At 36.6% G+C, this 144,179-nt stretch overlaps 3 protein-coding genes and 1 pseudogene across 4 annotated transcripts in view; 1 reads left to right on the forward strand and 3 right to left on the reverse strand.

Annotated features, from left to right (window-relative positions):
• Positions 1 to 12,685: 12,685 nt before the first annotated feature.
• On the reverse strand, positions 12,686 to 110,204 carry LOC148956310 (uncharacterized). Of its 2 annotated transcripts, none has more exons than XM_089094890.1 (3): positions 110,001 to 110,204; positions 28,617 to 28,725; positions 12,686 to 13,272 (listed from the first exon to the last, which is right to left on the reverse strand). In XM_089094890.1, the coding sequence occupies exons 1-3, from the start codon at positions 110,067 to 110,069 to the stop codon at positions 12,752 to 12,754; spliced, it is 699 nt and encodes a 232-aa protein (XP_088951016.1). In that variant the 5' UTR covers positions 110,070 to 110,204; the 3' UTR covers positions 12,686 to 12,751. The 2 variants fall into 2 exon arrangements, with proteins under 2 accessions (XP_088951016.1, XP_088951021.1); XM_089094895.1 differs by lacking the exon at positions 110,001 to 110,204 and adding an exon at positions 107,781 to 107,819.
• On the reverse strand, positions 101,965 to 104,065 carry LOC148956311 (uncharacterized; annotated as a pseudogene).
• LOC148956312 (uncharacterized) lies at positions 110,069 to 110,479 on the reverse strand. The gene has a single exon (XM_089090339.1). It carries the CDS (start codon positions 110,477 to 110,479, stop codon positions 110,069 to 110,071), a length of 411 nt encoding a protein of 136 aa, XP_088946465.1.
• Positions 110,480 to 142,011: 31,532 nt separating this feature from the next.
• LOC148956313 (G patch domain-containing protein 3-like) overlaps positions 142,012 to 144,179 on the forward strand; it is a 273,613-nt gene continuing 271,445 nt past the window's right edge. Inside the window, exon 1 of the mRNA XM_089094902.1 lies at positions 142,012 to 142,206. Within this exon, the coding sequence (XP_088951028.1) occupies positions 142,100 to 142,206 (107 nt within the window). The 5' untranslated portion in view covers positions 142,012 to 142,099. The remainder of the gene's footprint in view (positions 142,207 to 144,179) is intronic.

Consider the following 144,179-nt stretch of genomic DNA (forward strand, 5'->3'; position numbering starts at 1 on the left):
CATAGGTTCGGAATACAGTGAAACACATTTTCAGCGGCAAAGCGGTTGCAAGATCAGTAAGAGCTCACGAGCTAGTCGACGCATCACTGAATATTTCACTTTTGTGCATGGTATATTCGATTTCGTATGGCGAGAGACCTTCCGACCACGAAGATCTTGTACGAGTCTCCAGCGTGTATGACGATTTAGTGGATAGAAAAATTTCTGTAGAAAAGTGGCTAACCACGAAACCCTTCAGGCAGTTTCGCTACGCCTTGAAGCCTTAAAATCGTCTCTGAAATCCAGCAGAACTGAGAAACTATTCATGCAGTATTCCGAAATGGTTTCGATCTTTCGGAAGTTTTTGAAAGCAGAAAGGACTGGAGACTGGGATCTCTACTTATCCTCTCTTTCTGAAATGCTCCCATACCTCGCAGCTGCGGGGCATAATCTTGAAGCCAAGTCAGTTTGTCTTTTTCTTCAGATGATGCAGGAACTTGAAACATCGAATCCACAGCTCTTCGGACAATTTGCAAGCGGCAAGTTTATTGCCCGACGAAGTGATCGTTATTGGGCTGGATTGGCTCCAGACCTCGTCATCGAGACAGTGCTGATGAAGAGCCTAAAAACAGATGGAGGGCTGACAAGAGGAAAAGGGATGACTGAGCTTCATAGAAACATGGACAATGTCTATGCAAGTACTCGCTTCAGTGAATGATCTAATGCAGAAACTGACGGGCCTAGAGCACAGTTCTAGAGAACAGCACGTTACTGCAACCTCAGCATGAATAAAAAGAGTTACTAAGGATCTAATGACGTTTCTTGAATTCCTTCTGGAGAACTCTCCTTTCACTAGTTCCACAGAGCCTAGAAGTATAGTCTCCGGGCTGATTGCCCAAAAAGGCGTCAATGGAGAGGATGCTAAAGCTGGAGGTGAGCTGATCCTCCAGCGCATGGATGGCCAATCCGTCGAAAGTTTTTCATTCAGGAAGAAAGACAAAGTCGTTAAACTGGCATCCGATGGGAACATAAGAATAGATGGCGAGATTTTGCATATCGACCCTGCACTGCTTTTTCAACGTCTTTCGACTGCTGCCTATACATCTGAAAATGACATGGCAGAAACTCTACGTTACGAACTGTGCAGTTATCCGCCCGCTTTGTTTGAGAATTCTAGCATAATGCGTCAGCCAGACAAACCTGCACTAGCAAAAGCAATATGGAAAGAAGCGAAAACGGACTCGATTCACCACCTGCCAGTGTCATATCGTGTCACTGTAGTTGACGGAGGTTGGCTGTTTCAGCAAGTACCTTGGAAGATTGGTGATACTTATGATTCAATCTGTGACAGCTATGTTAGTTTCGTTACTCGACGCTGTACCTCCCCTACTGTAGTCTTCGATGGATACAGCGCTGGTCCAACCACGAAAGATGCTACCCACAACCGACGGTGTAAGGGAAGCCAGCATCAAGTGATCGATTTCAGTTTAGGGATGAAGCTCCAGAAAAAGAAGGAAGAGTTTTTGAGCAACTCTCAGAACAAACAGCGAATTAAAAGCTACATCGGGGAACTCAGAGCCAAAGGATTTGAAGTCGTCCATGCGAAGGACGATGCTGACTATCTAATCGTGAAGAGTGCCGTAACGAAAGCAGAAAACTCTGAAACAATAGTTCTTGGCAACGACACTGACCTTCTGATTCTACTCTTTCATAAACTCCCGCCTAATTCAAAAACACTTTACTTCGAATCGTCAACGAACGCAAAAGAAGCTATAACACGGTTCTGGTGCCTCAACGAAGTTAAAAAAAAAAATGGGAGAAGTATCCAGGCTACTTCTGGTAGGGCACGCACTCTTGGGACGTAACACGACCTCACAAGTTTTCGGACTTGGAAAGCAAGCTGTGCTACCTCTTTTGAAGAAGAGCGAAGTGTTCAGAAAAAAATGCAAAATGTTTCTGGATGAATCATTGTCTAAAGATGAAATTTTGAAAGCAGGTGAATATCTTCTCCTCAGCTTGTATAAAGCACGACCAAACAAAGATCTCACTAAGCTACAACATCGAATTTTCTTGGAAAAAGTTTCTTTGTCAAATACTAAGGCGTTTGTTAAGCCTGAAAGGCTTCCGCCAACCGAAGCTGCAGCTTCATTCCACTCCCAGCGACTGCGCCTCCAGGTATCCCTTTGGAAAGGGGAACCAGCTGACCTCGACCCGGCTGATTGGGGTTGGGTCCTCAGAGACCATAAATACTCGCCTGTGATGACCGATTTGTTACCAGCACCTCAGACTCTTTTGAGTGTCTTGGGATGCAGCTGTAAAACAGGCTGCGAGAACTCGCGATGCAGATGCAAGAAAAATAGATTAGCATGTACGTTCGCGTGCGGTGAATGTCAGGGTATCAACTGTTTGAACAGGGACAACGAGATTGTCGAAGACGAGGAGCTCGACTAGTGACATCAATGCTGTGTTTTTCAAGTCAAATCTACTGCCTTAAAAAGTGCAGATTTTACCTAAAGTTACTGAAGTTCTTTTTTTAGTTTTTTATTCAACGATATTGCCTTCGAAAGTACAAATTTTACGTATAATAGCGGAAGTTTTATACTGTGATCACTGCCAAGCGGTTGTTTTCTTTATGTTTAGTAATTCAAATGGTTGTAAGAAATGTCTGTGATTCAAGAAAGTAAAAGTTTGATACTTAAGCGAGTTATTTTGTCCATAGGCCTACTTATAAGCCGTTAGCAGCTGGCTCAGGAGTCAGGCTTCCCTTCCCCTTTTCCGTTATTTCCTCCAGTTTTGTTCGGTTTTCATGGTTCTCGTTTTCTTTCCTTCATTTTAGGTGTCAGTTTCGTGATCAGCAGATAGGAAAACCCCAGAAAACACATTTAAAACTGATTTCTACCCCTGACTTCAATTGTCCCTTTTCTTCCCCTCTTTCCCCTTTTCCCCCGTTATGGTGGGGCTCATGTTCTTTATTTCATTTTAGATGTCAGTTTCGGGATCAGCAGATAGAAAGACCCCAGAAAACATATTTCAAAGTGCTTTCTACCCCTACTCTGTATTTTTAAATTTTTTCCCCTCTTCCCCCTGTTCCCCCCGTTTTCCGTAGTACTTTTATTCTATACTAAATTTTAGATGTCAATTTCGTGATCAGCGTATGAGAAAGCCCCAGAAAACTCACTTTGAACTATTTTCTGGGCATGTTCGGCATTTTTCCCAATTTCCCCCTTTTCCCCTGTTTTTCGGGTACTCGCCCCACTCGGATTTATGGGGACTTTTAGTATGCTGTACAGAATTTTTTTCTGATCATTTTGGTACCATTTTGTTTATATTGCAATTTTGTCCGGGTCAAACCCTAAAAGTCCTGGACTATACCCCCTACATGATATACTAGTCTATTTTGAACAAAATGGTCAGATAAAGAGTTCGATCGGACACATTTGGGAAAAAGGGGTTGGTGGGGGGGGTCTACTTGCCACCAGATTACTTTTGACTTAAAAAGGGAGCTAGAACTTTGAATTTCTAATCATTTGAGTGCCCTCCGAAGTTTATACGACCACCTCTTCCATAAAAACCTTATATGGCCCCGGTGGCATAAGATATAACCCTACCCTTGGGATTTAGGGGGTTATTGTTATCCTATTTTGTCTTATTTCATTAGCATTAACCAAACTTCACTTCTCGCGTGTGTTACAGATAATACAACAGTACCCAATAAACAAAATGAATCTAAAAATTTGCAATCAGCAACATAAGCAGATTATTTTGATCCGTATATTGTTACAAAACTTCCATTTTTAAAGTGTCAGTTTCCATCGAAAAAAGGTCCTTATTTATTGTTCTTTACCATAGGCAATTATGCTGCGTTTCCATTTGGAGTTACGCACGAGCACTAAATGAAACCCAAATTTGCCTCTACCACGCTACATAATTTTCATTTTGTCTGTAAAACACCAAAAGAAAACACGACATTTGATGTGACGAACATTACCTTGTCCCCCTCCCCGAATCTTCCTTATTATTTTCCTTACATGTTACTTGTCTGTTTTCTCTTCTTTGTTATGCAATAGGCAAAATTCTTTCGAAGACTGAGCATTTGTCGGCTCCATAAACCAATCCGTATATTGGAGTTTCTTGTCTTTAGTGCATTAAAAAAAATATTACAGGAAGTGTCCAGCAGCAACAATTTTCTCTGAAGCTTTATGAGAGCTTTTTAGCTGATTGGCTTAAAGACAAGAGTACCAAAAAAAAAATACAATACGCCATGGACCTTCCGAATGTAGGACTGGCAAAATAACCCTTTCCGGCGTTTCTTTTTTTTGCAATAGCACGTTATACCTAGGGGGGGGGGGGGAATGCAATATATTCAAATTAAATTGGGATTTGAAAGTTCAACGTTGTCTGATCGGGCTGAAATTTAGAGGATAAGCTTTCCTGGGGCCTGGGAGCTTATCGTCGAAATTTCAGCTCAATCTGATCACTCCTTCCCTGTTTTCCAAAAACCACATATCAAGATTTTTGGGAATTTGCTTGCGTCGAAAATACCTTCTATTTGCTAAACAACAATTACTATTGTGTTTGTATAGTCCAGCGGCTGAGACTTCAGACTTTCAGGCGGAAAACTCGGGTTCGATTCACCATCAGAGCAACTTTTTTATATACTTTGAAAAGAAACTCAGTTTCTTTTTTAAATTATTTGAAAAAAATTACGTTTTCTAAAGAGTTAAAGAGGCTGAGTTACAAGGTCGACCCTTAAAACGTACAGGGATTAGGGAGGCACAGTTGGGGGGCTGTTAAAGAGGCTGAGTCACAAGTTCGAACCTTAAAACGTACAGGGATTAGGAGGCACCCTGTACGACGTGATTTGAGTATTCAGGAATTAAAAGCCTTAACACAATTTGTTTTATGATATTATAAATCTTTCATGAATCTAGGATCAGAATTATCAGTTTGGTACTATTTATGTTTTTTATATGTTTTATTAACTATTGGTAGTGGGTATCTTGGACTGAACTAATCCAAATTTTAGATGCGTTAAAATTACTTTACATACCACTAGGATTTCCTAATACGATACAAATCTTTTTTTAAATCTAAAAATAATTCTAAAAGTTTTTTCTTATATTTTTCTTTATAACTACCAAAATCTGTTAAAATATTTACTACCCTGAGAATTCAGTCATCGAAGGTAATTAGATATTTTTGAAACTTGTGAAGCCCTGTTCCAATATGTGAAATAATTTAATATATCTTTACACATTAGGGAGTTAGTAAAAATATTATAAATATTTCAAGTAGGAAAGGGTTTTCGATTTTTAAATCCTTTTTCTTAAATTAATCACCCCAGGACCTGGGAAATAATTAGGCTTATACATTGAGAGTTTTTGTTTTTCCTTGTCCCTTTTTAACTGCAAAAATTTTTGGTTTAGTCTTTCCTTAGATAATCTTAGAATATGTTGAAAAGAATTTTTAAATATTGATATAATTTGTTGGAAATCATTTGTATTAAGGAAATTACAAAGGCTATATTTTAAACAATCTATTTCTTTTACAACTTGTGATCGCTGGAAACGTTTATCTTTCAGCAAAAGGATTAGGTTTAGTAAATTTACCTTTATCGTGTGCTTTTCTTCATTATATGTATTTAAATTATAATTAGAACGAAACGATTTTGGACTTAGTTTATTTACTTTGCATTTTTCTAAAAACTTTTGTTGCGTAATTATATTGGCATGTTTTTTTGCTAAATTCAAAAATAATAAAATTGAATTGGTCTTTTGCCACCCGTGGGCTATACGTAAATAATTTCTTAGAGCACACTGCTTTTTCCATTAAAAACAAAAAAAATTTTTTAAACACGTCAAAAACGGGTTTTAAAAATGTTCTGAAACGAAAGATGACCTTGCGAACAAAGGTCAGAATGGGTTAAATGATGAGAAAAGTAAACGAATTGCAGCTAAGCTTGCAACAAAACGAATCCATTCAATTTATAATTCATAAAATGGTTGATGAACTTGTGAAATTTAATTAAGGGTTATGGACCGGGGGTTAGTTGACCTTTTATTGTTTTGGTCTAAGTATAAATATATTCTTCATTTTTGATAGATTTCAATTTATATACTGGGAGGAGGCGAGTAGAATCAATATAGACATTCAGTACATGGAAGTGTTTATTTAATATATTTCCATTTATATACTGAGAGGAGGCCAGTTGAAAGACAGTCAGTGCATGGAAGTGTTTAATTAATATGTGAGTTTTTTTATTATTTATTTATTTTTTTCTTTCTTTTTTGCTTTTTTTTATCTTTATTTTTTTTGTTTTTTTTATTTTAATTTAATTTAAGTTTTTTTTTTTTTGCTTTATTTATTTATTTTTTTTTTTTAAGTTTATAAATGCTACAGGATGTTGGGCCGAAATATTAGGAGATTTTTTGCATGATTAATTTTTTTTTAGTTCACTGCTTGTTAGAAAATTAAAACCCGTTTTTCGTGTTTAAAAATTTTTTTTTGTTTTTAATGGAAAAGCAGTGTGGTCTAAGAAATGATTTTCCATTTCCAGAAACCAGATTAAAACCAGAACTAGAACACTAAAAAGCATACCAAAAGATGTAAACGCAAAAATTAAATAAATGAAATAAAGCTTTAAACTCACAATTTCAGTTTTTAAAGCAGAAAATAGCTGTCCTTTTCGTTGTTGCCTTTGTGCTCATTCTTCCTTTTAAGCTGGGAGGTGCGGGTTCTTTTCACCTATCTTATTATCTGGTTGTGGCACTACTTCTTAATAATTAGGGGGTCAATCCATTGGGGCAGATTTATTGACAAATGAGCTAAATATTTTTTTTCCGGCGAAACAAAAATGGAGAAAAAAAGCGTCAAAGGGATACAAAAGTATATGTAATTATGACTACTACGTAACGACTTTGCCCAATTTTGAGGCTGATAATAAACGGCCATTTTTCAGAGGTTTTTTGGGCTTAGCAAGCTAGAGCCAGGGTGGAAGCAAGTAGAATATTTTACAATTAGATTAAGGTGAATAAAAAGATGTTTCAAAATTGCAGCTGAAGGTTCTAGCTCTCCTCCAAAATTGGATCCCCCCTTCCTGGATGTGAGATCACTAATCTAATAAAGAAATCTAAAATGATATGATGATATTCAGCTTATCTACGGTGAATCTCTTGGTTGTCTTTAAATCTCTCTTGGAATGACAACTTTGGCAGACTGAAACCATCTACATAGAGAAAATGGGATCATTGGTGCGTTGAAAAATTCTTAGAATTTCTCTTTCTATTCTCCCTTTAGATAACCCTTGCATCATCAGTCTCTTGAAAAAGGATATGTGTCTTAATGAGAGTTTGTAAAATTACCCTCTACTAATGTCTACTCCTGACGACGGTGTGAAGAAAACCTCGAGGTCATTTAGGAAATTTTGACATGGCACCTCCAACGATAACCCACAATTATGTTTTACCATCCAAATGAGGAAATTTGCAAAATGATCATAACCAGAGTTAAGGCAACAAAAAGATCTTGTCTCAACGTTGCTCGTGCCAGTCATATTCATTAGCAAACTTCTAAACAGGATAAGTGACCACCAACAAAATTACATGAAATGATGAACTTTCATTCCAAGAGATTGGATAGACCCTCTAATTAAGAAGTAGAGTTATAACCAGATAATAAAAGAGGGGAAAGAGCCCGCTTTGGCGTTTATGGGCCTCCAACCTCAAAAGAAAAGTCAGCACGAAGGCGTCCATGCGAAGGACACCAGTTTTCTGTTTACAAGACTAAGATCATGAGTTTGAAGCTTTATTTTATTCATTTATTTAACTTTCTTTGATTTGTTATAATTCTTAGATATTGTGTTCATCTTTAAATAATTTGTAGACGGGATAAGTGATCACAAATACAATTCCGGGAAAGAAAAAACTTTCATTCTAAGATATCAATAATGAGCTACTATATTAGAATATTTTGGCAATATACGTAGTAAACAGACGTTCTCAGCAGAAAGAAAAATTAATGAATTAAACTATTAAAAGGACTTGTAACTAAAAAACAATACGTTATAAGAAGTCAAAATTAAAGTAGCTTTAGCATCATCACTTCATTCAAGCACGTTGACTGGTTATAGAGCAGAAATATTCGGCTAAGAAATCACTTTACCTCTGTCTTGGATGAAAAAAAATCTTCACATCTTGGAATATCATTTGTTGAAAGATAAAAGCGAGCTAGTGTTCCTTATCTTAGTTATTTTATAGGCAGAACGGATTAGTGTCCATGTTGAACAGGCTTTCAAAATAAGCAGGTCTCTTATGGCTGTCAATAGCATCGTCCAAGAGGAGTTCTAACCATTTTACACGGCAAATACACATATACCACCACCATTTTATAGCCAGTTCAAAATATACAAAATTAAGATCAATCATCATGCTTATAAAGAAGAAAAAGAAAGAGTCATAGTGGAAAAGACATCCGAATTACAAGAAAGAAGAAAGTAAGGTAAATAAATAACAATTATCTGTACCGATTTATAGACTAAAATTAACTGTAAAAAAAAAACAAATCTCCTGACGTTTGAAGGTGTCAAAGAATGTCATCTCCGTACCACAGCTAAAGCCTACTCCACTCTCCACACTCTCGACGATGCTACCAGGGGGCTAAAATCAGAACTAACTCTTATGTTGTCAGAACAACGCAGGTAACATGACCAGAAGTCGGATATAAAAATAACAGGTTGGAAGACAATTGCAAGTGTCCCATGCAGCTGTGTAAAAGTAAAATAAACACATGCAAGGACATAGACTGAACAGAGGTTTAAGGCGCAAAACATTGCTTGACATTTTTTACCGAGCGTCAGATGTGTATAGGGCATTATTCCGACTTACACGTTGGACGGATAAAAATACGCACGGTAAAACAAACGCCGATGGCAGCAATATAGCCGTCCATGGTCGCTGACAAAATGAACGATCGTTTGTTTTAACGCCTACGCCAAGACGGCGGCCTATAGAACTAAATAAATGCGTATATACTCGGCGTTTCTCTTTTACCGCTGATTAAAAAAAAAAAAACAAGTTTTTTTTAACTTAAAGTAAGGAGCAAAATTAAAAATTAAAACGAACATAAATTATTACGTATATGAAGGGGGCTGTCCCCTCCTCAACGCCTCGCTCTTTACGCTAAAGTTTTTATTGTTTTAAAAAATAAAGTTGTGAGACAGAGTTTTACTTTAGCGTAAAGAGCGACAGCTCCTTAATTCAATCATCTATTGGTATCAAAATTCCGTTTTTTAAAGTTTCTGTTACTATTGAGCCGGGTCGCTCCTTACTTACAGTTCGTTACCACGAACTGTTTAATGACTACTGATGAGAGTGTGTGTCTGCAGAGGGTACATCATAAAAAAAGCAATTGTAAGCAATAAATGAATTTCTTTTCGTCGGAAGGGAGAGGGCAATTGCAAAAAAAGGAAAAAAAAGCTAGATAATTTGACAAGGAAGTGCCCAGATATTCAAGAAAGTTTGGTCAGGAGTTGGTACTAAATTAGCCCCTGCCTTCAATCCTAAACAAACCAAAGCCCATTTATCATCAATTAAAAAAAAAACTGAGTGTTAATCTCATTTATGTGCCCTAAGCTAAATACCATTTTAACAAAATTTGAATTTCATTACATTAAAAAATTTCTACCCATTGATTTTCAAAATAGCTTCTAGGTTAAGTGTTTCCTCTCCCTCAATGCCTGCACGTCTAATGAATTCATACGAATGTCAGGGGGGGGGGGCATACAATTTATTTTTCAATTTGTAGGAGGGAGGGCAATTTGGTCATTTTTCAATTATTTTCAATGAAACTACGAAGATTTTTTTTTTAATTAACTAAACATGCACCTACTTAACAGGGAACTGCTTCAAAAATCCGACTTACCTCAAGAATTACATCAATTGAAGAAGCAAAGCCGGTTTTCGCTATGCAGAGGTAGCAAAATGATTACAGATTGCTTCAGGCACCTCCTGTTTCATTAGATAAATGCCTTTTCTCTATTAAAATTACAAAAGAAATTAATTGCAAAGAAGGCTAAGAACCATTAAAGTTTGACCTATCTTTGGTATCCCAATCGAAATATAAGGATTTTTCTCATGGTATAATCATTGATTAATATTAGTTAAAATTGATTGTTAGATCAGATCTTTGATCGACTGATTGTGGCATCGGTAGAATCTTTACCACCCAGTGTGTAAGCGCAGGAGTAGCAACAGCAAAAAACGCTCAGTAAAGAAATTGCTCTGTAAAAAACGTCAAGTGTGTTTCAGGCCGAAGAGGGACTCGACAGCTGATTGATTTGAACATTTTGCAACTAATCTGGTCTTCTCATCAAGAGACGGTTTATTCAATAATTTTAAGTGGAAGTAGACATCCATATGGCTCGACAATATGAAAATATATGATTACATCAAGGTGAAGAGAAGAAGCCGTAGGTCCGATCCGACGAATGTGTGCTTCATCTTACGTGAGATCGCCAGAACAAGGCCGTATCCAGGGGGAGGGGTTACCTGGTTTGAACCCCCCTCCCCCCCCCCCGAAATGTTTGTTTGACTCGTAAAAACGTAACAAAAATGGATATAAACAAATTTTGCATGCGTTTTTTGAGGTTTTTGTGTACCCCCCCCCCCTAAAAAAACAATTAGTAAACCCCCCCCCCCCCACGAACAAAAATCCTGGATGCGCTTCTGCCCCAGAATCCTGGCAATCTTAACTTTTGCTGCATTAATGTGGAAATTGCAAGACAAATTCTCATCAAGAAAATTCAAAGTCAATAGACATATTTAGTTTCAGATCTAATGAAAGTATCACGCGACGCATGTATCACACAAAAACCTAAAAAAGGTGCATAAATTCTGGAAAAACCAAATACTTTCTTAAATAAAGCGAAAAGATAATATATATATATATATATATATATATATATATATATATATATTATTGATCAATTTTCTCTCAAATGAGCCCTTAAACATTTCTTTATGATGTTTAAGCATTCCCTTGCGGCGATTAGAAAAAAGGAAAACAAGGAGACGCATCATTGCATCCCATATGAAAAACTGATCTTCCTTGTTTCTCAAGATGGGGGGGCTGTTTTCTAGGTGGTGTTTTCGACTATGATGATTCTGGCGGTGCAATCTCTATTTCGATTTTACACCAGTTTGTGGGATTTCATACTTTTCGTCAAAGTTCCCAAAAATTTGTTTACCGCAGTGATCTTTTATCATTATGATTAATTGAAATAACAGTTACCATTCCTGAATCAGCTTCTAGTGGTTCCTCTTCACTTGACAGTTTTTTTTTGTTTTTTTTTTTTAACACGCTTTAAAATTTTCGATTACTATGGGCTAGAGCCCGTAATTTACTTTGTTACCCCTAAGGGGACAACCATGAAAGGATAGGGCATAGGCGCAGGGATTTAATTCTTAAATAAAAGCTTCAAGTCCAAAATCATCAACATTATCATAAAGCAGTGAAAAAAGAACCTATCCGTAGTTAAAGCGGTAGCTGCAACCTAGTAAAGAACGAACCATCGTTGAAAAGGCCAGCCTTAATCAGCACTAGAAGAAAGAGCCCTAGTGTGTAGAATAACGAAAAACAACGAGAAAAACGCACTAAAAGCATATGGGGTGGTTGAAAATGAAAAGGTACGATTTTTCCACAGCGTGTGTCTTTTTGTATAAAAAAATTGGTTAAATAGAAATGTGATAAAAAATAATCTTCAAACAATCCCAAAAATTTTTGTTGTGGCCAAGAACCGTTGCATAAGCAAGGAAATTTGAGATGAGGAAATTGGAAAAGGAATTTAGAATGAGAAGTATTTGTGCTTTTCTTTGTTTCTTCCAATCGTTTAATGAGAAACTGATCATTTTTTCTGTATTCTGTGCAATAGTTAAAACTCTAAATTGATTGTTAAATTGAGTCCAGTATTTAGTTTTGGATACTAGGTCAACTTTTCCCTAGAATTCAAATCGATACAACATCAGCAAAACTTGGAAGCAAGTATTTAGTTTCACCCGTTTAGAAGCGCAATTATAGTTAGTGTATGAGGCAAGGAGACTTTTCCCTATATCTCTTCACTGATAGGGACCGGCTTATTTAGATAAGATGATGTCACAGGAAGAGGTGTCATTCACGGTGTCAAGCTTAACTGAATATGTTTTTCACGATGCAAAAATTGGTTTCTGGAAAATTTTAAATTTGCAAAGTCTCGAATTTACAATTCATAAATTGCCTTTTGCGAGTAAGTTGGCAAAACGATGTTAAAATGGATTAGTACTCAAAGTGCACATACACAGGGTAGGGTTGATGCAACCCCACCAAGGCGTCCATTGATATTATCGTCGCTTGGCTAAATACACCAGAAAGAGACAGGTGAAGACGCAGTTTAGCTTTGGTTGTGGAACAATCAATTTTACAAGGTTTGTACAGGCCATTGTGTTCAGAAAATGAAAAAGTTATCCATTTATTTAAACGATACAATTGCATTAGATATTTTACATTACAAGATAATTCTGTATCTTCATGACACCCTACAAAAAAAAGCAGTGCGTTTTCCTCGGCCTTCGGGAATATTTGCTGGCAGCACTCTCTCGTTTAGAATAGTTGCTTTCAGAAATACCGAGAAAAAAAAAGTTGAATGACTTTCTTTCTAAATAGTAAATATACATAATTCCTCCCGAAGCATTTATTTGTTGACTACTTTCTCAAAGAGAAGCAGCATGATTCAAACCAAAACTCAAAGCAAAATGGACTCACTTACATGAGTCACATTACTTTCTATCACACAACTGCTTTGATTATCAGGAGCTCGACACAATTCATTACTATTAAAGAACATGTTCTGATAAACAGTTTCACTAACATGTGTTCTTAGAGTATTAGATCCCTCGATCGAATCCTTCGTCCAATTCTCTGTGTCATAGAAATAAGAGCTTCTATAAATACAAGAAAAACAAGGTCCTTCAAAATTTTTGCCACACTTAAAACATTGATTCATTGTTTGAGAATCATCCTTCATTTTACTATTCCCCTTTGATGGAGAATTCAATATTCCAGTGTTGACAAAAACAGTGGTAGTACTTGAATCTATTAATGGCAACGTGACCGCAGATGACAATTCTTCCGATAAAGTTCCAGTAATCTGATTACATTCGTAATTTGAAGCTTTTGATTGAGATGCTCTTCCATTTCCACTAGAAAAAATATCTTTTCCAGAACGTAGCAAGTAGTCTGAATAGTCAAATTTCTTTGAAGGCACTGAAAGAAAAGGAGGGACAAAATCAGAGACAAGACATTAGGAGCTGAAGCACTGGGGCAACTTAGTGTGCCAGGCTCATGTAGGGTTACTTCAGTTCACTTAAAACATGAAATTAGCACTATAATTTTGCACGCCCCTGTCAAGTGTACACGGGACCGTGTATTAAAATGGCACGAAATAGAAAAGTAAAAATGATTATACGGCAACACTAAAACAACTTCAGAAACTGAAAATATTCCGAACTTCAACAATTTAAAATGGTTTAAATGAACGTAAAAGGGAATACTGGCGAAAAAAGCGGCGTAGAGGCCCTCAGTTAGACTAAAAACAAAACATCATTGAGCGAAATCCCTTAGGCACAAATATTATCATGGAAAAAAAAAACATTAGATAGTTGGTAGTTACGATTTAATCTATCTTTCTAACTGTGTTTGGCAATACTGGAGAGGAAAGATACAACGTAATTAGAAGAGGATGAAGAGTAGCACAACGAAACACATAATTTGAATTGACTGTTTATACCAGCTAAGTAACAATATATGGGTGGAAGCACTTACCATTGTATTTACCACTTAATCTGCATACAGCAAAGCACATAAAATCTTTTTATACTCGATCTTAGTTAAAAAAATTAGATATCCAATATTATCTTACATATGCAAATATAGATTCTGCAAAGCTCCAACATTTTAATAATGTTTTTAATTTGAAATCTTGGATTTAAATGCTTACTAGGAATACAAAATTATTCTTCTAGAACTAAAAGCTGTCACAAAGTTCAACTTCTTTCGGAGATAGTGAAAGATGAAGGATAAAATGGCCTAGTCTGGAGTCAAAAGATCAAACCCCTACCCCCTATTTTGATACGTGTTTGACAAATGGCACAAGCACCATAGCGATGCCAGGTGAAACTTAAAATGGATTAAAATATGATACAATCAAACCGCTTAGACATTGGAGACAGGGTTGATTTTGCAGTCTTATAAGTTTATAACTGTATTTGGCAAACGATGAAGACAAAGGATGCAAGGAAAAATGTATATTAACAAAGTAAATCACTTTCTGTCAGTCTGGATTATTCTTGGTAATCACTGCTATCAAATAAACAACAATTCTGCATTTTCTTTTTTAAGCTGTTACGTTAACCCCCCTTAAAATACCAACATTCTATCTAAATTTGTCTTTTTGAGCCTCTAATCAAATACCATGTCATTCCAGCAGAAAAAAAAAATATTTTCCGAGAACGTAGCAAGAAGTCAGCTTTCCCTGATAATACCAAAAGAAAAGGAAAAAAGGTTACTAGTACTTTTCGCTTTTTACTTTCGCTGAGCCAGCAGGTGAAGTCTGGCTAGCGATAGAAGAAACAGAAATGAAATAAGATCAAAGAGAAGAAAATTGCACAAAAAAAAGGCTTTTAGTTCCAGAAAAACGTTGTAATAGCATGAGAAATAGCTTTGATTTTTCCATGGAAAATGATTGCTTCAGCGAAAAGATAGCAAGGCGAGGCAATATACGTTATATCAAAACAATTTTTTCAAGGATTTTGAACATGCTGTACTTTTTTAGTGCATTAAACAGAAAAGCTATATATTTTTATAAAGTGGAAAAACAGGAACATTTATAAAGGCAAGGCTTATGGTGCGACAAAGGTTTATGGTTAACGATGTCATGCTGCCAGACTTGGCAATTAACTTGTTTTTTTTGTGTGTATGTATGTATATTTGTATGTGTATGGTTATTTTAATTTTTATATTTGTGTACATGTGTATGTGTCTTTGTAAGTTTATTTGTGTGTGTATGTGTATTTGTATGTGTATGTGTATGTGTATGTGTTTATGTTTGTTTATGTGTATGTGTGTGTGTGTATGTGTATATATGTATATGTATGTGTATGTGTATGTATGTTTGTGTATGTGTATGTGTGTGTGTGTTTGTATGTGTGTGTGTATGTGTATATGTATGTTTGTATTTGTGTGTGTGTCTATTTCTATTTGTGTTTTTGTGTGATTGTGTTTGTGTGTGTGTGTTTGTGTTTGTTTTTCTGTTTGTGTTTGTGTGTGTGTGTGTGTGTGTGTGTGTGTGTGTGTGTGTGTGTGTGTTTGTATGTGAACAGCTTGAAACTGCATGTAAATGAGTTTAAAGATCGGTCTTATGGGAATAACTTTTGCTTGAAAGCTCTTCAATTCGACATGGTAGTCAAACACCGGATGAAGCTTTTGATATAATTTCTTTCGTGCTAGTTCCCTAGTTAAATTAGACAGGATAAGGGAAGTTAGGGTGATTCACCTACATAAACTCTACGCTGGCAGCTGAAAACAATATAACCTATACAATATACTAGATTGTTAAGTGTACAGATATACCTCAAACAAAAATATAACCAAGACACAGCACAGGAGGGACTGTAGCCACTTCGAAATAGTGGTAAAATTGACCCAAAGTGATTTCCAGCAAATTATAAAACAGTCCATGATAATAAACGGTAAGCGATAGACCCGTATCAATAGCAACTAAGCTTCAAAAGAGAAAAGCCACATTTTTAACTTTGTATAGAGGTGTTGTGATAAAGAGTGAAACTCTGACGTAAAGAGGTGGCGGGTTTGAAGATGGTGACATCTCCTTATATTCGGGGGACCAAGGGCAAAATGCCTTTTTTCCCCCGGGTACACCCATGACACTCCATGACCTTGCATTAAAATTTTCAGGAGGCCATTTTACTCAGAACCATCGTAAGGCTCAAAAACGTGCCTCCGGTGGGACAAGATCCACGCAGCCCCAGCGACAAGGACCATAAATTACGCAACTAACCAATGTTTTACATATATATTTAGTAAAGAAGGTGGACATGTTGCAACTTGTTAAAATCAGAACTTTACCAAGAATTTAAGTATGCATGATTGGAGGTACAAACTAGGTCCTCGACCCAGCTCCAGCATCCCATATGCTTTTGAGCACCGTTGTATACGCCCGACGATTGTGATGATCACTTATCCCCAGATAGTGATGATCGACTATTTTAGAGGGAGATCTAGCAAAATCCATTTCGCGGTGTCATCAGTGGGAGACCTTCCTAAGGCCGGTTATGCCCTCTCTAGGCACGTTTTGCCAAGTAGATTCCTTGATAAACATACGAAGTCTTTTGGTCTCTTATGAATTAGATCACATTTAATGCTGCCACGTTGGATCGAGCCTCCTTGTCTGCGTAACCAGTGAAGAAAAATGACTGGAAAAAAAACGGCTTTCAGTATCAATTTCAAGGGTGAAGAACTAAGGTGTATGAGAAACACTAGTTCACTTATCTTGGTGCCACATCAGGCATGGGTATCACCCACTTTGGGACGTCATCTACGTGATTAATAAAGGTAGACTGCTGGTAATACTTTCTTCAGATTACTCTTACTAAGGATATTGTTTGAGGGGAACGCAGTTGCAGATGATTTCGGTTTCAATTCTTCCCTCCCTTGACTTGGGTAGACAAAATTTCCCCTTTCTTAGGTTTTTTCTCTGCTTTAAGAGCCACTCTTGAATTGTTTGAATAAAAAAACCAAAATGTCAAATATCATTACGTGATACTAGTATATTTTTACACTACGGGCACCGTGTAATAGTATCACTGGGGGATCAGGGGGTCTCCGCCAAGACTTACCGAGTTTGACAAGAAACAAATTTGGTGTTATAAATGTACAGTAAGATAGAGGCCAAATTTTCACAATATTGCCTCGGGACCAATCGGTTACAACGACTGTTTCGTCGGCAGATTGTATTTAATTGGTGAGCTGGGGCTTGAAACCAATGGTGTTGTATATTTTGTTTTATTTGTTTTGTTACACAATTGTTGTTTTTTTATATTTTTTTATGGTTTTGCTTATCTCAAATTAGCAGGAAATATTTTTGGCAGGATTATCCGATAGAACTGGATTCTTGTTCTAGTGAGTTATGACGAAATCTTCCTGATGGTAGGTATGGCCTTAGGCGACTTGGTCTTTAGGAAAATGAACCAATAGATTGTTTAGTGGTTTCAAATTTGGCAAGAGTGGCTTGATGGGAGGATTAGCCTTTAGGTGTGGTAGAACAAGTGGAGGATAAGTACATGAAAGACTTATCTGGGGACCCCGTTGGAGTTGATAAGGTCCCAGTTGTTTAATTGAATATTCAGTACCAACCCATCTATTGATGGCATGGGGCTTTTCTTGCTGAATCCAATTCACCACCTAAGTTAATTAGACTGGGTGAAAATTTTCTGAATAGCTATAGCGTTCCTTTAGTTGATATTCTAGATTTATACGACTAAATTGGTCGGTAATGTAAAAAAAAAGGTTTTACGTTTTAGATTGCAAATAGATCACTTTGCTCCATTCGTTAAAATATCTCTGTTAATTTGGAAGGCTTAATTGATTAATTTGTTATTGAGCTAATTAGTTCTGAAAAAAGAGTAATATGGCCGAGCTTTATGACCCTCCTGACGATTCCATTTCTGGCTTTCTTAATGATCTTGTAGGTGTCCTGGAGTTCGAATATTGACGCTATAGTTCTGGATGGTTTCAATGCAAACCTGCGGAATGAACCTCATTATTGTGTTTCATTATTCTTCAACTATGACTTCTTTTGGCTTATTTTCGACTAGGTTTATCCCAGCCTGAGTTACAAAGTAGTCGGTTTTCTAATTGACAATTTTTTTTTGTCTCTTTCACCCCAAAAAAGGTAGAGATTATTTCTGATATTTCAGAACCCTTCCTTGTAAGCATTATTTCTGTCTGTTTGATATGTCAGCTGCCTCTCCTTTTAAGTCTACGTCAATCCTTTTAAAAAAAAAGGATAACAATATTTTGATTCTCAGATCAAGACTTTCAGATGTGCCTTGGGAATTTGTGGATGATAAAAGATGTTTCTCTTTATGCTGTTCTTAATATGTATTAAGCCATAACTAAGGAACTTTTGTAGAAGTGAACAGGTGAGGGCAAAAAAAGAGTAAGCCCCAGATGTCAACTCCTTTTTCTTTAAATAACTCCAGGTTTATTAAAAACTGCTAAGCAGAAAGCCTATCATTCGTAAGTTTACAAGAATCATTCCTATCCATGGCAGCACCTTCATTTTAAAGAGTATAGGAACATTTTTAAATCAGCTATGCGTAAAGCAAAAATGGATTATTATGGGGAAACACGCTCAGAGAGTGGGAAGGATATTGAAAGGTTTTCAATAATAACTATATTTATTATCTCAAGCGAAGTCATACGCATTTAACGTTTCCAACACAATTAACTCTTGATGGAACAGTTATTGATAAGGAACAAGATAAAGGGGGAGCAGGCTTCTTACGTTGATTATGATTTTGGTCCCTTCTGGTGTTGTCCTGCTTCATTTTACCTTCTTCATCCAACGATATATATATATATATATATATATATATATATATATATATATATATATATATATATATATATATATATATATATATATATATATATATATATATATATATATATATATATATATATATATATATATATATATATATATATATATATATATATATATATATATATATATATATATAAACACGGGATTAATATCCAGAAAGTAGTACCAACTGTTTTGTAGAACCCTGAAAGACTTATACTTGTAGACTTTTAAATGTTCGAAAAACTGTCACACGGCGTATCATGTAGAAATTTCAAGGAAAATGAGAGAAGCATCAACTAAAAAGCATTCGCTAAAGTTCCATCGTTGTATCCTCTTCCATCATGACTATGTCCAAACACATTCTTCATGCGTCACAAAAAGAGTTCGGAGAGAACTTGCATGGGCCTTACTACAGCAGCCACCTAGCTCCATATCAAATTTGTTTATTCCCAAAACTCAAAGAGGAGTTGAAAGGCATCCATTTTAATAGCACTGATGAAGCAAGACACAGAAAAAATATATCTCAGAAAGGGTTTTCCGGGTTTCTTCAAAAGTGACCTAAAGGGATGGAAGCACCGCTGAGAGAAGTGACTTAAACAGATACATTGTAAGGACAAAAAAAAAAAAAATACGAAAGAATTACAAAATTCGACGTATTTTTGAATGCCCCTTGTAAAACTAGATATAAAGAAAATCCACCAGCAGCCATTTTTGGGATATCCTAAAAACATTTGACAGCTTATATTTGACATTGACAGCGACTGACGAAACATTTGACACGACAAACATTTAAACCTTTGACAACGATGTCCTAGGAGCAGTATTAAATTGGTCGCAATCTCTTCCACATGGTTCTATCCCTGGGCCTTTGTTCTATCTCAGTTATACTTGTGACTTATATCAGGCTATAAGAGATGAACCTAGGTATGTGTTGTAATCTATGTCTCCCTTATAATTTGTATGGCCTAAATTCAGACATTGTGGAGCAGGATGCTGATTTATTTACTTTAGCAAAAGACTGAACACAAGTGTGAGCTGAGTTTGGTCAGTCCAATTTGTCAGAGAAGCTTCAAATTCTGGAAGCTTCGAATTCTGAGTTAGAGCTTATGGATAGTTTGAAGTAAATCGCCAAGCCCCGAATCTGTAAAAGATCTCGGTTTTTAGTATTTTCAAGAGAAGGATTTAAGTTCTTCCTACTCCCCTTCGCTATTATTTAGTTTAATAATAATATTAAATTATTAATTAATTAAATTTAATATTTAGTTTAAATATTATTCTCAGTACAAAAGTATAATTTTGAGATAACGAAAGTATAATTTTGAGATAACAGAATAGGTTTGTCAGGGTTTTTGGTGCCATTCTTGATGATAATATTTCTCGACATAACCATACTAATCTTCCCGGGATAAAACTATCAAGGAATTTAGGCATAATCCATAAACCCAAGCAAGTGTTTTCTGGCTATATTTTGAAGCTTGTATTTTAACTTATATAGATAAAGCTGTGAATTCCATAAAGACGAACCCTGCTGGAATGGATGGACTCAACCTTCAAGCGTTTTAAGAAGTTAGTGGTGCAAGTTCTCCTATATCTGATGAACCTGTCGATGACAAAGGGTGACTTTCCACAAGCTAAAGTGCTTAAATTGATTGTGATATAAAGTGATACAAGCTAAAGTGATTGTGCTGCACAAAGTAGGTTATAAGAATGGGTTATCAAATTAAAGACCGATCTTAATCTTACATTTTTATAAAATTTTTGAAAGTGTAATTTACGCTCAAATGTATTCTTATTTAGATTCTTTTGGGTTTAATAGTGATAATCAGTTTGGTTTTAGAAAGCTCCACTCTATTTTGCATGCTATTCATCACCTCTCAGATAATTTAAATGATGGATTTGAAAGAAATTTGACCCCCTTAACAATATTTATTGATATAAAGAAAACTTTCGATATGGTAGATTTCAGATTATTTTTGAAGCGGTTAAAAAGTCTAGGTATTGCAAGAAATGATCTAAATTGCTTTCAGTCACCTTCACGGTCGATCTTTAAGTGTGACTATAAGAGGAGATCTATAAGATGAGACGGTTTCGCCTCTACTCAATACCCTGCTCTACACGCTAAAGAATAACTGTTTGTAGTAATTTTTTAAGAACTGCTCCTAAAACACAATGACCTTCCCATTAGAATAGGAAGCTTTTTTTAAAATGCAAAAAACATTACCGTAAAGAGCAAGGTATTGAGGAGAGGGGCAGCTCCTTCATATACGGATTAATTTCTGTTCGTTTTTAGTTTTAATACAATGCTCCTTACTTTCAGTTGAAAAAACTCGTTTTTTTAAGTTAATCTTGTTGAGAATGGCCAAGTAAAGAATATCTGGATGATTTTAGGAACTAGATGCCTTAAACTTTTTTTTAAATAAGTTTTTTCAATATTTTTTTTTCAAAAATCTCAAAAGAGAATAAAAAAAGCAGTAAAACATTAGAATTTTCTGTAGCATGAAAAATTTTTCAGTAACACAAGGTCTTCCTGGAGGGGGGGTCCTAGGCCTCCGACCTCGACTGACATAACTCATTGAAAAGGCTTCAAAGCAACCATTATTTTCTTAAAGTACAACTATTTCCCCAGCAAGATAGCTCAGACCCTTTTGATAACGTCCTTTTTCAGATCAATTTCTTTTTCCATTACTGGTTTTTTTCTTGTGTGACCGACCTAAAAGAAAAAAAAACACCATAGTTTCCAATCAGAGAAAATGAAAGGTTTTCTTATTCGGCCAAGCTTTACGAACACAATAAACTACTTTTTGATTTTGACGTTACAGAAGTTCCTTAGAATCTCTAATTTCCTGAAAGGATAGTTGATGCGGGATAATACCTAATTATCGAGATATCTCCTAAGCGACTGATTGTCTCTAATAGAAGAATGTCTTGGAGAAGATCAAGTCAAGCATATGAACAGAACAGAACACGGGCTGTATTCCAATCGAAGGCTTAAATCATTTTCCACATACCCTACCAAGTAGATGAGCTAATCACACCGAAATAGGCTACCAATATAAGTATGAATACGGATATATGTATTAGTCAGGTTATCTCCTTAGTAAGTAACCGTTCACTATACGCAGTTTTTTTTGCGAAAGATCAAACTAATTCTATGTTCATAAAACATAATGAATATGCTGTCACGCAAAAACTATATATTTTTACTGAGTATTAACGAATTATTTCAAATAGGGTTACAATACATGGGTGACATTTTGACTGATTTGTACTGCGCTTACGAGAGCAAAAAGCTTGCATACTTTTCAATATGAGCGCTATTACAACACTGGCGGTTTGGTAACAGTGGCAGTATTTTGTTTTTGCAATTCATATTGTTGTTCTATTTCATGTTTCAGTTTCCTCGATAAAATAGCTTCAAGTGTAGTCTTGTCTTTGCGAATATAACATGTTGTGATGAAATTCCTTGCGAAAGCAGCAAAAACAAACTCAGAACTCGAGATAATCAAACCTATTTACAGACTGCTTTGCACAATATTTTCTTTTTCAAGTGACTTGCAATATCCAGAGAAAGAAGAATTATGGACATCTCCAGACTTCTACAAATAAAATTCGGTGCATAAAATTGGACGAACCACCAACTTGTCGTCCAGGGTCAGGCTACGAGATACAAAACACGGTTTCACAGATTAAAACCAGAGCGGAAGAGGCAGAACATGTAGCGGAGCCAGAGATTTTGTACTTTAACGCCGTTTTCAAAACCACAGTTGATTTCAATCGTCACAATAAGAAGAGTCCACTGCACAAACTCTGAGCAGATTGCAGCTGGAATTACACAAGAAACATTGCACCTTATCCTCATGCAAGACCGGGGATGTTGAGTATTTAAAATGATATGTGCTCCAAAAATCTTTCAAAATGAAGAAATACAGAAGTTGCATCATTATCAACATTTGCTCGGGATTTTTTTTTTTTTCAGACCGCAACCATGAGATACAGGACATAACTTATAAATAAAAACCAAAGATGAAACAGCAGAACATGCAACAGCGCAAAGATTTTCCTGTAACTGACAAGGTAACAAGATTACAAAAGTCAGTGTAATTGCAACGGATAAGACAGAGTGATGTGCCTAAAATGTAAATTTTTTCCAACGGCCATATTATATGGAAGGCATGGTCTCGTTCGATTAGAAATCGGAAGATCTTGTACCGTTTCTGAGCGCCAAAATTGAGTGGAGGATGTCCATACCCCATCCTATGCCTTTTTTGCATCAAGGCCTCCCTAAAGCCCATAGGATCGGATCAAAACAGTAACACAAGCAACACAAAGCTGTTATTGCTTGAAAATTGTTGATAGATGACAATGATTATATGACATTTATAAGAACACTTCATTAGGGAAGTGGGAGGAGGGGGCAAGAACACGAACAAAGTGCGCTCTTCCAGGGCAAGATTAAAATTAACAGAATTTAAAGAGTGTGAAGCACTTCAAAATGACATCATACCTAAACAGGAAGTCCTCCATTCACTTCAATATTTCTTGAATCTCTCAAAAGGGAGTTTAAACTGCAAATTAATATAAGATATCTTTGGATTAAAAGTTCTTAAATCTTTGTTTTATCCATGCCTGGCTGATTGTTCGTAGCTCCAATTAAGTAAATTTACCTCTGTAAATACAGCTAGTAGGTGAAATCCCACTAGGAGAAACTTTACAAAGTTTAAGAGTTGTATGAAATACATCTTTACATCTTACGTCTTAAATTCCTATTTTCGTCTAGGGTGTAACTGTATCCTACTCAAACTCTAGCATTTAATGTGAAACAGCATGACTGAAAAGCCGCTTGTAAGGCCATTTGATCTCTAACACAAACATCCAGTGGCGGTTCTGGCCTCTCTTGCGCCCGGAGTAAAATCTCGACTAGCACCTCTTCCCTCTGTCACCCAATATTTTCAAGCCACATTTTAACAGGCTTTTATATTTATTAACAAAATTTTCATTAATAAACCACACTATTCATTTATTTAAATATGACTTCTTACTTTAGCCTCTGCAAAATTATCAATTATTTCGTCCTAATTGACTGCTTGCAATTTTGCAAGTTATATGCTCATTAAGGCTAAATCATTCAGTCTGTCCTGGCTCATAATCGATCTGAGGAGCGCTAATATGAATTTAAGTTTACTAAACGACCGCCCATTACTGGCCACCGACACTGCAATCGCTAATCATATTTGATAGGCATTTCTTACGTCTGCGAAGACCCCTTCATCTGCGTATAGCACAATTACTTCTAAACACATCTATAGGTTTATTAAGGAAATGTGTCGGTGTTGAATTATTTTTTTTTCATATCTTGGAGTTTGTGGAACAAGTGAATGAGATCAAAACCGTCGCAATATTTTTCGCCAAGTTTGAGGCAATTTGCTTTAATATCTTCGACGTTCATACCAACTTGAAATAACTCTTCAGTACTACGGAAAAACCCAAACTTTGTGTTCAAATTTGGAAGTCTTTTGAATCAGTCATTAGTTTCTAATAATTATCAAGTAGTTCGTGGTAAGAAACTTTAAATAAGGAGCGACGCGAATCAATAGTAATCGAAACTCTAAAAACGAAGTTATGATAACAATAGATACATTTGAAAGAATCCAATTTTGTCCCAATTCAAAATGGCTATCTCAAAATTTTGATCATAAAAATTCGAGTAAAAAATAGGCATGGGAGGGGAGATAGTCGCGCTCCAATCTTTTTGGTCACTTAAAAAGGGAACTAGAACTTTTAATTTCCGTTGGAATGCACCCTCTCCCGACCTTCTAGGACCATTATTTTAATACGATAACCCCTGAGAAAAAAATAAAATAAATACGCATCCGTGATGTCTTCTGGCAAAAATAGCGAAAGTCCACATTTTTGTATATAAGAGCTTGAAATTTCTATAGTAGGGTTTAGGGTTTATGGTACGCTGAATCTGATGGCGTGATTTTCACTAAGATTCCTTGAATTTTATGGGGTGTTTTCTCCCCTATTTAAAAAATCAGACAAATTTTCTATACCTCGTAACTTTTGATGGGTAAGACTAAACTTGACAAATCTTATATATTTGGAATCAGCATAATAAGCTGATTATTTTGATGTATCTATAGATATCAAAGCTTCATTTTTAGACTTTCGGTTACCATTGAGCCGAGTCTCTCCTTATTTACAGTTTGTTACCACGAACTGTTTGAAAAATGAGAAATATTGCATATTTTGTCAGAAGAAAGATCATGGATGCGTCTTTGTTTAGTTTTTTTTTTTTTTTTTTTTTTTACCCAGGGAAGATCACATCCAGCCAGTAATCCCAGAAGATCGAGAGATGGCTTACTTGATCAGGAATCAAAATTTCCAGTGTCCTTTTTAAGTAAACTAAAATATTTCAGGGCAGATAGCCGCCTCTCACGCCCTTTTTTCCCAAGATCATTAGATTGAAATTTTGAGAAAACCTATTTTTTTAGCATAGTTGAAATGCCAACAGCTATATATTTGGTATAAAACGACCCCCCCCCCCTCCCCACAGCCTCTGGGGAAATGGCTCAAAGTTACGAAATTTACCCATTGTATACGCATAGTAATTGTTATTCGGAAGTACACAGTCATTTTATTCGGCGTGGGGGATTTTTCACGGTGAGAATTTTCCGTGGGGAGGGAAGTTTCTTAGGGTGAGCTTTCATAGAGAAATTTTACATGGGGGAATTTGTAAGAATTTCTATACGAATTTTTTGTCTTAATTTGTCTTTGTCGGACAAATTTAACGTGTGAAGATGTTCCGAGGGAGATTTTCAACAGGGATTGGAGTTGTTGGGAGAATTTTTTCCATGGGAGTGGAATTATCCGCGGGAGGAATTCTCCATTGAGGATTTTCCACGGAGCAACTTTCCACTAGGGGTAGAAGGATTTCCGGAAAAAAATTACACGGAGAGTTTGCCCAGCTCTAAGACCGTGATTACCATTTAGGTCCTTTTGAGTCCATTTTATTGTAATTCTTCTAGAAACCTAGTTTTGTGAGATTTGAGGTTAGATGCAAAATACGGAATCAATCAGACCGCATAATAGGCCTATGGTTTGCAAATCCGTTATAAGAATCACAAACACAGGAAAGTCAGACTGGATTTGACAGGCAAAAGAACTTTCAACTTAAAACTGATTAATTAGGATTTCGTAAAGTTTTAGGTCATATTCAAGAATTGTATATATCATGCTTGCTTTTCCTGGATCAGTACTACGGTAATAGACTTGCTTTGGCGAAGAGTGTCTATCCAGGGTATTATTAACAATGCAATTTAAAAAATTCTTAATTTTAAAGTATTAGCAGATAATTTAAAATGCCTCAAGTATAATTAGTAACAAGAAACCCCAAAATAAATTGTCATCCTAGATTGTGACGTTAAGTTTTTGCCAAATTTTAGAACATTTGCCATTTCAATTTAGTGTTAGAACATTGATACGCCTGTCACACTTCTTACTTGTGAGATATAAAAATATGAAATGTAATAAGTTTTGATATTTTCGGCTTTCTTTGGAAAACATTGTTTCTGAGTGATTTCTTACTTCCAATTTTTTTTTCAGACAAAATTTCACACTGTCAATTTAGACAATAGCCGGGAGTTTTTCCAGCAAAATCAGAATTTTATGTGCAGTTCTGATCGAGCTGGGCCAAACTGAAAAAAAAACTCGAAATCGAGAAATAATGTTATGTTTTAATAATTTATGTTTTAATAAGTTATATTTAATATACTTATATGAATATTTATGTTTGTAATAAATATTTATGTGAGTATGTTTAATAACTTATAATAAATAATAAGTTATGTTTTAATAATTAAAACACAAAAAATGTTTGGTAAATATTTGCTATTAAGTTTCACAATCCAAAGTCGTGTTTGATATCTTTATTACTAAGTTCTACCACCAAATTTGGGCATCGAGTTCCGCAGGTCAAAACCCAAATTAGAACAGAACGTTTACAGTGAACCCAGTTTTTACACTTTTCTATTTTCTGTTTTAATAAGAAATACTTATAACACCCAAACACCATAAAAACATAAGAATTTGTTTTAACATAATCAACGTGTAATACGATTGTTATTTTTTATATGTACTCTTTTCTTTTATAAACTTTATATTTTTACATCACTCATGGTAAAACTGGTGCAATGCGCGAATGTCTTTATAATAATCAGCAAACGACTAGCAAACCATCAAAAAGGATAGCAAAGCTCCTAGGAGCCGTCAAAATGTTTCATGAAACCGTTCAAGGATTTACATTTTTTTTTAATATACTAAATTCCTAGAAGAATATATTACAATAAAATGGACTCAAGAGGGCCTAAATGGTAATCACGGTCTAGGAGTGGGGGAAACTATAGAATTTAAAGCGACGGCTTATATTCTATTGCTTAATTATGAAGTTTTTTTTTAGAAGTTTAGGGATGCCATATATGAAAAGCCAAAAATGTGGTGAAATTAGTGTTTTAAAATTTTGTAAAATCTTGAGTCTGAGAAAAAAAAATAACTAAAAGGGTTTACATTTTCATTGGGGCACCAAAACATATGCAACCTTATCTTCAAGTTGTTTCAAAATTGTAAGATGCACAATTAGGAATTTAAGGCAGGTAAAGCAAAAAAAAAAAAAAAAAACATAAAATTGGGCAAATTATGCAAAAAGTATAATAATTGCCAAAATTTGAGACCTCTATACCCCTCTTCTGTAGATTTTACCTGTAAATCCACACTGCAACATATTTTTTAGATGCTTTATTCAATATTTTCAGCTAAAAGTTTTAGCCATCTTGTTAGATGGAGTTAGTTCATTGACATTTTCTTTTTTGTTTATCAGTAACTATTATTTTCATAAGCAGTTTAAAAATATGTTTGCGTTTTGTTGCAGATTTGTAAAGTATTATAAAATGAGCAAACATTTGTCCTTTCAATTGAATTTTTTGAAATAACATGGCATTAAACCGTTTTTCCTGTTTAACATATGTTTGACATGATTAGAAATAACATTGTTTCATTAAAAGAAGCATCAGTATTATTTCAATAGATCTTTGTAGACGCCTATTTTTTTTTTACTTATATGCTACAAGCTTCAGGATAAAATGCACTATGATAGTATGTTTTTATGAACTAATAAGTAAGCCCTTTGGGACTATTATATTGCAATATAATTCCCTATAAACATAATTTTACTAGATTTGGAGGCCTGTAGAAAATCTGGTTTCAATCAGACCACGATAAGTAACATTTCAATTAGAGACAAAAATCCCAGAAACAGGAAGAACAGACTACGAATCGAAATGCAACAGAAGCTTGGTGAGTATTGAACAATTTTAAAAAAGAAAATATCGCCCTCATTGCTATTAACGCTAAGTCTTTAGAAAATTTTAGTGTATCATCTTATTTACTTAATGGTTAAAAGATAGAAGTAGCCCAAAAGTAGAAAAACCAAACTTTTTGGTAATTTTTCACTAAGAAAAACTTGCTTTTTATTATTTTTAAACTTAAAAAAAGAATTATAAAGCTAAAAAATTAAGCGTGTACATTCAATTTACGCAACAGCTGAGAAATTGTTCGGCAAAAACAGAGTTTCACGCATAGTTTTTTTCGATGAACTGGCACTGACTAACTCTTTATTACCTTACACCCCCCCCACCTTAAACAACCTTTTGCCTTTACAGCAGCTTCATTTTACAATATCACATGCTAATCTGACGTCAGAAAGTCCAGAATTTGTTTCTTATGCCATTTTTTTAGAATAAGAAATTGTCCTGCACAAGGCCTATATATCCATTTAATTTTGATACTTCTTCAAAGGTGAGACGACTCCAGTTCTTTTGATCAAATAAGTTCAATTAGGACCCAATAAAAAAGACTGAAATAAAGTTAATAACAAAGAAACGCTTACATTTTTCCAGCTTCAATTTTGGATTCAAGAAGTACTTCAAAGGCTTTTGGATCTTATTCTGAGACTTAGCAAGGCATCTGTAATTAAACTTTTCCACCCTTCTTGTAACCTAAGAGTAGAATTTAAATTAAGCAATGAGCTTCTATAGAAACAACAAAAATTTTTGAAAAAAAAACTTGCGGAGGGAAAAATTAACAGCTAATTTACATTGAGTTTTTAATTAAAATGAATGAATGTCATTTAAACTCATTAATTTATATTCTTATTAAAAAGTTGTAGGAAACTATCACCGTACAGAAAGTTCAAAACCATGGACACAAATTGGGATGAAGCCATTTCCTTGCTTTGGACATTGAAAACAAAATAGCAAACTTATTCTGACAAAATTCTTTATTTTTAAATTATTAAGGGAAAATGTTTTTGAAGCCTCAAATGAGGTAGATCAGTACAGCCATTCATAATCAAAGCGCTGGAAAAAAAATCTTGAGTAATCACAGCATACAGTTACTTATGGTTGCATGGAAAATTGTTGGCACCTTTTTTCTTCAGCAATACAGTTGAATCGTTCGAACAGAAATTATTCCGTATATGAAAGAGGCTGTCCCTTCCTCAACTCCTCACTCTTTACTCCAAATTTGTTTATTGTTTTAAAAAGTAAAGTTGTGAGAAAGAGTCAAACTTTAGCGTAAAGAGCGGGGCGTTGAGGAGGGGATAGCCCCTTTCATATATGGAATAACTTCTACTCGTTTTATGTTTTGATGCCGCCCCTTATTTTTTATTAAAAAACTTTTTTTTTATTTTGCGAACGTTTTTGAATTAATGCAGGTTTTGAAGATTGCTCACCGTAAATGAATAATTAAAACGAAATTTGCATATTAATTTACTCTTTTTTAACTAATAGAAACCTTATAATAACCTAAATTTGATTTTTGTTCCAGTTATTTAGGAATGGCTCCTGAGTCACAAAGGCTGTTTAATTAGAATACAAACCTCTTTTAAAAGTAAAAAAAAACTTTAGGGTAAGAGCGAGCTATTGAGGAGAGACGACCCCCTTCATATACGTGATATTTTCTGTTCGTTTTAAATTTTAATGGCGCTCCTTACTTTCAGTTGAAAAAACTTGTTTTTTTATTTAATTTCTGATCGTTTTTAAATAATGTCGGGATATCCGGCTCTCCCTTCATAGAAATTTCCTTTCTCCTATGAAAAATTCCGCCATGGAAAGATCCTCCCACGTAACCTTCTCCCCTCAACCCCCCCACCATAAAAAATCCCCCTGAAAACGTCTGTATACTTCCCGATAAACATTACTACCTTTAAACAATGGGCAAAGTTCATAACTTGCAGCCCTTCCCCCGGGGACTGTGGGGGATAAAGCCATCCTAAAAGATATAGTTATTGGATTTTTCGACTATTCTGAACAAAATGGCTATCTCAAAATTTTGATCGGGTGACTTTGGGAAAAAAATGAGCCTGGTATGGGGCCTAGTTGCCCTCCAAATTTTTGGTCACTTAAAGAGGTACTGGAACTTTTAATTTACATTCGAATAAACCCTCTCAAGCTATTCTAGGACTACTGGGTCGATATGATCACCCCCGGGAAGAAAAAAAAACAAAACAAAACTCGCATCCGTGATTTTTCTTCCGGCAAAAAATACATAATTCCACATTTTTGCAGATAGGAGCTTAAAAAATCTACAGTAGGGTTATCTGATACGCTGAATCTGATGGTGTGATTTTCATTAAGATTATGTGACTTTTAGGGGGTGTTTCTCCTCTTTTTCGGAGATAAGGCAAATATTCTCAGACTCATAGCTTTTGATGGGTAGCTTGATGAAACTTATATATTTGAAGTCAGCATAAAAGTCCGATTCTTTTGATGTGTCTATTGGTATCAAGATTCCATTTTTTAGAGCTTCGGTTACCATTGAGCCGGATCGCTCCTTACTTACAGTTCGTTACAACGAACTGTTTGAAAGCTTATGGTAGAATCGTTTGTAAATTGGAAAGTGTTCAAGCTATATATTTGTAAAAGATATATAAATTTTTGGGTGGGTTTAATTTCTTAATGAAGCACTGTAGTTGGGCAAATACTGTTTTTGTCATAATACGTATTGAATGATTTAAGAAAAAGAAGAAATGAGAGATAAGTAAGAAGAAACCGTAAACCTTAATTGTAACAGTTTAGTGAAGACTATTAAGTCTAAGTAATCAAATAGTTCGTGGTAACGAAATATAAGTAAGGAGCGACTCGGCTCAATACTAACCGAACCTTTAAAAAAAAAGAATTATGATGCCAATAGATATATAAAAAGAATCGACTTATTATGCTGATTTCAATTATATAAGTTTCATTAAGCTTAGTCTTACCCATTAAAGGCTGAGAAAATTTCCCTGATTTTCAAAAAAAGGGGTAAACACCCCCAAAAAGTCTTAAAATTGGCCGTTTTTGAAAAAGAGGGAAACGCCCACAAAAAGAAAAGCGATCTTAATGAAAATCATACCGTCAGATTCAGTGTATCAGAAAACCCTACTGTAAAGGTATCAAGATTCTATCTGCAAAAATGTTGAATTTTCTATTTTTTGCCAGAAGAAAGATCCCGAATGTGTTTATTTCTTTTCCAGGGGTGATCGTATTGACCCAGTGGTTCTAGAATTTCGCAAGAGGGCTCACTGAACGGAAATTAAAAGTTTCAGTGCCTTCTTTAAGTGACTATAAAGACTGTAGGGTAACTAGGCCCCCTCCTCCACCCCTCCTCCACCCCTTTTTTCCCAAAATAGTCCGATTAAAATTTTGAGATAGCCCTTTTGTTCCTCGTAATTGAAAGACCCAATAATTTTGCCTTTGGTTGTAACATGACCCCCCCCCCAGAGACCCAGGGGAAAGGTCTTTAAGTAATAACATTTCCCATTGTTTACGCATAGTATTTGTTATTAAGAAGTATGTATAGATTTTCGTATGAGGGGGGGGGGTCTGCTGGGAGTTTTTCCATAGGGGATATTTGCCATTGGGAGGGAACGTTTCCAGAGGGTGAACTTGTCAGGGGAAATTACACACTGAGGGAATTTGCCAGAATTCCTAAACACAATTGTTTTTATATGTCTTCCTTTCTCTTTTCCGTTTCGATTTTACGAGTGGAGTTGTTAAGGATAATTGTCAGGGGCAAATTTTCACCTGGATTGAATTGCCTAGAGAATATTTTCGCGGGGAAGGAGATTTCTATGTGAATATGGGCCCAGATTTCCTGGCATTATTTAAAAAAGATCAAAAATTTAAAGTGAAAAAAAATAAGTTTTTTCACCTGAAAGTAAGGAGAAACATTAAAACCTAAAACGAACAGAAATTATTATGTATGTGAAGGGGATTTCCCCTCCTCAACACCTAAAGTTTGAATTATGTTCCAATTCTTTAAGAAAGGCTCGTGCAACACAAGGGTCGTTAAATTAGAACAATAAGAAGCCTTTTTAAAAGTACTCTGTAAATAAGATATAGTAACAAAGGAAAAATGCAGTTTCCCAAGCCATCCTTGATGTTCCTTAAAATCAAGTAACGTTTTTCACGTTTCCTCTTTCATTGAACAAAATCTAAAACTTCTTGATTCACCACCCGATTTGTCTAAAATCCAGGATACATTATAGTCACACTTATCGATACCAAAATCACGCAAGAGTACAGTACAGTGGCAATTATGTAGCCTACACTGATCGTAACTTCTCGAGTTGAGCATTGCTCAAGTTTCAAGCATAAAATTCTAGATTTACCTATCAGAATCGAGACTTAAGGCAAGTAGTAAGGGTGTATAAGATTTTACGCCTACATTCACGCCTACAAGAATATAAAGTACAGTTTGACGTGCACATTGCAAAAAGCGACCAATCCTTTTATATTATATACCTATAAAGTGAACAGACACGTTTTGGAACTATGGTTGAGATTGTATAACGCAGCCAGATGGGTTTATCAAGCACTTTCACCATAACGTGTTTTTTATTTTTAAATCGAAAACTAGAAACTGTCAAATTGTGTAATCAAAGAATGGTCTCATTCTAGAAATACCGGTTTACAGTTGGTTATAAACATTTTTTTTGCTATATATATCGGACAAATTGAACATTTCTGGGTCAGATGATTAATAGAAGTTGTAATAAGCAAATAAGAATCAATTCGCTCATTCTAAATGGACAATAAAAGAATTATATTTGTGAGTAAATATACATTATTCGTCGACTAATATAAGAAATAACCTTTTTTATTTCCTATCTAGCATTATGAGTTTCACACAGAATTATCTATCATTTTGAGTTTCACACACAAAGGTGAACTTTCTGTAAATATGCAAGCTATGATAAGATTCATATGTTCATTACAGCTGTTTTGATTAGAAGGCTGTTTTCTCGTGAGATTACATTTCACTGCGCTGTTAATTAAACAAACTTAAAGAGACGGTCATTGTATGTACGCGAGTGTATTTACTAAAGGGGGTAGTTATTGTAGAGAAAAAAGGAGGAGTTGAGGGAAGAGGGGCCCCCTATTAATATTCTGAATAAAATAACAGTAAAAATTGCATTTTTTTCATGTATCGTATTTAAAAATGTATGTTATGGCATTCCAATACACTAATAGGCTATTCGGCTCTAAATGTTTCTTATGCACCTTTTTCTATGTGTTTGTGGCTCATTTTTGTGGCATTGCTGGGGGAGGGTGTGTGACTGATGCGTCAAAAAACTGCACTTTTATGGCTATATGCATTCAAAGCTTAACCAAACTTAATAATTGGGGTTAAAAATAATGCTAGGAGGGGGAATTCAGTTTTAAAGGATGTGTGGAAATGGTACTTATTTAATATCCAGTAAACATCTGACTTGAAATGCTTCAGATCGTATATTTTTTGCTAGCTTCAAAGCAGATGGCCAGGTATAGAGATATCTCGGTGAAATAGCGTTCCCAACAATTTCTATTTTTAATTCAACTGATAGCAATTATCTTCCGTGCCATATATAATTGAGACGATCATTGTATGTACGTGTGTGTATTTACTAAAGGGGTAATTATTGAAGAAAAAAAGAGGAGTTGGAGGAAGGGGTGCCCACCATTAATATTCTGAATAATAGTTGAAATTGCATTTTTCATGTATAATATTTAAAAATGTGTTTTATACGATTCCAATAAACTTATATGCTATTCGGCTCTAAATGTTTCTAATGCACCTTACAGAAATATCACGTTTTTAAGAGTAGAATTGGACAATATCACTCCTTTAAATGGAAACAATAGGGTTAATGTATTTGGAGTAGGCTTTGGAGTGGTGGGAGGGGGTGCCCCCTATTAATACTCTGAATAAATTTCAAATGTAGCTAATAGTTGAAACTGCATTTTTTTGATACATCGTATTTAAAAAAAAGTGTTGTATGACATTCCGGTGACTCATTGTTGTGGGGGAGGGTGTGTGACTGATGCGTCAAAAAAATGCACTTTTGTGCCTCTGTGCATTCATAGCTTAACCGAACTTAATAATCGGGGTTAAAAATAATGCTAGGAGGGGGAATTCAGTTTTGAAGGATGTATAGAAATGGTACTTATTAAATATCCAGTAAACATCTGACTTGAAATGCTTCAGACCGTATTTTTTTTCGTTAGCTTCAAAGCAGATGACCAGGTAGAAAGATATCTGGGTAAAATAGCTTTCGCAACAATTTCTATTTTTAACTCAACAGATAGCAATTAGGGGGCGAAAACCATGCTTTTTAACTATGATAGTATTAGGCTAGAAAGCAAAATCTTTAATTTAGGGGGAGGGCTGGCAAAATTAGATCTATGTCTCTTGTTCTCTAAAGGAAATACATCCATTATTAACAGAACTGAAAAAGATTGCTTTTGCAGACAATTACACCTAATGAGAGGAGTGTTCTATTTTCAAATCTATTTGATGAAAGCAAATAATGTTTCAGTTAAATCTTCAAAGTTTTACCTTCATGGAAAGGAAGGGGTAGGGCATTTTAAATGCTCTTATTTTTGAATTCATGGATTTTATAGATGATTAAGAGGCTTTTATAAAAATCTTTCACTAATTTCCTTTCTTCTCAAATGTTATTATCATATACTAAATTTTTCTTCTTATTTAAGGAGGATTCCGACAAATGCTCTCCCCCTGAAAAGAGATCAAAAGGGAACGATGCCACACCGATGCAAGCTGCAAGGCCTTCCAACATGAGATATGCCGGTACCTTTACACATGCTCTGGGCCACCCATTGGCCACTCAACTTTTAATACCCGGAGCCTCTCACGCCAGTGCCAGCTCTGCGCTACCTGCGCAAACCTCTATGCAACCTGGCAGAAAATTGAAAAGAGTGGGCGGCTTCTCATAATACCTATGCCCCGTCTACTCAAGATCGTGAGGTTGTCCCCCTTCATGCTTTGCCAGGGCCTTCAGGTACACACGTGCAGTCAGAATTTGGAAATGTAAGCATTTTTACCTCTACTTTCTACCTGGTTATAGAAATATCTACCTATTTCTTTCAGAATTTTTTTAGCCTTTTCTTTTCGCCATTTTTCAACAGTGTAAAAGTGTGTGTCAGAGATATTAAAATGTTATTTTCGCTATAATATTATACCCCTCCCCAACCATTGTTTTAAATTTCTCTGCTCCCTCCCCTCAGAGATACCTAAATATAATGTAATTTTTTTGCTTGTCAAAGAAACCACTCTTTTGCTACTAGTCAAAACATCGCATTTTCTACGCTACACCAAACTAGCGAATATTTATCGGGGGCTTTTTAGGTTTTCATTTTTTTTTCAGTGTAATGAAAAAAAAAATTAACTAAGTTCTATTTTGGCTACTTTATATGAAGTGAGGGGGCAAGTATTTAGTTAAAATAATGCTAGGAGGGGGAAATTAAGTTTTGAGAGTAAAAAAATTATATAATTTTTAAACTTTATAAAAACAATGGATATTTCACATAGAAAATAAACCCTTTTTTCTATAGATCAATGAATTAGCAGCGCCATCAACATCAGGTCATGAAGCATCCATTTTTAGTGGACCTGAACCATTCATCGCACCACCAATAGAGTTTAGGGATGAGACTAAACTAGTTCTTGATAATATGGAGTGGCATATGGGTTTTCTAAATGATTGTTTTGGGGACATGGCCAGCCTAGATGATACAACTTGTGACATTGACATGGTGGAGGACCTGGAATGGACAGATAGATTTATGAGAGAACATTTAGGTGATGTTGACATTAATATGGTGGAGGACCTGGAATGGACAGATAAATTTATGAGAGAACATTTAGGTGATGTTAGAAGTACTAGTGCATTTCAACCGGGTCCTCATAAAGAAATTCCGTCACAGGACAATACAGACTGGCTTGATCAGCTATCCCCTAACACCCTGGAAGATATACTAATTACCCTAGGGGATTTCTTGCCACCTCCATCCAATGCAATTGAACAGACTAGGGGTGGTGCTATTAACAATTCTATGCCACCCCCCCACCATTCTGGTTAATGATACCGCTAGTAATAATAATGATATAACATCGTCACAACTATTCCCACTTCCAGATTTTTTTTCTTTCCAACTCTGCCTTGCACCTTAAAAAAGTCTACAGCGCCGAATTCGGTGACCCCTTTAACTCTTTGATGTCAGGGGGTATAATAGCCGATCCCCGGGACTTTACTCATTTATATGTTAACAAGATTCGAGCCCTTATTGACCACCAGATGGGGGCGTGGGGGTGGGGGTCAGTTTAAAGCATCAATAGAACTAAAAACATTTTTTTAATGAAAATGCGAGCGAGCTGTATTCGAGATACTTGTACACAGAGATGTTGTCAATTCGCCCGCATTTATCAAATTATGAGGGTTTTTTTTAGATTGGGTTAATAGTATTCAAACTAAGTGGGAAAATTATAACGAGGGGGGTAACGGGTCGGTGGTTTTATTTACTTAGAGTTTAAACGTCAATATTTGTAGATTCGCAAAGGACTTTATTTTAAGAGGTGGGTATGAGAGAAGGAGGGCAATTGAATTAAAATATCATTAGACTTAGAAGGGTGCAGAGGAATACAACGAATCTGGTTCGATTCTAAGTGACAGTTTTTCAAGTATGCATTTTTATTTGCGACATACAGAACTCTGCGTGATAATGCCTCTAAGAAAAAGTTGGACGAAATGGCAGCTAATGGCATGGAGGGTTCAAAGTTCCCCATAGTAGATTTTAATTGTTTCAATGATCAATTTGCCGTGACATTAAAAGAAATAGATATTTTCGAGCGGGCTAATACAAAGTTAAAGATCGGTGTCACGGTGTTGCAGAATGAACCAGAAGTTGAGGAAGACCACCTTTCCGATATGAAGGGCGTATTATTTCCAGTGAGGGCTCCTTCAATTGAATCAGTGGAACATTGGGTGTGGGAACATTCTATACACACCACCCACAGACCCTGATTCAATTGGACATTTTAATCCAATTACCGATATGAGGAGGGTTTTGGGGGAGGGTAGAAAGCGGGGTGGTGTATGTTATTATTGTCCGACATGTCTCTCAAGATTTCGCTCTGATTTAAAGTCAAACCATCCCATGAAACACTGTTGACGTCATGGATACCAGGCTGTGGAAACAGTAAGTGGTGGTGAAGCGATCTTACGTTTTAAGAATTTCTAAAACACGCTCCTACAGAGCAATAAGATCGCTTTGGACTGCGAAGACCGAATCATAGACGTGTACGATTCATCAAATCCAAATCGTGTTAAAATACACGAAGCCATAGGGGTCTCTTACGCTCATGCGCAACGAGATTCCAATAATACCATGCAAGTGCTGGATGTAGTTGAGATGTTGGGTGGCGTAGACTGCATGGGCTCGGCATTGGTCAGTCTAATCGAAACAGCGAACGGTGCAATTTCGCGCCTTCATTACACAAACCATCCTACGCTCCTATCACCAGATGACAGATTGGCCATTAAAAATCGTAAAATATGTTGGGTTTGCAAGGGAGAATTTTCTGATGGTGCATTGACGGGAGTGAGGAGGAAGGTGATTAATCATAATCATTTGTGGCATATCATTACATCGAGAAGGAGTGACTTCAGGGTATTTCCATATAACTCCTGCTATATAAACGTAAAAAAAAAACAGTTCGAGTCTGTTTTTATTCACAATTCCAAATACGACTTAAAGTTTGTTTTACCGGCATTGGCCCGCATTGCCAAGGGTGGAGTTGTAGATAACGCATGGGTAGATGGTTTTTTTTCATATAATATCATACCCAAAGCATCGGTAAAGCTACTGCTGCTAGAATTCATGTTGAAAACAGTAGACAAGGGTAGAACGTGCGTGAATAAAATCTGTTTTCTAGACTCATTCAGCTTCTTCCCCAAGTCCTTATGTCAATTGATTCCGGTAAAGAAAAGTGACAATTTTAATAGCTTCCTGCTTCTTAAAAAGCACTTCCCCGATGAGGAAATGTATAATTTATTAACATGTAAAGGCATATATGCATATGATTATTACAACTCTGCCTCGAATCTAGAAGGTGTCTCATTACCGTCCATTGAAGCTTATTACAAATCTCTTATTTAGAGTGAGTGCACAACTAGTGCCTAAAAATTTTTTGAAACGGTCTAGGTAAAGGGGAAGAGTAAAAATGGTTGAGATTATTGTAAACTATATTCGGTTAGTGACGTACTCACTCTTCTGGACATTGTGTGCAAAAATAAGGATAAAATCTATGAGGAATTGGGGTTGGATTTAGTCTATTATTTTTCCACTCCTCATCTGGTGATGGACTTGATACTTAAAATCAGCAGACAAGAAATAGGTCTGATTACCGATGTGGATCAGCAACTGTTTGTAGAGAGATCAATGAGGGGAGGGTATGTTTTTCACAGGGACCGTATCATGAAAACTGATCCAACCGGACAGCACACCGATGAAAAGTCAGACGCAGTTTTTTTGGATATGAATTCCCTTTAGCCATCGACAATGTCCCACTACTGTTTGCCATGTGGCAATGATAAATGGCTTAACAATCCATGTGCTTCGAATTTCCCTTACATTGCTGGTGTTGAGGAAAATGGGACACAGGGATGGTTTTTTAAACTGACGGTGAAATACCCATGGAAATCCATGAATCGGTAAAAGACTTTGTTTTTCCGTGTATAAATAGACCGGTGGGTAGGGACTCTCTGTGCCCCAACAATTTATCTTTAGTAGAAGATGGGAGTATGCACTGGGTACCTTCAAAACAAAAACTAATTGCCGATCTCAACCCGAAACAGAATATCGTTGTTCATCAGGTGCTATTGAAATGGATGGTGTCCAATGGTTTCAAGGTCACAAAGATTCATAGAGCCCTCCAATTTGATCAAAAGCCTTACATTAAAACGTTTATTGACACCTTTGTCAGTAAGCGTTCACAAGCAAAAACGAAAGTTGAAAAAGAAGTCTATAAATTCATTTTGTACTCAGCCTTCGGTAAAATGTGCGAAAGCGTACGAAACAGAAGTCGATGTGACATTGTAACCAATCCCAAAGATTGTGCTTGAATCATTGCGGATCCAAACTTCACATCGTTCACAATCATAGACTCTAATATGGTGCCTCTACATCGCAAGAAAAGAAACATTGTTTTAAATAAAAATATTGCAGGCGGGAGTACAATAACTGAAATATCTAAAAAACTCATGTTGTCATTTTATTATAATTTATGCAAGGTCCAGTGGCCGATTGAGGGACAAGTTCAAGTGTATTACGGGGACACTGATTCACTTGTGTTAAAAGTCAAAACTGAAAATCTATTGAACGATTTGGAAAATGGCGAGTATATTAGCTCACGAATGGACTGAATCAATTGGGATGAATCCCTTTACCCAGAGCTAGTGAAACGCCAGGCCCCGAATCAAATGTTAATGTTAAAATCTGAAACGGGTAGCGATCTGATATTCAGTGGTGTTTTTCCTGGGCCGAAGTTATACTGTGTTGAAACGTACAACAAGGATATCAAACAAGTTTGCAAGGGGGTACCTACACAATTTATAAAAAATAATTTCGGCATGAGTGTGTATAGAAACTGTGTGGAACGTAGTTTAGTCCCAAGAGCGAAAGTCATGGCGATTCGCTCTTTACAATTTAAAAACTACACAGTTAGAGTTGAGAAAAACACCATGTCGGCCATATCGGACTAAGTCTATGTACTTGAGGATGGCGTGAAGGTACTACCAAACGTTCACTATTTAATCTCAGACCTAGTTGAATGTTAAGAGTACAGAAAACAACTCGGTCTACAAAAATTGACTTAAATTCATTAAAAAAGTACAAATTGCGTGGGAGTTTTTTTTTGGGTGATGGGTGTTTTTAAATTCTTTTTTCTTTTTTTTATATCACATACAATTTTCAATGTGTGTGTGTGTGTGTGTGTGTGCAAGGCAGAGCAATTTCCTCACAAATTCCACTATTTATGCCCCCTCCGGCCCGCCGCAGCGGGCCCCGCGGCGCTTCCCGGCCGCCGCAGCGGCAACTCTCGGCCTTCGGCCACCGCAGCAGCTATCCCCTGGGGGGAACCCCATTTCAAATTTAAAATGTTGTAAATCAAAGTGTGATATTATTATTTTAAGTGTATGTGTGTATATTCTAATAAATGTTGTATTTTCTTTTTATAAATAAATTTAAAAAAAAGTGTATTTATTAAAGTGTTTTTTTGTTTCTAGTGCTTATGTAAAATAAATGTTGTATTTTTTGTTATAAATAAATTTAAAAAAAAGTGTGTTTTTTCATGTTTAATTTTTTCACGTTCAATGTAGTATTTATAAAGTGCTATTGCTTTTATGTATAATAAAAGAAAATATGATTCTTTATTCTTCTTCTTCTCATCATTCTTTAACGGACTACCAGGAACATTATTTAGTCATTAGACAAATATAGTCTACCGTTAGTTGTAGATGAAATGTTGAAGGGAACATTTATCAATTTAAAAAACCATTCAGACTGTTTCTGTTTGGGCCATCAATGTCAGTCCATACGAAACTCTTGTCCAAAATAATAAAAAATTGCAATAAAATGTTTTTGGAAAAGCCGAAAAAAAAATACTATTGTTGCTTTATTTGGCAGGAGTCATACGATAAAATAAAAGCAATTGGCATAGCGGGATTGGTGCAGGTACAATTCATACAGGGACTTGATGTTTTCAGCATTATTGAACCAAACTCTAGACTGATTATTGACGATCTGACTGAATCTATTGAACAATGGTCCCAGGAAATACTACAACTGTTCACTGTTCGCTCTCATCATGAAAAGATTTCCGTTACTCTGGTTCTACACAACCTCTTTCGTCCGAGAAAATGTGTGTGAACATTTTCATCGAACTGTATCAACTACATTATCTACAGAGTTTTTTATGATTCTAGCTAGCTTATTACTTTCAATAAGCAAATATACCCTGGCGCCCCAATATCTCTACTCTTAGCATATAATCAGGAAAATAATAAACCCTACGGCTATATTCTATTGGATCTTAATCAAAATAAACTCGAAGATCTGCGTGTAATCACTGATATTTTTGATAATGAAATTACAGTATATCTTCCATTGAACAGTAAAAAAGGCTATTAGTTGCTATCATGACACTGAAGAAACTACATGAAAATATACATTTATTTTCAGTTCTAAGCACTTCAAAACCCTCGCTTGGGAAAGCCATACTCAAATATGGTATTGACAATGATTTCATTAATCTAATAACTGAACTTTGTTCAAATTTGACCGAGGGCAATGTTCAACTGCCAGAAGTAATTAAGCAACAGGCAAAGCAACATCGTTCCATTGTACGTGGCCTCTAAAAAGAAAGGGAAGAATTTTAAAAGGAAACGTCTTCTTCAGGCGGGCGGTAGCTTTTTCACAATTTTACTGCCAATAATTGCAGGACCTTTAGGCATTTTTTTCTAGATGCCAAAACTGGATAAATTGACTCCAATAGAACTCGCTTATTAAATCGAGAAACACATTGAGAACAATCTGAGTAAATTCATTGACAATAAATCTATTCAAGATGATAAAAAAAACTGCTTTTACTTCAAGATGCACTTCGCCGAGTGGACAAACATAGGCCCTATCGTGCGAAGGCCAGTGGTATTGATCACTAAAAAGAATCATCTCAGGATTTTGCTGCTGCTACTGCTGCTGGAACACAATTAAAGAGAGAGGAATTGGATTCAATTGTGTTGAAAATTGGAAATCTAATGCCCAACAAATTTCGTGAAAAAAGAACACGAGTCCTAACACATCTCATGGAAAGCGGTGAAGATCATAGTCAAGCTGATAGCCATAGTAAGGGGACTATAACTCAGGATAAGAACCATAATATATTTGATATAATATATTAGATGGTTAATAATTGTAAAGGACTATTATCATTTGGCGCTCATCTATACAACTTTCTAAATACATCAAACTTCCCCAAAAGCGTAATTAGCAATTCGCAAATTCTAAAAAAAATAAAGCTGAATGCACCATCATCATGAACAGCATTAAAGCATGAAGATGAAGAAGGAGAAGAAGATTTGAAATCAATCCTGGAAAATACTAGCAAACCGAGTGGAAACTTGACAATAGTGGCGAGGAGGAGCACACTATTAATAGCTAGACAAAAGCGAAAACGTATCAAGTCAATGTCGCCATCACCCTCATCGTCAACCACTGGTCTACAAAAGGGTAGCGGACGTTACACTACGTGTTTACGTTCAAAATGGTCTAAGTTCTGAAGTGTGTTTACGAAAATATTGGTGAAGCGGGGAGTTTAAGCTCCCTCTCCACTCTTTCCAAAGTCACTGGTGCTCACACTAAAAGTGTACAAGACTATCTACAAAATGAATCAAGCTACATTCTGCATAGAAATCATACACTTCGTGCTAATCGTTATCGAAAAACTAAAGCCTTTTTCCCATTGTACATAATGCAAGCAGATCTTTTAGCTCTAAAAGAGATTCAACGAGGTCAAAATACGCTGTACAAGTAACTTATACTTGCAATCCGTGTTTATAGTCGTTTTGCATGTTCAATTCCATTGGGGTCAAAGAGAGGTGTTGAAGTTGTTCAGGCTATAGAAAGTAATCTCGAACAGGATTCGTGTAAAAAAATCAAACGGATCGCGGTAGTGAATTTGTTAATCCCCATGTTGCAAAAGTACTAGTGAAATATAATACACTGCTCTATCATAGTCATAGTCCCATAAAGGCTGCATTGGCCAAACGATTGATAAGAACTATTCGACTTTTAATTTCAAGATATTGTACATTGAAAAATACAGTTGCTTTTATTCATGATTTAGATAAAATCATGTTGATTTATAATCAACGACCTCACCGATCATTGTCCAAATCAACCCCTACGGAAGTTCATCATTCTGATCATGATACAATTGACAGCTTTCTTAAACAATATTCCAATGAAACGGTTGTCAACAAAAAAAAAAATCAATGTTGGTGATACTGTTCGAATTAATAGAACAACTAGTGTTTTTAAAAAGGGGAATTACTTGTGGTCAACAGATCTTTTTATAGTGGCAAAAATCCTAGACACTAAACCCATAACTTATCGTTTGCGCGATACCAAAGATGAAGAGGTTCTCGGTGGCTTTTATGACAATGAACTACAAAAAGTTAAATATAATAGTGAAATCTGTCAAATTGAAAAGATATTAAAGACTCGTACTCAAAAGCGTAAGAAACAGTTACTTGTTCGGTTTGCTAGGATACAACTCTGATTTTGATTCTTTGAACAGTTCTGAAAACATTTACAATGGCCATTGATTTCTATGTAACATTTATTTCCAATAATGTCGAACATCTTTGCAGCAATTGTAATAAAACTAGTGATGTTTGAACGAAATTCTACCCTAACATAAAATTTAATGACAGAAAATAAGAATTGGCTCTTGTCGTCTTTACTTCAAAAGATGCCATTGACATCCGGAAAAAGGATTCTTTGTATAATATAAAAGTTATACCATTCGATTGGGCACTCTTTGTCGAGTATGAATGGGTTGAAGCAATTAAATCTAGCGAATATCCACATGTTAAATTGAAATATATTGAATATGATGATATGAGAGATTTGTGTCGTACAATCAAAAGAAAAATATCATATCGTAGGAATGGTATATTCCATCTTAATTATTCAATGGAACACGATAGGATTTACATTACCTCACCTGTTGAAACTGAAATAATTATTCTCAATGATAATCTGCGAGACGTTCTTGGCTTTAAACAGAATATACTACTACTACTACTACTAACAACTCACCGCAGCACCAAGCCACCTGAGGCCAACACAGCTACGCACGCTCCTCCTCCTCCCAATCTATTCAAAGCCTCTCTTTTTACACCCACCCACGTAGTTCCAAGGTCCTTTAAATCTGTCTTTATGACGTCCTCCCACCCCAGACAGGGGCGACCTGCTTTCCGTTTAGCCCTAGACGGTTGGTTGAAGAGAATAATCTTCGGCAATCTGTTATCCTTCACCTGCACGACGTGCCCTAACCACCTCAACCTTTCTTTCATTATAGACCTAGAGAGCAGTATTGAACCACATTTTTCGTATAGCCTATTGTTTGAAATACGGTGTGTCAGCCGGGTACACAGAACAATCCTCAAGCAATTTCTCTGGAAAACATCTAGCAAATCTTCCTCCGCTTTTCGGAGCGTCCATGCTTCAGAGCCATATTAGACCACTGCCATCACTGTAGCTTCTACGATTCTAATCTTAGTTTGCAGACTTATCTTCCTATTCTTCCAGACTTTCTTTAACTGTGAAAAAACACCCTGAGCCTTGGCTATTCTATTTTTAACATCTTCACTGCTCCCACCATCTTTACTAATAATACTACCAAGGTAATTGAAGCTGCCCACCTTATCAATCTTTTCATTACCCAACGTCACCTTTTCATCTTCATTTATACCTAGCCTTAGTGACTTAGTCTTCCTAACATTAATTTTCAAACCAATACTAGCACCCTGAACTCGCAAAACCGATAAAACTTCATTCATTTTGCTCACACTTTCATCTAGGATGCTTAAATCATCAGCATAATCCAAGTCCAGGAGACTTTTTCCTCCCCATTTGATTTCATGGTCTCCCATTGCCTTTCCTGTGCTCCTTAAAACAAAGTCCATCAAAATAATCCATATAAAGGGGGATAGAACACAACCCTGCTTAACTCCTGATTAATACAAAACCAGCTGCTAACCTCATTTCCTACCTTAACCGCATCAGTGTTATTCTCGTACATAGCACTAATCACTTTAATGTATTGGTCTGGTATATCATACAAGGATAAAACCTTTATTAAAGCTCCTCTATCAACAGAATCGAACGCTTGCTCATAATCTATAAAACTGAGGACCAAAGGTGTTTGAAAACTTAGGCGCTTCTCAATTATTAGCCTAAGAGTGAAAATTTGGTCAACACATCCTCTACCTTTTCTAAAACCGCACTGTTCTTCTCTTAAAACTTTGTCTATGGCATCTCTCAGTCTAAAAAGTATCATATTACTAAGTAATTTGCTACCTACAGAGACCAGACGAATGCCTCGATAATTACCACCCTCCCTTTTATCACCTTTCTTATAAAGTGGCTTAATCAAGGTTTTCCTAAAATCGTTAGGTACTTCCCCTTTTTCAAAAATCATATTCATAATCTTCAGTAACTGATTTCTAACCTCAGAGCCACCACATCTAAGAAACTCATTTACTACCCTATCAGCACCTGGAGCCTTATTATTTTTTAATCCTTTTAGCACTGTTGCTAATTCCTCCTCACAAAACAAATCTTCCTTGACATCCAAGGTATCACAAACTTTTTCATTTTCCTCTATATCTTTTCCTGAAACTCATCTCGGTTAAGCAAATTCTCAAAATGTTCGGACCATCTCGTTTTAGCATTTTCCTTATCGCTAATTGCCACCCCATTCCTATCTTTAACAGGGACAAGTCCGAATTGACTACTACCTCTCAATTTGTTAACGTGCTAGTACAATATTTTACTATTATGCCGTCTAGCTGCTTCTTCTAAATCCTCGGAAATTTTATCCATGGCCTCCACTTCACACCTCCTTAGTTCATATTTCAATTCTTTCTCCACTTTCCTTACATTTCTTTTGTTTTCATACGATCTATCACTCAGATAGTTCTTGTAAAAGTCCTTTCTCCTTTCTATTAAACATAAAGCTTTTTCACTAATATTCTTAGCTGCAGTTCTAGCTTTCTTCCCTAATACACCTTCAGCAACTTGACAAATTATTTTTCTAAAATTATTCCAACCATCTTCTTCCACATTATCAAATTTTAAACTCTCAAGTTTAGTATTCAACCGTTCCTGGAAAGTTTCTCTCAAATTCTCATCCTGGAGTCTACTAACATCATAACTTCCCGGGAGGTAATTACCCTTCCGATATTTCAGCTTTAACTTAAGCCTTGACACTACTAAATGGTGACCTTTACTTTTAACATTGATAACAGCACTCCTATATACCCTAGTATCTTGTGTTGGTCCTGCCAGTCTTCGGTTTACTATAACATAATCAATGAGGTTTGCAGTCTTTCCATCACGTGAATACCATGTTAACTTATGAGCCATTTTATGACCAAACATCGTATTGGTTATAACTAGATTGTTATACCTACAAAATTGCAAAAGTCTGTATACATTACGGTTTTCTTTTCCTACACCAAATTTACCTAAGCTGGGATACCATCTATCCTTATTTCTACCAACCTGGGCGTTAAAATCTCCCAGTAATAACATCATATTTCTACCTGGGACCTTGTCTATTTGCTCCTGTAACTGTAAGTAAAATTCATCTGAGTCACTAGTATCTCCATCAGTCGGTTCTACAGTGGCTTATACTACTATAACTGATACCCTGAACTTTTTAGTCATAAAATGAGCAAACAGTATCCTATTATTAATACCTTCCCAGCCTAAACAAGACCTGGCAGCTTCCTTATTCATCATGATCCCTACTCCCTCTTTATGTACCCAACCCTTCCTGCATGAGTAAACAAATTCTATATCACCTAATTTCATGCTTCCTACCACTGGGATATGAGTTTCTGAAACTCCTAATAAATCCAGTTCGAATTGTCTGAATTCGTCAGTCAAAATGTCGATACGATAGTAATTTTTTAATGTCGTAACACTCCAAGTTCCAATTTTCATGTTCTTTAAATCATTGAATTTTTTTTCGCCTGAGGAAAGCAATGATCCCGGAAACCAGTGCAGGACGGGGATCACATATCTTCTCAAGTCTACACCGAAGTGCTTAAGCCGGATTAGAACCGGACAGCAAGAAGTCCCTGGGACCTCCATCAAAGGAGGCTTTGTGCAATCCTGGGCCCATCTTGGTCACAACATGGTTTTCAGCACTTGGCGATGCCCTTCTAGCAACAAGAGTCGAAATCCTGCACAAACAATCTCAAGCCTATTACCTCCGACTCATTATATATTCATGCCTACAAATATTATGCTACTACGGGGAGGCAACCCGTAATAGATAAATTAGCTAGGAAGAGGTTTTTCAGCCCTCGGACTCTTGCATATTTCTCTATGCATCCTTTGTGGAAACATCGAGAGTTGGTAATTCAAATGTCCCCCTCCTACATGTTCTTGAACGAAAAACAACTCATGAACTTGTTCATCACTATAATATAAATTATCTTCAGAATGTTCCTGTAAACACTTCGTATTTGGAACTCTGTCAGTTAACACTAAGAAGTGAATTGGGTGATCCTCTAGCAAAAACAAAAGGCTTAGCAGTGATTACATGTCATTTTCGACCCATTGTCGGCGACAGCAGCACCACCTAAAAAGAACAATAGAAGAAGTCCATTTGTCTGTCCCGATATCGATTGCCATGTTGGTTCTCTGAGTCCAAATAGGCAATGGATTGGACTATTATAAGGGGCGTACTACAATGTCTGGCTATGGTCTTGGTAGCTGGTTTGCTAGGCTATTTCGTTCTGCACTACCCCTTGCCAGAAAATATCTTGTACCTGGTGCATCAAATTTTGCTGCCTCAACACTACAGGACTGGGGGCCGGGCAAAAATTTCAAGGAGAGTGTTAAAGAAAATATTAGATCTTCAGCAAGAGCCGTTGGCGAGGAATTAAAATCTCAGCAAAATGGGAAGGGATTGAAAAGGATGCGTGTGCGTCATTCACTCATCAGTCTCTACCAAGGCGGGAAGCGAAGAACATCAACAAGGACTTTGAAGAATTAAACAAGGAAGACCAATAAGAAGAAGAAAAAGAAAGACTTTTAGATCAAAGAAGGATTTCTTCTCTTAAGATGACTTATCTCCCCCACAAGGAATCACTTTCATCAATCAGTTCCACATTGAATCTTTTCAATGCTGAAAATGTTGATGTCAGTGTCAAGTATGGCTACTATGAACAATTTCACCCCCAGCAAACCCCTTTCGGAAAATATACACTTTCAAATATTTTCCAATGAAGACTATTTCATTGATTTGTCATCAACATTTATTGATTTAAATGTTGCGGTGAAGAAAAAGTCAGATAATACAACTCCAACTGTTGCCGATGATCTCTCCTACGAAAACTGTATTCTACACAATCTGTTCAAACAAATTAATGTATTTATTAATGGAACATTGGTGAGCACTAGCAATAATTTATCCAACTATGCAAGCTACATACAATTTATGATGATGGCCTCAAAGGCATATAAGGAGTTGAGAGGACAGTCACTGAGCTATGAGTATCGATCAGGTGTTGATACTGACAGTGAGTTGACTACTGCAGTGACCCAGGAATATCATCTACTTTGAAAATTATATCATGAGATATTCAATATATCCCAATGGTTTCCCCCAATGTCAAGATTGACACAAAGTTGCAACTAGCCCCATCAAATTTCATTTTTAGAAAAACACTTCCTCCCGCATCCGATGCAAATGTCATTATCACATCGGCAATTCTCCACGTCCGAAAACAACAGATTACGAGGTCTGAGACATTTGCAGTGGAAAAGCTAAGAGCCAATTGAAACAACATTAACTTTCTCGTCCCCCATACAATCACAAATCAAAGTCAAACTTTAACCGGCTCTTGAAGCTATACCGATTCATCATTTTTCAATGGAGAAATCCAATCAAAATTGGCTTTGGCCTTTGTGAAGAGTAGCAGTGCCGTTGGATCCTGGACTGAATCCCCCCATGATTTTACTTTTTTCGGTCTATCTAGGCTTGTGTGCAAAGTGAATGGTATTCCACTATACGCTTTATGATTTGACAAAAAATCCTATTGAACTCTGTGCAAGTTGACCATGTAATTCCTAGGTAATGACTCTCAACTATTTGAAAATAGAATAATCGATTCAATGTTTTCAAAAAATCATGATGTAATTGTCTTGGATTTGTCGGGGACCCAGGATACGAGGATAGTACGAACAGGGAATGTACGTTTAGAGTGCATATTTGCCGATACTTTGACTGAGAGTATCACGCTAATATCATTGAATCAATTTGAAACCTATTGGGAAATCACAACCAACGGCAGTGTTCTACTAGACCTAGCACCATGAACACAAACCCAATAATCAACGTATTTAATATGGATCTATTCATGTCTCAATACAAGTCTTATTGCATACCATCGGACTTCATTGAAAAAATTCCAAGTGTTAACAATACCCTAATCATTGTTAATAGCAGTCCATCGACTTTGAAGACTGGCCATTGGCTATGCATCTTTCAAACAGCTGCCGGCTCCACCATCAACCTCCAATAGTTTAAATGCTCCACTCATTTTCTTTACTAATATCCTCTCAAATAAACTATTCTCTCTGAATTCAATTCTCTTACTAATATGAATTGCAATGAAAATCACTCCTTTTATTCGAATCCAATTACTAATCAAGTTATCGTATAGTGAGTAACCTCCGCTCTCTCTGATTGGCCCTAAAAAATGGGTGTTGCCTCAAAAACCAGTTTGGTTGCGTTATACAATCTCAATTATGCTTTCAAAACGGGTTTGATCACTTTATAGGCATATAATATAAAAGGATTGGTCGCTTTTTGCAATGTGCACGTCAAACTGCACTGTATATTCTTGTAGGCGTGAAATCCTTTACACCCTTACTACTAAGGCATAATTTTCAAAACTAGAAAAATCAGAAGTCTAAACTAGTAGAGAAAATGGTTTGCCACCTCGGTTATACTATGAAGTGGTTCAGCCCACTGGAAGTAGACATTGTCTATAAAAGCCCCTTTTAATAACTGTTCAGCCAATTGACCAAAATTGTTCAGCTCTCTTCTTTGTGTACCCTACCCACAGTCTGTGGATAAGATTGATGCGTACGTGATGGAGCTGATTTATGCTCCAATAACGTTGAAATCAGCAACAACATTATTGCAACATTCACTGAATATTGTAGATATATCCTTTTGATAACCTGGATGCACATAGCTACTTTGATTTTGTTTAGTCTTCCCCTGGACATTCCCATGTATTCACAACTGAATACCCTTAGCCGATCCTGAGGAACTGCCGGTATACCCTTTGGACATCCTAGATACACATAACGTCCCTTTTATTAAGTTCAACATCCGCCTCAGCATTCCCTGCAAGTTTCTGCAGGGATTGCTGAGGCCGTTTCTGAGATATTGCAGATATGCAATATTTCATTACATATCGCATATGCAATGAAAATGCACCGTTTTCTCACTGCATAATGAGAAACTGACGAGAAAAATATTGAAAAACAAACAATTTTTAGATCCGTTAACACGGATATGAAAAATGAGAATGCATCGCTTACTCAAAAATTTTTTTTCCTCCCTTCCTAGTGGCGTTTTTCTTCTACCAAAATCGAATCCGTTTTCTTATGTGCGTAGCTCGGGCTCCAATTCCGATCTCGATTTCGTTCTAACGGACGCCCACCAGATGCAGGGCACTATTGTTAACCTTTAAAGCGACATCCCAACAAGCGATCCCTTAAGTTTGCAGTGTCGACTCACCTATTCCCTGCCTCTTCATGTGCAAGAGCCTAAGGGACTTTTTAAGCCTTGCTGGAATCGTCTTGATCGCTCTCTATTATCAGAAACATTAGATTCTATGTTGTCGAAAATCCGGATTCCGTTTCATCTTTTATGTAAATCCATAAACGGGATCACTTGCGATTTAGATTTTTACTTGGCGGAATTAGTTCATTCAATCAAGGTCGCTGCTTCAGTCTCTCTCCCTTTAGCCAAAATTCTAGTTGGGACACGTAAAGAAGGGTGGAGTGAAGACGACGACGTTGAACTTTAGAGTGCTAAACATTAACACAGGTTCTGATTCCATATTTGGGCAGACTGTGGTTATCCAAGGTCAGGTAGTTTATTTCAAATCGTCAAATATACGAAGCCTGTATTTAGAAATACTGTGCGGCAATGGAAACGGCGTCAAATCTGCAATCTTTCGTGGGATATTATAAATAACCCCCAGCTGTTGTGGCGTCACATGTCAAAACGTTCTGGTTTCATATTTGGGCAGACTGCGGTTATCCAAGGTCAGGTAGTTTATTTCAAATCGTCAAATATACAAAGCCTGTATTTAGAAATACAGTGCGGCAATGGAAACGGCGTCAAATCTGCAATCTTTCGTGGGATAATATAAATAACCCCCAGCTGTTGTGACGAAACCCCCAACGTGACAAAACTTAGCTCGTCTTTTTCATCTGAGGACAATCTGATTGATTTAGTCTTTTAGGAAAGACATTTTTCCACTTTTTTTCTAACGATCCACCTCCTTTTGAGACAATATTTCGATTTATACCTTTGGTTCATTTTGCAAAGTTAGACCATGCTGAAAACTATGTCACCATTACGCCGGCACTTATTCAGAAACATATTCACGTCTTAGCCAGGTAAAGCAATGGGTTCAGACGGCCTGCAACTCGAACATGAGATATACGGGACAGTAAAATTGTTTGAACATCTTGCTGTTTTATTCCAGTCTTGTATCGCCCAGCAGCATATTCCTAATGCGCTAAGTGAAGGTCTAGTAGCGTGCATTAAAAAAAAAAAAATAATAGACAACAGAAATCCTGTGACGCATATAGACCGATTACTGTATATTCAACAATTGGCAAGTCTCTTGAGAAGCTTTTCTAAAATGAAATTAGCACGAAATGTGATCATGGCGACAAACAATTTGGTTTTCGGGAAGGAGTTGGCCTGTAGAACGCCAATGCAACTTTTCTAGCAATTCTTGAAAGGCATAAAAAGGCAAAATGTAACCTCAGTAGAGATGCCTTATTGACTACAAACGGGAGTCCATATATGGGCATAGAACCACGTGGTTTATGGTCTTTGTCAGTGAGAATGAAAAAACCAGGATTTTTCTCACATTTATGGATGGTTTTATGGACTTTGTCAGTGAGAATGGAAAAACAGGAACTTTGTCACATTTATGTCTGTTTTCATGGATGGTTATGTGTGTTGATCGATTTATTTGATGTTTTTATGGTCTTTGTCAGTGAGAATGGAAAAACAGAAACTTTCTCACTTTCATGGATTAATGAGTCTAATGGGGGTAGGTCAATGACACTTCCTTCTTGTTGTTGCTCGATGCAAATGTTATGATCCAGAAATAGTATTTGTTGTTGTTTCCGAGGCAAATGTTATGGGTTTCCCGGAAACAGTTAGATCACGTGTTTCCTTCTCAGCCAATCAGAGGGCTTTGTTTACATAACAATTTGCCCTTGAGATTTCGTATATAACGGACATGCAATGTGATTCAAATATCAGAAAGTATTTTGACACAGTGCAAACAACCTGACAATGGATAAAACAATTAACATAATTGATGAGCTTGAGGCCTTGGCAGCCGCAATTAGCAATGTAAGTGCATTATTATTTTCAAACAAATTTTCCTTGGACATCCTCCAGTATATTCAGCTAAAACGTAAATATATACCTTTACCCCAAACCCCTCCCCCCCCCAAACCATTGTTTTACAATCAAATTCTCGCAAAAAGAAATACCATTTCGATAAATTCCTTCCCTCTATATTTCCAGCTAAATCCCCCCCCCACCATTGTTTTACAATCAAATTCTCGCAAAAAGAAATAATTCTCTTTTCGTTAAATTTATTCCTTTTATATTTCCAGCTAAAAGCGACTATTGACTTCCGTCAATTTTTAATGAAAATACCGCTCTGGTTTTGACAATACATTTCCGCACAAGCTTATAATTAGCATGTCATCCCCTCTTTCCGGTGTGTTTACGAACGCGGCAGCCAAAGTCAAAAGGAGCTGTTTCTCCGTCAAAATTAAAACACTTTGAGGCAAAAAGAGATTGTTGTATATTAAGCTTGTAGTTTCGTAGCCTTGTATTTGTCAGAGAGCCGGTGAAAGAGATTATTTTCAAATTAAGTTTAACAATATATTTAGAACATTATGTTAAAGGGGGCGGGGTCAATACATTGCTTCTAACAGCTTCGTTGTAAGTAAATTATGTGAAAGGGGGAGGGCAAGACCTTCAATTCTACCATCATCAGTGTAAAATGAAAACAAACAGTGCAGGGCTAGAAAAGTCTTTGGGAATTGCATGAAGCTAATATTATGTATAAATTGAATAGCATTTTAACCTATGTTTGCAAAATATAGGCCTAGAGGTCGATGGGTTAACGATCTAATTTAAAGCCTATAGACTGGAATATTTAAATGGTAAAAATAGAAACAATGATTCCTATCCTATGGCTATAGACTACTTATTGTCTAATAAAACGTTTGATTTCTAAGTCTAATATATTTCTCGCGAAATTTTTACTTTTTGCTTTCTTAGTGATAAGCTAAACAAAATTATATGGATGAGGGTACTAACTTTCTTTCCGTAAAAAGGGGGAAATTATTTTAATACTAATTTTTCTTCTCTTCTTTAAGGCAAATTATGAGGAATTTTCGGTCCCTACATTGATGAGACCTATGTCTGACGCAAATAGCGAAGAATGCTCCTCACCGCCACCTGCTAAGAAAGCTAGGGCCAATAATGCGCCCCCTGCGAAGGCAACAGTTGTGCAGTATGGTCGCTGGCCGAAGCCCTCTAGCTCCACGCTGCCTGCCCAAGTGCAGCCTCTCAGAAAACCAAAGAGAGAGTGGGCGAATAGCTTCAATGCCGAAAGCCCCACCTACGCAAGCTTTTTCAAGGGCCTCAGAAGCCGTCCCGGCTGAACAGCCATATGATATTGCTGGCCCGGCTGCGAAGGAAATTAACGTCACCAGTCCCTTCGCCCTCCAACATGCCCTACCTGGTCCTCTAATAGCTGCTCCGTCTGCACAGCCATACGATATTGCTGGCCTGGCTGCGAAAGAAATTAACGTCACCAGTCCCTTCGCCCTCCAACACACGTTACCTGGTCCTTCGGACACTCAAGCCCAGACGGATTATGCACATGTAAGCATTTTTTTCCTACCTATCTATTTCTTTCAATGTTTTAGTCCTTTTCAATCCCAATATAAACTTATCTCTGCGAGATATTAACCCCATATTACATATCTAAATGTAATTTTTTTGCAAAGAAACCACTCTTTTCTCTGTTGCTATCGCTTCACATATAGTTTAGATACCATTGAAACTCAAAATGCTATTCCGTTCACAATTGAATATCATATTGCTTTAATCTTTGACATAAGCTCTCCATGCAAGCATATAAATAGATCTGTTTCATCCCCTTTTCCGGTTCTATCATTAGCGAGGGTTAGGCTGCGAAAGAAATTAACGTCACCAGTCCCTTCGCCCTCCAACACACGTTACCTGGTCCTTCGGACACTCAAGCCCAGAAGGATTATGCAAATGTAAGCTTTTTTCCTACCTTTCTATTTCTTCCAATGTTTTAGTCCTTTTCAATCCCAATATAAACTTATCTCTGTGAGATATTAACCCCATATTACATATCCAAATGTAATTTTTTGCAAAGAAACTGCTTTTTTCTAATCTGTTGCTATCGCTTCACATATAGTTTTAGATACCATTGAAACTCAAAATGCAATTCCGTTCATAATTGAATATTATCTAGCTTTAATCCTTGACATAAGCTCCCCAAGCAAGCATATAAATAGATCTGTTTCATCCCCTTTTCCGGTTCTATCATTAGCGAGGGTTAGGCCGCCAAGTCTAGGCTTTTAACATAATTCTGTTGTATTAGCTGTGAATTGTCTGCAAATTAGGATGTTGGAATTCTATGTAAGAGCGAAACAAGTTATACCCCCAGAAATAATAAATGTTGAAAAGTGGGGAGCCTACTTGCCCTCGAATCTTTTAGGTCACTTAAAAAGTGCGATAGAACTTTTAATTTCCATTTACATAGTTTCAAGAGAGATTATTCCCTTTGTCACATATTGACGTCCCAATTTACACTGAATATTTCTATTTTAGTGAGGGGGAAAGCGAGTTAACGGTTCCAGCATGGAACACTCGCGCGAGAATTAGAAAAAATTGTTGATAGGGCATTATGTAAAGGGGACTGGGAAGAGCTGTGGGAGGCGCTACATGAACCGCTGCGGGCCCGAGAAGCACCACTGGGATGCACCATGGGCCAGGAAAGCGCCGCAGGATGCGCCACAGGGGTGCGCCACGAAAAAAAAAAAAAAAAAAAAAAAAAAAAACTTCTCTGTCATATGTCGGATTATCGTTAAGCTATTTTTTTCATTTATAGGATGGTGCATTGGTCCCCTACTAGCCGTCTAGGGAAGAAGGGGAAGAAACAATTCCAACACCGCCAGTGGAGTTTCAGGACAACGAAATCATTGAAACACCTTTTATTATTGATAAGTTTTTAGATGATTTTTTTAATTTAGATAATAGCGCAGTTGAACTGGTAGACTTGAGCCCAAATACCTTGCAACTTTTAGATGATTTTACAGGGAACCCTCCTCCCACTGATTACCCACTTCAAATAACTGAAGTGGAGCATTCGCCAGATATTGTTGAACAAGTAGGGGGAGGGGATACATCTTTCCCTGAATTTCAATTATCCAACACAATTTTAAATAATATAGCTGTTTTCATTGCAACGTTTGGGGACCCCTTTAATTCACTAATGGCGGGGAATTTTGTCTTTGACCCTGTAGAAATTGTGCATGCCTATTTAGAAAAAATTCGTGCACTTCTGGAGAACCAAATTCAATTGTGGAGAGGTAGAAATTCAATTAAGGTTTCTATTGTTTTAAAAGTGTTCTATTTGAATGAGGGGAAAAGCGAGGTTTACTATCATTTTATTCATTCTGAGATGCGCGTAATTTATCCAAATTTAGAAAATTTTGATGGAGTTTTTAGCGACTGGGTAGGGCAAATTATTGCGCATCTCGAGAACTTTAACGAAAACGGAAGCGGGTCTGTGGTTTTATTCATTGAAAATTTTAGCGTTAATATATGTAAATCTAAGAAATATGTTATTTTCAGAAGGGGGCATAGGGATAAGGGCACAGTTTTAAATTATAATCCGAATCTAGCAGGTTGTCGTGGTGTCCAGCGGATCTGTTTTGAAACAGATCAAAAGAGTTTCAAATATGATTTCATCATATAAGCAATTCAGACTCTACCAGTTGACGCTACTAAAACGTATTTAGATCATTGGGCTATATAGGGGACGGACGGTACCCATTTCCCAGTTGTAGAATTCTCATGCTTGGAAGGGAAATATCCAGTGACGCTCAAATCCATTGATATGTTTGAAAGGGCTAATGCCCACTTAAATATCGGCGTTGCTGTGGTACAATATGAAACATAATTTGAAGATGGGACTCGTTCTAAAAAGAAGGGGGTGGTATTTCCCGTAAGGAGCCCGTCAGTTGATTTGGTTAAACACTGGGTTTGGTTGCTTTACACACCACCTAGTCAACCGAACGCAATCGGGCATTTTAACCCGATCACTGACATCATTAGAGTTCTGGGGGAGGGTAAGCATAGGGGGGAATGTTTCTACTGTCCAACATGCCTCTCTAGATTCCGTAGTGATATGAAACTACGGGATCATATGAGACACTGTAGACGGCATGGATATCAGACAGTGGAAACGGTTTCAGGGGATAGGACCATTCTACGTTTTAAAAATTTTCAGAACACTCTTCTCCAATGCAACAAAATATCTTTGGACTGTGAGGCTAAGCTGGTGGAGGTGAATGACCCCCGATATCCAAACCATATCAAAGAACATCAGGCCATTGCAGTGTCCTATGCACATGCGCAAAGAGATAGTTCTAATACCATGCAATTGTTAGAAATAGTAGAAGTATTGGATGGGGGAGACGAGATCTTGGTCAAGGCACTGACTAAACTGATTGGCATGGCTAATGGCGCGATTTCTCGTTTGAAAAATATGCCTTATCCAATGGTGCGCTCCGCAGAGGCTCGTCTCACTATTAAAAATCAAAACTTTTGGGGGGGATGTTAGGGGGAGTTTTTAGCGGAGGATACGGGGACTAAAGGGAAAAGTGGGGGGCGAGGGAAAGTCAGAGACCATAATCACTTCTGTGAAGCAAATATCCTCGGGGGGGTAGTAATTTTAGAGGGGTAGCGCATCAATCGTGTAATTTAAATGTGAGCCAACAGTTTTTTATCCCTGTTTTTATTCATAATTCCAATTATGATTTAAAATTTATTTTACCAGCAATGGCACGTATGCATATGGAGGGAGTGGGAGTAGATAGTCCATGGGTAAATAATTCATTTACCTATAACATCATTCCCAAATCGGCCAAGAAGTTGTTGCTTCTCGAACTGAAATGGCAGGTAGTAGATAGTGGACGTACGTGCTTTAATGAAATCTATTTTTTAGATTCCCTTAGTTTTTTCCCCAAATCCTTAAGTCAATAAAATGAAATGCAGAAAAGAAACAAATATGATTGTTTCCTCATGCTTAGTCAGCACATTCCAGACAGCGAAATGTCTGAATTGCTAACATGTAAAGTTGTATACGCATATGATTATTACTGCTCTGGCGCTCACTTAAGCGAAGTGAAACTACCACCAATTGAAGCTTTTTACAATTCACTGACCAGCAGTGAATGCACAGTCGAAGAGTACGAGTTTGCCAAGAAGGTGTGGGCTAAGGGGGATTGTAAAAATGGGTGGGATTATTGTAGACTGTACTTGGCCAGTGATGTTCTAACTCTGTTGGATATAGTCTGCAAGAATACAGACCAGATTTATTCAGAGTTCGGGTAAGATATGGGATATAATTTTTCTAAACAACATTTAGTAATGGATTTAATTTTAAAAAATTAGCAGGGAGGACATAGGCCTAATCACAGATGTAGATCATCACCTTTTTGTAGAGCGTTCAATGAGGGGGGGGGGTATGTTTTGCATGGGGACCGCTTCTTATCAACCGATCCGAGCGGACAAAGCACCGGTGCAAAGTCAAATGCAGTGTTCTTGGACATGAACTCGTTGTACCCCTCGGCAATGTCCCACTACTCTTTGCCATTTGGGAACTATCAATGACTTGAGAATTCTTGCGAGGTCCTTGACATTAACACCGTCGAGGACAACGGACAGCAAGGATGGTTCTTTGAAATTGATGGTCACATTCCGCTGGCCCTTCACGACTCAGTCAAAGATTTTGTTTTTCCCTGTATCAATCGGCCGGTGAGCAGGGACTCGTTGAGCCCCTAGAATCGATCATTGGTTGAGGATATGGGGATGCATTGGACCCCCTCTAAACAGAAACTGATTGCTGATTTGGACCCTAAAGAGAATATCGTTGTTCACCATGTGCTTTTGCACTGGATGGTGAACAATGGCTTCAAGATCACCAAAATACATAGGGTCCTGCAGTTCAATCAGAAACCTTATTTGAAAACGTTTATCGATACTTTTGTCGATAAACGTTCTAGGGCAAATTCAAAGGTAGAGAAGGAATTGTACAAGCTCATTCTAAATTCAGCGTTTGGCAAAATGTGTGAAAGCGTACGCAACAGATCTCGCTGTGACGTCGTGACTGACCCTCTAGAGTGTGCACGAATTATTGCCCACCCTAATTTTACATCATTCACGAGCATAGAGGCCGGCATGGCTCTTCTACACAGGAAAAAGCGAAATGTAGTACTGAACAAGAATATTGCAGGCTGCAGTGCAGTACTAGAAATTTCAAAAAAGCTCATGTTGCCGTTATTTTACAATGTGTGCAAGGTGCAATGGCCACGGGAGGGGGAGGTTCGAGTTTACGATGGGGATACAAATTTGCTGTTGTTAAAGTTAAATGGGACTGAAGATTTATTGGGTTATCTGCAAAATGGGGTGCACATCAGCTCGTGGATGGATTTCACCAACTGGAATCCATCCCTCTACCCCGATCTGGTGAAACGTCAAGCCCCCATCAACTACTAAAATTAAAATCAGAGACGGGGAGGGATTTGATCTCCCGGGGGGTGTTCCCGGGCCCCAAAGTTTATTGCGTTGAAACTCATAGTGGAGTTGAAAAGAAGGCGTGTAAAGGGGTGCCTACACATTTTGTAAACAGCAATTTTAACATGAGCGTGTACAGAGACTGTGTAAAAAGTAGCCTAGTGCCGAGAGCACAAGTGCTTGCAATTCGCTCTCTACAGTATAGAAATTATACTGTGAGAGTAGAAAAGAATGCAATGTTATGTATATCCGACAAAGTCTATGGGCTTGAGAATGGTGTGACTGTTTGACTCCACGGTCACTACCGCATTTAATATCGGTTTGAATTCATAGACTATTGCACTCAATTTGGTGTGGCTCAACTAACCTAATCTGACTAACCACCACTCAACCTGTTCATCTAACCCAAGCACTAACCATCACCACTAGCCCATCCACTAACCTGCAGTGACGACAACTATTGTTTTTCCACCGCCGCTCCTGGGGGTGGAGGGGGGGGGATCCCTTCCCCTGGCCGCCCGGGGGGGGGGGGGGGGGGGGGGGGGGGGTCCCCGCCCGCGGCCGGCCGGCCTTCGGCCCCGCGGCCCTGGGGGGGGGGACCCACACCTTTAAATTCACCATAATCAAGTTCAACTGTGCTACTAGTTCCCGTGAGTGTGTGTATTTTTTATTGTTGTACAAAAAGTGTTATTGTATAGAAAAGTGTTGTACAAAAAGTTGACAAAAAGTGTTGTACAGAAAAGTGTTTAAGTTGACAATAAGTGATTTAAAAGATGTACAGAAAAGTTCTTAAAGACAAAAAGTGCTGCTGATGGACAAAAAGTGTTTTATTATAAAGTGTTATCGTTGTTCATGTTGAACCAATAGAGTTTTCATGTTGACCATTAAATTTTGTTAACTGCTCATGTTGAAGAAGTGTTATTATTTTTATTGTACAAAAAGTGTTATCATTGTTCATGTTGAACAAATAGAGTTTTCAAGTTGAACAATTGTTTGTCGTAATAAATGTTGCCATGAAATATTGTTTTTGTTGTTCTTGAATAGATAGGTCTATGGGAAAATTACTACTTATTCATTGGACACGTGTGATTTACAGTTAGTCATAGTCCGACAGTTTTCAACAGCATGTATCAATTTAAAACGCCCTTCAGATCGTTTCTGTGTGGTCCCTCAATGTCAGGGAAAACGACGCTTTTAGCTAGAATAATTCAAAATTGCGATAAAATGTTTTTGGAAAAACTGAAAAAAATATACTATTGCCATAGTATTTGGCAAGAGTCCTATGATAAAATAAAAGCTAGTGCCACAGTCATACCAATACAATTCATAAGAGGACTTGATGTTTTCAATAGTATTGAACCGAACTCATGGTTGATTATTGATGATTTGGCTGAATCCATTGAACAGTTCTCACAGGAAATGCTACAACTGTTCACTCTCCGATCTCATCAAGAAAACATTTCCATAACCCTGGTTCTACACAATCTGTTTCATCAGAGCAAATGTATGCGAACCCTTGCTTTGAATTGCACTATCTATATTATATATCGAGTCGTTCGTGATTCTAGATTGCAACAAACAATCAAAAATCAAATATACCCCGGCACACCAAAAATTATGTTGTCGGCGTAAACTCAAGCGACTAGCAGGCGCTACGGTTACATTTTGCTGGATCTTAATCAGAGCACGCCCGAGGATCTTCGTGTAGTCACCGACATTTTCGACATTGAAATTACAGTATATCTTCCGGTGAACAGTAGAAAAGGCTATTCGTCGCTATCATGACACTGAAGAAACTACACGAAAATAGGCACTTGTTTTCCGTTTTAAGCACTTCGAAACCCTTGCTTAGGAAGGCTATACTCAAACATGGTGTCGACAATGATTTCATTAATCTAATATCTGAACTTTTTTTAAATTTAACTGCGGACAATGTTCAACTGCCATAAGGGTTTAGACAACAGACAAAGCAACATCGTTCCACTGTACGTGCCTTGGATTTTAAAAACATGGGAAACAAATTTAAAAGAAAACGGGTCCTTCAAGCAGGCGGTAGCTTTTTCACAATTATAATACCGATAATCGCAGGTCTTGTAAACAGTTTTCTCTAGAGAATGGCAAAATCCTATAAATTGACGCCATTTGAACTTGTCCTCTCGCCCGTCGAACATTTTGAAGACAATCTAAACAAATTCATTAATGATGAGAATATTGCCGATGATAAAAAACTGCTTTTGCTTCAAGATGCATTGCGACGTATGGATAAACATAGACCTTATCGTGAGAGACCCGCCGTCGCCGATCCCTCTAAACAAGAAACATCTCTTCAAGATTCTGCACAATCAAAGGAGAAGGAATTTAATTCGATTGTATTGAAAATTGTCAATCTATTGCCACTGTCGTATCGGGAACAGAGTAAAAGAGTATTATCATATCTCATGTTGGAATCTGATGATCAAGTTCAAGTTAAAAACACAGGGAAACGAACTATAATTCAGGGAAAAAATTATAATATAGTTGATTTAATTTGTGATATGGTGACGAATCGTAAAGGACTCTTATCCTTTGACGATAATCTATACACCTTTCTAAGTGTATCAAGCTTTCCCAAAAGTCTTATTGGCAATAAGCAAATTCTAAAGAAACTAAGAGAATATAGTCCTCCAACAACACCATTTAAAAAAGAAGAAGACTCAATATTAGAAGATACTAGCACCACTGATTTTACGACACCTGTGGCTGCTAGTCAAAGGCGAAGACGAATTGATTCACCCTCCAGTGTGCAAAAGGGGAGTGGACATTACACTACGTGTTTAAGCTCAAAATGTATGAAGTTCTGAAAGGTGTCTATGAAAATGTTGGCGAAGCGGGAAGTTTAAGTTCTCCCAAAACGCTTTCTAGAGTCTCCGGCACCACATTGAAAAAAGCAAAAGAGTATCTAGAAAATGAACCAAGTTACACACTACATCGGAATCACAGGCTTCGCAGTAAACAATATCGAAAAACTAAAGCCTTTTTCCCTCTGCATATAATGCAAATGGATCTTTTAACTTTAGACGCACTTCAACGGCGTCACAATGCGCCCTACAAATATATTCTAGTGGCAATCAGTATCTTTAGTCGCTATTCATATGCAATTCCACAGCGATCAAAGAGAGGTGTTGAAGTTGCTCAGGCCATTGAAAGTATTCTAGAACAGGATTCCTATAGAAAAATTCAAACGGATCGCGGTAGTGAATTTGTTAACCCCCATGTGCAAAAGGTTCTTTTGAAATATAATACAACACTCTATCATAGTCACAGTCCGATAAAGGCTGCATTGGCCGAACGATTAATAAGAACGATTCGTCTATTAATTTCAAGATATTGCACATTGAAAAATACATCTGCTTTTATTCACGATTTAGATAAAATCATGCAGATATACGATCATCGACCACATCGATCATTGTCCAACTCTAGCCCTCGGGATGTTCATTACATTGAAAATACATTTGATGCTTTTCTAAAGCAATGCTCCAATGGCAATGAGAAGAAAAAGAGGAAGAAATTCAATGTTGGTGATACTGTTCGAATTAATAGAACCACCAATATTTTTGAAAAGGGGAATTATTTATGGAGCACTGAACTTTATAAAGTGTCTAAAATCCTAGACACCATACCCATAACTTATCGACTACGAGACACCAAAGATGATGAGATTCTCGGTGGTTTTTATGAATATGAACTGCAAAAAGTTAGAAACACTAGTGAAAGTTATCAAATTGAAAAGATATTAAAGAGTCGTACTCGTTGGGGAAAGAAACAGTTACTTGTTCGCTGGCTAGGATACAACTCGGATTTTGATTCTTGGGTCAGTGCTGAAGATATTAACAATGCCCAATGATTTCTATGTGACTTTCATGTCCAATGTTTCTGATCCTCTCTACAATGACTTGAATAAAACAAGTGATTTTTGGACAAAACTCTCCCCCACCATCAAATTTGATGGAAAGTATGAAGTGGCTCTTGTCGACTGTATTCTCAAAAATACTTATGGCATCCTGAGAAAGGATCGTAAATATGAAATAAAAATCAGACCATATGATTGGCCACCACCACCAGGTGATCAAGAACAAATTCAAAAAATCAATGGGTTTCATTATCCATATATTGAATTACCCTACGAGGAACTCACCTGTATGAATGATTTACGTCGTTCTATCAATAAAAGAATTTCTGCCCGTAAAAAAGGAGCTTTTCATTTCAACTATTCAAAGGAGGAGGGCAAGATCTACATTAGTTCACTTATTGCCAGTGAAAAGGTTATTCTCAATGATAACCTAAAGGATGTTCTTGGCTTTAAGCTCAGTATAATCTACGGCAAAAGTGCCGGAAACCCAAATTTCATTTTTGCTGACTACCCGCCTGCCTTCTCCACAGACACTTGTATATTTCGCTACGCCTCATTTGTGGAAACATCTCGGGTTTGTAATTCAAATGTCCCCCTCCTACGAGTTCTTGAATGAAAAACCAATCAAGAACATATTCATCACTACAATATAAAGCATCTTCAGTATATTCCAGTAAACACTTCCGATTTGGAACTCTGTCAGTTAACATTAAGAACTGAGTTGGGTGATCCAATAGCAATTTTAAAAGGTGTGGCTGTGATTACATGTCATTTTCGACCCTTCCTTCAACAGTAAGATGTCTAATAGAAAAGTGGTATTCACTTGTCCTGACATTGATTTCTATGTTAATACTCTCGGGCCAAGACAACAGGGACAATGGAATGGACTATTACAAGGGTCGCTCGTCAATATCTGGTTACACTCTTGGTAGCTCGTTTGCTAAGCTGTTTCGCTCTTCACTACCACTGGCTAGAAAATATCTTGTACTAGCTGTAATAGATTTTGCATCCTCTACACTATATGATTGGGGCTCTGGCAAGGATTTTAAAAAAAGTGCTACGGAAAATATTAGGTCTAGCGCGCGAACCCTTGGCGAGAAATTAAAACAGATCGGTAAAGTTTTGAAAAGGTCAAGAAACAAGGCATCCCTCATCAGTCTCTACTCAGGATGGAAACGAAAGACATCCCTCTTGTCAAAGAAAAGAAGGAAAAACCAGAAGCCCCAGGAAGAAAATTGTTAGATCGAAACTAGATTTCTTTTCTTAAGATGTCCTACCTACCGTATAAGGATTCCCAACCTTCAGTCACCGCCTCATTGAATCTATTCAATGCTGAAAATTTTGATGTGAGTTTCAAGCATGGATACTAGGAACAATTCTATCCACTACAACCCCTCTCCGATAATATCCACTTTCAAATTTATTCCAATGAAGACTACTTTATGGACATGTCTTCGACATTTATAGATTTACAAATGAAAGTTCGGAAATCCGATAATACAATGCCAGTTCGAGCCGATGGGATATCCTATGAAAATTGTATACTACATAATTTATTCCGTCAAATTAGTGTCTACATCAATGGCACGCTGGTGAGCACAAGCAACAATCTCTCAAACTATGCAAGCTATATCCAATTCATGCTGATGACACCCAAGTCATGCAAAGAATTGAGAGGCGCCTCCAATGGATATGAATATATTACTAATACTGATAGTACAGATGCACTTAAAAATGCCACAACTAGTGAATTACATCTAGTTGGAAAAATATATCATGAAATATTTAATATACCCCAATGGCTGCCACCCAATGTTAAAGTTGATATAAAATTGACGCTTGCACCATCTAATTTTATATTTAGAAAGGAACTTGTCACCAATCCTGATGTAAGTCTCTCCCTCACCTCAGCAATACTACATGAACGCAAACAACAGGTTTTGAGTTCTGTTGCTTTGGCCCTGGAAAAACTGAGAGCTAATAGAAATAATATTAAACTACTTGTTTCTCATACAATCACCAGTCACCGTCATATTGCAATGGGGTCACTCACCTTCACCGATTCATCCTTTTTCAATGGCGAAATCCCCTCGAAATTGGCTTTGGCCTTTGTAAAGAGCGCTAGTGCAATAGGATCATGGACTGAATGTCCACATAAATTCGAGATGTTTGGACTTTCATCTCTTGTGTGTAAAGTAAATGGTATCCCACTCTACAATCTATCTTTTGATAAATCCTATAGAACATTGTATGAGTTGACCATGCAAACCCTACATCATTATTCGCAACTATTTGAAAATGGTATAACCGAAGATATGTTTGCTAAAACACATGATATCATTGCATTGGATTTGTCTGGTGCACAGGATATGAGTATAGTACGCATGGGGACTGTACGCTTAGAGTGTACATTTGCCAACCCATTGGCTGAGAGTATTGCCCTAATCTCATTAAATCAATATGAAACCTATTGGGAAATCACTCCCGAAGGTAGTGTTCTACTAGACTTGGCGCCATGAACACCCGTCAAATAATCAGTATATTTAATATGGACCCCTACATGTCTCAGTACAAATCCTATTGTCTACCCTCAGACTATCTTGGAAAAATTCAAAGTGCGAACAATACCTTGATTATTGTTAATAGCAGTCCGTCGACTGTGCTGACGGGTCACTGGCTGTGCATCTATCAAACAGTGAAGAATATTGAATTTTTTGATCCTCTTGGTCTACCCTATACATTCTACACGCCTCACATCAGCAACTATATTGAGAGCAGTGAGAAAACTATTATTCAAAATCGAAAGAGGGTGCGGGATCTAACGACTAAAAGTTTCGGCTTCCATACACTACTATATTTTGTGTTCCGATGTCGCGGTTATACTTACAAGCAGTTTCTCCGTATTTATGGTGACAATCCGCGTCTGAACGACTTTCTAGTGAAAAATATACTTACAAGTGTATTTAATATTGATTTCAGTGCCCTAAGAATAAAGTGCTTAAAAAATGTTTGTGAATTTGTTTATTAATAAATGTATATATACAACAATGTTTTTAAGTCTTCACTTTTAGATTCCGCCATTGATGTTTAGTCAAGTGTCGTGAACCAATAGTACTGTTAAATCCTTTTGATTCACTATATATTGACATTGATTGATGGCAAAGTCGGGATCACATTTTCTACTGTAGAGTTTGACCTCTCTCTTGTCTTATCTCGTTGTTTAGTCAATGATACTATTTGCATTCATATTATGAAATTCACGAGTTTCAATCTGTCTATTTGAAGCAATATCACATACAGTGTTTTCAAGTGGTGAATCACATTCGGTAACTGCCAAATAAAAATCACTTGGTTTATAGTCATAGTAGGCGGTGCCGTCACGGTGGTACTGAAGGAACCATACTTTCGTGTTAGTACAACATTTGAAATGTAGACCATTGCCCTCGTCCCAGGCTAAATTAAATCTACGGCGTTGTCTCAATATTAGAACAACTATGAAATCATGGTTATGCCTCTGCTAAGAAATAGCATTATAAATAGTCTAACCGTGGTCGTTTGTATCTTTTTTACTCCAGGTACATAGGTGTCCTCTCGGATGTGAGCTACACACCTGTTCAAGACATGAATTACATCCCTTACTTCGTACTGCATAGCCTCTATGTAATTTGCAAGGATTACATAATTTACACTTTTCATTATAGTCATCAATAATTGTACAATTCTCGCATTGAGTCCAACTGCCAAGAGTGTACATGCACAATGGGCATATATAGAACATTTCGGTTTCCGATGTCAACTCTCTCACAGCTAAAACGAAACTGATCGTCTTCGTTCGATAAATTCAAAGTGTAGAAAAGGGGAGAGGGGTAACTCTGTGACGTTGCCTCTTTCGAAGGAGGAGCCATCTACATTGGCAATGAAGGTATATCCACGATATCATTCTGACGTGTCGCGATCAATATATCAATAAATTGAGTATAAGCATTTGAATCACATTTTAAAGGTTTCATACAATAGTCGAATGGGGGTTATTCCAATGGCGAGAAAATCATCATCCAAAATCAAATGTTTTTCCATAAACACTAGATTTGATCTAATTCTCTCTTTCTCAAATTTATTCATTTTTCAGTCCTTTCACTCTGACTTCCAACTCTAGACTGACCAGAAAAGAAAGTTGGCTCGGAAACAACAACAACATTGACCTTGACATTTGCCTCGGAAACAACAACAAATACTATTTCTGGATCATAACATTTGCATCGAGCAACAACAAGAAGGAAGTGTCATTGACCTACCCCCATTAGACTCATTAATCCATGAAAGTGAGAAAGTTTCTGTTTTTCCATTCTCACTGACAAAGACCATAAAAACATCAAATAATCAACACACATAACCATCCATGAAAACAGACATAAATGTGACAAAGTTTCTGTTTTTTCATTCTCACTGACAAAGCCCATAAAACCATCCATAAATGTGAGAAAATTCCTGTTTTTCAAATTCTCACTGACAAAGACCATAAACCACGTGGTTCTATGCCCATATATGGACTCCCGTTTGTAGTCAATAAGGCATCTCTACTAACCTCTACGTTTGTGCCACTGACATTTCAAAGGCTTTTGACTCCGTTCTTCACTCTCAAGCAATTCTGTCTCTCTTCAGAAGGGGAGTTAATCCATTTGTTTGTACCTACCTGTGGCAGCGGTATAGGAAACCCTCAATCTGGATACGTTCGTAAGGTACTGTTAGTAATCGTATTCGTGTGCACCGTGGTGTTAAGCAAGGGTCTGTTCTTAGTCAGACAATATTTAATAACTCTATTAGAGTAGTCACTCAATAGATTCCACCATACTTAATTGAGCCATATATCGACGCAAGTCGCTTCACATATGCCAATGACATTTTTTTCTTGGCTGATCATCTTGGGCACTCCAGAACGCCGTTGACGTTGTTTGTTCCGGACTGAAAGTATTCGGTCTTTCAGTTGCTGCTTCCAAAACAGAGTTTCTTGTCTTTGGCCTGGAGATCTCCTCCGATGATACAATCCATGTTGGTCCCCCCACAATCTCATCTTCCACTTCACTTAGGTATTTAGGCCTTCCATTTGGAACTTCAGTTAGATCCACTAGGCAGCTTATAATTGATTCTTTGAAAGAAAAACTAAGAAAATCTTACGGTCTTCTCGCCAGGGTAAATCGCCAATTTGATAAGAGAACGCTTGGTCGGCTATATAATGCTTTTTTTGCACACTTGTGTTGTTTTTATACCGTTTAGGAACTTTTTTTTTAGGTTCCACAGGTATTTTCTTAGTATTCCCATTTGGACTCGTTACATCCTCCGACGGTACGGTGTTTTTGAGATTTGTCAAAAAAGGACGAACTGTCACGTAGCTTAGCTAACCGCTGCAACAGAATTGTCAATTTTCAACTGACTTGCCTACCACCAAATGCCTAGCGTCGCTAGGCATTTGCTAAATAATGCTTTTTTGCACCACATGTGTTGTTTTTATACCTTTTCGGAACTTTTTCTTTAGGTTCCACAAGTATTTTCTTGGTATTCCCATTTGGACTCGTTACATCTCCCAACGGTACGGTGTTTTTTAGATTTATTAAAAAAGGACGAACTGTCACGTAGGTTAGCTAACCACTGCAACAGAATTGTCCATTTCAACTGACTTGCCTTCCACCAAATGCCTAGCGTCGCTAGTTATCAAATCTTATAAAGTTTGACCCATGTACTAAAGCATGAAGAAGACAACGGAAAAAGGGTTGATTCAGCAAAATTTATGGAATGTGCAGAAGAGAGCGGGAGTGAGTGGGAAGAGCGGTATAGGTGCCAGCAGGCCTAAAGGCCTTAAAATGCTAGGGGCGAGTAGCTCAAGTATCCGCACTTCCCACAACACATCAGTAGAATTAATTAATTTGACAGGGAGAACCCGTTGTTAGCTGATTGGAGGATATTTTTATTTCTATCTGAAGATAATTTTATTGAATCAAATGGGTGATAGGACTAATTTGGTAGTCCATATACCCTTACACAAGTTTTAGAACTGGAACTGGATGCTGAATGAGTGTTTAAAGGATAAAGTTGTCAGGAATTTTTTTTTATTTTTGTATGTGTCCTTTTTGTTTTCCTTTTCATTTTCTTATGCTACTCCTTAGTGTATATTTGTTGTGTACAGAGGGTAACAATAAACTATTATTATATACTCTTTCGACAACCTGGATGGAAGATCTTAAGCCGAACTGGCCAGCCATGCCATGACAAAAACTAACAAAGAGACAAAAAAACTCAATGAAAAACGACAAACGAAACTGCGGCCAGTAAGTGGGGTGCGTAAGATTCCGTGTTCTTGTGAGACGTTTATATTGGTAGAACTCAACAATAATTTCTTGAAAGATTTATTGAGCATCGCAATTCAATAGAAAAAACCCTACAATTAAGCAAACCTCCTGAAACTTTTGTGTCAGCTCTAGCATAAAATATTTTCTTTCAACCTGATCATTTTGTACAATTTGATGATGCCACGGCTATTTCTAATGATAGAGGTTTTTCTCAGTGGACGAGGGAGGCTATTGAAATAAAAATATATATGTTTGCTAATATTTCAGTAATTAGGGACACGGAAAGTTTAAATATAGACTCAATTTATTATAATCTTTTGAAGAGTGCACCAACTATCAATCAGGGGATTAAGATTTTAAATAATAACCAGGGGACTATTTTACCTACTACGCCAAAACGAGTTGCTTCAGTAATAGCTAATAAGAGGATTATTTCGCAACAGAATAATCAACTTAATTTCAATTATTATATTTTTACCTCAGTTGCTTTGGTGTTTTCACCGAAGTAACTCTAATAGCTTCTTTTCCCTACGTGGATCAGTAGCAACAATTGTATTTTATTGGTGGTGGTTTTAATTGTTTTTAGTCTAGTTTTTTTTATCTTCGTTTCTTTTGTGCTGAAGACGCCTAATCTGGATAAAGGCGAAATATCCGCGTTTGTTTTAGTTTTTCATCTTTTCTCTCTACTGGCCGCAGTCTCATTTGTCATTTTTTCTCTCTTTGTTAGTTTTTTGACAACCTGGAGGCACGCGGTGTCTTTTTATTCATCTCAACATCCCCAGCTACGTTCTCCAAAATTTTCAATGCAATACCCTTAACCGTTTTTTAGATATTTCTGGCACGCCCTTTTAATAACCTGGGTGAACATAGTATCTTTTGATTTAATTCAAACTCAATATTCGCTAAGAGTTTTAGCTTAAAACCCTTAGCCATTCTCTGGAGATACTACAGATATGCCCCTTTGACAGACTGGATGCATATATTGTCTTTTGATTTAGTTCAACATTTCCTGAAAGTTTTAATACCCTTAGCCGTTCCCTGGGTATTGCACAAGCCCCCTCTTTCTCATTATAAAATACATGTTTAAACAATTGTCAATTTGCATTATTTACGGTCCCCGTCCGGGGCCTGTGGTGTTGCCGTCATCCCCGGAGGTATATATATTTAATTCGACTACTATGGTTAAATTTTTTGTCTCAAAATTTCGATCTGATAACTTTGTAGGCTGCAAGGGTGGGGGAGTGGCAGCATAAGAGGGCAAGGGAGGGAGGTTGGTTGCCCTGCAATCACTTTTGAATCTGAAAAAACTAAAACTTTCAATTTTCAATCGAATGAGCCCCTTCTGAAGTTTCTATGACTCCCCCTTCCTTATGAAGTGACTCTAAGAAAAAAAACAAAAATATATTGAAGGCTCGGGGCTTTTTACTACAGACAACGCCCGGAATGTAGACCAACGCTACTACTTTCATAGTTTTTTTTTATCTATTTAGATCAGCTGTCTGTAGCCCAGTAACAGATTTAGATGAAAATAAGAAACTTTTTTCTTGTATGGTATCATAAACCGGATAGAATTCCTCTGAATTGTGAAATTTCTCACTAAGTTCGGATTTTTTTTTTAGCCTTTGTAATAGTATAAATTGGAAGCAAGATGAAATTGTACTAATTCCGCAAGTAAGCTTCTCAGAGATCATGTAATTTTTTGACTCAAATAGAATTTAGAATTATCTCTGTAAGACCCAACACCTGAAATAGAAAATTATGTCATCTGAATTTCAATGAAATCATTTTGAAGACGGGATTCAGACAAGCATAAATTCCGAAATCTCGTTTTTTGTAAAAAAATTTCGATTTTGATTCAATTGTCTTAAGTTTCGGATGCATATAAAGCTGAGGTCCAGAATCAAATTAAATAAATAATCTATCTCATAGGAAAGAATGCGACTTATTTTAGTTTTCTTTTTTGTAAGGAATGGATTTTGATTCCCGACCGCCGTTTAACATTCATTACATCAGTTTTGCTGCAACTTAGTTCAATAAAGTGTGACATTTTGTTTTAACTGTACAACGACGTGCTATACTTGGAAAATAATTCATCAATTATACAGGTCATCTTTCGAAATATCATGCATATCTTTCTTGTTATTATTTACTGCTAGCTATCCATAAAGAAAAGTTAAAACGTGCCTTATTGACATTTGAAAATAGACACAAGTGAAGGCTTATCATATTATCAAAGGATCCTGGAGATGGAGGAGATATTATCCTGGAGATGGATAGAAATCTGAATTGAATAATGTCCTACACAATGTGTTTGCAGGTGGATTTTGTGAGTTCAGTTTGCCTCTGGGTGAAGAAAGTAATAGTTTTCTCCAAGTCGAATGAATTACCTGAAGGATGTCATCTAGGCTAATAAAATGAGTAGTGAATGGAGTGGTTTGAATAATAAAGAACGACATAAAGTTGAGGTGTATTTTCTCAGTGCTTCGCAAACACTTTTTCTCTTAAATGCTCTGGAGTAGACTCATAAATCATATTGTGAGTACAAAAAAAAATGTTCTACATCCTGTCTTGTCCGGCTTAGAGGTTCTCAATTGGTATTTTAGCAGACATTAATTGTCGTCGAAGGGTGCTGAGGTTGGGGTAGCATGCACCTTGGTTCTTCCATTCAGGGCTGTCCCTCCCAAGGAATGATTCCTTGGGACTTTCTCTAAGATCTTAAGATTTCTTTAGAAGTATTTTTTAAGAGCCTAAAGACTTTAGTGTAAAGAGAGAGGGATGAAAAAGAAGCATCCCTCTCATACACAGAATAATTTCTGTTCGTTTTAAGTTTTAATGTTACTCCTTACTTTTTTTCAATTTATTTTCTTAGTTTTTCAAATAACACTAAATCCGTTGATTCCCCCTTTATGAAAAATTCCCTCCCCACACGAAAAATTCCTCTATGAAAATTGCTACCACGCAAAATACCCCCTCCCCCTGAACACTTTCCACCGCATAATTCCATACTCGATGAAAATTTCCTCTCTGAAAATTTCTTGCAGACTATTCGCCTTGAAAAATCCTCCACAGCATATTTTCATTTGAAAAAGACATACATTTCTGATCGTTTTTCAAATTATGCCAAAATTTCCCTTCCGTGATTTTTTTTCCAGAAATCTCCCTCCTCAATGGAAAGTTGCTCACGCGTAAAATTTCCCCATGGAGAATTCCTCTCAAGGATAATTCCAATACGGAGTTTCTTCTGCGGAAATCCTCACCCCCCCCCCCCAACGGAAACATTCTCCGGTCAATTCCAAACCTGCTGAAAATTTCCCTAGGAACATCTCCATGTGTAAAATTGAGTCGGCAAAGAGAAAGTAAGATTAATAAAAAGAATTTCGCATAGAAATCCTGGCCAATTCCCCCAGTGTGAAGTTTTCCCTGGAAATTTATCCCCTTCCCACGGAAAATTCTACCGTTTAAAATCTCTCCCACAAAAAGTTTCTGCATACTTCCCAATATCAAATACTACAAGTAAACAATGGGGAAATTTCATGACTTACAGCCCTTTCCCCAATGTCTGTGTGGGGTAACGTTATCCCCAATGGTACAGTTATTAGTAGTGGGAGGGGTAAAGGTCGAGGACGTACATCGTATAAACCAACCAGAACAGGTTATATACGGAAAAAAAGTCGTATGCAATACTGGACGAACATCTTACAAAGCATTCAGAACACGATCCGGCTATTATTCCAAATTTAAAAAAATCTGTACATGTGTAGGTCAATGATCCAAATTATGAAGTACTTACAGTACGGCAAAGCATTCAAATTGCCTGAAAGGTCTTAACTAAGGATATCCAAATAAAACCAAATAACAATAATAAAAATAATTCTTTTTATTTGGAATGAATGAACAGGGTAAAGGGTTGAAATTGCTTACCAACTAAAGGCAAGTCCGGGGGATTGCTGACTTTCACGACAGATTACTGAAATGTCAGAATGATTAGAATACATTCATCCTTCACAAGTCGATGGATTCGATTCACCTAGCTTCACTTCTTGGCTGTAGTCACTATAATACACAAGTACCAAGTGAGGAGTTCGGCTAATAAAAAATATTGTATGGTATTGGAGTATGCATAAAGTTGAAACTAATAAAGTCATAGGCACCGAGAAAAGAGTTTTAATATATAAATCCAGAACAATCCTTCAAAATCCAGTACACTCCTTGGAAATCAAGTAGTGAGGTGGTTATGGATTTAAACCACCAAGGACCCCAACCCTCAAGGACCCTAACCATCAAGGACCCTAACCACCAAGGACCCCAACCTCAAAGAGTTCCAATACCCCCTACCCTAGCTTTTTGGCCCTTCTCCCTTTTTTATAATAGTTTTTTTCAAGTTTAGTTCTTTTTAACTTTTATTTTTAATTTTTTTATATTTTTTTAACAAAAATTGTTTCAACTTTTTTCAAATGTATTAAAATAACATAAAATATACTTGAAGAAAAATTAAATTTAATATTTTCAAAAGACAAATTGAGAATGATACAGATAGGATAGTCGTGATTTTTACTATTAGAAAATAGAGTATGTAATGGCACTTTTTTTGGACTGAATTTTTTTTTACTTGGAGATTATTCAACTTTTTTTATTTATCCGACTGTACCAATGGTACTCTATGGCTGCTCATCAACATTATGTGGCTGTACCAGTGGTACTCTATAGCTGGTTATCGACCCTACCATCGGTTGAAACGTAAGACTTAGGATATTTTTGTAGTGTTGTGCCGTTGACTGTCTTGGCAGTTTCACCTATGTTGGTGTTTCAATGGGCATTTTGGAATATTTTCGTTAGAAATGTACGACTTATTTTTGTAGTGTTGTGTCTTGATTTATATTGTAAATGTTACCGCTGTTGATGTTTTAAAGTACATCCTATTTTTTCGTCTGAAACGTATGACATAGGATATTTTTGCAGTGTTGTGTCGTGGCCTATCTTGTCAATGTTACCGCTGTTGATGTTTCAAAGTGTATTTTGGAGTTTTTGCGTTGGAAACGTATGACTTAAGATATTTTTAAAGTGTTGTGACGTGGTTTATATTGCCAGAGTTACCCATGTTGATGTTTCAAAGTGCATTTTGGATTTTTTTTTTTTGCATGAAACGCATGACTTAGGATACTTTTTGTAGTGTTGTGTCATGGCTTATCTTGTCAGTGTTACATTCTATTGATGTTTCAAAGTGAATATTGGAATTTGCTCGTTTGAAACGTATGACTTATGATATTTTTGAAGTTTTGTGTCGTGATTTATCTTGTCAGTGCTACATTCTGTTGATGTTTCAAAGTGCATTTTGGAAATTTTTCGTTTGAAACGTATAACTCCGTCTATTTGTGTAGCGTCAAATCAAGCTTTATCTTGTAAGCGTTACCTCTGTTGATCCTCAAATTTGCATTATGGAATTTTTTCGTTTGAAACGTACGACTTGGGATATTTTTCATAGTGTTGTGTCGTGGTTTATCCTTTCAGTGTTACCTCTGTTGATGTTCAAAAGTGCATTTTGGGAATTTTTTCGTTTGAAACGTACGACTTAGGATATTTCTGTAGTGTTGTGTCGTTATTTATATTGGCAATGTTACCTCTGTTGATGTTTCAAAGTATATTTTGGAATATTTTCGTTTGAAACATATGACTTGGGATATTTTTATAGAGTTGTTGTCGTGGTTTATCTTTTCAGTGTTATCGCTGTTGATGTTTCAAAGTGCATTTTGAAATTTTTCGTTGGAAACGTATAACTTGGGATGTTTTTAATATTTTTGTGTCGTGGCTTATCTTTTCAGTGTTACATCTGTTGATGTTTAAACGTGTATTTTGGAATTTTTTTCGTTTGAAACGTATGACTTAGGATATTTTTTTTGTGTTGTTCCGCGGTTTATCTTGTAAGTGTTACCAAGGTTGATGTTTCAAAGTGCATTTAGGAATTTATTCGTTTGAAACGTATAACTAGGGATATTTTTGTAATGTTCTTTCGTGATTTATCTTCTCACTGTTACCTCTGTTGATGTTTCAAAATTCATCTTGGAATTTTTTCGTAAGAAACATATGACTTGGAATATTTTTGTAGTGTTGTATCATGGTTTATCTTGTCAATATTACCTCTGTTAATGTTTCAATGTGCCTTTTTGAATTTTTTCCTTTGAAATGTATGGCTTAGAATTTTTTCTAGTGGTGTGTTGTGGTTTATCTTGTCAGTGTTACCTCTGTTGATGTTTCAAAGTGCATTTAGGAATTTGTTTTTTTGAAGCTTATGACTTAGGATATTTTTTTAGTGTTGCTTCATGATTTATCTTGTTGGTGCAACCACTGATGATGTTTCAAAGTACATTTTGGCATTTTTTCGCGGGAAATATAAGACATAGGATATTTTTGTAGTGTTGCGTCGTGGTTTATCTTGTCAGTGTTACCACTGTTGATGTTTCAAAGTGCATTTTATAATTTGTTTCGTTTGAAACGTATGACTTAGGTTATTTATGTAGTGTTGTGTCACGATTTACCTTGTCCGTGTAAACACTGTTGATGTTTCAAACTACAATTTGAAATTGTTTTCATGGGAAACGTACGACAAAGGATATTTTTGAAGTTTCGTGTCGTGACTTATCTTGTCAATATTATCTCTCTTGATGTTTCAATTTTTGTATATTTTTGTAGTGCTGCCTCGTGGTTTATACTGCCAGTGCTACCTTTATTGATGTTTCAAAGTGCAATTTGGATATTTTCAGTTTCAAACATATGACTTGTGATATTTTTTTAGTGTTGTGTCGTGGTTTTTCTTGTCAGTGTTATCGCTGCTGATGTTTCGAAGTGCATTTTGGAATTTTTTTTTGTTTGAAACATATGACTTAGATGTTTTTTATAGTGCTGTGTTATGATTTGTCTCTTCAGTGTCACCTCTATTAATATTTCAAAGTGTATTTTGGAATTTTTTCCGTTTGAAACGTGTGATTTAGGATATTTTTTGTAGTGTTGTTTCGTGGTTTATCTGGACAGTGCTACCGCTATTGCTGTTTTGAAGTGCGTTTTGGAATTTCTTCATTCGAAACGTATGACTTAAGATATTTTTGTAGTGTTGCGTCGTAGTTTACCTTGTCAGTGTTACCTCTGTTGTTGTTTCAAAGTGCATTTTGGATTTTTTTCGTTTGAAACGTACGACTTGGGATATTTTTCATAGTGTTGTGTCGTGGTTTATCCTTTCATTGTTACCTCTGTTGATGTTCAAAAGTGCATTTTTGAATTTTTTCGTTTGAAACGTAAGACTTAAGATATTTATGTAGTGTTGTGTCGTTGTCTATCTTGGCAATGTTACCTCTGTTGATGTTACAAACTATATTTTGGAATATTTTCGACTGAAACGTATGACTTGGGATATTTTTATAGAGTTGTTGTCGTGGTTTATCTTTTCAGTGTTATCGCTGTTGATGTTTCAAAGTGAATTTTGGAATTTTTTCGTTGGAAACGTATGACCTGGGATATTTTTATAGTGTTGTGTCGTGGTTTACCTTTTCAGTGTTACCTCTGTTGATGTTTCAAAGTGTATTTGGGGATTTTTTTTCGTTTGAAACGTATGACCTGAGATACTTTTGTAGTGTTCTGTCGTGGTTTATCTTGTCAGTGTTACCTATGTTGATGTTTCAAAGTACACTTTGGAATTTTTCGTTTGAAACGTATAACTTGGGATATTTTTGTAATGTTCTTTCGTGATTTATCTTCTCACTGTTACCTCTGTTGATGTTCCAAAGTGCATTTTGGAATTTTTCGTAGGAAACGTATGACTTTGGATATTTTTGTAATGTCTTTTCGTTATCCATATTGCAAATGCCACGTCTGTTGATATTTCAGATTACATTTCGGAATTTTTTCGTTTGGCACATATGACTTTGGATATTTTTGTAGTGCTGGGTCGTGGCTTGTCCTCTATGTGCAGCACATTTCGGCCCTTCAAATAACATTTTGGAATTTTTTTGTTTTGAAGCTTATGACTTAGGATATTTTTTTAGTGTTGCTTCATGATTTATCTTGTTGGTGCAACCACTGATGATGTTTCAAAGTACATTTTGGCGTTTTCGCGGGAAAAATATAAGACATAGGATATTTTGTGTAGTATTGCATTGTGGTTTATCTTGTCTATGTTACCACTGTTGATGTTTCAAAGTGCATTTTTGAATTTGTTTCGTTTGAAACGTATGACTTAGGATATTTATGTAGTGTTGTGTCATGATTTATCTTGTCAGTGTAACCACTGTTGATGTTTCAAACTACAATTTGAAATTGTTTTCATGGGAAACGTACGACAAAGGATATTTTTGAAGTTTCGTGTCGTGACTTATCTTGTCAATATTACCTCTCTTGATGTTTCAATTTTTGTATATTTTTGTAGTGCTGCCTCGTGGTTTATACTGCCAGTGCTACCTTTATTGATGTTTCAAAGTGCACTTTGGATTTTTTCAGTTTGAAGCGTATGACCTGTGATATTTTTTTAGTGTTGTGTCGTGGTTTACCTTGTCAGTGTTACCGCTGTTGATGTTTCAAAGCGCATTTTGGAATTTGTTTCGTTTGAAACATATGACTTAGGATGTTTTTTATAGTGTTGTGTCGTGGTTTATCTTTTCAGTGTTAACTCTGTTGATGTATCAAAGTGTATTTTGGAATTTTTTGTTTGAAACGTATGACTTAGGATATTTTTTGTGACGTTTCGGGGTTTATCTTGACATTGCTACCTCTATTGCTGTTTCAAAGTGCATTTTGGAATTGTTTTTCGTTTGAAACATATGACTTAGGATATTTTTTGTAGTGTTGTGTTGTGGTTTATCTCGCCAGTGTTACTTCTGTCGATGTTTCGAAGTGCATTTTTGGAATTGTTTCGTTTGATACGTATGACTTAAAATATTTTTGTAATGTTGTTTCGTGATTTATCTAATCACTGTTACCTCTGTTGATGTTTCAAAGTGCATTTTGGAATAATTTTTGCACTTAAAATATATAACTTGGGATATTTTTGTAGTGTTATTTCGCGGTTTATCTTGATAGTGCTACATTCTGTTGGCGTTTCAAATTGCATTTCGGGATTTTTTCGTCAAACGTATAACTTATGATATTTTTGTAATGTTGCGCTGTTGATTATCTTGTCAGTTTTAGCTGTGTTGATGTTTCAAGCCCATTTTGGAATTTTATTTTTCGTTTAAAACATCTGACTTGGAATATTCTTATAGTGTTGTGTCGTAGTTTATCTTTTTAGTGCTATCTCTATTGGTGTTCCAAAGTGCGTTTTGGAATTTTTTTGTTTGAAACGTATGATTTCGGATATTTTTGTAGTGTTGTGTGATGGCTTATCTTGTCAATGTTACCTCTCTTGATGTTTCAAAGTGAATTTTGGGATTTTTTCGCTTGAAACGCATAACTTAGGATATTTTTTGTAGTGTTGTGTCGTGGTTTATCTCGTCAGTGTTACCTCTGTTGATGTTTCAAAGTCCAGTTTGGATTTTTTTCATTTAACACGTATGACTTAGGACATTTTTGAAGTGTTGTTTCGGGGTTTATCTTGAAAGTGCTACCTCTATTGCTGTTTCAAAGTGCATTTTGGAATTGTTTTTCGTTTGAAACGTATGACTTAGGATATTTTATGTAGTGTTGTGTTGTGGTTTATCTTGCCAGTGTTACTTCTTTTGATGTTTCAAAGTGCATTTTTGGAATTGTTTCGTTTGATACGTATGACTTAAAATATTTTTGTAATGTTGTTTCGTGATTTATCTAATCACTGTTACCTCTGTTGATGATTCGAAGTGCATTTTGGAATAATTTTTTCGCTTGAAACATATGACTTGGGATATTTTTGTATCGCTGTGTCGTGGTTTATCTTTTCAGTGTTACGTTTTGATAATGTTTCAAAGTGCATTTTGGAATTTTTTCGTTTGAAACGTATAACTTAGGATATTTTTCAATGTTGTGTTTTATCTTGTCAGTTTTACCTCTGTTGATGTTTCAAGCCCATTTTGGAATTTTATTTTTCGTTTAAAACATCTGACTTGGAATATTCTTATAGTGTTGTGTCGTAGTTTATCTTTTTAGTGTTACCTCTGTTGATGTTCCAAAGTGCATTTTTGATTTTTTTTCGTTTGAAACGTATGACTTTGGATATTTTTGTAGTGTTGTGTCATGGTCTATCTTGTCAGTGTTACCTCTGTTAATGTTTCAAAGTGCATTTTGGGATTTTTTTCGTTTGAAACGTATGGCTTAGGATTTTTTATAGTGGTGTGCCGTGTTTTATCTCGTCAGTGTCACCTCTGTTGTTGTTTCAAAGTCATGTTTGGAATTATTTCGTTGGCAACGTATGAATTAGGATATTTTTGTAGTGTTGTTCCGCGATTTATCTTGTCACTGTTACTTCTGCTGGTGTTTCAAAGTGCATTCAGGAATGTATTCGTTTGAAACGTATGAATTAGGATATTTTTGTAACATCGTTTCACGATTTATTTTCTCACTGTTACCTCTGTTGATGTTTTAAAAAGCATTTTGGAATATTTTCGTAGGAAACGTATGAATTAGGTTATTTTGTGTAGTGTCGTGTCGTAATTTATCTTGTCAGTGTTACCGCTGTGGATGTTTCGAAGTAAATTTTGGAATTCTTCAGTGGGAAACGTATGACATAGGACATTTTTGTAGTTTTGTGTCGTGGCTAATCTTGTCAATTTTAACTCTCTTGATGTTTCAAAGTGAATTTTGGAATTTTTTCGTTGGAAACGTATGACCTGGGATATTTTTATAGTGTTGTTTTATTGCTTATCGTGTCAGTTTTACATCCGTTGAGGTTTCAAAGTATATTTTGGCTTTTATTCATTGGAAACGTGTGACTTGGGATATTTTTTTAATGTTGTCCCGTGGTTTGTTTTTTTACTGTCAACTTTTTTGATGTTTCAAAGTGCATTTCCGAATTTTTCGTTTTAAACGTATGACTAAGGATATTTTTTGAAGTGCTGTGTCGTGATTTATCTTGTCACGGTTACCTCTTTTGATGTTTCAAAGTGCATTTTGGAATTGATTCGATTGAAACGTATGAATTAGGATGTTTTTGTAATGTCGTTTCGTAATTTTTCTTCTCACTGTTACCTCTGTTGACGTTTCAAAGTGGATTTTGAAAATGTTTCGTAGGAAACGTATGACTTGAGATATTTTGTAGTGTTTCGTCGTGGCTTATCCTTTCAGTGTTATATTCTGTTGATGTTTCAAAGTGAAGAGATATAGAGGAAAAAGAAAAAGTTTGTGATACCTTGGATGTGAAGGAAGATTTTTTTTGTGAGGAGGAATTAGTGACAGTACTAAAAGGACTAAAAAATAATAAGGCTCCAGGTACTGATAGGGTGGTAAATGAGTTTCTTAAATATGGTGGCTCTGAGGTTAGAAACAAGTTACTGAAGATTGTGAATAAGATATTTGAAAAAGAAGAAGTACCTAAAGATTTTAGGAAAGCCTTAATTAAGCACTTTATAAGAAAGGTGATAAAAGTGAGTGTGGTAATTATCGACGGATTAGTCTGGTCTCAGTAGGTAGTAAATTACTTAGTAATATGATACTTTTTAGACTGAGAGATGTCGTAGACAGTTTTAAGAGAAGAACGGGGCGGTTTTAGAAAAGGTAGAGGAGGTGTCGACCAAATTTTAACTCTTAGGTTAATAATTGAGAAGTGCCTGAGTTTTTAAACACCTTTGGTCCTCAGTTTTATAGATTATGAGCAAGCGTTCGATTCTGTTGATAGAAGGGTTTTAGTAAAGGTTTTATCCTTGTAAGGTATACCACACAAATACATTAAAGTGATTAGTGCTATGTACGAGAATAACACTGCTATGGTTAAGCTAGAAAATGAGGTTAGCGGCTGGTTTTGTATCAAATCAGGAGCTAAGTAGGGCTGTTTTCTATCCCCCTTTATATGAATTATTTTGATTGACTTTGTCTTCAGGAGCACAGGAAAGGCAATGGGAGACCACGGAATCAAATGGGGAGGAAAAAGTCTCCTGGACTTAGATTACGCTGATGATTAAGCATCCTAGATGAAAGTGTGAGCAAAATGAATGAAGTTTTAGAGGTTTTGCGAGTTTAGGGTGCTAAAATAGGTTTAAAAATTAATGTTAAAAAGACTAAGTCACTAAGGCTAAGAATAAGTGAAGATGAAAAGGTGAAGTTGGGTAATGAAAAGATTGATCAGGTGGAGAGCTTCACTTACCTATGTAGTATTATAAGTAAAGATGGTTGGAGCAGTGAATATGTCAAAAGTAGAATAGCCAAGGCTCAAGGTGTTTTTTCACAGTTAAAAAAAGTTTGGAACAATAGGATGATAAGCCAGCAAACCAAGATTAGAATATTAGAAGCTAAAGTGATGACAGTGGTCAGATATGGCTCTGAAGCATGGGGCTCCGAAGAGCGGATGCAGATTCGCTAGATGTTTTCCAGAGAAATCGCTTAAGGATTGTTCTGGGTACCCGGCTGACTGCTCGTATTTCGAACAATAGGCTATACGAAAAATGTGGTTCAATACCGCTCTCTAGGGCTATAATAAAAGAAAGGTTGAGGTGGCTAGGGCACGTTGTGCGGATGAAGGATGACATATTGCCGAATATTGTTCTTTTCGGCCAACCGTCTAGGGGTAAACGAAAAGCAGGTATTCCTCGTCTGGGGTGGGAGGACGCTATAAAGAAAGATTTAAAGGAAATGGGAACTTCATGGGCGGGCGTAAAAAGGGAGGCTTTGAATAGATTGGGATGGAGGAGGAGCGTGCGTAGCTGTCTCGGCTTCAGGCGGTTAGGTGCTGCGGTGAGTTGTTAGTAGTAGTAGTAGTAGTTTGAAACGTATGACTTAGGATATTTTTGTAGGGTTGTGTCGTGATTTATCTTATCAGTGGTACATTCTGTTGATGTTTCAAAGTGAATTTTGGAATTTTTCGTTTCAAGCGTATGACTTAGGATATTTTTGTAGTGTTGTGTCGTGGTTTATCTTGTTAGTGTTATCTCTGTTGATGCTTCAGATTTCATTTTTGAGTTTTTTCGGTTGAAATGTGTGACTTATGATATTTTGTTGTAGTGCTGTATCGTGGTTTATCCTGTCAGTGTTACCTCTGATGATGTTTCGAAGTGCATTTTAGAATATTACTACATTTGAAATGTATGACTTAGGATATTTCTGTAGTGTTGTCTCGTAGTTTATCTTGTCACTGTTACCTCTCTTGAAGTTTCAAAGTACATTTTGGATTTTATTTTTCGTTTTAAACGTATGACTTAGTGAGAAGGATATTGTGCGCTATACATTCAAAAAATCATAGATGGCGACACCTTTTCACTACCTCATTTGCTGCCATCTTTTCACCTCTAGTTATAGATGGCAGCACTCCCGCTCAGACACAAGGTCATAGTAAAAGAGACATGCAAAAAGATAGGTTCATTTAATTTCACTTAGAGTGGCGCACCACAAATGCACTCTTTGTGCATGTCTTTGTGCAAATTCTAAAATGCACTTTTAAACATCAACACCTAAGTCATAAGTTTCAAACAAAAAAAATCCCAAAATGCACTTTGAAACATCAATAGACGTAACATTGACAAGATAAAGCATGAAACAAAACAACAAGAATATCCCAAACCATACGTTTCAAACGAAAAAATTCCAAAATACACTTTGGAACATCAACAGAGGTAACACTGAAAAGATAAACCACGACACAACATTAAACCACACGACACAGCGTGGGAGAGGAGGTGTTAGTTGCCCTCCAAACCTTTTTGGGGTCTTAAAAAGGGCACTTGAATTTTTAATTTCAAATGAGCCCGCTTCCTATATTCTAGGACCATTGTTTCGATACGATCATCCCTAAACAGACACACACACGAACAAATGAAACAAACAAAATTCCAAATTGTTTTTAGATGGGAGCTTGAAACTCTACTGTAGTGGTCCCTGATGGTGGAATTTTCATTGAGATTCCTTGATTTTTTTATGGGGAGGGGATGGGGCGTTTCCCCTTTTTTCGAAAATCGGGCAAAGTCTCCCGGGATCGTAGCTTTTGATGGGTAAAATTAAATTTAATAAATCTTACGTATTTGGAATCATAGGCAGCGCAATCACGCTGCCTAAGTAAAGAACGTCGTTGGCACAATGTATTATTATTTTTTTCCATACCAGGGCACTTCGTATTGAAGGAGTTGTCGTAGGAACTTGGAAAAGGGCTCATTCGATTGGAAATTGAAAGGGCTAGTGCCTTTTTTAATAGTCGAAAGATATTGGAAGGCAACTAATATCCCTTCGTAGACACTCCCCCATAGCCCTCAGGGCAAGGGTTGTAAGTTATACCCTGGGGGCATATTAGGTTTTTTATAGAAAACGTTGTCGTAGAAACTTCAAAAAAGGCTTATTCGATTGGAAATTCAAAGGGCTAGTGCCCTTTTTAATAGTCGAAAGTGATTGGAAGGCAACTAAACCCCTCTAACGCCCACCTTTCCCCAAACACATCCAATCAAAAGATAGCCATTTTGTTCAACGTAGTTGAAAGTACTAGAAATTAGGTCTTTGAGGATGACAACCCCCCCCCACAGCCCACAAGGCAAGGGTTGTAAGATATGCCGCTTTTCCCCAAACACATCCAATAAAAATTGTTAGATAGCCATTTTGTTCAGCGTAGTTGATTTACAGATAAAAAATTATGTTTTTGAGGAGGACACTCCCCCACAGTCCTTAGGGCAAGGGTTGTAAGTTATTCTCTAGGGGCATATGAGGTTTTTGTAAAACGTGTTGTCGTAACAACTTCAAAAAGGGTCCATTCGATTGCAAATTGAAATGGCTAGTGCCATTTATAATAGTCGAAACTGATTGGAAGGCAACTAACACCCCTTCCACGCCCACCATTTCCCCAACTCATCCAATCAAAATTTTAAGATAGCCATTTTGTTGACGCAGTTTAAAGTTCAGGAAACTATACCTTTGAGCCGGACATCCCCCCCCTACAGTCTTCAGGGCAAGGGTTATAAGTTATGCCCTGGGGGTATATAATTTTTTATTGAAATCTTTGTCGTAGAAACTTGAAAAAGAGCTCTTACGATTGGAAATTCAATGTCCTTTTTAATAGTCAAAAGTGATTTGAGGGCAACTAAACCCCCTCTCACGCCCACCTTTTCCCCAAACACATCCAATCAAACATTTAGATAGCCATTTTATTCAACGTAGTTGAAAGTTTTGGAAATTAGGTCTTTAAGGATGACAACCCCTCTTCCGCCACAGCCCTCAGGGCACGGGTTGTAAGTTATGTCCTGGGGGCATGTAAGGTTTTTATAGAAAGCGATGTTGTCAAAACTTCAAAAAGGGCTCATTCAATTGGAAATTGAAAGGGCTCTTGCTCTTTTAATAGTCGAAAGTGATTGAAGGGCAACTAGCCTCCCTCTCACGCCCACCATTTCCCCAAACACATCCAATCAAAATTTTGAGACATCCATTTTGTTCAACGTAGTCGAAAGTTCTGGAAATTAGGTCTTCTAGGATGATAACCCCCTCAGAGCCCTCAGTGCAAGGGTTGTAAGTTACGCCCTGGGGCATATAAGGTTTATATGAAAAGTTGTTGCACTGATTGGAAATTGAAATTAACCTTTTTAATAGTCGTAAGTGAGTGGAGAGTAATTGACCCCCTTCTCACGCCCACCATTTCCCCAAACCCACTCAATCAAAGTTTAGAGATAGCCATTTTGTTAGACGTAGTTGAAAGTTCTGGAAATTATGTATTCCAGGATGACGAACCCCCCAGAGCCCCCAGGACAAAGGTTGTAAGTTATGCCATGTGGACATATAAGGTTTTTATAGATAGAGTTGTCGTAAAAACTTCAAAAGGGGCTCATTCAATTGGAAATTGAGAGGGCTAGTGCCCTTTTCAATAGTCAAAATTGATTGGAAGGAAACTAACCGCCCTCTCACGCCCACCATTCCCCAAAACACACCCAATAAAAATTTTCAGATAGCCATTTTGTTTAACGTAGTAGAAAGTTTTGGAAATTGGGTGTTTGAGGATGACAACTCCCAGCCCTCAGGGCAAGGGTTGTAAGTTATGCCCTGGGGGCATACAAGATTTTTATTGAAAGTGTTGTCGTAGAAACTTCAAAAGGGCTCAATTGATTGGAAATTGAAAGGGCTAGTGCCTTTTTTAATATTTGAAAGTGATTGGAGAGTGACTAACGCCCCTCTCACGCCCACCATTTCCGCAAACACATCCAATCCATTTTGTTCCACGCAGTTGAAAGTCCTGGAAATTATACCTATGAGCAGGACACTGCCCCCACAGTCTTCAGGGCAAGGGTTATAAGTTATGCCCTGGGGTATATAAGGGTTTTATTGAAATCTTTGTAGTAGAAACTTGAAAAGGGGCTCATTCGATTGGAAATTCAAAGGGCTAGTGCCTTTTTTATAGTCAAAAGTGATTTGAGGGCAACAAACCCCCCTCTCACGCCCACCTTTACCACAAACATATCCAATCAAAATTTTTAGATATCCATTTTATTCAACGTGATTGAAAGTTTTGGAAATTAGGTTTTTAAGGATGACAACCCCTTTCCCCCCACAGCCCTCAAGGTAAGGGTTGTAAGTTTTGCCCTGGGGGCATATAAGGTTCTTATAGAAAGCGATGTTGTAGAAACTTCAAAAAGGGCTCATTCAATTGGAAATCGAAAGGGCTAGTGCCCTTTTTAATAGTCGAAAGTGATTGAAGGGCAACTAAGCCCCCTCTCACGCCCACCATTTCCCCAAAGACATCCAATCAAAATTTTGATATATCCATTTTGTTCAACGTGGTTGAAAGTTCTGGAAATTAGGTCTTTTAGGATGATAACCTCCTCAGAGGTTGTAAGGATTGTAAATTATGCCCTGGGGGCATACAAGGTTTATATAAATGGTTGTTGTAGAAATTTCAAAAATGGAACATTTGATTGCAAATTCAAAGGGTTAGTGCCATTTTTAATAGTCGAAAGTGAGTGGAGAGTAATTAACCCCCCTCTCACGCCCATCAGTTCCCCAAACACATTCAATCAAAGTTTAGAGATAGCCATTTTGTTCAACGTAGTTGAAAGTTCTGGAAATTAGGTATTTCAGTATGACAAACCCCCCAGAGCCCCCAGGGTAAAGGTTGTGAGTTATGCCCTGAGGGCATATGAGGTTTTTATAGATAGCGTTGTCGTAAAAACTTCAAAAGTGGCTCATTCAGTTGGAAATTAAGAGGACTAGTGCCCTTTTTAATAGTCGAAAGTGATTCGAGGGTAACTAACCCCCCTCTCACACCCACCATTCCCCCAACCACATCCAATCAAAATTTTCAGATATCCATTTTGTTCAACGTAGTAGAAAGTTCTGGAAATTAAGGATTTGAGGATGACAACCCCCCCCCCCCAGCCCTCATGGCAAGGGTTTTAAGTTATGCCCTGGGGGTATATAAGGTTTTTATTGACAGCTTTTTCGTATTAACTTCAAAAGGGCTCATTTGATTCGAAATTGAAAGGGCTAGTGCCTTTTTCAATAGTTGAAAGTGATTGGAGAGCAACTAACGCCCCTCTCTTTTCTATACCAAGGCACTAGGTATCGAACGAGTTGTCACAGAAACTTCGGAACGGGCTCATTCGATTGGAAATTGGAATGGCTAGTCCCCTTTTTAATAGTCGAAAATGATTGGAAGGCAGCGAACACCCCTTCCACGTCCACCATTTCCCCAACAACATCCAATCAAAATTTTGAGATGACCATTTTGTTCAACGCAGTTGAAAGTTCGGGAAATTAGGTCTTTGAGGATGGCAATCCTCCTTACAGCTCGTAGGGTAAAGGTTGTAATTTATGCCCTGGGGGCATATAAGGTGTTTATAGAAAGCGTTGTCTTAGAAACTCAAAAAGGGCTCATTCGATTGGAAATCTGAAGGCCTAGTGCCTACTTTAATACTCGAAAGTGATTGGAAGGCTTGAAATTTTTATAGTAAAGATCGATGTGGGTATAATGTATTATTATTTTTATTTTTTTTTTTTTAGACCACGGCACTTCGTATTGATGGAGTTGTCATAGGAATTTCGATAAGGGCTCAATCGATTGAAAATAAAAGGGCTAATGCCCTTTTAAATAGTCAAAAGTGATTGGAGAGCAACTAATCCGCCTCCCACACCCACCTTCCCATTTGCCCATTATGTTTAAAAACTAAATGTTGCCTTAGGATTAAATCAAAATGCACTGTGTTAATGCTAATTCCCAATAAGGCATCTCAGGAGTACCCCAAGAATGACTGAGGGTATTTTGTTCAAACTTTTGGGGCTACTTCTGCTCTTAAAATTTAACCAAATCAAAATAGCGTTAGTCTATCCAAGTTATCAAAGAAAATAAACCTATTTTTTGCGAATGGTATCAAGTTTCCCATTTCAAGTCAACTACAGGAGGTATGAAACTAAATTAAACACTACTATTTGTGTCCAGATTTTTAAAAGGGTGTATGTTTTTAAAAATTGCTGGACATTTTTCTCCAGCATACGAATAGCAGGTTAAATTATCCATTCTTAAAAAAAAAACAAAAGATTTAAAGTATTATTTTCTTTTTCCCTGAAAAGACTATGTCAATATAAAACGAACAGAATTTTATTAAAAAAAAAATTTCCACGAAGAAAGTCTTTGAAAGAAAAGTAAAGAACTCCATTAAACAAAAAATGAGCAAAAATAAAATCAAATAAACTACCAAGCGTGAAACTACCGCAAATCAGCATCGATAAATAAATGAAACCCAAAATGAACAGAAATCACAATAGATAACCGAGTCAAACTCAAAACGAGTAGAAATTAACATGAGTTGGGCTCAAAACCCCTATGCCTTCCCAAGGCAAGAACATAATTTGCACTTTAATGAAAAAATGCAAATGAACGTGCATTGTCAGTTTAATATGCATAGACTGATGTGTAGTAATCAAAATGTTAATATCATTTGATCTATTAAAGTTATAAAAGTAAAATATTATAATACGCTGATTTCAAAAACATATAAGTTTTATTAAGTTTAGTTTTACCGGTTAAAGGTTGCGAGCCTGAGAAAATTTGCCTTATTTTTGAAAAAAATATACTAAAATTGCAGAATCTTCATGAAAATCACACCACCAGATTCAGCATATCAGAGGACTCTATTGTAGAGGTTTCAATCTCTTGTCTACAACAATTTGGAATTTTGTATGTTTGGCCAGAAGAAAGATCACGGATGCGTGTTAATTTTTTTCCCCAGCTGTGATCGTATCGACCCAGTGGTCTTACAATATCGGGAGAGGACTCATTCGAACGTAAATTAAAAGTTCTACTGTCCTTTTTAAGTGACCATAAACTTAAGGGGCAACTAGGTCCCCTCCCATGCCCCTTTTGTCTCAAAATCTTCCGATCAAATTTTTAAATAGCCATTTTGTTCAGCATAGCTGAAAGGCCGAATAACTATGCCTTTGGAGATATCATGACCCCCCAGAGCCCCTGGGGATATGTCTCTAAGTTACAAAATCTGCCCATTGTTTACGAATAGTATTTGTCATTGGGAAGTATGCATACATTTTTTGGGTAGGGGGGGGGTGAATTTTCTGCTGGTGGGATTTTCAAAGGGAATAATTATCCATGGAGAGGGAAATTTCCAGGGAATGAATTTTCAGGAGAAATTTTACACTGGGGCAATTTGCCAGAATCCCTATACGAAATTTTTCTTATGTCTTGCTTTCTCTTTGACGACTTTTACGCGTGGAGATGTTAAGGGTAATTGTCCGGGATAAATTTTGACCAGGATTGAATTGTCAAGAGAATAAATCCGTGGGGAGGAGGGATTTTTCCAAGGAGGTGTAGCCAGATTTCCCGGTATTATTTAAAAAACGACCAGATTTTAAATAAAAAAGCAATTTTTTCCGACTCAAAGTAAGGAGCAACATTAAAACTTAAAACGAACAGAGGTTATTGTGTATATGAGGGGAGTTCCCCTGCCTCAACACCTCGCTCTTTACGCTAGTTTGAATTCTGTCCCAATTCTTTAATAACGACTCCTGAAACACTATGTTCGTTTAATTAGAACAATAAGAAGTTTTTTTTTTAAATAATAAAAAAAACTTTAGCGTAAAGAGCGAGGTGATGAGGAAGAGTAACCCCTCACACATACGTAATAATTTATGTTCGTTATAGGCTTTAATATTGCTCGTTACTTTCACTTGAAAAAACTTGTTTTTTTTTTAATTTAATACTCATAAAGATGATGTTGTGAATACATTGGTAGACACAATTCCCCATTTAAAATGGAGCCGCTCTTAGGTTATTTACTTTAGTAAAAAATCTGTTCGAGAGGAAAAGTATTCCACATACTAGCATCGGTTAGTTTATATGTGACACTATGAACGATTATATATGTTAAAAGCTCTAACTCTGGTTGTATATTTCAGCATATACTACTTTTCGTAATAAAATAAAAAAAAAAATAATAAAAAAAATAGTCCCAGCTTTGACTATTCAATCCTTCATATATCATAATTTAGTCTTGCTCATGGCTCAGAACCGGATAGGTTCAAAATCAGTGAAAGCAAATTTGAGCCTTTTCGCGAGAAAAACCTTCACCAGATATTTACTTTGTAATCTTGAAAACTTTTGCGTAACAAAAAAAAAAAAAACAACTTTTTTCTGCCTTTGTCAATAAAAATGCCAGTGGTACAATTAGACTTCTTTTTTCGCCCTGCTTTCTTTTTAAGACATTCCAGAAACGAAATAATTCATAAATGAAATTCTTCGTAGAGAAAAAGATCGTTTGTATGAGAGAAACACTAGAGTCACGGACTCAGTGCTAACGATCTTCTGTTAAAGATCTGATTTGAGACTTCTGTCATCAAAAATCTGACATCTAAAATATCTCGATGCAGCCGGATTAAGCTATTTTAGATGCCCCGGGAAGCATACGGATGAGCTGCTCAAGAGGGGGCAGGATGCACCGTGTGACTCACAGGAGAGCGCTCGTGTTGGTCCTTGAAAATTCAATTATTGTTCCAGCAAGATGGAGTAAGCTCTCTCAGCTCAAGCACATTTTGAAATCAGCTTAAAGGGACCTTAGGAAGCCGAGTGATCGGTCTAAAGACTGATTTCCGAGTGGGCACACAATATCCTGGATTTTTTTTTCTTTGGGGCTATATTAGTAACAGAGTACCTACAGGGTGTCTTTTAAACTTGATTAATCGTTCACCGACGAGATCAGAAACATTCCCAGGTTGTTTTGTAAGATCATCATTGATAACTTTGCAGTATTTCTAAAAATGCTAAGCTAAATAAGGGTCCTCTCGATTATGTGCTTTTAATGAGAAAAAAAAGACCCAAAGACTTTCAAATTATAAAATAGTAGTTTCAGCACAGTGACCAACTTCCAACCAAAGTTTCGTATAATTTTGACTTAAAGTCAGCCCTCAGAATTACTAACTAACCATAGTTGTAGTATCGAAATGTTTGCAGGATAGTAATGGTCAAACTTTACCGTAACGAGCAGGTGGGGGTGAGAGAGGCAGCAGCAGCCCTAACGTATAGCATAGTTACTTCTTTTTTGAACTTTTAACGTTGCCATTTTTTATCACCTGAAAAATTTGTTCTTAATTGTTTGATTGCTATTTGAAAAAACTGTATGTTGTTTCCACTAACACAAAACAGAACCTGACTCGCAGAGCAAAAAACAACAGCTTTTGCCCAAAAATCCATAATTTTTTTCAGGTTTTATTGATATTTCTGTAGTCTTGAATCCTTGATGTTTGCTTGAAGCAAAGCTTACACACTTTCACACTCGTTCTCCTGGATGAAGAAAATGGAAATAATTCGTATTCCTTTTGCCGCAGCCCCTCCTTCCAGGTATTCCAGGAAAATGGTCGATATTGCAACTGAGCAATGTTCACTTTGCAGTTTAACATTAAGTTGACTAAGCTTACTTTCAATTTTAAATGGAGAACAAAGACCCCAAATCTGCTGATCATTCTGCAATAATTCATAATTATGATTTCACTCCTCAAAATGGTAATTTCGTCCAGCAAGTCCAAAGACTGAAAACCTTTTAAATTTCTTTTAAGAAGGTAAATGAGCACCTTCACTCGCTATCTCTTTTAGAAATACAAGTAAAAAATAATGACGTAGATAAATTAAAATTACGTAGATAAACACAATATTGCAAGAGTCAGAAATAAGCAGCTGGTATCACCTACAAAGTTGCCCTTATATTGATTTGAAAGAGCTCCATTGTTCCAAGAAGTTTGAAAAGTTATACCCTAGGGATTCATTTCTTCTTATTCCCCTTTTTCGTAAGACAAACAGTAATTATTCTGTATCTCAAAAAACGTGCACGTATGTTCAATATTGAAACATGCCGATAGTTCCACAAATTTTGGTGCTCACTGACGATGTTGGCCCAAGGATCGGCATATAGATAGCTCTGGCCTGTATCACACTCTGAAATTTCACATACTTGCTTTTAGCATTTAGAACTAATATGTTGTTTGAGTGGTACCCTGGCAATTCATTTGCAGTGCCTGAAAATTTCTCTCTGAGTTCTCCAAACAGGTAAAATGCTAGCTTTAGTTTAAAAGCAAGACCGAGTCAGGAGCAAAACTTGCCAAAGTATTCTTATTAGTTCTTTCATCTTATCGGTAAACACATATAATTCGCCATGGGAATTTCTTTTTGATCCATCTTAGTATACCTACTTCAGAATTTAATTTTGATAATGAACGAACAGGAAATCTGTTTCCAAGGGGATGGGATGAGTGGTTAAATGGGTACTGGGGCATTATGCGGGCACCGCTATATACTGTATGCGGAATGTCAAACGAGAAATGCTACAATCAAACGGGAGAGACCCGGTACTTAAACAGTTGTTAGAGTGGAATTGATCTAATATGAATGTTAAAATTACTATTTGGGATTTGCCAAAGACAGAAAAAGAGGCAATTAAATTTTTACAGGATAAGGCGTTATTGCCAAAGACAAAAGAGTGCGAAAATGGACATACCATGACCTTATACTTGTATGAGAAACATATTGGACAATATTGGAGGTGATGTGTACAGCAATGTAAGTAAAAAGTCAGTTTGCGAGGCAATACGTGGTTTGCTAATAGTAAAACACCATTTCTTACTGCAGTTCAAAAAAATATATATTGCGTTGAAACCATTATAAAGGGGTATGTCTCTCCGTTTGACTGTAGCATTTCCCGTTTGGCATTTCAAATACAGTATATAGCGGTGCTCGCATAATGCACCGGTACCGTTAAATATACATGGAAGAGGTCAAAAGAGGTTCCTTATTTTGGCTCAATATGTAGATATGATGAGTATGATCATATAAATTTTTGTTTTCAAGGAGTTGAAAAAATTGAGGAAACGAACTTTTTTGGGGAAGGGGGGGTTAAAAGGAAGAAATGGGTGGATATTATATTAGTGATATACTTTTGACGGTGATTAAAAAGTTGGGAGGCTGAGGTAAGGTGCATAGAAACCACTTTGGTACTTATTAATTAAACGAAACACCCTCAAGAATTACGCTTAGGTTCAATTTCAGAAAACCGGTTTTATAGCAAATAAGACAAGTGACAGGTGATAGAATGCATTGGACTTCTATAATTTGGGTTATATATTTGCAAATTAGGGGTAGTGGTTAAGTTAGGGGCACTGTCAAAATACTTTACCCCCATCCCACCCCCCTAATTTGCAAATATATAGCACACATTATATTATTATATAAACTAAAGGTTATATTTCATTAGGGTTAACCTAACTTCAATTCTTGTGTGTGTTTTATTTAAATAACAAGTACCCCCACTTTCATTAATCTATTTATTTAACTTCCGATTAAGGGTTTGTTTTTGTTTTGAAATTTACATTGCAGTGAACTATTATATTAACCATGGACCATAAATGCTTTTAGTGTTGATAAATAACATGTTATATCATTCAAGAACAGAAGCAGGAGAATATTAAAAAAAAATTAGTTTTAATAAAAGTCACTAAAAATCAGTTCTTCAACTAAAAGCGTTTGAAATGTTATAGGCATTAGCAACTTCACGTATTTCTTTAATCAAAAATGGCTTACTGACCCATATTCAAAGACATACTAGGCTATATGCAGCTCGGGGTTACAAGTTGGATACACCCGGTCTAACTTTTCAACTGAATTGTTTTTTTTTCTTTTTTAACTGTTCAATTGAATTTATCATTTAACCCAAAAAATGCTCTTTAACTAGATGGGAAAAAAGACTGTCTTCTAATTTTTCTCTTATTAAAGCCTTGCTCCGTCTCCAGTTAAAGACCTTGAAGCATCTTAGAGTATTTCTCTCTCTGCTTAGTTCGTCAACAGATTCAAGCATCTCGCTGAACAGTTTTAAATGAGCTTGTAACAACAACTTAGAACTTCACCCTCGTCCAATTTGGTTTTAATAAACACTTGCAGAACAAAGTCAAAACAAACTAGCTACAAGAAAGATTCGACAAACTATGTTAAAAAAAGCTTTTCCAATGTCAGTAAAGAGCGGTGTAAATTTGAAAAAGAATGGAAATTACCCTATACATGTGCAGCTGCTGCCTCCTCAATTCTTCACTATATACGCTAAAGTTTGAATAATGTTTTGCTGAAAGAATTTTAGAATGGAACAATTATGCCATGTTCAGTTGGTAAGTGGGTAATATCAAGTATTTGAAATTACCCTATACATGTGCAGCTGCTGCCTCCTCAATTCCTCACTATATACGCTAAAGCTTGAATAATGTTTTCCTGAAAGAATTTTAGAATGGAACAATTATGCCCTGTTCAGGTGGTAAGTGGGTAATATCAAGTATTTGAAATCACCCTATACATTTGCAGCTGCTTCCTTCTCAATTCCTCACTATATAGGCTAAAATTTAAATAATGTTTTCCTGACAGAATTTTAGAGTGAAACGAATATACCCTGTTCAGGTGGTGATTTGGTAATATCAAGATATCAAGTGTTTTGTTTACCATTGGATATCAAAACATTTGAACTGAAGATTATTGAATTGTTCTAAGTAAATTCAACCAAACGAGGTCTACGATTCTTTAAGCATTTGTTTATTTATTTATTTATAAACCACAAAATACAATAGAAAAACTGTGGACTAAAAAAAAAAAAAAAAAAAAAAAAGCATACGATTATAAAAAACGACAGAAATAAATTAACTCAATCCAAAAATAACCAAAGAGAGACAAAAACACCAATCATTTGTTGAGTTTTAAAACACAGATCTGCACATATTTGTTTCAGTCGCGAGGTTGCATCAACAATGTCAAATTTAGAAACGATTCTATGGTTCCGGTACCATCGACGCAAACGCAACAGACATTTATAGTACTTAAAATATCCTGAGCATATTATTCGTATCCTTCTTGCGAAGGAGGAAAGAAAAACCAGAAAGATAAAACACCGCAGGGACATAAAAACTAGAGTAAGGAGGGCAAAGTCCTTTTCGGTTATACCGACCACGATTGGGTGAAATTTTTCCGTAACCAACCCACATACTTTTCAGCACGCTGGACGTAAAAGCGGAGCAAGAAGACGAAAGTGACGTGGAAAAGGATAGATTTAACCATTTAATTCTTGTTAAAAATGGTATAGTTTAAGAACATACCAAAGTCTCAAGCAAAGAGACGATGCTGGCGGAGGACTCCAAAAACACAAAAACTCACATTTGGCAGCATTAACTGAAAGGCCTAGTGCAGACAGTGCGGCTTAAAGCAGGTCAAAGTTGGCAATAAGATTTTGTTTTGTTCGGCTAAGAAGCAGAACATAATCAGCATAAGCAACATGACTATTGCCAAAACTATCATTTAGCCCAGTAAAAATAGCTCAAAAAAGGCCCAACCTCGAACAAATTGCAACTAAAATGATTTTTACACCAAGAAATGCAGAAAAAACAGAGAATAACATACTAAAAGCCCACCAAAATCCGCCCATGGGAAAATCCATGGCAGGGGAAAAACGGGGGAACCAAGGGAAATTTCGCAAAATCCAGAAGTGTTCAGATTGATCCAAGTCAAGATGATTTCCGATGTAATTTTTAACGTAGAAGCAAAATCTTGCATCAGAATCTCGATTACTCTGTCCCCTGAACATTTACGAGAGGGAAAGGGGGACACGAAGGGGAAATTTTGGTTTTCCAGATCATTGCGATGGTAAGATGTAACCATCGTGCTAGCCGGATATAGGCCTGGAATCAACAACTTAGCAATCGGCATGACATCTAGCACGAGTTCTCTGGGCTGACATCTAGTGTCTCTTCAGTGACTGAATTATCCAAAATGTAACGCGCTGAATACTCAAAATAGGTAAGTTTTCTTGGTCATTTTTGTTCCGAATCTTCAAGAATGTTAGTCATTTTTTGTTTACCTTGTACCATTGAGAATTCTTTCGCTTTTAAGTGACTACTATACTCAGTTTCGTGAAATTTTATCTCTATTTTTACCAACGCCATCTTGCGGCTCCTGGAACCGAATCTTAATGCTTGAAATGGTCAATCCGTGGAAACTGTGTTAGTTACCTTACTGACAACAGTTCACTATGTTCGTTCAATTTGTGCTTCAATTTCAGTTTTCTACAAGAAGAGGACAAATCTCGTGAATTTCTTTGCTCCGTATCTCCCTAATTATCCAACTAAAACATTTCACAAACAGGGAGTGCTGACAACATCTTAGCAGTCGTGTTAAGTGTTTAGTTTTGTGCTTGCGTCGGGGATTGGTTCGTTTAATTGGTTTTACCGTTTTTTGTCATATTTACACTAGTTGATATGATTATCTACTGTATATGTTTTTTAATTCACTGATGATTATTTGGGTTATTTTTTTACCAATTGCGGCTTGATGCACTGATGTTCATATTATTTATGTTTGTTCAGTATTTAGGAGCCTAAAAAAAGAAACATGTCGCGTACCTACAGAGCAGTGTATAATTGAGTTTTTCTTTCTCGTTTTGTGTAATTTGTTCTAAGTGCTGATTTAGATCTTAGCTTCAGCTTTCGTCACTGAAAACCACATGTATAACTCCTAAGTTTCTGTGTATTGCTTTTTTTTTTGCTTATTGCTCCGTCTTTTCCTTTTTTGTATGACGGGTTTTCCAATAGATAATAATAATAATAATAAAGGAGATTCGCGGCTTCAGTACTCTTCCCACATCAAGTTCTCTGTTACTGAATTAAGTTCTCTGTTATTCTAATATTCTAATCGATAAATAAAAGTTCAAATAGGGATAAAATCCTTTTAATAGACAGTGATGATGATAACAGTGACAGAAATTCACAAAAATACCAGATATTTCGGTCACATATACAGTGACCGTCATCAGTAGTAAAACTGCTGATGACGTCTTTAACTGTCATTATTTAACTGTATTTAACTGTCAATATAGTTAAATATTCTAACTATATTGACAATATAATATTCTAATATTATATTCTAATTATATTCTAATACTCTAATATTAATATTTTAATTAAGCTATTCATCAAGTTCTCTGTTACTGAATCTTTCGTATCTTCATTTCAGACGAGTATGGCTTCACAATGTGCAATCTGTCTTCAGAGCGAAGGAGATGATAACAGTCTCTCTACGCTTGGAAACAAAGGTGCTATCACAGTTTATGCTGCCAGTAAATAAAGGAGTGATTGGATCACCGTTGACCCACGTTATAGAGTTCATGGTCACTGTCGGAAAGGCTTTTTTAGCCAAAGAAGAACTTATACTCTTATAAATCGCAATTTATGGAATTCAGATATCAACCTAGAAAGTAACAGTAGATAGATTCTTACTTTCTGTAAGTTCTTTATTCGCATTTGATAACAACTGTCTGTTTTGTGCGACCCCTGTCATTGCTGATCCACGTCATCCAGGCCATTCGCCATCCCAGACTGTTAGGAGAGGCACATTTAAAGCCAGTGTTGGAGTTATTTTTTCGAAAGTATAATACAAATGATCGACAAACATTTTGGAAGGGACAACTCCAGAAACTGCATAAAACAACACTGCACATGTTGTCTGTCGCGAAGTTTGTTAAGGGATCTTTAAGACTGGTATAAAGTAGCGTCAGCAAGAATCAATATCAAGTGGTGGATCTTAGGTAAAGAAGTGTATGAACGGCCTACCTTCTTGCAAGGTTTGAAAAGAAGGATCTCACAAAGCTGCGAACTTCTTTGTCGGTCTGGACGATGTGCAGGTTACACTGACCGATATTTCGAAAAAAAGGAGGGGTTTTTAGCCGAAACGGATCTGAAGCCATACAGCAACGTTTACCTGAAGAAAGTGCTAGTTGATTACTTCGGCGACAAGGTGATCATTTCTGATGTCCCTGGGAAGCAAAGTATAGTGACGCTTAGGGAGACGGCTGCAAGCATTCTTCAAGATTATTACCAATTGCCAAAAGACGTAAATCCGGAGAAAGAAAAAGCCAAGATTGCGAAAACTTTTGCAAGAATAGTGGAGAGCGAAATAAAGACTGTGATATAGTCCATAGAAGAATATGACCAAATACGCACCTTAGTTTCGGCTGAGGACAATCTCGAGTTCCTTGATCCATCCCTACGGCTTTTGCTGACCATTTTGATCAAACACAACAACGCCACACTTGTAGTCAGTGCAATAGGGCAGGCAATAATGCAAAACACCAGACATCGAAGCATTATTGCACCAATGCAGCTGGGGTTGGCTGATTCTATGCATCATCGGTTCGGCTCACGCGACGCTGTTGACACATTGAGCAGCCTAGGCGTTTCTATTGGCTATGCAGAAAACCTCCGATTTGAAAGATGTGCGGCAATGGCTGAAAGCCCCGACCAAGAACTCAACATACCAAGAGGCACTCTTCTCTAATACAATGCCTACAATTACGATCATAACACTAACACTCTAGATTGGCGCGGTACTTCACGTGGTATGGCTGTTCTTGAGGTTAAGTCGCCAGGTGGCAAAGAAGAGTTACGCGTGTTTTCCAGAAAATATTTTGACTTGAAAGAAACTATATAAAAAGCTGCTATACCGATCTACCCTCACGTGAAGCATACTGCCTTTACAAATCAGATCACTTACATAGAGTTAGTATTTCCAGAGTTCAGAGACAATGGCAGACATCTTGATATCAGGTGGGTAAATTCTCAGCTAGCTTTGTGAGGTTCTCCAGTCGGCTGGTCAGGTGCGATGCAGTCAGCTCATGCTGGACAAACCCAGAAGCGGTCATCGATAGTTTTCCAGCCTATGATTGAATTAAGCCAAACCGATCTCACGTGCATCAACACAGCGTTGATGTTTATTGCAGAGAAGGCAAAGAAACTGAACCAGATTCCTGTTGTAACCTTCGAACAACCACTGTATTGGAAAGCGAGAATGATGGTTAAATCTTCACCTTACAGTAGCCCCTTAAAAGAGATCGTAGTGATGCTTGGGTCTTTTCATGGAAGAATGAGTTTTCTTGGGTGTATGGGCTATCTTATGGAAGAAGCAGGTTTGGTTGAAGTCCTTGAAAAGATCTACGCACCGAACACTGTAAAACACATCATCTCTGGCAAAGCAGTTTCTAGAGCAATGAGGGCACATTCTCTTCTTGACTTAGCTCTGCACATCTTACTTTTTGCCTGTGCTTTCGAAGATACTGCCAACGGTCTACGAAGTGAACCCGCACCCCAAATGGTGAGCGCAGCCAGTGTCTATACAGAGCTGACATCCGAAAATCTTTCTATTAAAGACCTTTCTGCGTCTCCAGTGGTGGTTTCACTTTTAGAAGAAATTGAGCAGCCAAAGAAGGAGCTAGTTAGCGAATCTAGGACTGCGAAACTGTGGCTTGAACTGTATTCTGAAATGAATAAAATTCTTAGGATATCAGTTCGCGTTGAGCGGACTGGAGATTTCGACCTGTATCTTCAGAGCTGGTTTAGTATGCTTCCTTATCTCGTGGCATGTGGTCGAACTACATATGCTAAATCAGCCCGTCTTCATTTACAAACCTTTGTCGGCTTGAAAGAACCGCAGCCAGAACTATACGAGAAATTCCAAACTGGTCACTTGTCTGTTAACAGAACCAAACATTCGTGGTCAGGACTGGCAGCAGACCTTGTTATAGAACAAGTCTTCATGAAAATTCTGAAGACCGCTGGCGGTCTCAATAGAAGGAGAGGTATGAATAAAGCGCAGCGGTCGATCTGGACACTATCTATGCCAGTGCGAGCTCAAATGAATGCAATCATGCAAGACCAAACCAAATCTGTTTACCACATAAGCGACCAGCACGTTGGTACATTGGGATCCAGGATATTGAGAGGCAGCGTAGATTTGCAGAAGTTGCTCAAGTTCCTTGAGCCTTTGCAGGCGTTCAACAGGGGGTCAGGAGCTAATAAATATTGCTACCGGAGTGAATGCTTTACCAGAGGTCAACTTCGACGAAGCAAAAGACGTTGGGTTGCACATACTGCAAGGGATGGTTGGAAAGCAGGTAGAGACTTTTGTAATCAAAAGGAGAGATAAAGTCGTAACTTTGGCTGCAAAGTCGGCTCCGAAGCTTGATGGTGAGCCGGTCGAGATTGACCAAACGTTATTGCTCCAGCGACTAGCGGTTGTAGCCACTGCTGACGGTCAGGATCTGTTGGATGCTCTTGGTTATGAACTTTGCTCTTTTTCTCCTGCACTTTTTGGGTCATACCAACTACTAGGCACAGCTGACAAGGCTTCCCTCTCAACTGCTCTCTGGAAAATGACCGAAGGCTCTTCTGCGAATCAACGAGTTACACATATGTTGTTGATGGAGGATGGCTCCTACATAAATTGCCTTGGACAACCGGTGCTACTTTTGGACAAATATGTCAGGTCTACGCTAGCTATGTCAAAGCTCATTTTGGAAATGCTACGGTTGTATTCGACAGATACGAAGATTCACCGTCAACAAGAGACCAGACTCACTTGAAAAGATCGAAAGGCATAAGATCTCCTGATATCGACTTTTCTGGGACAACAATGGTAACCCTCAAAAAAGACTTTTTCCTGAACAACCAGAAGAACAAGGGAAAATTCATCCTCCTACTTGGTGGAGTGCTAAGCTCGTCAGGATGTCGCGTGGTGTATGCTTCAGATGATGCAGATTTCAAGATTGCGACAGCCGCAGGGACAATTTGTTCTGAGGTAGAAACCTGTCTTGTTGGCAATGACACAGACCTGCTCCTCTTGCTTCTTCACCATTGCCAGCCAGGAAGCTACCTACTTTTCTTTCGAGCGGAGACCAAGCCGGGAACATCCAAAATCTACAACATAAGAGAACTAAAAAGCAAGCTTGGGGAAGTCGCAGAGGTCATACTGCCCATCCATGCTTTCATGGGATGCGATACGACCTCTAGGTTCTACGGCGTAGGAAAGCCAGTGTCACTTTTATTGGCTAAGATCAATGAAGAATTCCGAAAAAATGCAGCGGTTTTTGCCGGAAGAACTCAGAAAAGCATCAGATCATCAGTGCAGGCGAAAAGCTCACACTTCTTGTTTATCGGGCTAAGGCTGATACCAACCTTCAGGACTTGCGTCACACCATGTTTGTCTCGAAACTGGCTTCTTCGACCTCGTTCGTCCGCCCAGAAAGCTTGCCTCCGACATTGTCAGCTGCGAAGTTTCACTTCTTCAGAGTTTTCCTACAGGTCATGGAATGGATGGGTTGCTCAGCTGATCTGGACCCATGTAACGGGTTGGCGGCTAGACAGAACCAATTACGTACCTGTAACGATGGACCCGAAACCAGCACCCGAAGCACTACTGAGAACGGTACGATGTGCTTGCAAGTCAGGTTGTGAAACAACGCGTTGCAGTTGCAAAAGAAACGGACTTCACTGCACAAAAGCATGTGCCGAGTGTCATGGTACCGACTGCCAAAATTCAGAAAGCATTGACCTTGATGATGATTTTAACAACTAAGTTCCTGTTTTAAGGTTTTTATTATTTCATTTGTTTTAAGTCTGTGATTTACCGAAGCACAATCAATCTGTACCAATTTTATAAACCATAATGATTCTTAATACACTGTGATCGAATCCTTGTTGAAATGGGCTCCGCAGCCAAAAAAAAAAAAAAAGAAAGAGAATTCAATTTCCCTACTTTTCACCCTCTGCCATTTTTTTCCGATGAGGGAAAACTAGTATTCTGAAGGAAGATTTGGATTCTGCGTCTCAAATAATATCAGAAATAGTCTCTACAGCGATGAAATCGAGCGAATCTGAGTCTTCCTCATTTTCCCCCTGTTTCTCCTGCTAACCCTATCAGATACCCCCAATGGTGTGATATAATAATTCTGATGCAGAATTCGAGTTCTGCGACTTGAACTACATAGGACTGGGTATTTACAGTGCTAAAATCAGAGGTCCTGGCATTTTTTCAGAATTTTCCCTCTTTCCCCTCTTTTTTCCCCTGTCAAACTTTTTCCCATCGGTGGATTTTGGCGGGCTTTTAGTATGTTGTTCTCCTGATTTTTCTGCATTTTTTGGTGCAAAAATCATTTTTGTTGCAATTTGTTTTACCTCAAATGCTATTTTTACTGGGCTAATTGTAAAAAACAGACGGTTGAAGACGTCGGAGACACGAAGCTAAAACACACTTAAATATAGTCGAAGATAAAACGGCACCTTGCCTAATGCCTTTTTTTAACAGGAATATGCTCCATTACAGTACCATTCCACTTCACCCTAACTGAAGAATTCGAATACCAATACTCCATCACACAAAAAACAGAAAGATTAACTCCAGCCACTGCTAAAGGAAACAAAGCATTTGAATGAATTACTTTGTCAAAAGCACAAGGTATATCAACGGTAAAACAATACAAGGGACTTTTTTTTTTTTTAGCAAAAGCTTGTTTCATTAGCCGACGCACAATATGGTGAACTTGACCAACAATGGAAGATATACAAACGGACAAAAAACTATCTGGCAAAATGGACTGTGCCAAGCACATCTGCAACAATAACTGCAAATGCTTCAGTAGTTCAGGACAATCATGAGCAAAACACTTGAAGCAAAGTCCATCACTATCGAGGGACTCAGACTTATTCACTTGCTTAAGAGCTCGGAGTATAACACCAGATTCCACCGATAGCATTTGAGATTGCTTGATACGAATTGCAACGATTGAGTTGACAAGCTTTGTAAAATGATTTTAAAGATGAACATTAAATGAAACAAAATATTTTTACAATTAGAAACGAAATCACATAGCCGAAGAGAGGAATTAATTAGAGGTGAACACTTTACACTGTTTACAACACGATCCCAGGATTTCTTGTCGCAAAGAACCATCCCAGGCATTTAGTCTCGCTCTACGCAGGGAATACTTGTACTCTCGCTTGGTTTCCTGCTTTATTTGATGAACTGAACCAGAAGGAGGACGATCACAGGCTATCCACATGTGGAGCCAGAACTTAGCTTTTTGTTTAGCCATCTCCACTTTAGGATTAGCCTTCCATAAGGGATCGCGAATACCCGTTCGCGCGCACTCAGAGGGGACAGCTTTTTTAGCTTCAGACTTGAGTCAGAACACTATTTGTTGATAATACAAGTTTATATCTACCCGCGCTAAAGTTGTATATACAGATGTATGCAGTAAGTGGAATGGTACTTTAATAGATGATAATAGCTGGGACAATGTCAATACATAAAGGGGAACACTAGCATTTTTCCAATTTATCTTTGAGAACCCCTTGGGAGAGTTTTGGCGCACAGATCTGGCCATGGAGCAAGCTAGTTGGCATGTGATTGGTAAATGGTCGTCGTCGATTTTAGAGTCGTCCACATGAACGATTGATGAAAGTAGAATTGAATCGGACACAATTACATGATCAAGCTTAGGAGTAAGACCACCACGATTGTGAAAATAAGTAAATATAATATCTTTATTAGCCAGATAGAATCCTCCGGGCAGTGAATCGAGAAAAATTTCAGATCGGCCAGAATTAGATAATAAGTCAGTATTTATGTCGCCGGCGAGAAAGCATTTGGTATATTGTTTTGCAAGGTCGGTAAGTTGTGTTCGTAGGCGATTACAGGCTTCTGAAAAACGAGACAATGACTGCACAGTTTTCTATTCAGACCTCCTGATGGTCTATCATGGCTTTTAAGAATGTAAAATGGGTCCGAAAATGCTTTAGGCTATCAACTTTCTTTAGAGAGAAGGTGCCCCAGTAAAAACGCAATATCATTGTCAAGCAGTTCCTTAATTAGTAGATCCTTGTCTTTTGTACCATTAATGTTAAGGGACTTGCATTTCCGACTGAAACTTACGTGTTCCAAGGTACAATTTGCACATTTGGCAACGCTTGGCGAGGGTTTTCCTTGGAATCGACACGAGGGCCAGAACATCTGGAACACTTGGGATGTGCTGGTGAGCAGGGACAAGCTCCAATCAGGTGATAAGTACTTTGACAGCGTAAGCATCAACGCGGAATCGATTGAAAGGGATTAACGCGGAAAATTTCGTATCCAATGCGGATTCCAGAGTCTATGGCCGCGTTCAGAGAGGCTTTGTCGATAAACGAGGCAAAATTGCGTGAAAGACCGATTTGATTAGCACTGACAAGTCCGTCCACTGAGGCCTCTAAATTAGCTCTTGAATAGTTATCGGGTATTTCAGGGACAACTGTTACATGCTTTTTATGAATCACTTTGGTTTCAACGTTTGGAATGGAGCTAGTAACAGCTGCGGCCAGCGTGTCGGCTGAACGCTTATCACGTGCCATCATAACCCAGCTTCGCTTTGCGGCTTGGATTTCAGAGTCACGATCCCGTCGTGACCATTGTGACCAATAAGTAAAACTTTATCGCAGAAAGTGGAGGATTGAGGGAGTGACACTCCCTTCATATGTGGGAAAATGTTCTGTTGACTTCACTCTTTACTTTTATTTGAAAAAACTTGATTCTTGTTTAATGTATCGTCGTTTGTGTTAATTTTTAATGCCATATGTTCCTTTTGCATAAAAAATGCTTCGGTTTTTAGAACTGCTTTTCATGTTAAAAACTTTTTTTTAGATTTTAGGTTTTTTTTTCTTTTTTCTTTTAACAAGCTTCCTTGTTTTATACAAGCAAAAAATTCGTGTTGGCTGCTTTTGTTCTTTTTCCTCATACTGACCATAGGCCCGTTTGTCTTCTTTAGATTTATTCCTTTGTTTTAAAAACTGTTTCTAAAAACTTCCATTTGTACGATTTGTGTTACAAATTGTACTTAAAACCACTCAAAATCCCCATCGTCCAACCATCAGCTCTTTAGCAGAAATGTAGGTATGATGCTAAAGCCGGAATCATGGAAGGAATTTCAATCTCGGAAGAAAAAAAAATCCAAGCTGCATACTGATTCGATGTACAAACAAACCTAGGTACTGACTCGGAGAAAAAGCAACCGAAGTCCAACCCGAGTAATTTTGGAGACACGGTGCAAAAATGAGCAAATTTCTAACTTGGTACAAAAACAATTTTAAGTTGCAATTAGGCAAAGCTAATCCTGACTGAGGCAAGAATTACCTAAGCCAAGACTTTTAGGAAAACATATCTTTAATTAATCCCTGCATAGACGGCCAATGATAATTATTCATTTTGAATAGACTGCGTATAAACAGTTCGTGGTAACGAACTGTACTGTAAGGAGTAATGTGGCTCAATAGTAACCAAAACTCTAAGAAACAAAGTCTTGGTAACAATGGATACATCAAAAGAATCAAAATTTGATGCTTATTCAGAATATACGAAATTTAAATATTTTGCCATTTTTTGCCAGAAACAATATTTTTTTTTTTTCCCAGGGGTAATCGTATCGAACCAGTTATCCTAAAAGATCGGGAGGGGGCTCATCTGATTAAAAATAAAAGTTCTAGTGTCCTCTTTAAGTCACCAAACATATTGGAGGGCAGCTAGCCCTCCTCTCACACCCATTTTTCCCTAAAATCTTCCGATCAAAACTTTGAGATAGCCATTTTGCTCAGCACAGTCAGCACATTCAATACCTATGTCTTTGAGGATGACTTAACTCCCCATACCCCCGAAAGAAGGGGTGGAAGCTACGAGGTTTGCTGATTGTTTACATACGTTACTGGCTATTGAGAAGTATACAGATACTTTTCGAGCAGGGGGGGGGTCTTCCGGGTGGAGGAGGTTACAAGGGAGGATCTTTCCACGGAGGAATTTTTCGTCGGGGAAGGGATTTTCCATGGAGAAGGAGTTGTGTTTCCGGCATTATTTAAAAACAAATCTGAAGTTAAAAAAAACAAGTTTTATCAAATGAAAGTTAGGAGCAACATTAAAACTTAAAACGAACAGAAATTCTTAAGAATATGTGGGGGGTTACCCCCTCCTCATTACCTCGTTCTTTAAGCTAATTTTTTTTTTTGAACTTTAAGAAAAAAGCTTAATATTCTAATTAAACGGTCATGTGTTTCATGAGTCATTCTAAAATAATTGGAAAGGGGGCAACTTCCCTCATACTCATAATAATTTGTGTTCATTTTAATTGTTAATGTTGCTTCTTACTTTCAGCTGAAAAAAAAATGTTTTTTTTATTTTTATTTATTTTATTTAATAAGGACAAATGCACCACTGCATAATAGCATGGCCTCAGAAAATGGGCGGTTAAAAGAATAGTTTTTTTTATAGTCATTTAACAACTAGCCATTCCTGAATTGTTCATCGATTGCATTGTTACGCTCTTCAATTGCCCCACTCCCAACACCCCCGTTATGCATCGCCAAAATTACTATTCGGATTACACAAAAAGGTAGAAACCACCACCTTCTGTGGCACGGTATCTTTTTTCAAATAGTTCGTGGTAACGAACTGTACGTAAGGATTGCGGCTCAATAGTAACAGAACTCTAAGAAACAGAGTTTTGATAACAAAGGATATTTCAAAAGAATTGAATTGTAATACTTATTCAAAATATATAAAATACATTAATTTTAATGTTATCCATAAAAAATTATGAACCTGAGAAACTTTATCCAGATTTTAGAAAAAGAGGAAACAACCCCAAAACATTAAGTGATCTTAATGAAAATCCCACCATCGGATTCAGCATACCAGAGAACCATACTGTAGAGGTTTCAAACTCTCATATTCAAAAATGTAGAATTTTGCATTTTTGCTAGAAGCAAGATCAAGGATGCGTGTTTATTTGTTTTTCTTTTGTTTGTTTGTTTTCCCCATGGGTGACCTCATACAAGTCAACGTGATAATTTCTGTTTGTTTTAAGTTTTAGTGCAGCTCCTTACTTTCAGGTGAAAAAACTTGTATAGATATATATATATATATATATATATATATATATATATATATATAAATATACATATAAATATATATATATATATATATATATATATATATATATATATATATATATATATATATATATATATATATATGTATATATATAGTATATATATATATATATATATATATATATATATATATATATATATATATATATATATATATATATATATATATATATATATATATATATATATATATATATATATATATATATATATATATATATATATATATATATATATATAATCGCTCTTTATTCGATATACTAATTTCACCGATAGGTTTAGCTATTTGTGTCTCATTAATCTTTGAATAAGCAGACATACATGGGCGTAGGCAGCATTAGGCAGCATATTGTCTAGGGGGGGGGGGCAGTCGATAGTGTGATGGAGTTTTATCAACTGCTTTTTCCAAACTATCTGCTTTTTCAGCCATATCTAATGTAAATTTGAAGGTCTAAGGGGGGGAAGCTGCCCCCCCCCTCCCTACGCCCATGCAGACATATGCACATTTAAGCAGAGATTGCAAAATGTTTTCATTCGTATAACCCATTTTCTCGCATTTTTGGACCATAATAAAAAATAAAAAAAAATGGCGGCGAAACAACAACTCACAGAAACTTAAACGTAACTTTTAAGTTGAAAACAGCATTCACGTGGAATTTTTCATTTTCTTGTAACTAGGGATTCATAGTTTTTCTTTTTTTTCTCTACCATTTCTTAATATTTTTCATGTGAACCAACGTTTCAGATAGAATCTTAATCCTTTATTAACCCAGATCAAGTACTTTATTCCTAAACATAACACAATAGCTTGTTTGGAAAATAGTTGGCTACCTTATGTAGGGTTGTTTGAAAAGTAATTGTTTATCCTACTATGTAATTACCTGAAAATGGTTTGAACGAACTTACCGTTTACGAACTTACATAAACAACAGCTCTGGAGCAATTCAGCCTATTCAATCAAGCGATTCCTTCCAGATATTCCATCTTCTGCGTAAATGTGCATGTGCCTGCTAATTCACCAGTTAGCAAGACATAGATGGTCTTGGCCTAAATGGCCTTGAAACCTTGGCACAAATGACAAACATTAAGAAATGGTGGAGACAAATAAGGAACACTATGAACATTTATTTACCAAAAAATTTAATTCCATGACAATCCTATTTTGAATTTGCGAATAACGCCAAGTTTCTAAGAATATTGTCTCTCCCACCATTTTTCTAGAACTATGGCCAAGAAATTGAAAAATTATGTGTTCCGTTTTCAACCGTGAGAAGAGTGGACGATGTTCATCGCCATGATTTTATTAAAATGTGTGTTTCAACTAGCACATTGCTGCTGCATTTGATCACGTGTGCGAACTCTAGAATCACTCCAGCAGGCAGGGAGTAAGTTAAAATTATCAATCTAGTCTTCATCCAAATAACTATAATTCAAGCATAGTTGCACATAAGCCAGACCCTTCGAAATGCTTCTTAGGAGAGGGAAGAGAACTTCGTGATTGAAAAGCACGTCTCTCGGCCAGTATACAGACTTCTGAATCATTTTGGCGGTAAATTTTTACCAAATCATATTATTGACTTACAAATAAAGTGAATATACCACTCAATGCCTTTTTTATGCTCTTTCCAAATATAATAATCATTTTTGTCGGAAATGGATTTTTCCCCCACCCCTATATATATCAATTCATGGTATATATTTGCACATTAGGGGGGGGGGGCGTTGGCAAATTTTATTTCTGATGTAAATGGGAGGTAAGTTTAAACTGTACCCCCACCCCCCAAATTTACAAATATATAACCTAAATTGGTATATATAGGGGTGGGGGTAAAATTCATTTCCGACAAAAATGATTATTATATTTGGAAAGAGCATAAAAAAAGGCATCGAGTGGTATATTCACATTATTTGTAAGTTATTAATATGATTTTGTAAAAATTTACCATTTTGGCAGCAGGGTGAATCAAATCAGCAATCAAAGGTCTTCGTCGATATATGTTTATTTAAAGCACCTTACCCACCCTTTGTCTTCAGTACTAACCAATATTTTACCAAAGTATTTGTCGTGTTTTATTGTCTGTATCTATTCCTTTATTTTATAGTTCAAGCATGGCATTAGCCATGAAGTTTAACTGAGTGATTGCTATTTTTTACCTGTTCGTTCTGCACTTAGTGTCCTTTTCTTTAATTTATTATATGTAAACATTTCCAGACCCTTTTGAGGGATATTTGAGATAAATCTTTAGAGAGGGGGACGGGTCATATAATTAAAATGCACGCTTATAGAAAATTATATCTGGATTCCTGTTGTAAATAAAACATGACTCATTTTTTTCACAGATCTTTTCCAGAGAAAACCTTGAGGAAAAGGTGTATAGCCCCCTCCTCCTTCGTGCAAGTACAAAGTCGGGTATATCAAGATTTAGGTGCAAACTGAAGACAATCGAGATGAGTATTTAACTAGAATACTAGAAAGATAAAAGCTGGTGAATATTTTCTCTTAAAATGAAGCTTAAAGAATGTTCCCATTAAAGGATATTGTTTGACATTTTTTTTTTAAATAGACGTCAGTCTCTTCAACTTTAAGGATCAATTTCCTGCGGAGGTGTCTAATAAGAAAACTGGTTAAAAATGATTTAATGGAAAGCTTTTAATGGAAAACATGACTCATTTTTTTCACAGATCTTTTCCAGAGAAAACCTTGAGAAAAAGGTGTATAGCCCCCTCCTCCTTCGTGCAAGTACAGAGTCGGGTATACCAAGATTTAGGTGCAACTAAAGACAATCGAGATGAGTATTTAACTAGAAACTAGAAAGATAAAAGCTAGTTTAGTTGCTTGTACTTATTTTTTGAGAACTAACGTTCTTCTGCTCCTCGATATTAGCTTGAATGATATTTAAGTAGCACAAAGCAAACTTTGCAATAAGTAAATTACCCAAATCATAAGATTATATCGCAGCCACATATACACCTCCTTATGCACGCATAAGGAGAATGAGGCATTTTTAGTTAGAGTTATGCCCGGAGAGCATATTTTTTTTCTTTAAGCATGAAGCCCCTTATTTAACGCATACATCCCCTTCTCAAGAAAGTGGAATGAAGAACCAATTAGTGAAAGCCATTTGATGACCAATTCAAGAGGTGCCTTTGAAGACGACGAGACTAAAAACAAACGAAAGAAACAAATTAAGGCAGGAACATATGCAGGTGTTTTTCTTTAAGGGCGGGAGAAGAAGCAAGAACAAAAAAAATAAGCTGATGAACTGAATAAGAACTGCTAAAAAATCTGGGGAAATATTCACCTTACAAGAAAGTCAAAAACTAAAATATATAATTACATAATGTTGCAAACCTTTAATGGCGGAAACATTAATTGTTTGTCCTTTTTTTTAGAGAACCAATTGTTACCTTTCTTCTCCATCACGGTTCCACTAATATCTGAATGGAGCAAGAATCACAGTTTACAACAACAGAAGACTGTAAGTCTGAATTGTCAAATGGCCCCAACTGAAAAATACCCCCACAGCGACAACTATAGTAAAACAACTTTGATTCTCTTTCCTCAAATTCTGAAAGTGAAATTTTGTCCAAAAAAAAGTCTGCAGTGATTCTCAGAAATCGTCTAGAGTCATAAGCCGCGCGTAAACTAGGATCTGATAAAGCAGTGTAGGCTTTGGAGATGCGTTGGAACTGGTCAGAATTGATGGATGAGTTTTTGTCAGGATGAAAAGTTTGGGCAAGGCGGTAATAGGCGGCTCTAATCAATTTCTCATCAGCCTTAGGGTCAACACCCAATACTTCATAGTAGTCAGGCTCCTCCTCATCCAGCATTGATTCAAACTACAAAAAAGGTTAGAACTGAAGTTGCATTCAAATCTAAATTCAACACAATCCGAGATTTGAGTTGATTCATAGATCTAAAAAAGTTAAAACAAAAAAAAATTAAAAGGATTTCAGCCAACCATTTAAGGAGAGCATATTCCTTTTATTGAAATTTTTCATTGGAAATTGGAAGCAATATATACTGACTCTATAATACTTCCTACTGTCTTAAGATATTGACTAAAAACAATACACGTTACATGCACTCTACTTTAAAAAGCCAAAATAAACACAAGTTTCTTTGGTTTTACATAAAAAAAAAATATTTGGTTCCTTAAAAAAAAGGAATTACTTCTTTACCTTTTTTATACAAATATAGGAAAGAGGGCTACAAGACAAAATTCAAGTAATTTTATTTGTTTATTTACTTTTCTGAGTTAACCATTTAAATATAAAAGGCCTTGTTAAGAAAAAAAAAGCAAAAGTGAACAAACAGAACTTTGTGTTTGTCAAACAGGACAAAACACAAGAGAGTTCTGTTTCAATGAAGCCAACCATAGGAGACTACAGAAAATTTTCAATGGGGAGGGGAGACCAGAATAGCACTGATGGTTGGGGGCAGGGAAATATATTTATAAGCTTTTTTGAGTACATTTAGGAAAAGCTCTCTAATAAAAAAAAAGTGACTAATTATGCATGCAAAATGAAACAAAACTCAGAAAAATTTAAAACACCACTCCTGGCAAAGCCCCCAATGTTTTTTTTTTTTTTTTTTTTTAAATCCCACCTCCTCTCCTCTCGGTGACATAATAATCTTTTTCACTTAATTTCAATATTTAATCTCAGCTAAACTAAATTAAAAACAACTTGTAGTTTTTTAATTTTAGATTTGAGTGGCCAAACATAATTGACAAAGACAAGGTATACTACAAAAAAATTTTAAACCGCAAAAAAGTACCATTCCCGGTTTAGCTGGGTGCCCTTCTGCTATAGGACACCCCTTTCACGGTGGAAATACGTTAACAATGGACAAATAATTTTCATAAAACCTTGTTCTCAATAAACTATACATCATCCTCCATCGTCCCAACCTTCCCTCAACCCGAAAACAAACCTAGGAGGAGTAGAAAGATGTACCCTTACAATATCTTTAGGCACGCCATTCTAATCCTTCTTTAATACCCATTTGGCTACTCAAAAATTAAACAAAAACGAACCAAAAATAAATTAAAATGAATTATCTTAATACTAACATCATTTCCTTAATTTTTTTTGTTAATACCCCAATGCTTTTATGCTATCATATATTTATTTATTATGCATTATTATGTATTTATTATCCATTATATCCAAAACCTAGAGTCAAAGAAAACCAGACTCGAACCAATATTACGGAATAATTTATTGTTTCCCAAGATTAAATCTGGTGTCGACTTGTCCTTATGCAATTTCCTAAGTCTTAAGCTAGGTTACAGAAAGAGTAGACATATGAGCTTAAAACTGCTTCTAAGGGGATATTTTAGGATGTGGTTTCATTCCCAGAAGATTCATTTAACAGCTTTTCAAGATCTTAAAACCTGCTAAAGTGGAGTTTCGCCAAGATCTTAACCTTTCTAAGAGCCTATGCCCAAAAATCACCCTCCCTGCATCGATACTATGTTTTGATTTTCTAACAGACGTATAAAATATACCTTTTTCATAACAAGACAATTCCCCGCTCGAACGGAAGTCCCTTATATTTTCAGATATCATAGGCAGCGCAATATCGCGGCCTAAGTAAAGAACGATGTTGGCACAATGTATTATTATGTTGTTTTTTTTTTCCATACCAGGGCCCTTCGTATCGAAGGAGTTGTCGTAGAAACTTCGAAAAGGGCTCATTCAATTAGAAAATGGAGTGGCTTGTGCCCTTTTTAATAGTCGAAAGTTATTGAAAGGCAACTAACACCCCTTTCACGCCCACCATTTCCCAAAACACATCCAATCAAAATTTTGAGATAGGCATTTTGTTCAGCGTAGTTGATTTCCAGATAGAAAATATGTTTTTGAGGAGGACACTCTCCCACAACCCTCAAGGCAAGGGTGTTGAGTTATGCCCTGGGGGCATATAAGAACCATGTTGGCACAATGTATTATTTATTATTTTTTCCTTTAGACCAGGGCACTTAGTATCGAAGAAGTTGTCGTAGAAACTTCGAAAAGGGCTCATTCATTTTGAAATTGGAGTGGCTTGTGCCCTTCTTAATAGTCGAAAGTGATTGGAAGGCAACTAAAACCCCTTCCAAGCCCACCATTTTCCAAAACCGATCCAATCAAAATTTTAAGATAGCCATTTTGTTCAGCGTAGTTGATTTCCAGACAGAAATTATGTTTTTTAGAAGGACACTCCCCCGCAGCCCTCCGGGCAAGGGTTGTAAATTATGCCCTGGGGGCATATAAGGTATTCTATAGAAAGTGTTGTCGTAGAAACTTCAAAAAAGGCTAATTCGATTGGAAATTCAAAGGGTTAGTGCCCTTTTTAATAGTCAAAAATTATTGGAGGCAACTAACACCCCTCTCACGCCCATCTTTTCCCCAAACACATCCAATAAAAGTTTTAATATAACCATTTTGTTCAACGTAGTTGAAAGTTCTGGAAATTAGCCCCCCCCACAGCCCTCAGGGCAAGGGTTGTAAGTTATGCCCTGGAGGCATATAAGGTTTTTATAGAACGCGTTGTCGTAGAAACTTCAAAAAGGACTCATTCGATTGGAAATTGAAGTGGCTAGTGCCCTTTTTAATAGTCGAAAGTGATTGGAAGGCAGCTAACACCCCTTCCACGCCCACTATTTCCCCAACCACATCCACTCAAAATTTTGAGATAGCCATTTTGTTCCACGCAGTTTAAAGTTCAGGAAATTATACTTTTGACCAGGACACTCCCCCCACAGTCTTCAGGGCAAGGTTTGTACGTTATGCCCTGGGAGCATGTAAGGTTTTTATTGAAATTTTTGTCGTAGAAACTTGAAAAAGGTCTCATTCGATTGGAAATTCAAAGGGCTACTGCCATTTTCAATAGTCGAAAGCGATTTGAGGGCAACTAACCCACCTCTCACGCCCACCTTTTCAGGTCTTTAAGGGTGACAACCCCTCCCCCCCCCCAACAGCCCTCAGTGCAAAGGTTGTAAGTTATGCCCCTGGAGCATATCAGGTTTTTATAGAAAGCGATGTTGTAGAAACTTCAAAAAGGGCTCATTCAATTGTAAATTGAAGTGACTAGTGCCCTTTTTAATAATCGAAAGTGATTGAAGGGCAACTAACCCCCTCTCACGCCACCATTTTCCCAAACATACCCAATCAAAATTTTGAGATATCCATTTTGTTCAACGTAGTTAAAAGTTTTGGAAATTAGGTATTTTAGGATGATAACCCCCTCAGATCCCTCAGTGCAAGGATTGTAAGTTATGCCCTGGGAGCAGTAGCGTATCCAGGGGGGGGTAAATCTTCTCGTAAGAATTTTTCTTAGCTATGATCAATTAAAAGAAACAGTAAAAATGATCGTTATTTGGGTGGGATCAAACTTTTTTGAAAATTAATCTTTTTCTAGAGCCCAAAGTGGGATTATTAATAGTTCATTCATTTTATATTCTATTTCTTGTGTAACTATGAGCATGGTTAATGTTGGAATACCTTCATATTCCCGTATTTCCAGAAACAAAAATAAGAATCCCGCAAAAACGGTAATTTTACCGTGTGAATTTATCATTTAGAGCCATTACAGAATTTTTAGCCGTGTCTCTAAAATTCAATACTTTTGAGGGGGGTGGGCAAACTTTGACCTACCAAACAAGTCATGTACGCAAATAATTTAATTAACAAAAGTTAATTGTTTTCAGTTTTTATGAGTTTTACGAGGAAAACGAGTTTTTGCGACCATTAGTAAAATCAGGAGAAAAAATGTTCCGATTATGATTTAATTGCCAAAATTGATGTTTGCCCAGGAACAGCGAGATAAGTAATAAAATGAGTAATTTAACGATTCAAGGGCAATCTTTGAAGCCTTGGAACAGTCGGGTAGAGAGCATTTTCTTGGTACTTTAATGTTAAGGTCACACTACATGATACTCCAACCAAGGGGGTAATAACTGACCGTCGCAGGTCTCCCTTCCTTCGTGCCTCCGGCACACCTGAAACAGCGTGCTACTGGAAGCGAAGGAACACAGTTTTATCTTTGGCTAATGGAAAGCGTACGGCGCGTTTTTTACGACGGCAAACTTTCTCCTCTTGAGAGGTTATCTTTACTTGGTTGTGTTGTTTACTGCGTTCGACATTGGAGATCCTGGGTCCTAAAAAGTGGACATTATGCTTTGAACGATAATTTTATTACCACAAACCTTTACCAGTGCCTAGAGATAAATATGCATTCCCTTGTGCTTCTCATTCGTCGATTCAAACGGCTTGGGCTCGAACGTCTTTTCAAACTCTCCGACATGAATAGCGAACCGTGTGAAGATTTTTTTTAGGAAGATGCGGTCTCAAACAAGCACTTACTGTACCGTAATAAAATTTTCGTTCCTCCAACTTCTACATTGAATTCGTCGATATGAAAGTATAATGGATTTTGAAGCTCAATATTCTAATGAACAGTTGTCCTTGCCCAAGGCCAAGCGAGTTAGATCCATTGGTGTTGTGTCTGTCAGTTCCGATTTTTCTTTGCCCGGGGACGATGAAATCAAGCTCGAGCTAGGGTGAGCTCGTATTCAAAGCCAGCGAATAATGAAAGCCTTGATACCCGACGACGTACTTTCTGCTTTCGGTCACCAAGTACCGAATGTTCGTCTTTCTGTACTTCACGACAGTGACTCAGACGATGACTCAGAGGAAAATACTCTGTCCGATAAGCAGGAAAAGGCTTCCGCGACTGACACTGAATCGGGCTCGGAAAGTGACGGCATTTTTGAAGATTTGGCAGTGATTGCTCACTGCGTGAAACACCAAGTGGAGAAAAATTGGGTTAGAGAGCCTGTGACGAACATGAAGAATTCTAGGTTTTGTCTTGTCAAGACTTCTGACGGCTCCATAACACCAATAAAAAAATCCAAGCTGTTGTGGCTTCTGAGGGAAAGCTCTGAGAAGCTGAGTAGTGACCGATTAAAACGGGTGATGGTCTAGGGCCGACAAGTAGGACTACGTGAGTCGCCACAAACCAATGCAGAGGTCGGTGTGAAATCGGACAATAAATATCTGAGAAACTAGTTATTTTTTTTTTAGTTGGTTGCTTTACTTAGCGCTTTTTACTAATAACTCGGTAGTAACAGTTTTTCTGACTGTTGCTTTACAGTTTTCTCTTCAAATAACCAAAGGCCTGGGTTTAATACCAAGAAAGTTGGATTCTAAGTACACTATGATAAATAATTTTCTTGCTCACATGACTGCTATGAAAAGGTAGACTGACGGTCCCCCCCCCGAAACAAAATCCTGGATACGCCACTGCCTGTGGGCATATAAGGTTTATATAGAAAGTTGTTGTAGAAATTTCAAAAAAGGGCTCATTTGATTGGAAATTGCCCTTTTTAATAGTCGAAAATGAGTGGAGTAATTAACCTCCGTCTCACGCCCACCATTTCCCCAAAAACATTCAATCAAAGTTTAGAGATAGTTATTTTGTTCAACGTAGCTGAAAGTTCTGGAAATTATTTATTTAAGGATGACAAATCCCTAGAGCCCCCAGGGCGAAGGTTGTAAGTTATGAGTTATGAGGAAGTTATGTACGTTATGAGGGCATAAAAGGTTTTTATAGATGGAGTTGTCGTAAAAACTTCAAAAGGGGCTCAATTCAATTGGAAATTGAGAGGGCTAGTGCCCTTTTTAATAGTCAAAAGTGATAGGCGGCGATTTTATTTTTTAGTTTCCGTAGGGGGATGGAATTTTGGTACTTGGGTATTATGCGCAACTCAGTCAAGTTAACGCTGTGTAAAATTCGAGAACACACCGGTTTTTTTTGTTAGTTTCTTCGTTATTTAAGAAATAAATTCGCGTTATAGATTTGCAGATTAGGGGGGGGGGGGGTAAGCATAACGGGTCTGCGTGCAAAATGTGTTTGGTACAATTATTCTTCATATTAGATAGATAGACAAATAAGTGTATTTTAAAGCCAAATTTACGGCCATGAACACAGTAAAATAACATAAATGTAGTGAATGGGGGGGGGGGTGTTTAACCCCCCCCCCCAAAAAAAAATACCCTCCCCCACGAAAAATACCCCCCCTTCGGAAAGTAACCCCCGCGGAAAATACCCCCTCCTTGGAAAATACACTCATGGAAAATACCCCCCCCCCTGTGGAAAATCAGGTTTCTAAATATGAAACTTTTATCTGAGTTTTTTTTGTTAGTTTTATTCAGTTTTTTTTTTATAGTTGAAGTCCGAGAATAATTCTTTCTGGGTATATGGCCGTAGTAACCTATATTGGCATTTGAGGCTAACATCCATATATGGGCATAGAAGAGATTTAATGTTCTTGGTAAAAGTCGGGAAGAGATTTAATCTCCTTGGTAAAAACTTGGGCCGAGATTTAATGTCCTTGGTAAGTGTTATTTCTAGACCAATCAGATGCCTAGGATCCCTGTACATACAAGATCACGTACCTCTTTTTAGACCTGTTTCATGGTTATATTGTTTGTTGGTTATTTGATGCTGTTTCATGGTTCTGTTTGTTGGTCAACTTGTTTGATGTTTTTTTTTGTTTGTTGGTTATATGATTTGATGGTTATGAGTGTTGTTTCATGGTTCTGTTTGTTTGTTTCTCAACTTGTTTGATGTTTCTAAGCTTATTACACCGAACAGAAGTTCACATATTTGCTGGATAAGAGTGTCTAACGGGACAGGATCAATGACACCTATTTCTAGGTCATAAGATTTCTCTTACATCACAAAAAGATGCCGAAACAAAGGAACATTCAGAAATTACTTTTAGGGGATTATTTGGGCGAAATAAATTAATCGACATTCTAGGGATTTTTTGGGTGAAACAGTTTGAGACATTTTAGAGGATGATTTTGGTGAAACTCTGTGGTCGCTATAATAGACAAGTACACAATATTGGATAAGTGAAATAATTATGAGTATGAACCATCAATGACTCTAACCAAAATGGACCTCAACCTCCATGGGCCACCTCTTCCAAGCCCGCAAGACCCCTTCCCACAATTCCAACTTTTTGAGGACACCCCCCAATTTTCAATATTGAGGCTCAAATTAAGAGTTAAAAATGTGTAAGAAAAAACTTGACCTCTTCTTTCAAGATTTAGACAAGCGAATGGTATGAACATCCAATTTTGTTACTTTCTACCTCACATTATCAAATATGGTATTTAGAATGTTACCCAACTTTTTTTTAAGTCCCCCCATGACCCAAAATGTTTCCTCATTATAACTATTTCTGTTTACGAACCTTAGCGCATCAGCTATTCATGCAAACACCCATCAATAAAATCTATATAAAAAGAACCAACACTTTAAAATTATACACTTCGAAACGTATATTGTCAAAGCACATTTTGACCGTCCTGCTAAAATTCTAGGCTAGAAACACTTTGCAGACGCTCACGAAACGTTGGAAAGTTCATTGTTTCTATAGTCTGGGTGTCATATGAAACATATATGCATCACGTCCAGAATTGAATGCATTATTAGCGATATCTAATAATGTTGAAAAGTTATATCATTTTCTTAGAAGTGAAACAATGCTCTTTTCAAAATTAGCTAGTGAAAATATTAGGTTGTAATTAGGTGCAAATGTAGAACACATTAATAGCCGCTAAAAAAAATAGATCGTTTTCAGACAGGCCAATGCAAATGGGGAAAATATGAAATGGGCTATAAAAGAATAAAATAAAAAACAATAACACGCGCGATTTAAGGGAAAATGAGGGGAGAGGACGCCAGGAGGGAGGGAGCGTCTTTGAGGGACAGAGAGTCGTTTTTGGTCAACAACTCAGCAGTAACTTTTTTTCCGCTGTTTGATATATAATTTAATTTTCGTTGTGCAAAGCAGTAATTTTCAAGTGTATATTTAATGTTATCCAGCCTCCATCCGCTAAGGTACCGGCTCGGTCGCTGCCTGCCTTTGAGAAAGTGTCCAGTCCCCTGAATGCTTTTTCTGAGCTCTGGTCGAACCCCCCAGGACACATTTTTAAAAAAAAAAAAAATCAGGGTGAATCATAATATACGCAAAAAGAACCGTGTATTATAAAAAATCCGGGGTCCTAGCATGTACACCAGGGGGGTAAGAGGGAGGGGAGTGATATTGGATGCAAATTTAAGACATATTAAGAGCTTTTATGAAATACCACATTTTCATTACGACTTTTTGCATACCCCAACACCAAGCAATACTTTTCAAAAGAGTCTTTTCAGAACAAGTTCTTTTCTTAATATCCCTCCTATACCCATTTTACAAGTTGAAGTACTCACCCTTTTCACCCACAACTTTGCTTTACGACTTTTTTGAATACCCCAGCACCAAGCAATACATTTCAAAAGGCTTTATTATATTATTTCAGAACAAGGTCCTGTCTTAATATCCCTCCTAAACTCATTTTGCAAGTTGAAGTGATGGTACGAGCTCGGTCGCTGCCTTGCCTTTGAAGAAATATTAAGAGCTTTTAAGGAAATACCCCTTTTTCATTAAAACTTTTTGCATACCCCAACACCAAGCAATACTTTTCAAAAGGCTTATTACATCTTTTCAGAACAAGTTCTTTTCTTAATATCCCTCCTAAACCATTTTTACAAGTTAAAGTACTCATCCTTTTCACCCATAACTTTACTTTCCGACTTTTTTGAATACCCCAACACCAAGCAATACTTTTCAAAAGGCTTTACTATATTATTTCAGAACAAGTTCTTTTCTTAATATCCCTCCTAAGCCCATTTTACAATTAGAAGTGATGGTACCGGCTCAGTCGATGCCTTGCCTTTTGGGAAGTGTCCAGTCCCCTAAATGCTTTGTCTGAGCTCTGACCCAACCCCCCAGGACACATTTTTTCACCAAAAATATCAGGCTGAATCATAATATACGCAAAAAGTACCGTGCATCATAGAAAATTGGGGGTCAGGGGGGTAAGAGGGAACGGGAGTGATATTAGATGCAAATTTAAGACATATTAAGAGCCTTTAAGGAAATACCCCTTTTTCATTACGACTTTTTGCATACCCCAACACAAAGCAATACTTTTCAAAAGGCTTTATTATATCTTTTCAGAACAAATTTTTTCTTAATATCCCTCCTAAACCCATTTTACAAGTTGAAGTACTCACCATTTTCACCACAACTTTACTTTACGACTTTTTTGAATACTCCAACACCAAGCAATACTTTTCAAAAGGCTTTATTATATTATTTCAGAACAAGTTCTTTTCTTAATATCCATCCTAAAACCCATTTTACAAGTTGAAGTGATGGTACCAGCTCGGTCACTGCCTTGCCTTTGAAGAAGTTTCCGGTCCCCTGAATGCTTAATCTGAGCTCTGACCCAACCCCCCGGGGCACCTTTTTTCACCAAAATATCAGGGTGGATCATAATATACGCAAAAAGAACCGTGTGTTATAGAAAACCGGGGGTCCTAGCATGCAGCCCAGGGGGGTGGGAGGGAGGGGGAGTGATATTAGATGCAAATTTAAGACATATTAAGAGCTTTTAAGGAAATACACCTTTTTCATTATGATTTTTTGAATACCCCAACACCAAGCAATACTTTTCAAAAGGCTTTATTATATCTTTTCAGAAAAAGTTCTTTTCTTAATATCCCTCCTAAACCAATTTTACAATTTGAAGTACTCATCCTTTTCACCCACAACTTTACTTTGCGACTTTTTTGCATACCACAACATCAAGCAAGGTTCGAACAACATGCTAGGACCCCCCATTTTCTATAATACACAATTCTTTTTGCGTATATTACGATCCACCTTCATATTTTTAGTGAAAGAAATGTGTCCTAGGGGGTTGGGTCAGAGCTCAGACACAGCATTCAGGGGACTGGACACTTTCTCAAATGCAAGGCAGCGACCGAGCCGGTACCATCAATTCAACTTGTAAAATGGGTTTAGGAGGGATATTAAGAAAGGACCTTATTCACAAATAATATGATAAAGCCTTTTGAAAAGTATTGCTTGGTGTTGGGGTATTCAAAAAAGTCGTAAAGTAAAGTTGTGGGTATACAGGATGAGTACTTCAACTTGTAAAATTGGTTTAGGAGCGATATTAAGAAAAGAACTTGTTCTGAAAAGATATAATTAAGCCTTTTGAAAAGTATTGCTTGGTATTGGGGTATGCAAAAGTCGTAATGAAAAAGGGGTATTTCCTTAAAAGCTCTTTATATGTCTTAAATTTCTGGCTAAATGAAATCCCCCTCCCTCTTACCCCCAGGGGTTGTGTGCCCGGATTCTTGCTTTTGTATCTTAGACGGGTATTGTTGCGTATATTATGTTACCCCCTGATATTTTTGGTGAAAAGAATGTGTCCTGGGGGGTTGGGTCAAAGTTCAGACAAAGCAGTCAGGGGAAGGAAACTTCCTCAAATGCATGGCAGCGACCGAACCGGTACCATCACTTCAACTTGTAAAATGGGTTTAGGAGGGCTATTAAGAATAGACCTTGTTCTGAAATAATATAGTAAAGCCTTTTGAAAAGTATTGCCTGGTGTTGGGGTATTCAAAAAAGTCGTAAAGTAAAGTTGTAGGTGAAAAGGATTTGTAGTTCAACTTGTAAAATTGGTTTAGGAGGGATATTAAGAAAACAACTTGTTCTGAAAAGATATAATAAAGCCTTCTGAAAAGTATTGCTTAATGTTTGGGTATGCAAAAAGTCGTAATGAAAAAGGGGTATTTCCTTAAAAGCTCTTAATATGTCTTAAATTTGCATCTAATATCACTCCCCTTCCCTCTTATCCCCCTGGGTTGCCTGCTAGGAGCCCCGATTTTCTATAATACACGGTTCCTTTTGCGTATATTATGATCCACCCTGATATTTTTGGTGAAAAAATGTGTCCTGGGGAGTTGGGTCAGAGCTCAGACAAAGCATTCAGGGAACTGGACACTTCCTCAAAGGCAAGGCAGCGACCGAGCCGGTATCATAACTTCAACTTGTAAAATGGGTTTAGGAGGGATATTAAGAAAGGACCTTGTTCAGAAATAATATAATAAAGCCTTTTGAAAAGTATTGCTTGGTGTTGGAGTATTCAAAAAAGTCGTAAAGTAAAGTAGTGGTGAAAAGGACGAGTACTTCAACTTGTAAAATTGATTTAGGAGGGATATAAAGAAAAGAACTAGTTCTGAAAAGATACAACAAAGCCTTTTGAAAAGTATTGCTTGGTGTTGGGGTATGCAAAAAGTCGTAATGAAAAAGGTGTATTTCCTTAAAAGCTCTTAATATATCTTAAATTTGCATCTAATATCACTCCCCTCCCTCTTATCCCCCTGGGTTGCATGCTCGGAGCCCCGCTTTTCTATAATACACGGTTCTTTTTGGGTATATTAAGATTCACCCTGATATTTTTGGTGAAAAATGTGCCCTGGGGGGCTGGGTCAGAGCTCAGAAAAACCATTCAGGGGACTGGACACTTCTTCAAAGGCAGGCAGCGACCAAGACGGTACCTTAGCGGAAGGAGGCTAGATAACATTAAATCTACACTTGAAAATTACTGCTTTGTGCAACGAAAATTAAATTATAAATAAAACAGCGGAAAAAAGTTAATGTTGAGTTGTTGACCAAAAAACGGCCCTCTGTCCCTCAAAGACGCTCCCTCCTCTCCTGGAGTCCTCTCCCCTCATTTTCCCTTAAATTGGGCGTGTTATTGTTTTTTATTTCATTCTTTTATAACTAATTTCATGTTTTCCCCATTTGCATTGTCCTGTCTGAAAACGATCTATTTTTTAGCGGCTATTAATGAGTTCTACATTTGCACCTATTTACAACCTAATATTTTCACTAGCTAATTTCGAAAAGAGCAATTTTGAAAAGAGCATTGTTTCACTGCTAAGAAAATGATATAACTTTTCATCATTATTAGATATCGCTAATAATGCATTCAATTCTGGACGTAATTTTAAAGTGTTGGTTCTTTTAATATGGATTTTATTGGTGGATGTTTGCATGAATAGTTAATGCGCTAAGATTCGTAAATAGAAATAGTTATAATGAGGAAACATTTTAGGTCATGGGGAGACTTTAAAAAAAAAATGGGGTAACATTCTAAATAGCATATTTGATAATGTAAGGTAGAAAGTAACAAAATTGGATGTTCATACCATTCGCTTGTCTAAATCTTGAAAGACGAGGTCAATGTTGACGTTATACTAACTTTTTTCTTACACATTTTTACCTCTTAATTTGAGCCCCAATATTGAAAATTGGGACGTGTTCTCAAAAAGTTGGAATGGTGGGAAGGGGTCTTCGGGGTTGGGAAGAGGTGGCCCCTGGAGGTTGAGGTCCATTGTGGTTAGAGTCATTGATTGTTCATACTTATAATTCTCTCACTAATCAAATATTGTGTACTTGTCTATTATAGAAACCACAGAGTTTCACCCAAATCATCCTCTAAAATGTCTCAAGTTTCACCCAAAAAATTCCTAAAATGTCGATTAATTTGTTTCAACCAAATAATCCCCTAAAAGTAATTTCCGAATGTTCCTTTGTTTCGGCATCCTTTTGCGATGTAAGAGAAACCTTATGACATAGAAACAGGTGTCATCGATCCTGTCCCGTTAGACACTCTTATCCAGCAATGATGTAAACTTCTGTTCGTAGTAATAGGCTTTGAAACATCAAACAAGTTAACCAACAAACAAACAGAACCATGAAACAACACTCATAACCATCAAATCATATCTCCAACAAACAAACAGAAACATCAAACAAGTTGACCAACAAACAGAACAGAACTATGAAACAACATCAAATTATATAACCAACAAACAACATAACCATCAAACAGGTCTAGAAAGAGTTACGTGGTCTTGTATGTACAGGGATTCTAGGCATCTGATTGGTCTAGAAATAACACTTACCAAGGACATTAAATATCGTCCCAAGTTTTTACCAAGGACATTAAATCTCTTCCCGACTTTTACCAAGAACATTAAATCTCTTCCCAGATTTTACCAAGGACATTAAATCTTGTCCAGGCTTTTACCAAGGACATTAAATCTCTTCTATGCCCATGTATGGATGTTAGCCTCAAATGTCAATATAGGTTCCTACTTATGGCCACTAAAAAATTACAGAAGAATAGCCAGGTATCTAAAAATTTTGTTAAGTTAAAAAAAAACAAAAAAACATCCTAGTATAAAGTAAATGTAATGCTTCATTTAAGTGTTTTTTGAAAAAACATCAGTGCCGACCCGGAAGCCTTACGGTTTCCGTCAAAGTGAAATTTATGCAACCTGGGACTAAACGAGCCAAATCGTTGGGTCAAGCATGTCGGCCCAACACTAGGATATTTGCATCTGTTAGGAAACGACCATTTCAAATGCAAGATAATGTAGGTCACTAGTATTGCTGCAATCAGCATGTAATACACTCACTGGGGTATTTCATGGCTCCATCGGGGATCCCCTCCTCCAACCCCTCCCTCCCCACCATAAAAACCCCTCCTGAAAACGTCTGTATATTTCCCAATAATCAATACTATATGTAAACAATGGGCAAAGTTCATAACTTGCAGCCCTTCCCCGGGAACTGTGGAGGATTAAGTCATCCTCAAAAATATACTTATTAATATGTCTATATTAATCCCTCCTGAAAACGTCTGTATACTTCCCAATAATCAATAATATATGTAAACAATGGGCATAGTTCATAACTTGCAGCGATTCTCCCGGGAACTCTGGGGGATTAAGTCATCATCAAAGACATATTTATTAAATTTTCGACTATGGTGAATAAAATGGCTATCTCAAAATTTTGATTGGGTGACTTTGGGAAAAAAATTAGCGTGGGAGGGGGCCAAGTTGCCCTCCAATTTTTTTGGTGTTTAGGAGGGGGCAACCGCCCTCACATATGTAAAAACTTCTTTTCGTTTTAAGATTTAATGTTGCTCCTTACTGTCAGTTGAAAAAAAAAACTTATTTTCCTTTATTTAATGAAGATTAGAGGTAAACAATTTTCTAAAGGCAATAGATGTTAATTAAAGTAAAAGTAGTTACAAAAAATACAGAAAGTAATAGCCTACTTACAAAAACTAAGATACAAACTCCCAGCATTAAGTTCTGTTGAGCAATGCTGAAGCGTTGGACGGATATTTTTTTAACCATATCAACAGTTTTGAACTTGGTTATCAAACACCAAAATATTTAATACCTTTAAACTCAGTGTCTATAAAAATTAACGCATTATCAAAGTAGTTTGTTCAAAGTAAAACATCAAAACTAAGATTAAGAAAACCAAATGAAAATATTTCAATATTTTTAATTTAATTTTGAATGCAAAAAGCCAGTATATTTGACACCTTTAAACTTCATAACTGTAAAAAAAAATTTTTTTTCAAGTGACAACTAAATAAATACTATCACTCCTGGAAAAAAATTGATAATAAAACACAAAAAACGTATCCGTTCAGGGGGAAAATACAGAAATATAGTATTCTGAAATGTAGTATTCCAGGGGAAACATTTCTGATTTCTGAAACATTTCTGACATTTCTTCATACATCAGCTCATGGGTACTCTTGCAATGCAATCAAAAGTTGACGGCATATTTTTTCCGAAATCACCCCTAAGAAAAAAAATCCTAAGATCCTAAGAGAAAAAAAGACTAAAGATAAAAGCGATGGCTCTGGCTGGAGTGAAGAAGTGGAAGTGGCCAGAAGAAGTGGAAATGGCCAGAAGAAGTGGATGAGATCTGGTACGGACAGGTTAACCTTTGAAAGATCTACTGAAAGATATTTAATAAATATGAGGCAATCAGGCCAGTAGCCCTGTAGCCCACAGAGCGAAGCAAAAGGAAAAGGGCTAAATAGTATTACTGAAAAGCCTGCCTGCCGTTAAATAGAAGAATAAGAAGACCTTCTTAAGTCACTAAAACCACTTCCCGTGTCTAACACTTGTCTATCATCTAGATCACTAGTGTTTGAATTACCGGATTTCTGAGGGATTTATGTGGTTTAGATCTTGCAGTTGAGTTCTTTTCAGTCTTGAAGTTGATTTTAAAGACTTTCCCAATAGTGAGTTTCTCAAATATTTAACCAAACTACGCCCAGTCTAGCACATAAGATCTGTGATTTCTCGAAAGTGCCAAATCAGTAGCTTAGTTTCTATATATTTGAAGAATAAAATGTCCAATGAAGACAGTTTTTTTAAAAGACTGTTTCGTGGGCCAAAGCCACACCTCAGAAATACTTACATTACCCATATAGTTGGAAAACACCTTCAAAAAGGGGTGAAAAAGGTTTGGGCTGAAGTCACCCAAGCCCTGGGATGTCTTTGGCCTAACAAAAAAAAATGTTCAATATGACTAGTATTTTTTAAGCAAGGTAATCAACAGCAGGATGGTGTTATAAACTAACGCAATTTAAATCGAGACAATAGCTCAGCTCGTTCAAAAGTTACAGACTAAAAACCAGGAAAACTGTGCAAAGCCACCGTTTTACAGTAATCAAAATCTAAAAACGTTTTGAAAATGAATAGCAAAGACACGCGCGGTTAGAAGATATGCAAAAACGACAATTAGACCGTGTTAAAAATGAACAGCAAAGACACACGCGGTTAGAAGAAATACAACACCGAATAAGTGAGCGAGTCAAAAATTAAAATGAAGAGCAAAGACACACATGGTTAGAAGAAAAGCGGCAGCATGTCAAAATTAAAAATGAAGGGTATACACACAAACAGCTAGAAGACATACAACACCAAGCATGAGAGCAAGTCAAACAAGGAAATGAAGAGCAAATACACAGGCGGTTAGAAGAACAGCGGCAGCTTGTCAAAAATGAAAATGAAGAGCAAAGACACACGGTTAGAAGATATGCAACACCGAGTATGTAAGCAAGTCAAAAAGGAAAATGAAGAGTAAAGACACACGTGGTTGGATGACATACGAAGCCAAACATGTGAATGAATCAATAAAAATCAACCTGGACAGCAAGAATCAAAACGTGTCAAAATCGAAAATGATAGCAATGATGATTGGTTTGGGATTTTGACATGGATAAGGCCATCAATGCCTACCATACCTTTGTTAAAAAAAAAGGCTCGGCGATATGTATTTCATAATGACGAAAGATAAGCCAAGGTAAAACGAAGGAAACAGATTGAAAATTATATCAACGATGATTAGGTTTTGGATTTTGATATGAATAAGGTCATCAATGCCTACCATACCTTTGAAAATCAAAATATAGACTAAATAAATCGTTGGAAGAAAAAGAAGTGTTTGTCCCACCACCTGAACAGTTAAAAGAAACAAAGGTTCAGCGATATGTCTTTCATAATGACAAAAGACAAGCCAAGGCAAAAGAAGAAGTTTTTTCCCACCACACGGACAATGAAACAAAGAAACAAAGGTGGTCGTCAATGCCTTCCATACTTTTGAAAATATAATGCCTGGACTAGATAAATTGTTGGAAGAAAAAAGAATATTTTTGTTCCACCACCTGGACAATTAAAAGAAACAAAGGTTCGGCAATATGTCTTTCATAATGACAAAAGACAACCCGAGGCAAAAGTTAAAGGTCTAATGAAAAAATGTAATTATACAAAGGCACTACTTCTAATTTAAGGTCCATTTGGACGTTATGACATCAAGAAAAGGCTCAAATTGTCTGCGTTTAGAAGACAAGTAACAGTGAGAATCTATGTATTTTTCAATGTACCAAAAATTGGTATATTGAGATATTCTTGCATAAGTAAACAATCTAGAAAGGTCAGAAGTCTGAGAAAATTTGTTATGAGCCTTAATTTTGTTTTTTGCAAATGACGCATGTACTATGTTAGTATATCATATAAGCATTTCTTACAACATCATAGAAGCATTTTCTTATATGATGTCATGCATAGCATAAATAAGGTTGTTGAGTTTCCAATGCATCAGTTATTTATATAATATAATGTCTGTTGGAAGGCCCAAAAAACGAATCGTTATTGCTATCATTTCAATTTGTTTGGTTTGTTTTACCATGGTTTGTCTTTTGTCATTATGAAATACATATTGTCAAACCATTGTTTTTAACAAAGGTAAAAGAATGAAAAAAACTTTTCCATGTCAAAATCCCAAAGCCGATCATCAATGCTATCATTTTCAATTTTTACACATTTTGATTCTCGCTGTCAAGGTTGATTTTTATTGACTTGCTCACATGCTTGGTGTCACATGTCTTCTAACCCCATATGGTTTAGCTCTTCATTTTCATTTTTGACTTGATCACATGCTCGGTGTCGCGTGTCTTCTAACCGCGTGTGTTTTTGCTTTTCACATTTGACACACCACCACTGTTCTTCTAACCATGTTTGAATTTGCTCTTCATTTTCATTTTTGACTTGCTCACATGCTCGGTAGCGCATGAACTTCTAACTACGTGTGCCTTTGCTCTTCATTCTCATTTTTGACATGCTGCCACTTTTCTTCTAACTGTGTGTGTCTTCATTTTCATTTACGACTTGCTCACATGCTCAGTGTTGCATGTCTTCTAACCGTGTGTGCCTTTGCTCTTCATTTTCATTTTTGAAATGCCAACGATTTTCTTATAACCACGTGTGTCTTTGCCCTTCATTTTATTTTTGACTCGTCCACATGCTTGGTGTTGCATATCTTCTAACCGTGTAGGTCTTTGCTCTTCATTTTCATTTTTGAGACACTCTAATTGTCGTTTTTGCAAATCTTCTAACTGCCTGTGTCTTTGCTCTTCATTTTATTTTTAACATGTCTTTGGATTTTATATTATTCAAGACAATTTAGCAATGTCCATTCATGTTTCACCTAATAATACATTAGTTTTTAAAATATATAATAAAATAGATGATTTTAATTATGAAATAGGTAGTTTCCCATTCCTTAAAAGTAATATACATTCAAATATCACATATTCAGCTTATTATTCCCAACTATTTAGATGTGCAGGAACTTGTACTAATTACACTGATTTTTAAAGTAGAAGTCAAATACTTAGCCATAAATTAATCGTAAGAGGTTTTTCTACTAATAAACTTTCTTGGCAATTTAAAAAAACTTGGTTTTCACTATTATGAATTTTTAAATAAGTTTAATAAAAGTTATAAAGAAACTTTGAACCATATTTTGATGTAACTAGTTGGAGATACTGCTTCTTTTCCCTATATTTTTTGGAATTTAGAGTTTGTTTCAACACAAGCAGGTGCCTAGTTACAGAGGATAAGTGGAGATTAGTTCTTAGATTTTTGGCATGAAAGTGAATGGGTATTTGTTGACAGTTGTTGTTATGTAATCATGGGAGGTAAACTGGCTAAACTGTTGTTCTTTCAGATTTTGGTAGTTTTTACTTTGAATCAGTTGTAGGTGAGCAGTGGTGAATGAAGCTTTTAAAATTTTTTGGGGGTATTTTTATATTTTTGGGTAATGTATTTTTTGTAGATTTTCCATAGGTGACACTACATAGAGGTATGCCATATGGTTCTATGGCAGGTGCACTCATTTGCCTGGGTCAGGAAATTTAAGCACCGAAACCCGTATGGGCAAGTGAATTTTTCTCTGAGGAGCCCTGATATGTGGTGATTACTTGGGGAATATTAAATTTCGTAGACTTAAGGTGCTTTGGCCTGGTTTTGGGACAATGATTTACATTTATTAATGTTGAATTTGCTCTATTTTGGCATGATTTTTGGACTATTGGTTTGGATTTACTGTTTTGTCCTAGGTGATTGGATGGATGACTAAGGTCTAGACCTGGTTCAAGTGCTCATTTATGTTAGTTACTAAATTAGGAAGACAGTTTGTTTTTTACCAAATAATTACCTGTAATACACAATATAAAATTCATCAAGTTCAGTGTTAACAATCAAAAGTTACAAGCCTGAAAAAATTTGCTTGATTTTTGAAACAGGGGAAAACACCCTCAAATTCAAAAAATCTTAATGAAAATCGCAGCATCAGATTCAGCATACTGGAGAACACTACTATAAAAGTTTCAAGCTCTTATACCAGGGTATATGTTTGCACATTAGGGAGGGTGGGGTGTTTAAATTTGAATTTGCAATAGAAGCAATGATTATATTCATAAAGAGCATAGGATACCACCAGATGGCTAATTTGACAGTGTATATATATACAAATTTTTGAATTAGCCAACTAACCAGCCAGTAACCAACTAACCACTAACCAACCAACCATCTTCACTTCTTTCCTTGTTTTTCCAATTTTTCTAAAAAATTCACAAATTTCTTAGAACCTATATATTCATAGAATATATACCCCCCCCCCCCTAATGTGCAAACATACCGTATACCTATAATTGCATCTCCAATGTAAATATAACATCTATTTGTATCACAAATGAACTTTACTCCCATATTAGCCATGTGGTGGATGATGCCTTTTGGATCAAGTAGTATGTTCACTTTATTTGTAAGTCTTCCTCTTCTATTTAACAGCAGGCGGGCTTTTCAGTATAACTATTTAGCCCTTTTCCTTTTGCTTCACTCTGTGGGCTACAGAGCTACTGGCTTGATTGCCTCATATTTATTAGATATATGCAGATATCTTTCAGCAGATCTTTCGACTCTAGGAGTTCCAATATAAGAGGATAGATGTCGATTTCTATGCTCTGTGTGCAAGTATAGTTGGCTAGGCTCTTGGCTGATAGTGGGATTTCGTGGTGTTTGAAGTATTTTAACAGTTTACAAAACAAGGTATGTTGTGCAGACGTCAGCATATTACATTCAAATAGGCAATGGTCAATTGTTTCATTATTAATATTAAAATGAATGAAAAGAGGGGACAGGGTACTTGAACCACTTTAATTAGAAAGCTTATATGAGAATGCAAGGAAATTTAGTCTATTTGTTCCAGAACGAATTCTATGATAAATTTTAGAAAGATACTTATTGGGAAAGGGGGAAAGGATAGGATTAGTCTTATTAAAATTAATATCTGATAGCCTCCTTTGGTAAATATCTCTAATTGGGATTGGTCTCCCACTTGGCTGGTCAATATTTATAGCATTTTTTGCTATTTCATCAACCTGATGATTACCACTTATGCCAGAGTGGCTAGGAATGTACTGAAAGTAATTTTTATGCCACTTGAAGCAAGATTATCAATAATACTGAGACAATGATAAGTGTCAATGTCCAACTTACAATGAGGAGCTGAGGCCAGCAACTCAAGGCTTGATAAAGAGTCGGAATAGATGATAATATTATTTGAATTAGCAATCAAAGGTTGGTTTTGCTTAAGGTGTTCTAATGCCAGGATTATGTCATTTAATTCAGCCGATATTATAGATAAATTATTAAATAACCTCTCTCCCATTGCAATTTTCAGGTGAGGAAGGAAAACACCACTTGCTACCTTCTCGTCCATTTTTGACCCATCAACAAATATTTGGAAGTGATTTTTATAGGTCAATCAATCAATCAATCAATTTATTAATACTAAAAAAAACAATACAATTACAAACTTAAAATTTAAACACGCCCAAGAAGCTAAGCTTGTACAGGGCCAACAAAACAAATAAGACACTATTATAAAGCACTAGAAAAAAAAAAAAAAAAAAAAAAATTAGATAATATAAAATTATTAAAATAGGAGAAAAAATAGTATAAAATAGGAGAATTATTTGAAATATATTGAATGAAAAAAAAAAAAAAAAAGACATAAATGTGGATAGAATGCAAAATTTGAAGAAAAAAGGGGGAAAATACTATACTGGAAATACCCAGCGAGAAAGTGCCTTTGCAGAAAGAGATAGAGGGACATAAGGAGGGATGGAGTTCCATAGTAAAATAGATTGATAAACAGGAGACCTCTGACCTGCTGTCGATGATCGCTTAGGTAAAATTAAACTGCGATAAGAGCTACGTAAAAAAGAAGAGTACCTACCTGAGCCTGACAGAAAGAAAAACTACTGCAGAGATGGTGGGAGTCTACCTAGAAAAGCAGAATGTGCTAAATAAAGGTAACTTTTACCCACAATACGATCCAGCGGAGCTATTCCAGTATCATTATAAAGATCAGAGGAAGGGTAAAAACGAGGAAGAAGAAAAGTAGCCTTCACTGCCCTATTTTGGGCTCTTTGAAGTGAGCAGAGAAGATATTTATTAGTACTACCCCAGACAAAACAGCAATAAGAAAGGTAAGGAAAAATAAAAGCATAATAAAGAGAAAGCATAACATCAGGGGGAAGAAATGAGTTAACCCTGTATAACATTGAAGATTGGCGGAGGACAAGGGAACGGGTATGAGTTATATGGGGTTTAAAAGAAAGAAAACAGTCAAGATACACACCAAGAAATTTCACTATAGTAGCTTGCGGTATAATATCCTTCCCATAAGTCAGGATGGTTGGTTCCCCTGCGTCTCTCATACGATAAGGGGTTCTAAAGTGTACAATGGCACTTTTTTGGCTGTTGAGAGTCATACCATTTGACCAGCACCAATCTTTTACTTTATCAAGAAGACCTTGAGCTAGGGAAATGGCAGATGGCAGGTCCACTGCAGCAATTAAGAAGTTACTGTCATCAGCAAAAAGTATAGGGTGCACAAGGGGATGAAGACCATCAACAAGATCATTAATATAAATTAAAAACAAAAGTGGTCCAAGCACAGAGCCCTGTGGGACACCTTTCACAATAGGCAAGGAAGAGGAAGAAGTACCATTAACCGAAACATACTGAGATCTCCCTGAGAGGTAAGACCTAAGCCATTCAAGTGGGACTCCATGCACTCCAAATGAAGATAATTTAGACAAAAGAACAGAGTGAACGACCAAATCAAATGCCTTTAAAAAGTCAAGAAATAGACCCAAAACACACAAGCCCTTGTCAAGATTAACACGCACAAACTCTGTTGCATCTGAAAGTGCATGCAAGGTAGAGAAACTGGGACGAAAGCCATACTGATGGTTAGTTATGAGAGACTTACCTGCAGTCGTATTAGTACTAAATACAAATGAAGAGAGTATACAATACACTACTTTTTCAACAACCTTATAAATTACAGGAAGGAGAGAAATATGTCTATAGTTTGAAATTAGAGATGAATCACCTTTTTTAAACAAAGGTACAACATTAGCAACCTTAAATAAATGAGGAAAAACACCAGAAGAAAGAGAGAGGTTAGTTATGTGAGATGGGGTTAGAAACAAACTGACCAATTTTTTTAAGAACATTACAGCTCAAACCAAAACCATCAACTGAACGGCTACTTGAAAGATGAGAAATAATGTTAGAAATTTTGGTATCACTGCATGGAAAAAGGAAAAATGACTTTTCTGCTAAGGGAAAACTACTTACTCTGCTGTAGGGTGGATTAGGAACAGAAGGAAGTGAGGTGAAATACGAATTGAAGGCGCTTGCTGAAGAATTTTTGTCCACGAAAGATCCATCAGCTTTCCTGTACTAACAAGGGGGGGACTGTTTGAGTTTCTTGCGGGAAAGAGCTTCATTAACTACAGTCCCAACCTTTCGCAAATTCCCCTTACACTCATCAATTCGACGCAAAAAATATAGCTTTTTGGCTGCACCTACTGAAGAAGTAAGCACATTTTTATAAAGTTTATACTTCAAAAGATCATCCTGTGTCTTACTTTTACATGCAGCCTTAAACAGAGACGCCTTCATATGTGTAGCATTGATCAGACCTCTAGACATCCATGGACATTTAGGTATGGAATTCCTTGGCCTCTGTCTAAGAGGAAAATGCTTATCCAACAGAGCTCCCATTCAACACAAAAATAAACTCGTTGCACATTCAACATCATTAGCTTCAAGAACACTAGACCAATCATTACTCTGAAGACTATGTATTAAATTCAAAATTACTTTAGCTGTGAAAGTTCTAAAAGAAAACTCACCCTGCTCATCCACAACAATCTCAGTTTGAGGCACAAAAAGGGAAACATAAATAGGGAAGTGATCAAAAAGATCAGTGAAAACAAGACCAGAAGTAAACTTCAAATTAGAAGAATGAGAAATGAAAATATTGTCTATTAAAGTGGCAGAATTTCTAGTAGGGTCAACACGAGAAGGAAAAAAAATTGAAGGAAGTAGACCAGCAGAAGAAAGCACATCAAAGAGATGGTCACATTCATCACTTGATCCAATATTTAACATATTACAATTAAAATCTCCCAAAACACAAATACATTTTTTAGAGAAAGACCCCACACAAGAAAGTTGATCAAGCAAATCACAGAGCACAGTGTTGGAAAAGGAGGGGGCTTATAAAACAAACAAACAGTGTCACATGCAAACTGGCTTTTCAGATCAATAACAAGAGAATAAACTGTCCTACTATTTGACACTGCTGATGTAAACAAGGATTCAAGGTCAGACCTTCTTCTAAACTCAATATCAGACTTTATAAATAAAGAAATACCCCCTGAGCACTTTGTTACCATTATGGGGATATGGACAGCAACATAACCATGCATATCATAGGCTGTAAAATTTTCACCATCAGATAACCATGTTTCTGTTAAACCAATTACATCAAAAGGGCAAGAATTATCAGACCACAAATACGATTTCAGACTATCTAATTTGTCTCTTATCCCACGCACATTCAAACAAAATACATTAAAGCTAATATTTAAAGACAGTGAGGGTATAATTTTATCACAATAATCAATGGTAGTGTGATAATTACAGCTAGAATTAACTATAAATTCAAGGAGAGGGTCAAGCGTGTGAGTCTCTTGCTTACCAGCCCTAATTTGTTCATCAAATATAACTGAATTAAGAATAGAAGAATTCGAAAGAAAAGAGAAATCACCCATAATTATCACAAATAATAAATATAAACATAGAAATATAAGAGGGATGGCACAAATTATCCAAAGTACTGGACCAAATTATAATGTGACACCAGTTTCTATTACATGAGCTGCAGGTTTGCTGGACTGACAAACAAATAATAGAAGTTAGGCTACATGAAGGTGAGAGGATCACAAAAAGCATAATGAGATATCAGTAAAATGAAAGTAGAATCTAAGTATTGGCCCAATTTATAATGTGGAACCAGAAAATTATGTAAGCTGTAACTGACAAGAGAAAGAAAAAAAAAAAAAATATAATAGTAATCAGCCTATCTGAAGGTGATAGGATCACAGACAAATATAAATGCATATCAATGGAATGACACATATTATTCCAAATATTAGCCCAGGGTATACTATGGGTAGTAAAAAATTATGAGAGAGCTGCATATATACTGACATGACAAAAATTTGATAGAATTCAGGGTACACAAGGGTGATAGCATCAAAAAATAAGATAAAGAAATATCAATGAGATGGCATATATTATTCAAAATATTGACCAAAAATATAATATGGGACCAGTCAAAATTATGCAAGTTGCATGTGTGCTGACATGAAAAAATTATGATAGAATTCAGGTTACAGGAAGGTGATAGGATCGCTAACCCAGATAAGGGAATAATAGTGGCATGGCACATATTCATCAAAATATTGGCCCCAAGTATAATGTGGAACCAGTAAAAATTATATGAGCTGCAATTATGCTGAAATGACTAAAATATGAAAGAAATCAGCCTGCATAAAGGTGATAGGATCACAAACAAACAGTGGGATAACATATATGATTAATAAAATCTGCCCAAAATGCAATATAGGACCAGTGAAAATTATATGAGCTGCAAGTGTGCTGACATGACAAAAACATTATAAAAGCCAAGCTACATGATGGTGAATGGATCATTAACAAACGTAAAGAAAACTCAGGGGAAAGGCACATATTATTGAAATTATTAGCACAAACTATAAGTTGTGACCAGGTGATACTATGGGTGTTACTAGTATAATGACACGAAAGGAATCTAATGTAAATCAGACAACGTGAAGGTGACAGAATCGCAAACAATAATAAAGAAATATTAGTGGGAAGGGACATATTGTCCAAACTATTGGCACAAAGTGTAATATGATACCAGTCTAAATTATGTGAGGACAGTAAAGAATAATAGAGGAATATTTTAAGAACAGCAAGTAAATCCCTACAGAAACAATGCAGTACATTATAAGAAAATAAATCTAAATCCATCACTTTAATTTATCTGCATTTGCAGCACATAAATCAATTTCACTCTGATTATTAAACTTAACCACTCTTCCAGATTGGGTTTTATACAGCATATCACCTTTATTGGACCAAACATTACGTAAGCCAAGCTTTGACTTGGCATATGAAAAAAGTTGTAAGTGTGGTTTTGTAAGTGTCTCAGAAAATAGAATCCCTGATCCTTTCAAATCCTTCTTTTGTCTGAGAAGCAGTTGACGAACTCGTAAGTTGCAAAATTCAACAACTATGGGTCTGGGTTTTGCAGATGGTTTGCCAATTCTTTTGGCTGAAACAACATCAGACTGAATAATTGGTATGCCAGGAAATTTCCCAGCACATAGTGACAGGAATTGACTTTCAGTGTTTTCAATGGAGGTCTCCTCTTTCACCCCAAAGACAATAATTTGGTTACTCAAAGCCTGCTGTTCAAAACGGTCATTTAATCTTGCCAGGTTAGACTGGATAGGCTGGCAAGAGTTTTTAAGGTCTATCATGGATGACTCTAAAGTAGCCAATGAAGATTCAACAGAAAATATGCGTCTGTTATAGCTTTCAAGAGTTTTATCCACTAAATTACTAAGATCTAGGTTGAGGCCAGCATACACCTCCTGCTTGATTGCATCCAGCTTATCTGAAGAGATAGTGACAGTATGTTGCATGAATGTCTGTTCCTCTTTCATTTTAACCACTGCCTCATCTACCTGGGAAGAGATCTTAGCCAATATAAGGTCATCAAGTAACCCTATCACTGAAGATTTAAGATTGTCAGGTTGTAGTGAATCTGCTAGCATTTTATGTTTGATTTTTATGCTATTTATGTGGTTAGTGAGCGTGAGTAGCTGCTCTGAAACAGATTCTGATCCAGAGAATTGGATTGAGCTGTCAGACCTTAGTTCACGAGGTGGCTTGAGTTGACTTTTCATTTCTTATCTGAAGTAAACAACAAAACAGGACCAGAAATAAGCAGTGGTATAAGACAGTTTGGGCATAAGGCAGGATGTAGTCCACAATGAAGTAACAATTTCAAATACCAAAGCAGGGGATTGTGAAATTTGAAGAATAGAAAGCAATCAGCAAAAAACATCAAGCATCAACAGTAGCAGTGGCATAAACTCAAGGATTGGTTACTGTAGTCAAATTACAAGTTAAAATTGGTATAGGTCTCACCTGATGAGGTGATTGTAATTGTATTAAGTTCTGCAAATTTTTTCTGGACAAAAGCAATGGGGGTTAAATCTTTATTCCATTTTGAAAATTCAGTATTTATTATGGGAAATGACCAATTCCATGGAGGGGATTGGGGGAAAGTAGGTGCAATAGACTTTGCTGGTACAGGGAACTTCTTTTGAATATTGGCATACTCATCTGCAATACCTCTATACATGGCTGGATTTCTTAACCAATTATGTAATGTGTGTGAGCTATTTGATTCAATTTTTGTAAGATGTTTTATCAAGAGAAAGCTACGTCTCTCCCTTATTGTTGTTAATCCACTCTCCATAAGCAGAAACTTGGTGCTTGTGGGTTTCCTAAGACCAAATATGAGACGTATTATATCATTTTGTGTTGTTTCAATTTTTTGCATCTGGGTCTTTGCACATGCACCATAGACAATGAGCCCATAGTCAATATGGGGTCTTATATGTGATTTATAAAACTGGAGTAAGGTTTTCTCCTTACAACCCCAGGGTGTGGAAAGAAGTCTTTTTAGTATATTTTCTATTCTATAACATTTTTTTATTGTGTTTGAAATGTGGAGGTGGAAAATAAGTTTTTGGTCAAGCATGAGACCTAGGGAATTATTATTATTATCTTCTGGAATAGTTGTTTTATTTAGAGTTAGTTTTGCATTAACATGGTTTCGCTTCCAGTGAAATGGGATTATTTTTGACTTGGTGGGTGCAATGGGTAAATCTGAATGTTCAGAGAATTTTTCAAACTGTAAAAGTGACTTTTGCAGATTTGACTGTGCTATCTGAAAGGTGTTGCCAGATGACCATAGCACCAGATCATCAGCATATTGTAGATTCGTGTGGGGTAGGTTCATGTCCCAGAGATATAGGGCAAAAAGGAGGCAACTGAGGACTGCTCCCTGAGGTAGGCCTTTGGATATTGTCTTTTGGGGTGAGGGGCTGAACCAACACAAACAATGAAACTTCGCACTTCTATGAAGGATTTAATAAAGGATACTAGCTTAGGAGGTACTCTAAGGTTTGCAAGTTTATTTAAAAGGATTTGGTGGTTCACATTGTCATAAGCTCCTTCAAAATCTAGGAAAGCTGCCACTAGGATATTATTTTTTGAGAAAGATTCATTTATTGCATTTGTTAGCAAAATGAAAGCATCTGTTGAGGAGTGGTATTTCCTGAATCCAGTTTGAGTGTGTGGGATCATGTTATTTTTCTCAACAAACCAGAGGAGTCTGTGATAAATCATTTTCTCCATTATTTTCCCCATCACAGGTGTAATCATTATGGGCCTATAAGACTCAGGGTTATCTTTTGGTTTATTTTTCTTTAGGATTGGTAGGAGGGACGAACATTTCCATATATTGGGGAACCTAGAAGATGCCCAAGCGTGATTATAACAATTTAGCAGTTCTTGTTTGTATGAAGGTGTGAGATTCTTTATCCATGTAGGGTGTATATTGTCATAGCTACTGCTAGTTTTGGCCCTAATATGATGTATTGCATTATTCAATTCCTGGATTGAAAATGGATTAATTATGTACTCGGATCCTGGGCGTGGTTGGTAACTAGGGTTCATAGGAATTGTGGACAGTTTGCTTTGATTATTTGATGTTAGCTTATTAACAAAAAGAGTTGCCAATAGGTTAGCCTTTTCATTATCATTGTCATAATGGGTATTATTATGTATAAGCTCATACAGGAGTGGGTTGGGAGAAGTCTTTTTCCCACATATGTGGCTTATGACTTTATGTATAATTGGCTCATTTGTTTCTCTGGAGAGATTATTTGCAAAATTATTCCAGTATTTATATTTAGCATCTATTATAGTCCTTTTTAGATTAGATTCTGCTTGTAATTTTTTAAAATATGTAGTAGGTGTTGGTTTTTTTATGAATTCCGTCCTAGCTGCCTTTTTTATCCTCCATTTATTTAGGCACTCATTTGTCCACCATGCTTTAGGAATTTGTTTAGGGAATGTTTTCTTAGGTGTTGTCCTGGGGATAGCATGATTAGCTGTATGTATTAGTAAAGATGTCAACGCTTCAGCATGTGTGTCAACTGTTGTGTTAGAAATGCATGAACTTTGGGTGAAACTTGTAATTTCATCATTTAGCTTATTTTGGAAAATAGACCAATTTGCTTTAGTGTTGATATATTTGGATGTATGAGATAAAGTTTCAGCAGGTTCATTTAGGGAGCAAACTATAGCAAAGTGGTCTGTACATAGAGTATCAATTTTATTTATGTAAATTTTGTTCAAAAAATTTAAAGACACAATTTGTAGGTCAATTGTGGAGAAATTGCCACTTTTGGGGTTGAAATAAGTATTCAGGTTTGGAGGGGTAGCAACAGCTAATTCATTATTATTTGAAGTCATATGCTCAATGAATTTACCAGCTTTATTTGCTGGTTTATTCCCCCACAAAAGGCTGTGGGCATTGAAATCACCACAAATAATGACATTTTTTAACATATTAGAATTATTGATACAATTAAAGAAATCCTTGGCATCTGTAGTTTGGCCATTAGGGTTATAAAAGCTTATTATGTAGGTTTTTAAATTATTCAGCCAAACACTGATACCAATTACATCAACATCATTTTCAAAATCTGGAAAATTAATGCCACAAAATTTTGTATTATTATTAACTAATAAAGCTACACCACCTCCTTTTCTCTCTGAAGATCTATCCTTTCTCTGGATAGTATATCCCAGAGACTTAATTTGTTGATTTTGGGTTAAATGAGTTTCCTGGAGGCAAGCAATATTAATTGAATTATTATTCATAAATGATATTAGTTCATTTAGCTTATTTTCTGTGAGTGATCTTACATTCCATTGGAGTATTGATAAATGTTGTGTTGTTGATTTATTCTTCATATGACTGTGTATCAATGTTCAACTTTGTTAAGAGTAATGCAAGATCTTTTTTTGCTTGAATGAGCATATCATCTGGGATGTAGTTTTTTGCCAATTCTGCAATAATTTTTGTTTTCTGTAGTTGATATATGTTCATGGCCTGAACTGCATTACAGTTTAGAATGAATAAACATATATTTGGGGATTGCATTTTTGGTAGTGCATCCTGTTTGTTGGTTAAGGGATTGATTCCTGGTAATGTTTCTGGTTTGTTTCTTCTTGGGAGGGAGGGCCAGGCTGACCTCATCTCACTGGAAAAGGAGGCTTGTTGGCTTGGTGATTGCTTCTGATAGAGATTTGAGCTAGGGGGCTTAGAAGATGGTGTTTGATATCGGTTGCTTGATGCATTAGGGGCGTGTGACTTTGGGGTATTGGTTGGTTTCATTACAGGCTTTATTTGGTCTTGTTGGGCAGCATTTGCTTCCATTGCTGCAAAGGGGTATGGGATGGCCTTCTCTAGTGATATTTGGAGTGTTAGAGCTCTTTTCTTGTATGCAGGGCATAATGATTTATTTGTAGATTCATGTGGGCCTTTGCAATTGAAGCATGTAGGCTGAGTGTTGTTGCAAGTTGTCAGCTCTTTAGGATAGAAAGATTTACAAATACTACACTCTTGGAGAATTTCATTGCATTTGTTTGTTGTGTGTCCCAGTTTGAAACACTTCTGACACTGGATAGGCTTAGGTTTGTATTCCTTGTGTGGTTTGATTTGCCCAAATAGGAATAATTTTTCTGGGATATCAATTTTATCCTTCAGTGTGAATAAGAAGGATCTACTAGTTCTTAGGCCATTAGAGTTTGGTTTTCCAAGTTGGGTAACATCCTCAACTGGGATTGTGTTTCCAGCCCTATCTGAGAGCCCTTCTTTTAACTCCTGAGTAGATATCTCTGGGGGAACATTATAAACTACTATTTTTGTTGGTGATTGTTTAGGGTTCCAATTAGATGCAATAATTGGGTTATTCAGAAGGGATTTAAGGTTAATTATTGTATCTGCTGATTTCTGATCTTCTACAGCTATTAGCAGAGATCCATCACGGTTAATGTTAAGAGAGAACATTGATTTTAGCAATTTAAAAATTGCAACTCTTATTGCAGAGATCATTTTTATTTCAAAGGGGGTAGTGGGAGTAATTTTAAGGTAAATTCCTAAGTTTTTGGAGGGAGGATCCTGGGCAGGGAGAGGGGAAATGCTTTTAATTGGCTATATTTTTTTCCTTTTTTTAGAACTTCTAGAGAGGACCTCTTGAAACCCATTATCATCATTTATTGTTACATTAGCCCCTACACTTATCATTGTCCTATTCTCCGAATTGGAGCTATCATTAGAAATTTGAGATCGGGTGCTTGACCAGCCAGGATGGGTATCTTTCACTATGAAACTTTCACTGGAATTTTATTTGGGATCTGGGGGGACTTTTTTTTTTGGAGGACTTCTAATCATTGCCAATTGGAAAAAGCTTTAAACACAAAAATAAAACCAAAACAAGAAGGGAAAAAAGATGATATCAAACCGTCTGCACTATACTATGGGGAGGATAAACACCACAGTATAGCCCTGAGGATGACTTGAGCAGAATTGGTTTAGTACAACTGCTGATTAGAAGAGATAATAATCACAAGAAAATATATTTCGATTTTCTTATAAGGTTGCTGTTGCTTATGTCAATAATATGAACTACAAAAAAATTACCACCCTGCCTCTAGAGGTGGAAGAAATGGATGTAGGTAGCCTACACCTTCTCAGGGGATGACTGCTGAATTTTGAGTTTCATCCACCTTCTTCAGTTATGTAACAAAATGAATAAAAGCCCCTTTTTTACAGGTCTCTTTTACTATTTTAACCAACCAACTGTCTTGGTTAAAAATAATATAGGCCTAGCCTATTTCCTCACTCAACGTAATTCTTAGGGAATTTAATTTACAGTTTGCTAGAAAAAAAAACGCTAAATTGCACCAATTTTTTTTTCTGTAGGCTAATTGAAAAATTACACCTTACTTCACTAGCAGGCGCAATTAGCCTAAGAGTGTTGATTTGTGCTAATATTCATCTTTCAAAAAGCACATGTTCGAATTTTGAATACTGGAGCTCTTGAGAACATTTCTTTTCTTTTGAAAAGGATTTGGTAGGCTATTTTTCAGCATAATTTTTAAAATTTCAACACAGGATATTTACACAGTTCAGTAACAACAGTGTTCAGTAACAGTAACAACAGTTCATATTCTACGAACTGAGATTATATCCAATAATTTATGGTAGCTTGTTAATCAACATGCTATTTCAAGTAATGAGAATCCCGAAACAGTTTTCTATTGCTGATATTCGAAGTTACTTTGATGGTTTTACTGAAAATTATGGATTTGAAGTTTTTCATTTTAGGTTTGTATCTATCTGGTATTTAGGGGTCAACTTCTGAATGAAACATGCTAAACAGATAAAATTAGTACACAAATAAAAGAGTCATGCTTTTGAAAAATCAGTGAGTAGGCTAGGGGAAGAACCCCCAGTGCCTAATCTTGGTCATAGGCTAGGCCTATTCTAATTAAAAAGTATCTTTTCCATACACAGATAGCAGGCTCCTAATTCTGGACATCATGTGCATAGAGTTAGATAGCTGTGACTGGCTGATGGTTTAGACTAGGCTAGATCAGATAGGATCAGCTTACAACAATCTTGGAAAACATCTCATTTTTCAACATTTAAATTTAGATGAAAGTTGAATTGAATTGAAGTTATCAATTATTTTGCAGTAGGTTGCATCAAGACGCTGGGCAATTTTAGACAGAGAAAAGCCAAGACAGATAGGCTAGTCCAAGTAATTGAAAGGCAAATGTTTAAATGGCTGGGGCACAGGTAAATGGCAGGAGTATGCATGACTCTCTTATAGGACACATACTTGTCAGGTTTATTTTTGGCTATCTTGGAAAAGGGTTGGGTTAGGAAAATGAAACTCTCAGGTATGGATCTACATGCTAAGGTATGTCCCAGGAAGGTACTTTGACGTACATACCTCCACTCCTCCCCCCTCTGTAAAATGGTAAATTACTGCACATTACTAGTTGTTTTAGCTCACATTTCATCCTATAGCCTATTACTATCATAATTATAAATCACTGCTTACCTTACACAACTTCAACTTTTAACCTTGTTCATTAAAATATATTCCAAAATCCTATTTCCATTATTAGCCATTTAATTTTCTTCCCATGCTGACTTTGGCTATGGTATAATGAAACCAGGTTTGTTGTGATGTCACAACTTTGCTTATCATAACCCCTTAACGGTAGAATGCAGGTGCCAAACAACTGTGTTGATAAGCCATTTAAACTTTATTTATTAGGGAAAGGATTTGACAAGAGATAGACCAGTAAAAATAACCAAATCATTTTTAGAGGACAAATTATGTCATGGGAGGATGTTCCCTTCCCCCCAAACTCAAAATTTTCCAAAATTCTACTTTTGAAGCTTTTTAAATATTTCTGAAGCACTAATAGATAGAGCACTACAAATATCAGAATCGACTTCAGAGGACAAATTATATTATGGGAGGATGTTTTTGAAATCCCCCTATCCCCCCAAACTAAAAATTTTCCAAAATTTTAATTTAGAAGCTTTTTTAAATATTTGTAAAGCACTAAGACATAGAGCGCTACAAACATCAGAATCAACTTTAGAGGACAATTTATGTCATGGCAAGATGTTTTTGAAATCCCCCAAACTCCAAATTTTCCAAAATTTTACTTTAGAAGCTTTTTTAAATATTAGTATAGTGCCAAGACATAGAGCACTACAAACATCACAATTGACTTTAGAGGACAAATTATATTATGGGAATATGTTTTTAAAATCCACCTTCCCCCCAAACTCAAAATTTTACTTTAGAAGCTTTTTTAAATATTTCTTAAGTGGTAAGACATAGAGCACTACAAACATCAGAATCAACTTTAGAGGACAAATTATGTTATGGGAAGCTGTTCTTGAAATCCCCCTTGCCCCCAAACTCAAAATTCTACTTTTTAAATATTTCTAAAGCACTAATAGATAGAGCACTACAAATATCAGAATCCACTTCAGAGGACAAATTATATTATGGGAAGATGTTTTTGAAATCCCCCTTCCCCCGAAACTAAAAATTTTACTTTAGAAGCTTTTCTAAATATTTCTAAAGCGCTAAGACATAGAGCACTACAAATACCAGAATCAACTTTAGAGGGCAAATTATGTTATGCAAAGATGTTCTTGAAATCCCCCTTCCCCCCAAACTCAAAAATTTCCAAAACTTTACTTTAGAAGCTTTTTTAATTATTTCTAAAGCACTAAGACATAGACCACTACAAACATCAGAATCAAGT

The sequence above is a fragment of the Artemia sp. Qi Xiang Cuo genome, chromosome 1 (assembly GCF_049724085.1).
Source record: "Artemia sp. Qi Xiang Cuo chromosome 1, ASM4972408v1, whole genome shotgun sequence".
In the NCBI taxonomy this organism is placed as follows: domain Eukaryota; kingdom Metazoa; phylum Arthropoda; class Branchiopoda; order Anostraca; family Artemiidae; genus Artemia; species Artemia sp. Qi Xiang Cuo.

Excerpts from the sequence above, each read along its gene's own strand:
- LOC148956312 (XM_089090339.1), bottom strand. The coding sequence starts at position 110,479 with ATGCTGGATGAGGAGGAGCCTGACTACTATGAAGTATTGGGTGTTGAC.
- LOC148956310 (XM_089094890.1), bottom strand. The coding sequence starts at position 110,069 with ATGGAGAAGAAAGGTAACAATTGGTTCTCTAAAAAAAAGGACAAACAA. Across the intron at positions 28,726-110,000 it reads TAATGTTTCCGCCATTAAAG|GTTACAAGAAGGGTGGAAAA; the intron begins GTTTGCAACATT and ends TTCTACTCTTAG. Across the intron at positions 13,273-28,616 it reads AAAATTGAAGCTGGAAAAAT|TGCCTTCAAAGAAATTTGAC; the intron begins GTAAGCGTTTCT and ends CTTTTCTTTCAG.